The 144,179-nt window shown below is 33.3% G+C and overlaps 4 protein-coding genes, 1 long non-coding RNA gene, 2 other non-coding genes and 1 pseudogene across 7 annotated transcripts in view; 5 read left to right on the top strand and 3 right to left on the bottom strand.

Moving 5' to 3' along the window:
- Nucleotides 1-35,073: 35,073 nt before the first annotated feature.
- LOC145583533 (uncharacterized) lies at nt 35,074-36,473 on the bottom strand. The gene is made up of 3 exons (XR_014100178.1): nt 36,229-36,473; nt 35,831-36,109; nt 35,074-35,435 (listed from the first exon to the last, which is right to left on the bottom strand). It is a non-coding gene; the product is annotated as an uncharacterized LOC145583533 (long non-coding RNA).
- An 11,138-nt stretch (nt 36,474-47,611) lies between these two features.
- Nucleotides 47,612-47,682, top strand: TRNAG-GCC (transfer RNA glycine (anticodon GCC)). The gene has a single exon. It is a non-coding gene; the product is annotated as a tRNA-Gly (tRNA).
- Nucleotides 47,683-47,763: 81 nt separating this feature from the next.
- TRNAM-CAU (transfer RNA methionine (anticodon CAU)) lies at nt 47,764-47,849 on the top strand. The gene is given in 2 exon segments: nt 47,764-47,801; nt 47,814-47,849. It is a non-coding gene; the product is annotated as a tRNA-Met (tRNA).
- Nucleotides 47,850-48,226: 377 nt separating this feature from the next.
- Nucleotides 48,227-53,305, bottom strand: LOC145596766 (uncharacterized protein At5g01610-like). Its single transcript, XM_081652969.1, has 3 exons — nt 53,027-53,305; nt 49,475-49,529; nt 48,227-48,776 (listed from the first exon to the last, which is right to left on the bottom strand). The coding sequence occupies exons 1-3, from the start codon at nt 53,111-53,113 to the stop codon at nt 48,406-48,408; spliced, it is 513 nt and encodes a 170-aa protein (XP_081509095.1). The 5' UTR covers nt 53,114-53,305; the 3' UTR covers nt 48,227-48,405.
- A 7,688-nt stretch (nt 53,306-60,993) lies between these two features.
- On the bottom strand, nt 60,994-62,461 carry LOC145569147 (70 kDa peptidyl-prolyl isomerase-like). The gene is made up of 2 exons (XM_081628514.1): nt 62,033-62,461; nt 60,994-61,119 (listed from the first exon to the last, which is right to left on the bottom strand). The coding sequence occupies exons 1-2, from the start codon at nt 62,459-62,461 to the stop codon at nt 60,994-60,996; spliced, it is 555 nt and encodes a 184-aa protein (XP_081484640.1).
- Nucleotides 62,462-88,066: 25,605 nt separating this feature from the next.
- LOC145583545 (abscisic acid receptor PYL4 pseudogene) lies at nt 88,067-89,370 on the top strand (annotated as a pseudogene).
- A 43,822-nt stretch (nt 89,371-133,192) lies between these two features.
- LOC145583561 (protein trichome birefringence-like 34) lies at nt 133,193-137,352 on the top strand. Its single transcript, XM_081640717.1, has 5 exons — nt 133,193-133,745; nt 135,548-135,719; nt 135,925-136,121; nt 136,411-136,569; nt 136,658-137,352. Exons 1-5 carry the CDS (start codon nt 133,333-133,335, stop codon nt 137,007-137,009), a joined length of 1,293 nt encoding a protein of 430 aa, XP_081496843.1. The 5' UTR covers nt 133,193-133,332; the 3' UTR covers nt 137,010-137,352.
- Nucleotides 137,353-139,035: 1,683 nt separating this feature from the next.
- Nucleotides 139,036-144,179, top strand: part of LOC145583577 (protein trichome birefringence-like 34) — a 5,976-nt gene continuing 832 nt past the window's right edge. Inside the window, exons 1-3 of the mRNA XM_081640718.1 lie at nt 139,036-139,574; nt 141,445-141,616; nt 143,662-143,858. Coding sequence (XP_081496844.1) covers nt 139,093-139,574; nt 141,445-141,616; nt 143,662-143,858 — 851 coding nt within the window. The 5' untranslated portion in view covers nt 139,036-139,092. The remainder of the gene's footprint in view (nt 139,575-141,444; nt 141,617-143,661; nt 143,859-144,179) is intronic.

Below are 144,179 nucleotides of genomic sequence, written 5' to 3' on the forward strand. Positions count from 1 at the left end.
ATCCGTATAACGGGTAGGGTACCGGCGTGAGGTGCTTGGGCTTCAGCTTAATTTGGTTGTAGGCGTTTCGGAACAAAATGTTTGCTCCGTTGCCACCATCAACAAGAACCTTGCTGACGTCGTGGTTGGCCACCGTGGCGATGATCACCAATGGGTCCTCATGAGGGTACGTCACCCCCCGACAGTCAACGGATGTGAACGTCATGTTCGGCACCGGTGACTGGGGTGCCTGAATGTTTGCATTGTTCACCTGATGGGTCAGAGCCCTGAGGTGGCGCTTGTGCTCCCTCCGAGAACATATTCCTCCCGAGATAACATGAATTGGAGGGAATTTTCCTTCCGCATTTTTGCTGTTCTTTCGGGGGAAGTCAAGTTCTTGCCGAGAGTCCTTTTCGGACTTCTCAGCCTCTTTTTTCTCACGGTGATCCGCGATGTATTTTTTCAAGTATCCCTTCCGGACCATATCCTCGATTTGGTCCTTCAGCTGGATACACTCTTCAGTGTTGTGTCCCGGTGATTCATGGAACTCACACCACTGATTTTTATTTTTGCGCTGATACCACTCTGGGAGCGGTCTCGGCTTCCTGTAACTCTGGTCTTCCTTCGTCACACTGTAAATTTTAGCGCGCGGAAGGGCCAGCGGAGTATATGATTCATATCTGCCCGTGAAAGGAGCAGATTTTTCCTTCTTCGGCTCGTTGGCCGAAGATTGTTCCGAGGCTTTCGTCTTACCTTCGCCTTCTGGCCTTGGCCTTCAGACGATTGTTTTTGCTTCCCACCCCCAGATTGGGGTTGGGATTTTGTTTTGTTCCATTCTTCAGCTCAGATGAATTTATCCGAAGCGTTCAGAGCTTCCTCCAAGGTCTGCGGAGGATGCATGACCATGAAGTCTAGGAACTTTCCTGACTAAAGGCCGTTCTGCATTGCAAAGACAGCCAGCCCTTGGTCCAGCTGGGAAACGCTGGATGACTCATTGCTGAAACGAGTCATGTAGTCCCGGAGACTTTCGGTCTCCCCTTGCTGCAAGCCCATGAGCTCTGCAGTGGTTTTCTCTCGGAGGTTTGCCGTAGAGAATTTTCTCTTGAACTTGGTGGATAGGTCGTCCCACCCCTTTATAGAGCCTTCCTGCACCCCCTTGGAGATCCACGCTTGCGCGACCCCCTTGAGAGTAGTGGGAAAATATTTGCACCAGGTCACTTCGGACCTGGGGCAAAGGTGCATGTGCCCCTCGTAAGAGGCAATATGGTCCTTTGGATCCGAAGTTCCATCATATGTAATGTGCGACGGGATTTTAACCGTCGGCACATGTTCTTCCAGAATCCATTGTTCGAATGGAGAGCTGGTAGGAAGCATCACGACCTTGCCCTTGTTCCTTGCCGAAGGGACCACGCTCTGCCCTCTTAGAGAGGTAAGAATGGTTTTCGTCCCTGGATGGGAAGTTCGGGCCTCGGCTACAGGGAATGAGAGGCGGCTATGCACACTCCGCTCCCTGCCGCCGAGCCGGTCGAGGGCACTTCGGCGGACAGTCTCTGGCCGAGAGGCAGAGCTGCTGCTTTTGTGAGTCTCTGGCCGAGAGGTAGAGGATTCCTTGAAGAAGTGGGGGTTCTTCTTCCTTTCTTTCCCAGTCCTCCAAGTGTCCTCTTCCCACTCTGCCAGCTTCCTGAAGGAGGAAGGTTTCTCCCCCCTCCTGGCCGAGCTTCCTCCGCTGATGCTTGGTTTGCGGAGGAGTTCGGTCACGCGAAGGTGGCATATTTTGGGCCTTCACCGCTTCCATGAGCACCGCCAATTCCCTCGCTACCTCTTCCAAGCTAGGTCCCGTTAAAGGGGTCCTCGGTTGAGTATGAGAGTGAGAGTGGATGCTCAAAGGTCTGCTTCGAGGCACTGATTGAGTCCTGTGATCGGACTGGATTTTGTTGTGAGACCGAGGGGGACTCGGCCTATGATGAGATTGATGAATTACGGGAGAAAGGGAATCCTCCCGGTATGCTTCTCCCGAGCTGGCACCCTTAGAAGAGTTCCGCTCCGGAGAAGGTGATGGTGTAGGAGTAGGAGGGTCCGTGGGCCTTTCACCTACTCCCTAATTTACTCGCTTGTTCTTGCGATTCTTAGCCATTGATACTAAGATTTCGGTAGGATGATTTTGATTGGCTTAAAGATTTTTGAAAGTCTTCCCCACAGACGGCGCCAAATTGTTTCGGATGAAAACAATGGGACCTTGCCGAAAGTCCGAAGAAGTGGATGAAGACTTGCTCGGTCCAAATTGATGCTGGGCCGAGGGTTTCCTGCACAGCAAACACACGTAAACTGGCCTCGGGGGTGGTTCCGAGGAAGGCCCCTCCGATGCCGAAGTCAAATAGTGTTTAGAGAGAGAAAGCTATGCAAGAGAATTAATGCTCGAGGCTTGAATGTGAATGAATGATAAATGATGTAATTGAAGGCTTTTATACCTTAGCATGACAAGGAGAATGGACGGGCTGGACATCACATGGGCTGACCATGATGACTTGGGCCGCTGACTTTGCATTGACTTGGCAAAATGGAGGCTTGGGCCTTGACCTTGGCTTGGATTAAATCATTTTATGACTAGGCCCGATTGGGCATAATTGGACCCCAAACACTCCATATACTTTAATTTAGATGAGTTCAAAAGAATCTAGGTGAATGAAGAAATAATATCCTAATTGCTATGTTCTATTGTGTTAAGTATAACATGTATATTTATTTTCTTTATATCTATCTATTTTAGAAACCTTTTATTTGAACTTTGTACAATTTTTATTTATTTATTAAACTATATATATATATATATATATATATATATATATATATATATATATATATATATATATATATATATATATATATATATATATATATATATATATATATATATATATATATATATATAGTATATATTGTGTATAAAAGTATTTGAAACAAACTTATTTGGTGAAAAACATGTTAAAAATGACACGGGCTATATATTTGATAGACTATTAGGGCAAAACCTCTCCCAAATATACATGCGTTCGTTGGATTTTAGAAAGACAGGTAACCTTATTTCTTAATACATGTATTTAATAAATTCACAACACAACTTTGAATATTATTGCTATTAAAAAACCCTAGCAAATTTTCATTAACACTAATCTATGGGTCTGTTCACTTCAGTGTAATTTCAGTTCAATTCAGATCAGTTCAATTCAGCTCCAATTAGTTCAATTGCAGTTCAGTTCAGCTCCTAATTTTCTTCTCTTACATAATATTCATTTCAGCTCTATTATGTTCAGTTCAGCTCCAATCAGTTCAATTCAGTAAATGTGAACATGTCCTAAGTATCTAACAGCAGTTCCCTTTGTCAAAAAAAAAAAAAGTATCTAATAGCATTTATATAACAAAAGTTACAAAACCAATTACTAATACATGTACCAATTTAAAAACTTAGTCAATATTACTATATAGATAAGGTAAAATGGTAATGTATTGCATATATATACTAAGGAAAGTAAAATATTTGGTTAAGTTGGAAATTATTATAAGTACTTGATAATGATAACTTTTTTTGTTGGTAAAAGGGTACGTGGTAAATAAAATGAGAGTGGGGAAAAAACTGATATGGGCATGAAGACGAGTCTAATGGCAGAAGATGCTTTACCACTTTGCCACTTAGTGCCAATAACAGCCTGTAATGACATGGACTTGTCTTTTTTTCTTCATGTTTTTAGTCCTTTCAACCTATTTTATGATTTGAGAAAAATTAAATGAAAGAAGCATTATTTTTTGATTATTTTAATTTATGCTGATCTTGCTGAGCTTTAGGGGCATTATATAACAATTGAAAAAGTTTTCTATAATTATATTAATTTGAGAATGTATGTTAAAATTCATCATTAATCGGTGTAATTAATGTTTATTTCAATGTAATATATTTACTTTTAGTTATCTTATTCAACGGGCGTTCATTTGTTTTTGCATTTCTAAATTAATCATATGTGAGAATGCAATTGGAAACGATGTTATAATTCAATTAGTGTACTGCAAATTGAACATTTAAAAAAAAAATGAATTTTTTTATTAAGAAAAAGTAAAATATTTACTCCTAGTTCCTAAATGATGTTTATGTTTGTCATTTTGGACTTTCTCTTTATTATATTGGTTATTTGTAGTTTCAAGGCTTTCAACTCTTTTGGATTCCAATACAAATTTTTTCTTACAGATTTTTCCATACTTCCAAAGTAACTATTTCTATTTACCAAAATATCTACCTACTCCCAAAACAACTAATATAATTTATCAAAATATTTACCTATCATTAGTCTATTACCATTTTTTTTTTTTAACTATTTCCTTTTTTTAAAGAAATATATTACTGTATCATTTTCTATGTTGAATTAAATGACATATAATCGATTTTTATGAATTTCATAATGGAAGAATTTATTATTTTTAATAACAAAAATAAATTTCTTTTTTAAGAATAAGAATTATCAAAATGTTATTCATCATCAAATTTCTTGATTATTGTTCCAAAATGTGCTAACTCATTCGATAGATGACTCCATTTTTACAACACTCCTTTTCATCTTGAGCCCCATTACATATAATGTATGGTTCGTGCAGGCGGATGCACGATCCACATGGTGCATCTCTTCCAAAAAAAAGAGGAAAGAACATTGCATAGAAATATAAAGAACATTTAGTTTAAGTGAAAAGAACATATTATAGAATTGTAAAGAACATTGTATAGAAATGTAAAGAACATTCAGTTAAAGTGCAAAGAACATGTTAGAAAATTTTTAAAGAACATAACGTCTAGTTAAATAATGTTCTTTATCTTCATGTTCTTTGATTGTCAGAATAATGTACTTTTATTTGTGACATATGTTAATTGTTTATTTTGAATGTTATTTGAATTTTGTCTTTAGATTATGGTGATTGAATAAAAATAATGTTCATTACATTATATTATCATTAGAGGTGATAAAAAATTCGGGTCAGACTGAGCCTTAACATAATATCTCGTGTCCAAAAAACCCGAAAAATGTAGTGGGCTTTTCGGGTTTTTATCGGGCCGAAGTTGATCACCTCTAATTATCATGTTTTTAATTAATATTACGGATGTTCTTTAGATGTATATAAAGAACATGAAGTTGGATGTTTTTTTTTTTTTTACAAAATAGTCATATGTTCTTTATAAAACAACTATATGTTCATTACAATACATCTATATGTGATGTTCTTTATGAAATAGCTATATGTTCTTTACAAAACAAATGTATGTTCTTTACTGAACAACGGAATGTTCATTCCGCCTTTTTTAAGAGAAAACGGATGCACGGAGCATCGTGCATCCGCCTGCATAGAGAAAATTTCACATTACATATGCCATTGTGATTGTTCAAATCAAATTATAATTTCCATAAATTTTACTTATATTAATCTCACATCAATACATATATGAAATCGAACTATTTTATTATCGAACCCTTAAAAATAATAAAACTTTCATTACTACTTTTATTTGTCATGTGAGAATTCAATTATTTGCCTAACGTTTATCCATTTTGGTTTTTAATTGTATCAAATATTTGATTTAGGGTTTTAAAAACATACTTCTTGTAGATTAAATGATTAGTAATCTCTAAATCTTATAAGTTAAGTTTGATGGTTTATAAGCGCTTTTTTATTTTTATTTTTTTCCCTATTAACACCCCTGTCCCCTTGGCTATGCATTATACAAAATCAAATCTAGTAAGCCTAGAAAACTACATATCAAACTTTTGAATCTCGCAAGCTTTTCATGGGTTCTACTGCAAAAGACAACAAAACAAATAGAAAACAAAATACAAGAAAGCTTGGGAGCTAGAAGTACCATTCATAAGAATATTGGGCAATTTTGTCACCAGGCAAATCAAAACGAGCCATATGGCAACTATCAAATACCAAGTGTGCAATGTCATTGGACGAATCAAGACGTGACAAATGTCAACTATTAAGCATATAGAGAACTCGGGTTTCGTCATTGGGTGAATCAAAGATCACGAGTTCAAATCTTATCCACGAGAGCTGATACACATACAACCATTGCATACAACAATTGTATGTGTAGCCTTTACATCTTATCCACCCCAATTTTTAAGTGTAATATTTCGCGCAGGGTATGTGGAGGGTCAATGCTGCATCCACATTTCAAGTTCAAAGTGATCTCATGTGAGGGGCGTGATAGAGTATAAAACATATTGTCGGACTTCAATTATTAACTTAAACTTTTGGTTTAGTTGATCCTTTTAACATGTATGCATGTCAAATGACCCATGTCCTGCAATAAAAAGTTTCTAGACTTGTCTTTGACATTAAATATCAAATCTATGTTTACACATGAAAATTAATAATTCGATCATATATGATTAAAAGTCAAAAATTTTAAATTATAAATCAAAGTGAATTTAATAAGAGTATACTTTGTGGCATATGTACGAAAAACACACAAAATAATAAACAAATAATTCAATGTTACTGAAAATTTCAATTAAATAATAAAAAATAATAAAGAATGAAATTTGAGTAACCTAGTTGGTCAACTATTGTTATCATTTTATTTTATTTTTTTTATATTCTAAACACCGCCAACAAAAATATCACCACCGCTAACATTTGGTGTGAATGAACAATCATACCCTTGCTACTTCACCATCCCTTCATCCTTCCGGCAACCCACAACCCCTTCCAACCAGCGATCACAACCCCTTTTGACCGACGATCCACAACACCCCCCTCTATGACAACCCACCACCTTCCCTGGTCGGCGTGAAGGTGGTGCTTTTTTTTTTAGGCAATCGTGGTAACCGGAGCCCAAAGCCGGTTACCGTGCGTGGTAACCGGAACCCAAAATTGGTTACCGTGCGTGGTAACCGGAGCCCAAAACCGGTTACCATGCGTGGTAACCGGAGATGGTAACCGGTTTTGGGATCCGGTTACCACGCACGGTAACTGGTTTTGGGCTTCGGTTACCGTGCACCTTAATCGATTCTATGGTAACCGGAGCCCAAAACCGGTTACCATGTACGGTAACCACTTTTAGGCTCCGGTTACCATGCACGGTAACCGATTTTGGGCTCCGTTTACCATACACGGTAATTGATTTTGGGCTTTGGTTACCGCGATTGCCTGGAAATCTGAAATTTAAAAATAAAAAATAAAAAAAAAGGAGGGAAGGTGGTGGGTCGCTAGTGCGGTGGTGATCGTCGCCGGTCAGTGTGGTGGTGTTAGTCGTCAATTAGGGTGGTGGTGTCAAGGTGTTAGTGATTGATGGCAAGAGGGAAGATAGTAGTGAAGTACTAAGGACATGATTGTCCATTCACACTAAATGTTAGCGGTTTTGATAATTTTGAATGGCGGTATTTAACACTCACCTATTTTTTTTCGAGGGAATTTGTTATCATTTAATTTGAATACAGTATATTGCTGAAAATTTCAATTAAATAATTAATTTTGCTGTATGGAGTAGTTATCATGAAGTACATTTTCAAATGCAAGTTCTCGTCTATGGACAGTGTGAACGCGTTTCTACGTCCCAAGATTCCTGTGGCCATTTGTAATTTGTGATCAATGAATTCCGTGGTCTATTTCCATTTCTCTCTTTTTATTTGTTATAATGTCTTTTTTTTTTCATCATTTTTTTTTTCATTTTTTGTGGTTAATATCGTTGATACTATTAGGGCCTCTTCTGATTTCTGAACTGAACAGTTTATGAGATAAGGAAATTAGAAATTAAATTGAACTTAAATTAAGCTACAAACTCTTAGTCTATTACACTTTACTTCTACTTTTTTATTTCTTTTATTTTTTTTTACCAGAAGAAAAAGGATTTTATTAATAAATGTTAGCCAAACGACACTTACAAACAATGCCTATAAAATCTAAAATTCCAACACAACTACAAATCATCTTAGAATCATTACATTGTAGATTCAAATCAACAATCGCCTTAGAAAAAAACTTCATTCGAAGTCATACAATATGTGAGTTAGCAATAACTAAGCATGAAATCCAGTAATGAATAGTTGTTTCAGTGAAAAACTCATATGGTCTTCTAGATATTTACGGAGATTATGAAACTCTAGATCTTCAATCCTTGCCAGACAAACAAATAAAGATATTAAACATAACAAAATAACCATCGTCTTAAAGATGAGATCTATTTATTGAAAGTAATTAAAAAAAATTAGGGCTTACCACCGCTAAAAACACCAGTGGAAGCCCCTACAAAGATTCACAGTTGAGATTAGAAGAAAAGATATGAAAGAGAAGGAGAGAAAAGGGAGAAAAGTGAAGGAAAACCTTTAAAAAAAAAAAAAAAAAACTAGCATTGAAGGCTGCCTTCAATAAGTTATTGATTTTAACTAGTTATTGGCTCGGGCGATGCCCCGATAAATTGTAAATTTATAATTAAGTTTGATCAAGATTAATAAAAAGGATTATTGTTAAACAATACGGATTATTAATAAGTGAGTGAAATATATAAGAAGTAATAATCTATATGATCTTTCATTAATATATATTTAAAATAAGCATGTTAAATTTCACCAAATGCCCCTGAATAATTTTTTTATTCACCAAATACCCATCAAAACTTTCAATTTCACCAAATACCCATCAAAACTTTCAATTTCACCAAATACCCATCAGTTTCCGTACATTAGCATTAAATGCCCTTCTACCTAACTGACGTTAACTCCCCGTTAGTACTTTTTTGTATTTCACCATATAACCATAATCAAAGAATCTTTTTTCACCATTTAGCCCGAAAAATTTTCAGGAAAATTTTGAAAAAAAACTAGCCGTTGGCTTGTAAAACCAAAAAAACGACTAGTTCCTTTTGCTATATATTGAGTCCTCTCTTTTCCTTCTATTTCATATCCAATTCAAGCTATGATTTCACAAACTTCTTCTTCCTCTTTTGAATCTTCGTATATTAGAGTTCCTAACAAAACATGCTCATGTATGTGGAAATAAATATGCAATTCGAAGTTCGGAAACAACAAAAAAATCCCCAAAGGTTATACTACAAGTGCGATGCATGTGACAACTTCAAGTGGTGTAGAGGTGTTGTAGATCACAACCTTGCCTTTATTGAATTCCAAAGCAAAGAAGAAACAGCAGGGGAAAGTAAACTGAAGCACGAGATGAAGGTGCTCAAGAAAAGATGCAGCAGCAGCAAAGAGTAGTTAATGTAACAATCAAAATAGGGGTTGTAATGTTTGCAATCATAGCATTTGTAACATTTAAGTGACTTAATAAAATGTTTACAGCAATTTGCAAAATAAAAAGTGCTTTAATTACATATGATTATGTTTTTGTCCAAAAAAAACCACAACTACCACCTATTGACATCAAATATAGAAACTTGGTTGCAATTTCTTTACAAAAAATTATGGCAGTGGTGTAATCACAAAAAATTATGGCAGATGTGAACTAAGCATCTTGAGTGGTTCTTGTTTTCCTCTACTTTGACTGAGGTTGGTGAGAGGTGCTTCCACCATCAGTTTGTCCCTTCCTTTTTGTCCCCTTTCCTTTTCCTTGTCCAGCAGCACCACTTCCAGCTTTGCTCTTGTTCTTGCAGGTCAAAGAATTATGCCCCAACTCCTTGCAAATTCCACATTTGTTGTTGTGCCTTTTGCCTTTCCTTGCTTCATGTGGGGCTCTTCTTCTCTGTTTTGCTGGTCTGCCAGCACTTCTCTTCACTGTTGGGGGCAGGATTTCAGGAACATCAAAACTTGGCCAATAAGTGGGGTCAGCCATAGGGTGGATGTGTTGGGCATAAGTTTCTTTGTAAGCATCGATCCCCTTTGAAGTATGGTGAAATGAAATAGGTGGGTTCCAATCTCTGGTGGTATATCACCCTTAAGCCATGCTTACAGGGAATGCCAGAGCCTTGCCATTTGCCACACCCACAAGTCATTAAATCCAGATTGACAGGGAATTTAACATGCCTATCTCTGACCTCAAACTCTCTCCCCCCACAAGAAGTAACATGACAAAATCTAGAGTCATCACTTCTACTTTGGAGTATGTTTTATGCATGCTCTGTGAGTTGATCAGGTTCCATGTCTATAGCCTTGTCAAATCTTGCTCCCACTCTCTTCATCACCCAATTTCTTACAGCTGCATCATATAACAGATAATTAGGGTCATAAAACAACAACAATGCATAACAAATTCAAGGACATATTAGATGTACCTTCCAGTAATGTAAGCACAGGCATGTCTCTAAAAGCCTTTGTACATGAATTGAAAGACTCAACAAAGTTTGTTGTGTTGTGATCACAACATACTTTGGTGTCAAACATCTTCTTTGACCATTGCTCTGGGACATCCCTTAAGTACTTCTCAACTGCAATATCATGCTCCTTGATTTATGTCATTGCTTTCTCAAACACATACTCATTGTATGCATTTGCAGCTATCCAAAAAATCTTGTGAAATGTTGTACCACTCCACCCTGCTATTTTGCAATTGGAGTATAGATGTTGGCAGCAAATCCTCCTTGTGTCCTTTGGGTAGACATCATGTATTGCAGCATCAACTTCCTAATTGAGTAACACAAACAAAGATACACAAATTTAGGGTCTCACATCAAGTTTATGATGAAAATGAAAAGAAACAAATATTAGGTAAGCTTACCCTCATTCTGTCAGAAATAAAGGTCTAGTCATCCTTATGACAACCTTCAGTTGCAAACAAGCATCTTAGATTTATGAAGAAATATGTCCAGCTCTCAGTGCTTTCAGTGTCAACAATACCATAGGCTATGACAAATATTTCATTGTTTGCATCAATAATAACTGCAGTCAGCATAATGCCTTTGTAGTAACCACTCAAATGTGCTCCATCTATCCCAATTATGGGCCTACACCCACCAAGAAATCCTTTCACAGATGCAGCAAAAGAAAAAAAAGCAATCTTTGAATTGAGGTACTTGGTTGCCAGTGTTTGCTGTCCATGTTATGAGTGCATAAGACCCTGAGTTTGTGGCCTTAATAATCTCAGCATATATATCTAGGCAGTAAGGCATAGCTCTCAGCAAACCCACCATGAATTTGAACCCTAGAAACTGCCTTGACCTTTTAGAACAACCTTTTCTTCACATTCAACCTAAATCTTTCCATGTATAGCTTCTGTAGTGACTCTACTGGGATCTCAGGATTTGCCTCTAGATCTTGCACACAACCAGGCTGTTGAAACCATGGGATTTTCTTCCAATCTGCCACATGTACTATGCTCCCCAGTTAGAGTTTTAATGGCCCAACTAATATTGTTAGTCAACACAGTAGCATGTATCCTCCAGTTGCAAGTCTCAACCACACACCTTGCTGTGTATCTCCAGCTGTCAGCTCTGTCCACAGTCACTGCAAACCCTTCTTGAATGCAAAAATCTCTAAAAACTTCAAGAAATTTAGCCTTATTCTCAAAAATCAACCATGGCTCTAGAACTATAGAACTAAACTCTAATCCTGCCCAAATTTTCCCATTTTTAAACAACTTATCCAACTTATGACTCACATCTAAATAATCTTCAAACCTTTTCTCTCTCAACTCCAGCTCATCATCTAAAACATTGTCTTCATCTTCTTCAATAAAGTCTAGGTCACTCACATTCTCATCATCTTCATTAGCATCAGAAAATACATAGTCATCATCCTCACTATCATCACTCCCTGACTCACTCACCTGCACCTCTCTGTTTTCAATCATCCTTCTCACTCTCTCAACTCCCTTACCTCTCCCTGGTACAGAGGACTTGCTTTTTGGTACTCTCTAGTTGGAAGGCCTAACTCTTAGCTTTTTCTTTGGCTGAGAAGATGAGCTTGCATGTGTATTGGTTGGTGGAGGTGGAGGTGGTGGTGGTGGTGTTGGTTCCTGTGTCGGTGGAGATGGTGGTGTTTCCTTCCTTGGTGGAGATGGTGGTGTTGGTTGTCTTGGAGAGGGTGGTGGTGGCTGATGTTCTGTTCTTGGTTCAGCAACTGGTTAGATGTTTTGTGTTCTTCTTTGGTGTTGTTTTATTTTTCTTGGGTGTCATTTTCTTTCTCCTACCAGTTGTAGGTGATGCAGTGTGAGAGGGTGGTTGTTCATGTTCAGGTTGTGAGGGTTGAGATTGAGAGCTTTATGGGAAACACTCATCAGCTTTTGCAGTATTAAACACTTTCACATACTCCACCCCCAAGTCCTCTGCACTAACAACTGAGCACTCAAACATATCTTCATATAACCCCATTAGATGACACTTATCAGTATCTTCAACACACTAGTAGAATAAACGTAATGTCAAGCGGTTCAAAGCCCATAATGGCAAGCGGTTTTGAACCGCATGCGCTTAGGGGGCTTGCCATTAGACTTTTAAATGGCAAGCGGTTTTGAACCGCTTCCCATTTGTATAGAAAGGGAAGCGGTTTGGCGCCAAAACCGCTGCCCATTATGCTTCAAAAAATAAAAAATAAAAAAATTGGTTTTTTTTTCAGTCAAATTGATACACAATCAAAACATATGTACTATTATAATTAATTTCATTAATCAATCTTGTAATTTTACAATTTCAGATTTTCCAAAAAAAATAAAATAACAAAAATAATTGATAATGGATTTAATATAACAGCCACCAGAACCACCTTTACCCGTACCCAGCCAACCACCTTCACCCGTACGGCCGTACCCATCCAGCCATCAGAACCACCTTCACCCGTACCCAGCCGCCACCAGAACCACCTTCACCCACCCCACACCTTCACCCACCTAACCCTAATCCACCCAACTAAAACACAACTATAATTTAATCCGAACCCATCAACGAAACCCAGATCTATCACCTACACGGCTAAAACTGCCCAAACAAAACCCACAACCGCCCTTATCCCGTATCACCACCACCAGCCCCCTTATCCCGTATCACCACCACCACCACCAAGCACCTTAAAAAAAAGGGGGGAAATACCTTGAAATCCACCAAAACCCCAATTTTGCTAGAAATTATGGTTTTAAAGGTCAAAATCGACCATGAAAACTCTAGATCTAGAGTTTTCATGGTCGATTTTGACCTAAAAAACTTGAAACCCACACGCATGTTAGTATTCGCTCAAATTTTAGGATTTTTGGTTCGTTTTTTAGCTCGATTTTGCTAGTATCGCTTAGATGTTGCTCGGTGGTGCTTGGTTGTTGCTTGGTAGGTGGTCGGTGACAAGAGGATAGAGGAGTGAGAAGAATGAGGGTGAGAAAATGGAGGAAGAGAGAAGAGAGAATAATGGAGAAAGAGAGGAGATAGAAGGTGCCGTGAGAATTGAAATAAGGGTGAGAAAAATGGAGGAAGAGAAGGAGCCGTGAGAAATAAGGGAGGAGAGAGAAGGAGAAGAGGCGTGAGAAATAAGGAGGGAGCGCCATTTTAGGGTTTTTTTAGCAAATGGCAGCGGTTCAATGCTTAAACCGCTTGCTATTTACATTTTGGTAAGCGGTTCATCCAAAACCGCTTGCCATTGGCATTTTGACAAGTGGTTCATCCAAAATCGCTTGCCATTTAAATTTTGGCAAGCGGAATTCAATAACCGCTTGCCATTTGTGGCTGCCCATTAAGTTTATTCTACTAGTGACTAGAATATCAAAATCCTGAGACTTATCATCCTTCTTACCATGGACTAACAACCATACTCCACTCATCCTATATACAATATCATATTAAATCACCAATTAAAATCCACACAAATGAAAATGAATGAAACAAAACAACAACATAAAATCAATAAGTTTTGATCAAATACCCTAACCCTAGATCATCAAAATCACTTAAATCTACCAAAAACAATTACGATACTCCAACAACAATTAACAAAGTAATCATATCACTAAATGCAACAACATTTCAACATAAACAAAACTCATTCCCAAATCCATTCAAACCCTAGATTTCGTGCAAAATTCTAACAAAAAATCGCAACTTTATACTTCGAAATTCAAAATGAAAGAAATTACCTTACTTGCTGTTTCACAAGCCCACACCTTTGAATTTGTCAAGTTTGTTTTCACCAACCTAACGCGTTTATAAACCCCTCAAGAATCCACCTTTTTGCCCAATCAAAACATCATTTTTATCCTGTGCTCCCACTCTTCTCAAATCCAGACCATGCAACTCTTTCTATGAGAGAATTCAGTGCAGAATTTTAAGGGAGAACGTACGAAGAACAGGGTAGTGCTAGAGAGAGAGATGATGCGAAAGAGAAATTATGAAGACTTTTGGTCTTCATCAGTAAGTCAAGAAGAAAATGGCGCACACATTAATTAAGGGCATAATGGTAAAAACGCACTAATGGGGAGTTAACGTCAGTTAGGTAAAAGGGAATTTAATAATATTGTACAGTAACTGATGGGTATTTGGTGAATTTGAAAGTTTTGATGGGTATTTGGTGAAATTTCCGTTTTGAAGGTTATGCATATGAAGAGTTTTTGATGAAAATTAAACATTATTATAGAGAATTAAAGTTATAAAATTAAATTTGGAGGTTATACATATGAAGAGTTTTTTTTTTAAAAAAATTATTTTTATTTTTAATTAAAGTTATAGAGTTTTAATTAATGCCGATGGAATCAATTTATATTGGGGAAAGACGTGACACGTAGGATGCCACCTTACATGTTGTGGGAAGGGTGACACATGGCGTGATCATGTTGTTCCCTTGGGTTTTAATAATATTATAGATTACACTGTCATAACATATTTTCATATTTCAAAGTTTTTATTTAGTTATCAAATTATACCTGGTGATATGAATTGGTCATAACAATAATAATAATAATAATAATAATAATAATAATAATAAAGCAAGGGTTTTTTTTTTTTTTTTTTTTTTTTTTTTTTTTTTTTTTTAACACCACAAAATTGTCAGAAATTCAATTATATTGCCACAAAATTTAATGTAAAACTTTTATTATAACATCACACAAAAAACTAAAAATTGAATTTCATCACCACTTAAATGATTCTTGGACGAAACCCGTTAGTGGGCCCACCACGTACACGTAGTGTACACATGTCACTAATCTATTTTATAAAATAATTATAAAAAAAAAGAAAAATAAAAAAAAAACCTAAACCAAGCCATCACCAGCAACCGTAACCTCTATCCCCTGCAGGTCCCTCCTCATCCCACACCCCTACCGCCGACACCCCGGCCCTCCTCATCCCATCCCTTCCTATCATCGCGCACTAGTCCGATCTCCACCCCTAACCATGACCGGAGAGCACCCACACCCATTCCTACCCGTACACCCCATCCGGCGACCGCCCAATCCCCACCCTAACCTGTGACCCTACACCTTGTTGGCGACACGAACAACCCACCCCAACCCTCACATAGACCCAAAAACCCCTCTTGTCCTAAACTAAACCCAAACTCGCACCTAGAAACCGAAAGCCAAGCCAAATTAGGGTTGGGTGTTTAAGTGTTGCTTGTGGTCGACTGAACTAATTTCGATGGTCAAGGATGGAGTGAGGGTGCTAGCGGTAGGCAAGGGTGAGATGGTGCCAACGTTGCTGTGGGTGGTGGCTGGGTTAGGGCTTAGGTTTTCCTTTTTTATTATTATTATTTTTTAAATCCAATAGATTAGTGACATGTGTACGACGTGCATGTGGTGGGCCCTACTAACAAATTTCATCTATCCAAAGAATCCGTTAAGTGGTTGTCCGGTGAAATCCAATTTTTTAGATTTTTTTTTTTGTAGTGTTATAATAAAAGTTTTGGATTATTTTTTTAATAATCCAATTTTTGTAGTGTTATTTTTTAATAATAAAAGTTTTGGATTATTTTTTAATAATAAAAGTTTTGTAGTGTTATTTTTTTTTGTAGTGTTATAATAAAAGTTTTGGATTATTTTTAGGTTTTCCTTTTTTTTTTAATCCAATAGATTAGTGACATGTGTACGACGTGCATGTGGTGGGCCCTACTAACAAATTTCATCTATCCAAGAATCCGTTAAGTGGTTGCTCGGTGAAATCCAATTTTTAGATTTTTTTTTTTTGGCAGCGTTAAAATAAAAGTTTTGGATTTTACGATGTTATAATCAATTTTTTTGACAATTTTGTGGTGTTATAAGTCAACAAAATTCCAACACTATAGCCACACATGCCTGTAGATAATTATAAACATCAAACAAGGGGGTATATTGTTAATAAATTAAAAAGTAACTAGTGTATTGTCAAACTTATGATGATTTCAAATATATAGTTGAATTTATTTAAAGTTAAAACTTTGCAAGATTTCTTTTCTTTTTTTTTTCTCTTTTTTCTTTTTTTTTTTTGAAATTTTTTGCTCATTCAAGTAAAATAATTTATCCAATATCATATCATATCACTAATATAAAAAGCCTGTCTCGCTGCCAGGCCACGAGACATCAATAGTTGGCATTCCGGTTTTTTGCTAAGTATCGAGCCACGTAGGCGTTAAATAAGTATTGTTGTGGCACATCGGATGCTAACTAAGCGAATTTTTGATAGATTTTTGTAAGATGAAAATGTTGTATAGTGTTTTATTAATTAATTATTGATATATTTCTAATATTTCATATATACAAAATTAATTTTAACTTTTAATAAATATCTTATAACTCAGTACTATTTTCATCATAAAATTCGTTTTAAAAAGTTCTTTAAAATGAGATCAATTTATAATATATTTTAATAAAACATAGAAAATTAGTAAAAATGAGTTTTTATTGGATTTTTTTTTTAAATAGGTACACTATTATATAAATAAAATAAGCGATATGATATTTAATGTCTAAAAATTTTACATTATCAAATTGGGGTCATATGATCGAATTTAACCTTCAAAATAAAAGTTTAGGACAATTCGGGTATCGTCCGGGCACAAAACTAGTATAAATATAAAGGGGTGTTTTTTTCCGAGTTTTTAGAGCGCCGCAAAAGATTTTAATTTTTAAAATATTATTGGAGCCCCACTAACATTTTATAAATGCTAAAATAGGATGATGCCATGTAAGATTATTTTTTTAAACCGTTACGTAGGATTATTATAATAAAAAAAAACCATGTAGGATTAATATTTTTAAAACGCTAAAATAAGATTATGCCACGTAAGATTAGATCTTTTAAAGCGCTACATAGGAATATAATAATAAATAAAAATTTATTAAAACGTCACACATGAAAATGTTATATTTTTGCCAATAAAAAAAGAGTTGCAATTAAATCTAAAATTTTATATGTGTGGCCGACCATATCGTGTGGCCATCTGATACACACCAAAATACTGATCGAGTAGCCCCTGACTATCTGAGTAATCCTTGATTGCATTGATTAACTAACCCTTGACCAACCGAATAACCCTAGCTTGACCAATTAATTCCCGCCACACGGTGTTGACCAGTCACATACAAAATTTTGTGCAAAAAAATATTATATTTTTATATTAGGAATTTTCATCAAAATATAGAAAACAAAAATAATGATTCTTTTTATAATAAAAAATTTACGTAGTAAACAAGCGACTATCACAAAATTTTACACACACACACACACACACACATATATATATATTGTTTGAAGAATTACAAACAAACCGTGTATCGCACGGGTTTCATCTAGTTAAACATGTAAGTTAGTAAGTTACCTTATCTTTTCTTATATGAGTTCATGTGAGCTTTTTTTTTTTCCATCATTTGATTTGATTTTTTTTTAATCCAATCTTATTAATTGTTTAATTTGACTAAAATTTGATCTTTATATATACGCTAATATATAAGGAACTAATATATCAAATGAGGTCAATTAGATTTGTTTTAAATCTGAATTTCATCAATATGTAATTTTCATAATTATTTTTATTGCATAATTAAAGGTATTTATTAGCTATTAAAAATTGCACATTACTCAATAAAGTATGTTCATACTATTCTAATCTTATCTAAATAAGTAATGAGTCTTGATATAAGATGAACTATTGCCTAAACTCTGCATTATATATTATTAGGGCAATATAGTGAACACTTGAGCATTTGCTTTGTTCCATATATATAGTCCATTATTCTGCTTAAAGTTGTTTTATACACAAGTAACATGTTCTTGATGCATGGTAATGACTTTGTCCAAATAAAATAAAATAAAATAAGTGAACGATATAGTTTATTTTTATTTTTATTTTTATTTTTTTAAAAAAATATTTACCCTTCTTTATTACCCCATTATTTGAGTTCACTTTATCTTACACAAGCTAAGAGTGTACAATTTCTACGTACAATAACATATAAAGTGAAAGGCGGTTTTGGATGGTAAATTTTTCTTTCTCAAAATACCCTCTTATTTTTTATTTTCTTTATATATACAAGATGTGAGACACACACACATTGCGTGTGTGCATTATAAGAAATCTACATGACTCGATTCTCCCTTTTTTCATGAAATATTTTTGCTTTATTCTTTTATAATTTTTTTTAAAAAAAGTTCTAATTAGAAAAAAATATTAGTGAGTATAAAAAATTATGAAATCATGGAGACAATAGAATGATATGACTTCCCTAAAAAAATAGTACTATAGTTTTTTATTTTATTTTTATTTTTTAAAGGTAGCTTTTACTAATTTTTTTTTTAATAAAAGATGGTAGTTTTTTTAATTGATTGTAGGTTTTTTTTTTAAAAAAAAATTTAAAATTTTTTTATTTTTATTTTTTATGAAGGTATGTAGTTTCTTTTTTTAAAAAAAAAAGAAAATAAAAGATGAAAGGGTTATTTTGGAAAAGAAAAACTTATCACTCAAAACCTCTTTTCACTTTATATATTACTATAGATAATAAAACTACCTTCATTTAAAAAAAAAAAAAACCACCATAAAAAAAAAAAAAAAAAAAAAAAAAAAAAAAACTACCATCCTTTATCAATTTTTTTTTTTTTAAAAAAAAAACTATAGTACTATCCTTTTTTTTAGGGAAGTCATGTCCTTCTATTGTCTCCCTGATTTCATCAATTTTTAAACATAATAATATTTTTTTTTATTAGAATTTTTGTTTTAAAAGAATTTTTAATTAGAATAAGGTTGATAATATTTCATGGAAAAAGGAAAAATCGAGCCATATAAATTTCTTATATTGCACATGCATTGTGCGTGTGTCTCATAGCTTGTAAGAAATTAAAAGGAAAAACATTAAATTAATAGATATCCGCCATTAAACTAGAATCACCAAAAAAAAAAAAAAAAAAAAAAAAACCAACTATGTGTATTAAGAGTTGTTACACTGAGAATACAAATGAAATATTTACTAAAAGCATGAGAAAGAAAGAAGAACAAAAAAACCATAAATGAGCAAATTTAGGAGGAGTTTTTTCAAAAATAAAATAAAATAAAAGAGCAAATTCATTTTTTATGGGAGTGAGAACAATTTAAGATATAAATTTATGTGGAAGAAATGGACTAGTTATTATTGGGTAGTTATGAACTTATGATAGAATTATTTTTAAAAAATAATTCTTAATTTTTATTTGTTGTTAAGAGAATTAATTTTGCAAATTGAGAGGGGTAATTTGAGGATAGTGAAATTTATCACCCAAAATGCCCTTTCACTTTGTGGGTGTGTTTGGATTGAAGGAAATGGAGGGAAAGGAAGGGGAGGGAAATGGAGAGGTGGAATAATTTGTTGTTAAGAGAATTAATTTTGCAAATTGAGAGGGGTAATTTGAGGATAGTGAAATTTATCACCTTAATGCCCTTTCACTTTGTGGGTGTGTTTGGATTGAAGGAAATGGAGGGAAAGGAAGGGGAGGGAAATGGAGAGGTGGAATATCTTTCTTTTGGATAACAAATGAGGAAGGAAGGGAATTGAAGGGGAGAGAAATGAAGAGGGATGATGGACCACTACCCGGTATAGGCTACCCCGCCCAATACCAAGTGACGTCAGTTTTTTTTTTTTTTGGTATATTTTATTTAGGATAAATAACAGTACTTAATGACTTAATAACAGTATTTGATAAATTAATAACAATACCTTAATTTAAAAATAACAACTTTTCATAATACACTGATTTTTACTATAATTCGATCTGATAATTACTTTAAATGACTTTTAACGGTACTAGTTATCACAACTCTACTACTTATACATCAAAATAAATTATTTTAACAGTTTAAAAGCCACCATGCTTCGCAATAATAGTTATTTAACTAGAGAGTTTTGACCAATACCTGAACTTAGTCGACAATGGAACCTCCGATGTTATGAACTTCCGGCTTTATCAACGTAGCCAACCCCAACCCTGTCTTCCTTAGATCAGGCTCAGCACAGATCTAATTCGTTTCCTATCTTAGACCGTAATCTCTAATTAGACAATCCTTATTGTGTTTATGATGGAATTAAATAGAAAGATAACTCATTTGATATATAAGGTTCAAGGGGATAACGTTCCCTTATTGAACGAAACTTTTATTTAATTTGAAAAGATTACAACACTCATATATTACAACAAACACACAAACTGAAAGCTTAAACAGACATAAGCTGAACTAGAGTTTTCTCTACTTTAAGAGAGATGGAGAACCAATCTGTCTCTTAAGGTGAGTATTTTTCTCTAGAGGACTCTCTAATGCTTTCAGAGCAATTCTCTAGCTAAATCTTCCAACTCTGCCTTCACTTCTTGACCTAAGTCCCTTTATATAGGGAAGCAAACTTACATAGGATCCTTATCCTGACTCAGCAAGCAATTCTACACCATTGCTTTTTTACAAAGATACTTTAAGACAAAAACAATTAATAAAACGTGGCTACAGTAAAGATGCCTTGAATTATTGCTGGCGTGGGCTCAAGCATTCATAATTTCATCCATCATCATCTCTTGTAGGCCTCCCTCACTATCTTTACTGTCTTCGTACATAGGATTCTCTCTGCAAAGGTCTGCAACACATTTGGCTGCATACTCTTCATCCCAACTCATGAATGCTTCAAACAGATACTCATAGCCTTCAAATGACAGTAACTTTCCACTTTCGATATCTTCTACAGATTTGTAGATTGACTCGGTGTTGTTTATGCCATCTACTAAATATTCTTTCATCTCGTTAGGCGCCACAATTGTTGTGTTACCAACATGAAACATGACAAGAGGAATTTCTTTCCTTTTTATAAAATCGTTAAGATATTGTGAAATGTAGAAAAATCCCAATGCTCTTGCTTCAGTTGGATTTCTAACAGTCTTCTGACGAATTAGTATGGGATCTTTGCAATACCTCACTTCCCCAAATATTATTAAGTAATGCGGGTGTAGGGAATAAATTTCAAGCGTTAATCCCCTTAGCTTGAACCCCACTGTGATCATACACTAAAGTATGGTGGCGTCCAAAGGGAAAGAAGATAAAGCAAAAGAGTCGCCAACAAGTTTTAGGAACTTGTAAACGGTTCACAGGGTGAAGGTTACACCCCTTAACGATCCAAGAGATCGTCAACTCCATAAGGTCTAGAACCAAATAAGGGTTCGGGGATGAAGGTACAAATCCAACCTAAAAGAGATTGAACCTGCCCTAATAATAGGCCTCTACTTTATTCTGATCGTATTCATGTGCGCTTTCTGACTAACATGCAATCAATAGGATTAACCCAAAACCTGTTTATCTATGTTGGTTGAATTTAATGCACAAATAAAACTATTATTGGCGATCACTTGAATTATAATCAAATTAACCCTAACAAGATTATTAATTATCTTATTAAGCGTGATTACAAATACCAATTACCTTTAAACATGCATAAAAGGCGTGATCAAGCAATAACAATAAATATCAAGCGACATAATAATAATCATCATAAAAATAAATAATAATTATAATCATCATAACAATAATCAAAATAAAATAATCATCATATTAATAATAATTAAAATAATTATTATAAATAATCATCATCAAAATAATAATATTCATAATATTCATAATCATCATAAATTATAACAATTATAATCATAATCATGTTCATGTTAAAGCACAATAAAAAATAGCAAGATCCTAGGCATGATACTAACAAGATTAATAACAAACCCTAGCATGTCACTAAGCAATAAAAATCAAATCTTTAACCCTAACATGATACTAACAATCATAAATATTAGGAAGAACATATAGGAAGCATCGTAACAATCATATTTAATATTAAAATTACCCTAGACATGATACTAGGAATATCATAATAACAATTTAAACATGATTTCTACATCATAACATCAATAAATCAATTAAAGTACTTACTTTGATGCCTCGTACCTCTAATAACAAAATACACACGTTAGTAACTTCAAGGAAATAATAAACAAAACAATTAAATTAAATAATTGAAATAGAGATTTGGGACCAAACCCTCAGAAATTAAACCTTTCACGTCTAGGGCGAAGGCAACTTCGAATATGGCTAGGTGTATCTAGATCTTGTGAATGCGGAATTTTGTATGTGAAAAGCAAGTTTAGAAAAAGAGATGGAAAGATGGTGAATGATTATAGAGAATGAGAGAGAATTGAAAACTGGTTGTAGGTGAATATAATTGAAAACTGGTTGTTGATGAATGAAAACGGCGTTTTTAATACGTTATTTATAGAGAAATCCGCCAAAAAGATAAAATTACAAAACAGAGCATTTGGCGCACCTAAAACAGAGCTGGCGCCAACGCCAGCTTATTGGCGCCAGGCGCCAACATTAGCGCCAGGCGCCAATGCCAGCGTCAGGCGCCAATGTCTGGCGTTAGGCGCTAGTCCTGTTTTTGACGCGTTTTCTAAAATCAGATAAATTTTGCCGTACAAGAGGATAAAATCGTATCTTTTCCTCAAATGTTCTTTGATTTTAATTAAAACTCTGAAAAGTCAACAAAAGTCAATTTATCAATGCTAATTGAATTAGGAATGAAAAGAACCTTCTAGAAGAATCTAGAAGACTAAAACCATTCCTAATTGCATTAGGAATGATAAATCATATGAGGCCCTCCCCTAGATCATTGGGCCGTATATAAGGTTCAAACCGGGCCCAGTTCGGTATTTTGGCCATAACTTCCTCAATGTTCATCGGAATTGGGATTATAATATATCGTTGGAAAGCTCTTGTCAAGCCCCATCCAACTACACTACTATTGGACCCATATCATGGACCAACCAAACTGGATTGGCTGTTTTCTTAAAATAAGTTTTCAAAAACAGAGAGAAGAGAAAAGAAATTAAAATTACCCGCAACACTAGACTTTCCACACTTTCGCTTCATTTGATTATGATTCGACGTGAAAGGCACTCATCACCGGGTTTGGTTTTGGGGAGACACATTTAGGTGTCTACAGCGGGGGACTAACTTTTCCTTCTTTAACTTCGATATTAGCACATTGTACCTTTACTCTTAACTGAAATTCGTCTTTTTTGTCATCACAATATTTTCAAACTTTGTTGAATGCGTACTGCTGGAACTTTGTAAGTCTTGGAAAGAAAGAGTCATTAGGAGTAGGGAATTCATAGAAATCATGTACCATTCCATAATCTCAAGCCTTGTAATGTATACTAATGAATGGAGCATTCTTATCAAGAGGATATGGGTAGATTCGCAATGATGCAACTTTAGAGTTTTTGGGAAATTCTACTCTTTCTCCCCATAGATCTCGAAGATCAAAGAATTTACTGGACCTTGTAACAACCAACTCGTACCATGTCCTAAAATCATTATCTCTTATTTTGTTTAATATTGTATCTCGTACATCAGGAATGAGCTGAAATAACATAATTGTTATCTCGAACATCAATATCCTTTGGACTGCCCGATGGCAACCCTTAATTAAACCATCTCGTGAACGTTGTTTTGCTGATATGATCAAGCCTTGCATTAAGGCCCAACTGGAGGGTGAAACCCGCTCCATTGCCTTTTCGGTCTCATCAATGAGAGTTTTCCTCTCTACATCCATCTTTTGAAGTTGGTATGCAGGAGGTTTTTGTGTAGTCTTGAGCTTCTTGGACGACATTAGCTAATTCTCTGGTCAAGCTATCTGCCAAAGAATTCTTTGTTCCCTGTATATGTTCAACAGTAAAAGAGAATTGGTTAAGCCATAATTGCTAACGCAGGAGTCTCCCTTGCGCTTGCATATTAGACAAATTATTTTTTAACAAAATCGAGTATGTCTTTGCAATATGTTCTTATTAAGAACTATTTAGGGGCTAAGAAGATTAAAAACTTCTCGATCCCTCTAATAACTGCAAGGATTTCCTTTTTCATTGTAGGATAGTTTAACTCAGCTTTGTTAAAACTTCCACTGCTATATCTGCAAAGTCTTTCTCCTTCTTTTATTTTTAACACAGCACTCCAGTGCTCATTACTAGCATCTGTTTCAAGGACTAAATCATCTTCACTAGTAGGTAGTGTTAGTACAGGAAGATTTTTACCCATAGCTTTTAAATTTTGAACAATTTTGGAATCACTTTCCTTCCAGTTCCAAGTTATTTCTTTCTTGAGTTTTTTCTGTAATGGCTTCCTTAATAAAGAAAGATTTTCTATAAAATCATAAGCATAGGTTAAACATCCTAGAAATCTTTCTAGTTGCTTTCTATCTTCAATTTTATCAGGAAATTTTTCAATCTTTTCTAAAATATGTTTTTGCAAAATTATTTGTCCTGCTTTAATTTCTAATCCAAGAAACTCATTTTCTTGTTTAGCATAAACACATTTATCTTTTCCAAGGATTATACCATGCTCTGCACATTTTTGAGTTACTGCTTTAAGATCATTCTTATGTTGTTCTAAATCTTTTGAGAATATTAAAATATCATCTATATAGACCAAACAACAATGATTAAGTTCTATAAAAATATTATCCATTATTCTCTGAAATATTTGTGGAGCATTTTTTAATCCAAAAGGCATTACTAGCCATTCATAATGCCCTTGAGGGGCACTAAATGCAGTTAAAGGAATGCTTTCTTCTTCCATTTTAATTTGCCAGTAGCCACTTTTACAATCCATTTTAGAAAACCATGTGGCTCCTTGTATTCTATTAAATAACACAGTTTTATTAGGAATGTAATAGCCATCAAAAACAGTATTGTCATTTAGCTGTTTATAATTAATAACCATTCTAGCTTTACCTCTCTTTTCTTCTGCATGATTTCTTACCATGAATGCTGGACTATTATGAGGAATTTTTCTATTCCTTATTAGCTTTTTATTAAGCAACTCTTTTATTTGTTCATCAAATTCCGGAATATCTTGGTAGGTATAAACCATTTGTCTCACTCTAATAATCTTATTAGGATTTGTTAGAGTTATCTTAGCAAATGCTTTATCCTTTTCCCAATGTTCTAAAGGATTTGTTGAATATAGTTTTTCGCATAGTTTTTCTTGTTGCTTATTTATCTGATTTATTAATGATGAATCACACTCAGAAATTCTAAGTGCAACCTCTCGTTGTGTAGGAGTAACCCTATCACCACGCTGCCTGCGCGTAAATTCCATTGTCTGATTAGTATAAGCCTTTGTTATTTTCTGTATAGGAACAGAATGACCATTAATAGTAAAGATTATTTGATCAATAGTTTGAGTGCATGGAGAGTATAATATTTGAAAATTATTTCCTATCATCATATCATGACTAGGTTGATTAGTTGCCCATAAAATGGGAATAACACATTGAACTCCTCCAATTTCTATTTTTAAATCTTCCATTATCTTTGTATGCATCATGACACTATTATTAGAAATTCTAACTTGTATAGGATTTTTGGCCCTTTTCCACAAGAATTCTGGAAATAGTGATCTCTTTCCAAAACATGTAGAACAACCACTATCAATATATGCACATAATCTATATTTATTCTAATCGTCAATGCATATATCAATTGGAATATAAATGCTATTAGGATTAGTACTGGATATTTCATTACAAGCTTCCATTTGCATATTAACTTCATCCTCATATACTGGTTCACTCACAGTTTTAGTTTTATATCCAATTACCTTCCTTTTATCAATAGGATTATTTGGATCTTCATTTAACTCGAAATTAGAACATGATCCCATATCAATGCTATGCCTTGCCGGTTGTTTTAAGGCTTTTTTGCTTTCATATTTTTCATTTAGTTTCTTTAGTAGAACTAATATTTCTTCTTCATCCTCTTCTGGCTTTTCATCACCTTGTTTTTTCATTTTTATTATTGTTGAATTTTGTCTACTTAGACTTGGTGTTCTAAAACTCAGATTTCTTTGTAATTTAGGTTTTGTATTCATTCCAATATGAAGTAGTCCTGATTCATCAATTAACATCTTACTTGATCTATTACTAACTGCAGGGTTCATAAAGAATTCTTCCCAAGTTTTTTCAATTTCAATTTCATTAGGATTTACCTTTATAGGTGTAATTTTCTTCTTAGGACCTCCTCCTTGCTCATATTTCTGAGCATCGACTATTTGTTTCTTAAAAGATGAGTCTATAGAGTTTACCAACTTATAAACCACCTTCCATCTTAATTGTATGGGTCGTGTTCCTTTATGCATTTTCACTCCTTCTGTTAATAGCTTGATAGCTAAGAACTTTGACGCAAAGGAATCCTCTAAGCTCACATAATATCTAGGTTCACATATATAGCTTACCGTTCCTTGACTTAAGTTACATGTGATACCACTAATTATTTGATCATAAAATTCTTTATGTCTAATATCACAAATGAAACTCAAGCATTTAACATCCTTGCCAAAATCTTGCAAAGGGGTTATGTATACTTGTACTGCGCCAATACAAATATAGCTATAATTTCCTTTTTCTGTATGTTTTTTAATACTTTTCCATTTAATGATATTAATTTCGGCTGCCTTTTGTTCACAATCTTCGATTACTATACTTCCTTCCATTTCTTCAAATACATATTTAGTTCTAGTTTTAAAGAAAGAAGTTTTAAATATTTTATCTTTAGTAATTTGGGGAAAATTCCAGCTTTCTTTGTTTACTTGATCTAGGTCATTATCTTCAAATGAATACTCAACTCTTTTTAGTTGACCTATTTTCATTTTGCTTTTATCTTCCTCATTATCATCTGATTCTGAATTTTCTTATTCTTCTCCTTCCATCATGTTATTTATTTCTTCATAATTTTCATCTTTAAACTCATCATTAACTTCAGGTTCTTCATTATACTCATTTTCCTCTTCTTTGATCTCTACTATTCCTTTATTGTTATTTAAAGCCAATTCTAAAGCCTCATCTTCTGGTATTTCTCTGTAATCCCAACTTGCTAAGGCTTCCATTAGTTTATGATTAGCTTTCTTACATTCATTAGCATAATGTCCTAGGTCTCCACAAGACCAACACTTGCATGTTTTCTTTTTCTCAGGACAATATGTTGCCTTTCTGAAAAACCTACTTGGCTTTCTATATTTATGTTTATAATACTTCTTCTTATAGGTTTCTCCTCTTGATCGGTCAAATTTATTTTTCTTATAGCTCTTTCTTTTATTATAGTTTTTTCTTTCGCATCCATAGTTATTTGGGAAATCCCAACAAGTGAGAAATTGTCTCTTCATTTGTTGAGTTCCTGCAACCTCTCTACACTTCTTTTCAATCCACTTTCTAAGGAAAGCAATTCTATTACCTATGTCATCCCTAGCTAAAAATTTCTCTCTCCATTTCATTTTCACCAATTTTATAATAATATGTTTCAAATTCCATAATATAATCATCAACATATCTCATATTACAGATGGACAAGTTACTTAACTTTCTTTGATATTCCATTCGTTTCTCATTAGGATCGGCTCTAGGACCAATGAAATCTAACTCAATATATTGACATAACTACCTAAACATTCTAGTAGGTGATTCACTAGCTCTTAATGCAGTCTTTACTTCTTCATCTATTCCATCGTACCAATCTTCTACACAGTCGTAGAGACTATGTTCAATATAATTTAAGAAATTTTCTGAAGTCCATTCAGTATTTAAATTAAGTACACTACTCATACTCTTCTTCCATTGATCTAAAACATCTTGTCTATCTCTTACACCGTCTAATTTAAGTTTATAACCAGTTTGACTAATGGGTTCAAGAGTCACTTCTTCTTGTTTAGGTATATGAGTAGGCATAACCTTGACACTAAACCGGGTAGCCTTCCCTGGTATGTATCTTGGTCGTGTGCAACTTCCTTATCCTTGGTACCTAGGTCTTTGGATAACATTGTTTACATTAATAATTCTTCTCCAACATCATTATTATCCATTACTCTTTATCCTAGTTTGTTTTCGATCTTCTGTTGGACAACTTCTATGGGTAAAAAGTCAAGATCATTTGACTTCATTAATCCCATTTGTTGATATATATCTTCCTCTAAAGTAGCATAATTATTTTCCTCTATTTCATTATCAGAAGCAATCCCTTTTCAAGAAATTAAATTCATGATTTCGTTAAGCTTATTAGGGTCTTCTTCTTTGTAGAATAGGCCTTGTAATTCATTTAGTGTTTTCTCCTGAAGATGAGGGCTCATGTTTAGTTTCTTTATTCTTTTCTTGGTTACTAGTCGGTCTTTTAGGGAGTGTTACAGTAAACTTTTTATTTTTATCTAGGTTTTGAAAAGGATATTTATATTTATATGGGACGATTTTATCTTTATTAGGTGATACTTCTTTTCCAAGTTGATGCCTAACTTCGTTTGTTAAAGCAAGTTGAATCTGTTTAACCTGTTCGTTTAGATCGCTTACTTTTTTATTAATATCGGTTGTGGTTATTGATATCTTATTTTCGATATTAATACAACGAGCATGTATGTTATCAACTTCCGATCTTAATTCGCCAATTTGATCTACTATATAATTAAGGAGTGGGCCAAAATTATTAGTATTTACAGGAATATGATAATAATGCTTAAAATCAAGTTTCTTACACTCAGTAGAGGGCCTAGTATTCTCCAGTTTTACTTAATTATTTATAACTTAATTTAGCTTTTAATCGTTATGGCTCTGATACCAAATCACGAAGCTTAACAGTTTCTAATTTAGAATAACTGTATTGTCTTTCTTAATAACAGATTTCACTTATATAATAACTGTATTTAAATATAATACTTAATTTTTAACACAAATACTTATTCTTTTAATATATAAGTACTGCTGAAAAGATCAAAATAACACCTCGAAAACAATATTAAAGAAACATATAATAGTATTAAATTTTATTTTAACAGGCTAGAACATAAAATAACAGTATTAAAATAGGAAATAACTTTTTTCCAACACTTAGCGAAATTTTTTTTTTCAACGGTGGTATGGACTTTCCTAGTCCCTACCTGGTAGTGGGCAATACTTTCTGGAGAAATGAAGTGATTAAATTGTAAGAAATTGATCCCTCCAACAATTGAGAGATTTGGAAGGATAATTCAACATTTTTCCCTCCCCTCCCTTTCCCTCCCCTCCTCTTCTTTTCCTTCACCCTTCTTTTCCTTCCCCCTTCTTTATCCAAACACAGTGTATATATAGGATTTCACTTTATATATAGGATATGGTTGATGAAATGATGATAAATATGAAAATTTATCACCCAAATTTTCATATTATTAAGAAGAATATAACAATATCATATCTTAAACTACGTACATTTTGATGTACTAGTTGTTGGCCCGCGCGCTACGCGCGCGGTCCCCCAACGTGATTTTGTTTAGGTAATTAGTGTGTAATTAGTCGTAGTGTAAATATTAATGTAAGTTAATTTGCCTATTAATCAGTTTAGTTATAGTATATAAAGTGTAGGTATAGAAGTTAGAGTGGGGATTATTAGAAGGCTAACATAAGGCATATGCACATGTTAGTAAGTTCATGTGCATTGGTTAATCATGGAGCATTGAGTTGGCTCCAAAAGCAAACTAAAAGAATAGATATTCGACTCCCAACAATAGGAAAATTAAGTGCAGCACAATCTCTAGTACAACTTTGACTATTAGCTATTAATATATTTACAATGTTGTAATTGCTTTATAATTACTTAATTATTGATCTATGAGGATCAGATTACATAATTACTACTAAATACTATTTCCGGACTCTGGTTCCTCTTTAATTTGAGTCTAATCTATAGGGTGCAGCTATAACGACTCCTCATTGTTCATAGCTTATCTTCTTCCTATGCCCTACTCAGTAGTCAGTACTGCTTGTAAATTCTGCTCCTCATGATACTGCAACCACAAACAAATACAACACGATGAATTGGTTGTCAAAGATCAATTTTTAATAGCTCCAAACAATGACCCCTACCGAATTATTTGAACCAATATCAAACAATATCCAAAATTACATGGCTCGAACAAAAATTGACCTAACTTGAGCTAAAAATTAGTAAGTATATCATTGATAACCAATCATAATAATCTACTTATGAAAAACGAATATGACCTGGGCCAAAATTAAACAAGGTGAGTAAATCACCAAAATTTGCCCCAAAACACAGTGCCTACGCTAAATCGTCCCTTTTTTAGCATTCTAGTTCTAACAATCATAACTCATGACAATAATGAGGCCATCAAAAACTTTTCTTACAGGAAAGGCAAAGGGATTACCTGCTTTGCTTCCTTTGTTTCTCAATTTCATCCTGTTATAATAAGCAACAATTGCGAGACAAATTATAGGTGGGAACTTTGGTAGTAAAAATACGCGCTTGAAGAGAAAAAAACGTTGAATTCAACAGGATACACAAGTTATTAACAGGACCAATCATTCAGAACAAAACCACATTGTTTATAAATCGTGTCAATAGCAAGATTAAGCACTTGCTAAAGCTAGGATTTGAGAAAAAAAAAAAAGCATAACTGGTATTGCCAAAAAAATTAGAATGGACATTATTCACAAAACAATTTGACTACCATTATTTATTATTATTTTTTTATAGAGCACATATTCACAACCAGAAGTATCTAAACTAAAATTGGGTCGCACAAGGCATTATGTTTGATGACAAATTGATAATTCACTGCAACTGCTTACATAAACATTATGCTTAATGAGAGTTCTGCAGTCTGTATAGGGTTAGGCTCATCATTAGTGAACAACATAGCATCATAATCTTCCACTAAGATGAGAGCAAAGAATTAAATTGGGTAATTTGATGACCTTCATATATATTTGATGACGGGTAATTTTTAGACCTTTGCTACTTACTGTGTGAGTATGATTAGTGTCGAATCCATAAAATTGATTTGAGAAAGTTATATGTTACTACCACTTTCATCTAACATACAGAGAACACTTATACACTCCATATCACTTGCTCTCCCTACTAACTTTACTTCTCTTCCCCCCTACTCTTTCTATCACTCAAGTCTTTATGGTGTTGCAAATTTTAAATCTTTTAATACTTTTGTTTATTGCTTCCTGGTTATATAATTGACCTCCTGAAGAGCTCCTTATCTCTTTGTCTTCTTTCTCTCACATTGTCACTGTCACATATTGGGCCCTATCTCCCTCTACTCCTTTTGTTCCCTCATTATCAGCTCCTCCCTTACCTCCTCTTGCTTCCTATTCTTCTCTCTTCTATTGCGGTCTCGATAATTGAGTTCGTCCTAATTTCTCCCTCACCCTTTCTCACACCTTTTTTTCATCCCTCTTCTAATTTATCTTATATGTCGTGGTTATTAAGGTTTGTTCTAATTGCTCCCTTATCCTTCCTCATCGCTCCTCTTATTTATCTTATATTGTTATTAAGATATTCACTTTTATAATTTATATTTTTGTCATGTCATTAAAAAGATATTAAATTGTATAACAGTCTCCTAAAAAATCTGTAATTGTCATGACTTTTCTTTGCGACGACCTCGATCTTTCTTTAACATCTTAGCCATCACATAGTCACTTTTTTTTTTCTCTTTTCCTTATTCCTTTCTCATTCTCTCCCTTTCCTATTTCTCTTGATCCTTATTCTTCTCTCCCCCCCCCCCCTTCTCGCCCACTCTTTATCTCTGTCACACTCTTAAATGGTTTTAACATTTTTTTGTAATCATATTCCTACGCCCATATCACTTGATTTTGAGAAAGTTATATGTTACTACCACTTTCATCTAGAACACACAGAACACATATACACTCCATATCACTTGCTCTCCCTACCAGCTTTACTTCTCTTTCCCCGTACTCTTTCTATCACTCAAGTCTTTATGGTGTTGCAAATTTTAAGTCTTTTAATACTTTTGTTTATTGCTTCCTGGTTATATAATTGACCTCCTCAAGTGTTCCCTCATCATCAGCTACTCCCTTACCTCCTCTTGCTTCCTATTCTTCTCTCTTTTTTCACTCTTCTATTGTGGTCTTGATAATTCAGTTCATCCTAATTGCTCCCTCACCCTTTCTCGCACCTTTTTTTCATCCCTCATCTCATTTATCTTATATGTCATGGTTATTAAAGTTCATCTTAATCGCTCTCTAATCCTTCCTCATCGCTCCCCTTATTTATCTTATATGGTTATTAAGATATTCACTTTTATAATTTATATTTTTGTCATGTCATTAAAAAGATATTATGTTGTATAACAGTCTTCTAAAAAAGCTGTAATTGTCACGACTTTTCTCTCCCTAGTATCCTTGAGGACCTCGATCTTTCGTTAACATCTTAGCCATCACATAGTCACCTTTTTTTTTTCTCTCTTCCTTATTCCTCTCTCATTCTCTCCCTTTCCTGTTTCTCTTGATCCTTATTCTTCTCTCCTCCCCTCTCTCGCCCGCTCTCTATCTGTCACACTCTTAAATGGTTTTAACATTTTTTTGTAATCATAGTCCTACGCCCCTCCCCCCCCCCCCCCTCCCCAATGACTGAAATTGAGCTATATTCACATTAAATATTAAATGCACCGGTTCATGGAGAAAATTTCAGTCTAAGTGCATAAATAAACAATACTCGTACTATTTAATGGTTTTAACATTTTTAGTAGTCATAGTCCATCGTCCCTCGCCTCTCAATGAAATGGAAACCCCTTGAATGGAAATTGAGCTGAATTCACATTAAATATTAAATGCATCGGTTCAGGGAAAAAATTTCAGTCTAAGAGCATAAATTAACAATAACCAAATCCCAAAATTCAAAGTCACCAAAATAAATACCAAAAAAAAAACATTATTAATGGACTAAACATAAATAAACAAAGTAAGATACCTCTCAGAGTATTCAAGGATACCGAAAACTGAAGGCCTGAAGAACAAGAAACTCGCCTAATGCTGCTCTTTCTCTGGTTGTTAGCCTTTTCACTTCAGCTCTGAACCTTTTCACCTCGGTTTCCATTTACTTCCCATCTTCCCTGGTTATTCTTTTCACGAACAAAGCAAAAATCATCTGGAAAAAACAATCATAATTGGATTTTAACATGAAAATAAATCCCGCTCAAAATAAGTGACCTTTGTATAATCAAATACTCCCTCTGTCCCCAAATGATAGTCTCTTATGGGCAAAAATCATGGGAATTAAGAAACTTAAAGTAGTAAAATTACATTGAAAAGATAAATTTAGTATGTAAAATAGTAGAGAAAGTAATAAAAGTATATTGAAAAACAAAATTTATATGGGAAAGTTAAATTTGCACAAATATTGTTGTAATTGGAGGGAATTTTCATAAAAAATTGATATTAATGGTACTTGAAAAAAGCAAATGGGACTATCAATTTGGGACTAAAAATATGCCATAAGGGACTATATTTGGGGACGGAGGGAGTACAATATTATAATCAATATAATAAAAAAAATTGAACCGATTAACCCATCAATATTATATGTTGCGTGACCTTTGTTCATTTCAACCCTCTTTTCATCCCTCAAATATTATCAGCTGACATAACCCGATATGTACACTCTATAACACGTTTCTATTTTAAGTATAGTTTATCTTTCAAACCCATATTTTTATTGTTTCAAGAAACTCATAACACAATTATTTCAATATGAAGCTCTTAAAACCACAATAAATTCTTCTTGCTTAATAATAGTAACATAATAAGATCTTAACAAAAATCGTTCATTATAATTTTTCATAGCTTCAAGAATTAAAACCAACAATCTAAGCATAAGCAAAGAAAAATGTTGAGTTCATGGTAATTTGATCAAACCTGACCAATACATGAAGACAAATAGTGGATCTTCTCTTGGTCATATATTTTCAAAAGATCTTCCAGTTCCATATCAACAGTAATTTTAAGTTTTTCTTTTTCTTTATGACTGGCTTCTAGAACCGGTGAGGACTCAAGATAACTGCTCTTTTTAAATACGTCATTATTTCCTACAATGCCTAAATGTTGCTTGTACTTGGATGGATCTAAACCATTTCTTCCAACCATGACTCAAAAGCTAAGAACTTCCGCTTTGCTGCCAGGTTTCAGTATGGAAAAAATCCTATTAACGTCCATAGGATACCTGAAAGAGGAGCCAATACATGTAAAATAAAAATAAATATAGAAAACAAGGAAGAACGAATTTGTAAGCTTCAGTAAAATCCATACCACAAATCCTCTTGGACTGCAATTAATTAATTCCACATCCACTTTATCTCCAAGATTAAAGTGATGCTCCAATTGTGTCCAAGCAGTCTCTTCAGTTTCCTACGAGAGCATAGAGGATCAGATCTACCCCCATTAATAGTGGTTAAAACCAGTGGAACATAAGAAATCTAACTTCAGAGGTTGTGGCTGAGACAATTCTTCCTGGACACATTTACGATCGAACCTTTCAGGATAAGCATGAACCGTACTCTCTTGAATTGGGTAGGATGATGTTTCTTTTACAGATGGGTATAATCTATTATTTAAAACCCTATTAGCATACTAAACTTGCTAAGGCTAAAAAACACGTGGAAAGAAACCAAAATTTTATACCTTTTTGGTTTTCCCCGGAGAGCAGAATCTGTTACACCTGAGGAAATACACACCCCGTCTCCATTCTCTGAATTCCCACCATTAGTCTGCTCAAGGTTCTGAATTCCTTGAAAATAAATACTTACAAGCATTAATAGCTAGTCTTCTGCAAATACCTTCAGCCTAGAATAGAATGCAAAATCAAAGGAGCATTACGTACCTGTCGGGGAGATCTCTCCTGGTCCATCTTGCTTTGAAATCAATTTGCCTCCAAATTCTAGAAACGTTTCAGTATAATCCTCTAGCATATCATCCATTCCATTAGGCATAGAATTGCTTCCAATCCCTTCAGTACCCGGGCACCATGGCTTGGGGTTTCTCCAACAACATTTCTTCACCAAACCCAGTCAAGCTTTGACCTTCACGATTCATATTGGACTCAAATTTGTTTGTTGGTTTGTTCAGTAGTCCACCGTACACTGATCCATCTCTTGAACCATTTTCATTTATACCGCCGTCCTCATTCACTTCACTCATGTTAGGCATCTTTAACAATGTCATCCCACTTAAACTCTCCCTCACTGGTTCTGTCCTCATCGGCAATGTCAAATTCGGCTTGATCTTCAACCTCGATGAATTATACAACCCTAAATAAACTAAACTGACAATATAAATTGTTGGTCGAATCTCCAAAACCAACATAACTTAGTCTAATTCAATGTAATTCTTCCCCAAACTAACAAAAAATGTGGAAAATTTTCACATTGAGCTATAATCCAACAAAATCTAGATTCAATGGAGCTATAAACAATTCATATAAAGAGAGAATCAAGAATTTAGTTTCTATCTTCCCAAAAATTTAAGAAATCAATTACAATATAACAACAATAATCATGAAATCAAATTATACCATATTCCAATTAATTAAACTAAAATAAAACAAAACAATCTATTTAATTGTAAACAATATAGAAAATCTCACCCATAATAATAAGGTAAATTAAAGAGAAGGGTTTCAACGAAAACCCAAGCATCCTTGTAATCGCCGGAAACATTAGCGGACCTCGCGGATTCCAACTCATCTCCGGCGACAACTTCCGAATTTGACAAGTAACGGTCACTGGTTAATCAAAGCATCGGGTTGGAATGGTGTCCCAAATTCCGACGTCGTCTGTTTCAACGGAAAACCGACATCTTTCGCAGAATAGTTGGTCACATACAAATTTTGAGTTTCGAGCCTCGAAAGATCTGATTAACAAAGCTGCAACATGATTCAATTAATTTGATATTTTAGATTGATAATGGAAAAGAGATTCAGATGAACAAATGAAAATCCAACAATTCAATTAATTGGATATTTTAGATTGAGAAAAAACTTACAAAAGAATTGAAGCCATACGAATTGGTATTTCGAGGAGTAAATTAGTGGAAGGCATGATTGATTGATTGATTGCTTTGCTCTGATTCGATTGAAGAAGGTCTAGAGCGGTTGAAGAAGCACTCTTCAATTGAGGAGAGAAAAAGTGAATGAAGAGAGAGCAAACACATGGACACCATTACATGGACACAAGTATGATATTTTTTCCATTCAAACACGTCCCTATATATTTCTAACTGAAACCCGACCTTCGCCAGTCGATCTCCTTGATAAGAGAAATAAAAACAATCAAGATTTTGCGCCTGTATATATACTTGTAATGTCCAATTAATCTTTGATTGTTATTGTTAATTTGTTATAGTAAATTATTATACATAATTAACGAATTTCTCATTTTCTTCCTTTGAACGTGATCAAATTGCTAATGATCACTATATTTTATCATTAAAAATTTGCAAAAGAATGATTAAAACAAATACCTATTGGATCATTTTAACCAAATTTAATTTGCACTTAGAAAAAGATAAATAGAATAATTATAAATAAATAAATATGCATCTAAACTCGATTTCCTCTATATGTCTGATTAATCTTATGAAGCAAAGAATATATTCGAAAAATAACCCTAGAAATCAAAATTGTAGAACATAAACCAAATACAAAGAATTTCATGGATTTGATCACTCAATCATATACTAATTGATTAAATAAACCTAATATGGACGAAATGAAATCAAATTCAAGCCACATTTCATCAATTTAACAGATTGAAATCAAAGAAGTATTTCTATGTAATAAGTCTTTTATCCAATTTGAAGCAATTCACATATACTCCTTCAGACAAGCAGGGGTAAAGTCTAAACATTAAACAGACAGTGGGCAGGAAACTAAATAGAGCTAAAAGCTAACTACAAATATATTGAAAAGAGAAAACTTGGTTTACCTTGCTTAAAAATTGGTCAAAAAAATTCTTAAACTTGTTAAAGAAGGAGGCCAAGATGTCTTCTTTGCGTAGTTGGCAGGACATATAGGCTATTTGCTGCAACCTTGCATTCAAACAAGTCGTTGGCTGTTTTTATTTACATTTAATCCAATCCCTGAAAGAGGAAACAATGATCTTGAAGTAAGATATACAAGTAATACAACAGATCATTTGCATCAAACTACAACAGGATGGCAATAGGAAGTTATAATAACCATTGAAAGAGGGGAAAAAAAAAAGGTTTGCCGACATTTACCCACACTGATATTGAATTTCTTCGATTTATAAGTGGATGTGCAGAGTACCCCACCAACCTTTAAGCCATTTACGTAAAGGTCATTAGGCCACTTAATTTTAACACCCAACTGAGGCAGGCCATTGTTAAAACAATATATTGCACTAAAGGCACTATTTGTCCATCCTCCATCTGTAGTGTAAATGAAAACATAAGACAACCTGGTGGAGCTTCCCAAACATTTGCTGACCTTCCTGCACATTTAAGCAACAAGTATTATATCAGCAAGATTGACATTCCTTCGTGTGTTTAGATGAAACACTTTGATTTAATTAACATACTATATAATATCAATTTTACAGATTGAAATCGAAGAAGTAACACTGGAAATTCAATCACCCACATCACAAAAAGATTCAAACAAACCAAATTCAATAAATTCACAATCAAACTAATATGAAAAACAAAGATGAAAAGAGAAAACTCCAGAATTCGTCAACAGTAGAGAAAGTGTAAATGGGTCGAATAGAGCTACCCCCAAGCAACTTGTTTCGAGTTAGCAGTAAGATTATCGAACCAAAAAGTCCAAGCATTCTCAAGAGGATGAATTGTTGCGATTGATTTGCTGGGTTTTCCGGCATTTAAGTTGTCGTCGATAATCTCCAGAACGGGGTGTACTTGTATTGAGGAGTTGAAGGGGTGTATTCCGGTGAATTGCAGCGGTAGTAAGGGTGGTAACGGTGGTGCGAACAAGATGATGGAGGGTTTTGGGGATTCGACATTTTTGAATGCTTGATAATCAAACCCTAATTGCAGTATCAAAAGATAGAAACATACCTACAATAGAAAACGAAATCGAAAAGCCCTTATTCTTCAAAAATTATCCAAAAAGAAGATCAAAACCGAGATTTTTTTTGTTGAAATTGCACATAATCCAATAGGAGGGAGAAGGAAGACTCATATCTGGAAGCTTATTCAGCAATGGCAACTATAGATGAGGTAGGAAAGAGAAGAGGTCGAAAACAAATGTACACCAAGCAAAGAAGGAAGCAAATATGACAATTTTACCCCTGGAAAGTTAGTGCTTCAGCAAGAGAGGCAAAGGGCAGGGGCGTAATTTTCCTGTTCCTAAGGAACAGTAAATTTGGAACTCATTTTGTGCTACAGTAGGGTGCTTGGGGACTTTTATAAGAGTTAAAGAAATATATGTAATTGAGGGAGACAAATCGGGTGAGATTATAATATTATATATATATAAAAAAAAAAAAAGACCAACACATGCTAGACATTTAGGTAAGGAGCATGGCCTAAACATGCTTTATTTTGTATAAAATACACCCGTTCACATTTTTTTCCCTTTTTCTACCTCCTTGGTCAATATATCCTATTTACACTTTATGTATCTATATTCATTTTTCGATAATAAATGTTAAACTTCTATGTAAAGAATGACCCTCAATATCTCCTCTCTTACTACGAAAGACATTTTTCATTTTCTTTATCAATTAAAAAGGTAAACTTCATAACATAATAACCAGCGATGGCAATCAAGTCAATAGGATTGGGCCAATTTGTTTCGGGATCGACTAGCTCATGTTGATTTAGTTGTTAGGTCAGTTCATATCCAAATAGGTTAGTCTTGGTCATAGTGTCAATATGCCTATTTCGATGATATAGTCATTATAAGACACATTGATTATCGGATTGGGTTGGATTGCTTCATATCGGATCAATTTTAGGTCAAGTAATTATAGGTAGAAGTTGGTTTTGATTTCAGATTTTTTGAGCTGTGTAGGTTAATCAAATTGTGTTGGTTCAGGTTTCAGACAGAGTTTGGGATTTAACTTCATATTAAGTACTCCCTCTGTTTTTATTAAAATGTCCCAATTTGACTTTGACACGATTCACATGCACTTTTTTTTAAAAAAAAAATTTTAACCAATGTTTGTCCTTTATACCTTATGCCAGTATGTAATCAATGAGTACTTGTTAGAAACATTTCAAAGCATAGTTTTCAAGTATCAACTTTTTATAATTTATATTAATTGATAAGTAGTGTGCCGATCAAATCAAAGCACTTAAAAAAAGAAAAACAGGGTGAGTAAACGGGTATGAATCTATTTTCCTATATACGAAGTAGGGGTGTTCATAAACGGTCCGGATAGAAAAAATGGACCGGACCACCCCGGACCGAATTAATCAGTCCGGTCTTCGGGTCTTTAAATTCATTTTTCCGGTCTTCGGCCCGGTCCGGTCCAAAACCCTATAAAAACCGGTTTTGGACCGGACCAATTTTTTTTATTAAAAATATGTGTGAAACCTTAAATAATGGTTAAAATTATCCTTAATAAGCTTAGTAAACTTTAACTTTATAAGTTTTTTTGCACTAAACATACAAAAAAGACGTAAAAATGACGTTACAATATAATTTTTCCAATACTTTTTTTGTGTTTTCCTTAACTTTATTAAAAATTTAGTATTCTGTTTAAAAATATTTTTAAATCGGTCCAAAGCAGTCTGGTCCGGTTTTTGGACCGATTCTTTCGGTCCGGTCTTCGGTTCTTAAAATTCTAATTTTCCGGTCCGGTCCGGTCTTGGACCGATGAACAACCCTAATACGAAGTATATTCATCTTGTATATAGATTGAAGTTTTTTTTATTTGGCAAAAGCTAACGAAAGTCCCGAAGGCGCTGGTTAAGCTAGCTAATAGTAGAAGGATTAAATTAAAAATTAACATATAATTACACCGATCGACACGTAATTTTGTCATACTTTCCAAAATTATCCAACGTCCGGGGTGTTCGTTAGTAGGATGTTTTTTTTTTTTTTTGCATCCCTTGATTTAGTGTTGGGCTTTAAAGCTTAAATCTAAGTATCCAACAAACTAAAGCAGAAAATTTTGCATTCATTCAAAAACTCAGCCCAAATTCCAGAAATTTCCCCCAAAAGAAATTAGTACAAGAGTTGAGGAGTCGAGGAAAGAGAGAGAGAGAAAGATTCAGGAAGTATGAACATATTGTGGAAGAGCGAGTCATGGAGAAGAATCGTTGCAAAAACTCGGGATTCAAAGCCCTTCTTCTTCACTTTTGCTATGGTTTGCGGAGTTATACCTGGGTTTATCGGCTATGGTGTTATGCAAGTCACCAACTCCCGTAATGAAAAGCTTGAGTCCCATCTTCGCAACAACTCTCGCCCTGAAACCCGGGTTTGTTCTTCTTTTCAAATTTCTGATTAATTTGCTGAAATATACCCATTTTATTTGTGTAATTGATGATGGGTTTTGATGTGATGTTATCAGTTTTGATTGAATATGATGATATTTTGATGGGGTTTTTGTTATAGAAATTAGTTTGGGTTATTTTGTTGCATGATTGGTGGTCTTCAATTGTATAGTTTGTAATATAATTACGCAATATATGGGTTATTAACCCAGAAAAGGAAATTTATTTTTTTTAATTTTGAATTTTTTTATGCTGAGTATATTTGTTATATGAGTTTTGTTGATTGGTTTTGCAATTGGGTTTATATGATGGATGATTAGCCATTTTTTCAATTGTAATGTTAGTTGGTTGGTTTTTGTGAATTGGACTCTTAGCTAAACTTCAAATATGCAGTGAATATTTGCATTTACTTGTAATTATTTGCCTAGTTAGAGATTGCCTTGTCATGGCAAGGATTAATTGGCTATTAGTAAGACTGTCAAAGATAATGGCTATTAGGCTGACTGATGTATTGGAACTTGTACGTCCTAGAATGGGAGAAGTTGCTTACCTTGGCCTGCCCTAGGTAAGGGGAACCTCTCACGAGAAGTCGAAATTCTTAGGATGTGAACTGCCCTGAAATGTGCAGCTTCGTTGGAAGTATAACCACCTGTATGCAACCTAGCGACCACTTAGAACTATTGAGGGTAATTCTTTTTGGAGGGGACATTAACGAGTAGATATAGTATTGACTTTCCACTTGCATCCAGCTAGTGAACTGCAATATCAGAACAGTTTAGGGAATTTATATTCGTGTGTTTTTTATAGTCTGGCTTGTGAGTTGTGAGCTATGTTAACCAGACTCTTTGTTTCACCTTAAGTACCCTAGATGGATCCTCAATACCTGACGTGGATTTGGACACCTGATACTTCCTTTTAGATCTAAAACATGGCAATTTTTCACATAATAGCTGAGCATACCTATCTGAGGTGACTACTCGAGTCCAAGCTACATACCTTGTGAGGTGGAAACTGAGTATGTGAAGTAACGTTCAAGCTTGATTGAATTTGAAAGACAAATCATGAATGTCATGGAAATCATTGAGACCCTAAAAGGTCTTCAATTGTTGGGTACTAACTAGCTTCTCAGGTGCACTTATGTGCTTGCTTCGATTTGGTGATATCTGAAGATCCAGATAGAAGCATTCTCTGAAAAACCTCTACTTTATGTCCGCACTATCTATTGTCCTTATTTCCTGGCAGGTTGCTGCATTCTCTTGATTTTAGTCCTCTTGTACAGAGCTAGGTTTATAGATACCGGAGCTCTCTTCATTGCATAAACTAGTTTCAAAATCTATTAAGATGTATATTGTCCTGTTCAATTGACAAGTCCAATCTTGTGCTCTTAATTCACTTGCTTTTCTGTAAAATCCTTTAGTGTTTTTGGATTGAAAGAAATGGAGGGAAAGGAAGAGAAGGAAAATGAAGGGATACAAATGAGGAAGGAATGTTTGGAGGGGAGAGAAATGGAGAGATTAAATTCTTAGGAATTGACCTCTCTAACCATGGAGAGATTTGGAAGAAAAAGTCATTTGTCCCTCCTTTCCCTTTCCCTTCCCTCCTCTTTCCCTCCCTCCCCTTGTTTTCCGTTCCATTTCTTTTTCCAAACAAACTGTACAAGAGCTGTGACCTAGTACCTTTCTCAGTTCCCAATCTTCCCACCTATATATGCTAGGATACACCGATCAACTTAGCCACAGCTTTATTGTCAGATTAATGGACCTACACTTAGGGATTAATGGTCCTTATCATGAACTCTCTCTCTTTGTCTCTCTCTCTCTCTCTCTCTCTCTCTCTCTCTTTCTTTTCACACACACACACACACTCACACATTTACTCTCTTGCTTGATTCAAGGTCAAATGTTTGGTTTTAAGGTTATTATAAATTCTTTTATGATACTTGCTCTTCTTTTTCCGAAAGACTCTTCTAAGGCACTCAGACATGGGTATGGAATCTTTTAACACTTTATTTTGGGCCAAAATCATGAATTATTTCACTATGTACTCGAGTCGTACTCTTAGATGCATTCCCCTATCTGACATGAACTCTTGCAGTAACAATGACTTTTTTTTTTTTTTTGGGTTAAGATATGATAGCTTGTAGTAAGGAGCTCTGTTACTCAACTTAGTTACATGTGTCTAATACGGGGCGTCTAACTTGGCTATTTTGTGAAAGTTTTCATGTTTTTTTTGGTAAAAAATGGAGGATTGAAGTGTCTTAACCATGCCCTTCAGGATCCGACATGGATACTTAAGTTAAAATGAGTACGTAGGTAAATTATCTATTTGTAAATTTAAAATACTACTTTCACTATGAGTGAATTTGAGAGGTAGTTGGTTGAACATGTCCTAAAGAGTGAAGGCCGCAAGAAGTTTATAAGGATTTTTAACATGGGATTTAAATATAATTGCTTATAATTTAGAACTTTGGATACAATATTAGATGATAGATTGGCTTGAAGGGCTAGCAGATTACAAAGATTGTTGTTGTTGCTTAGTTAAATACTGAATGCTTTAAAATCTGTCGAAGCTCCTTTATTTGTTTATCACTATGGTTATTTTTATGTTATTTTGATAAAACATTACTCTATGGTTATTGTCAACGATATTATTACATTTTCTTTTTTTGAAATGTCCTGGTGTTGTAGAAATAGGAAAGTACTTTGGCTCTATCCAATGTTCAATTAAGTGTTACCCAATTCTTTAACACCAACGATTATACTAGGCAAATTGTTAATTTTTGGTTTAGTTTATTATATTATGTACCAAATTGTGAACCCATACCAAATCTGTTTTTAGCTAATATCAGGTAAAATGCAGTTTCAATTTTTTTGGCATATACTGTTGCATCTACTACTTTGTTGTGGATTTTCTTAGTTTTGTGTATTTAATTCTATAGGAGGGCAGTTGAACCATGTTTGGTGTATTTTTTTTTTTTTCCCATCATTCTCTGGTTTCATCTTATTTGGTTGGAGATTAAGGAGTATCTGAGATAGAAGATGGTCCATTATAGTGAACTTTGAATGTGCTGTCTGTTAATGATGCAGATGAGATTATAATCTGATGAATTGTTTTTTACCTATTCCTACCTGCTTATATTGCAGTCTGCAATCACATTATGCTAGAAATGAGTGCAAATAGGATAATGTTATAAATCAACAGTTCTCAGAGAAGTAATAGGATTGCAGAAGATTTAAGTGTTAAATGGAGGATATTCATGTAAAATCAGGACTTCTTTTAAGATATATGTCAAGCTGACTCTAAACCGCATGTCAGATAGGGGAATGCATCTAAGAGTACGACTCGAGTACATAGTGAAATAATTCCCAGGAAAGGTGTACTATGTTTGACTGAAGTTATTACCTTTCCTATCATAGGGGGAATGCATCTACAAAAGATCTTGATGAATACTCCCAGGAAAGGTGTACTATGTTTGACTGAAGTTAAAACCTTTTTTTATTTATTCCATTCTTATTATGATAATATTTGTATGAAGCAGAGAGGATGAGGACAAATAAAAATGTTGTTCAAATCGTAACATGATTTTTGAATTCAAAGTCCAAATGTTGACCCGCTCCATAATAGTGGAGAAATTTAGCGATTGCTTTTGGAGCTCTTTTGATTGTTGTTGAGGTGTGTAGAAGTCTTAATGTAGGGCACATCCGTGCAAATGAGCAATAACTAGGTTATATGATGATGAAAATTTGATTCATTTTGCTCTATATGATTCCATGAGTTTAGCTGAAGTATTTATTTCTTCTCCACGTAGTGTCATTGGAGGAGAACTTTTTTTTCCTGTGGAATAAATCAGTTTGTATAGGGGGTAGCATATGTTAAATCAGCTATGTTTCAAAAATAAAAAAATGTTAAAATCAGCTAAAGTATGTAATTGTCAGAGATGCAATGCTGTTAGAAGTTAGAACTTAGAAGACGGTGGATATGTTGTATGGGGAGGAGAAAGAAAACTTGTCTAGTTTATCTTTATACAATTAAAAAGTTAACTGTAGTAGTTCATAGGCTGTATAAGCTCCTACAATTTGACACTCTCTCCCTTCTCCTCCCTTTTTCACACATGATTCACTCGAATGAGTTCTAAAGTTCATCTCCCCTTCTATTTCTTTCCTTTTTTTTTTCCCTAAATTTTCTTTTATCATGTCTAATTTATTGTTTTTCTTTATTTTGGTTAAAATGGAGATTAATTATGAAGGTATGGCTTCTTGTTGTCATTCAGATGATGGGACAAGTAAATAAAGAGAGGCTGGGTGAATATTTAGCAGAACTACAGCGGAAGGAAGACACAAATGATCGATATGTAGCCGCTTTGAAAGGGGAAACTTTAACTAGAAAACCATACGTGAGGATCCAACCAATTCCTAAGCAAAATCCTACAGAAGTTGCTGAACCTACAAAGAAATAAAGAAGTAAATCAATCAGTTATCAGGTATCTTTTTTGCGATGATAGTAATCATAGTATATAGAACAATGCCCTGTTGGAACTAACGAGATCAAATCATTTTGATGTCAAAATTTGTGTATTAAATGAGGGCTCTTTACTGACATTTTTGTATGATTCTTTTATTCGACCTACGTTGCTAGTTGATATCTGTTGGAATAATATAACTTGAATCTTTGACGGTCAATCAGTGTGCTTGTGATTGATCGCTTGCTATCTTTTTTAAGTAATACTTCGTATAATGCAAGGGGTAATAAAAATCTTTTGGAGGTTGTGTTTGAAGGCATGAGTTTCTTGTACTAGCTGTGTTTCTAGATTATAACTTTATAACTTTCTCTTCTTCGAAAATAGGAAAAGGCTACACAAACAATGGTTGTATGTGCCACATACAACCATTGTTGGCAGCATTTTATTGGTTTGCATTTTGGGGCCCACCTTTTTCCCTCTATTTTCCCTTTTTATTTTTTTACTCCCTTTTGACGTGGCATACATACAATGGTATTGTATGTGGTAGCCTATATACAACCATTGTATGTATAGCATCACTCTCGAAAATAACAAACAAAGAGTGATATTATATGCAGTGATAAATCCTCTAATTGCAACCCTCATTAAGTTATGCAAAGACAAAGTTTGCCCTTATTAAATGCTACTGAACCAATTAGACTCCAAAGAGTTTGCTTTCTCTTCCTAAACTAAGCTTCAAAACAATCATTTGAAACCGCCTAATTTTTAGTTTTGAAAAGCTGGCGACGCTTGGCCAAAGCTTCTAAAATTAATCATTGATGTTGGTTTTTTTACACTCGGTATGACCTAAGCCTTGAGGAGCTTTGCACCAAGATCTGTTTCTGGGAGTCTGATTGGTTGAAGCAAAATGAGTGGGGTAGCGAGGTTTGAGTCTTGTGCACCCAGGTGTATATAAAAGGTGTTGCACCCAGAGTTTTATTACCATCGTAATGCACATTGGTTTTCCTTACCATACAAATTCATCACCAATCTCGCAATTTTAAACCGTTTACCAATCAGATTGTAGCCTTACTATCTTCTACAAAGAATAAGAAAAAGAGTGAGGTGTTACCATCTTCACAATGTTATACACTAGTTTGGCACATTCAATTTTTGTTAAAGCTCTTCTTATCAATTGAAACATTTCTCTTAAAATTTTAAATCTGTTAAAAAGTACTCTGTAGCGTTAGACATTAGTAGCAAGGTTTATTTTTGGTGTTTAGAGAGCCACAAGAACGGGGGTGAGAATTGATCCTGGGACCTCTTAGAATCGGGAGGGAAGCTTTAACCACTTGAGCTATCCCTCACTCTCTCACCTTAGTCGCAATGTGAACAACCGGTGTAATAGCATCTTCAACTATGCTTACCAAAACATTTCTCATGTCTCAACCTTTATTGTGTAATGCTAATCACTGCTTTTGCGTTATTCTCTTTTATCGGCCTTTCTATAGCCCTTTTTTTTAGATTACCCGAAACGAAAGTTACTTGATTATGTAATTTATTTTTCAATAATACTTCATCCATTTTATAACAACTAACACACTTGCTAATTCGATTGAATATATCATGCTACCTTTCAATATATATATATTTTTTTTGAAACCGCTACCTTTCAATAAAACTTTAGCGATCAATAACTTTTAATTCTTCATAAGTAAAAATTATAAAAGTTGTATATTACAATAGTACTTATTGAGACGAATTTAAAAAGATATCATATGAATATATTTTTCCTTACATATCATTCACAAAAGACGGTCAAACGATATATAAACGATATATATATATATATATGTATGTATGCATGCATGCATGCATGCATGTATGCATGTATGTATGTATGATCAAGTTAATAATTAAAAAAAATGACATTTTAAAAAATGACATTTTAATAATACCTACTTTACGTGATAATATTCGTTTTTGGAAAAAAAAAATAGGGTTTTTTCTAAGCTATACCCCTAAGGTATTTGAGTTTCTAAGGTGTACCCATGCTTTTTCAAGTTTCTAAGTTGTGCCCTTCAACTCCTTATCAATACCAAAATGTACCCTTATTAGTTGTTTAAAAGTTATTCGAGAGTGATTTCATGGCACCAGTTTTCATTATTAGGGTTGCGGTGGCTAAGATTTCTTTCTCCTACCATTTCCTTACATTTTTATCATCTTTCTATTAAATTTATTGTTAACTTTAGGTGACGTGGAAGTCCCAAGGAGGGTACAATTCAGTAATGGTAGTGAGTTGAGGGGCACAACTTAGAAACTTGAAAAAGCTTGAGTACACCTTAGAAACTCGAATACCTTAGGGGTATAGCTTAGAAAAACCCAAAAAAATATTAAGAAGCAAGAATCAAAATTAGAACTCGTATATCAAGTCAAGCTATTTCATTTACTATGAACAAAGACTCTTTCACATACAATTAATCAATAGCGAAACCAATAAACATTAAAGCACCAGTGGTCTAGTGGTAGAATAGTACCCTGCCACGGTACAGACCCGGGTTCGATTCCCGGCTGGTGCAGGTTTTATTTTTTTTTGTTTTTTAGGTAAATATATTATTCATTTATTCATGATTAATCTTAACGAGGACAGTATACAGTAAGGGGTGGTGGCGCAGTTGGCTAGCGCGTAGGTCTCATAGCTTGTTGAGTGATCCTGAGGTCGAGAGTTCGAGCCTCTCTCACCCCATCATTTTTTTTTATTTAATTTTTTTTTTTTGGGTGAAAGTTACAACTTACTATTACTACATAAGTTTTGTACCAAAAATTGATATTTATAAAACAATATAGAATTTCTAGCCCATTGACAAACTTAAGTAAAATGGTTAAGCTCATCCGAAAAGGAAAAAGTACCCAATGGACACATAAAAAAGGCAAATACGTAGTATAAGTTGAGGTAAATTATTTACTACTATATGTTTAAGCGGAGAATAACGAAATAGTAAGCCATTAAGATCTACATTCACTGAATTCATCATCGGGTCGAATTTCACCCTGTTTCTCCTGCAGTACACCTACATATCAACAATAGTTAGTCAAGCATCATGTGCCAAAAATTGGCCAAGATTATGGCAGAGAAAGAGCTCTTTTATCCATACATAACATTGGCACATGCGGAAGAGACATAAGCACATTTCAGTTACAAACATCAATCTAGAGGTGTAAATTACATTTAGATGTACTCGCAGTTACATTACATTGGATAAAGATTCCAAGCAACATATATCATGTGATTTGAGCTTAGGTCAGAATTTATCTACACCTACTCCATCCCGAAGAACCTGATAAGCCTCCCTACTGCGGGTTTTCTTCACCCCAGCCGTAAAATGGAGCTTTGAACCTTCAGAAGTAATGGCAGTCACCTTAACCCAGATCATTACTTTTGTCTTCAAACCCTCTATCTCAGCAAGCTTCCCCTTTTCAAGGTAGCCAGTTACGGTGGTAAAAAATCGCAAAACCGACGAGTCCTTGTAGCCCACTTCACAGACTTGAGGTACATATACTGTAAGTTTTCCTGTCCTCTCATCAAACTCATAGTGGGTGGCATCCTTTGGGAAGATTCCCATTGCCAAATCATATTCTTTCAGCAACTCTGGTAATGGCTTTTGCATCTTCCCTGCAAAATTAACTCGTTACTCTTTAAAATCAAATGGTGCCTTAAAGGTATTGGAGTCTTATAATCAACAAATAAGGGAATACAGAAGAATCAGCTCACTCAAAATTCACACAGAACTTCTAGGAAGAAACAGATAACCCTTGAGTGCTTCTAAGTAAATCGATTCTTACTCTAATAATTATAATTGAAAAAATGTGGAAATATAAACCTATATATAATAAAAAGAAAACATGAAAGCAATGACACATTTAAATTTTAGGCAAACAAAGGTTTGCTTTATTGGGGGGAGGGTGGCTAGGAAAGAAAAGCAAATTTGTAGCTTGCTAGGTGTTCAGCTGTCCATATTGCAGAACAAACTATAATCTAAACCCTGATGCTAGTGTCCTTCCTTCTAACCCCCGTCCCTTCCCCCAAATCGAGTCCCCATGACCATTAGACGGCAGTTCAGCAAATATGTTTTCACCTCAATAAGTAAGAAGCATGGTATAGTTCAAGCATGAGATAGACAATGTCAGAAGGCAGAAAGCAATGGAATATATCTGTAGCACATGAAGAAGCACGATATATTCATTTTAAAACAAGACATACAAAAGAAACAGGAACCAAAGTAAGGCCTCAAGCTGGAAAGCAAATTCGATAGCTTAGAGCAGAAGAAATAACAAAACCGTTGCATGTAAAGCAGTAAAGGCATTCCAAACCTTTGAGTTTGTTGACTATCCATTTGGTGCTATCCCCAATGCTGCTTCCCAGAGACTAATTACAGAAAACAAGCAAGCATTAGACCTTAAACATTCCAGTTTAAGTATATATTGCATACATAAAACACAAATCATGTATAAAAATCAATCACCACATCAAGATAAAAGACCTAGTTGACAACTTGACCTTAGATACATAGCTCGTAATAATATTACGGACTTGTGAAACCATCATGCAAAGAGATGAAAGAGGAGATAATGAGATATGAGCATAAGAGTAGTTTGAAGTCCGTTTTACTTTATTGAACTTCCAATAGCCCATACAAGTTACTGGCTCCTAGCTCTTTTCCAACAACATAAGTTCGAGAGAGAGAGAGAGATCTATGCTTCCCTTCCTCAGATTTTGCTGCTAAACTAGTTGAGACAGCTATTAACTGTTGTAATGAAGGTTTCGAAGTCTCTATGAATGATATTCTGCACTGCCATGACAAGGAGAAAGAAATCTCTCACTTTCAATGAACTCTACTTAAGAGAGAATTGTACTTATACCATAATACTAATGTTTGTAATATCTGTAGTGATTACTTAATAAATAGCCAAATCAAGTGAGACTGCATTACTGCAGCCATGCGAGATTTGAGTCAAAAGCGTCCATAAGATTCCATGATGCAATTTCTATGAGCACTGCCATTATAAACGATGGTAAAGGGATGAGAACATCTATGTAAGGAACTTACATTGGCATTAAACAAGCATCAAATAAGAAAATTTTTTATAAAATTTTAATGCAAAGTATTAATTGATGCCTGTCCTATTCGGTTATTACTACTAAGAACTCAGCATATGATTTACAAATTTCCAGTGACTTAATTTTATTACACTTAGGGTGTAAAGCCTTGAAAACTACCCGTAGAAAGACTTTCCTCTGTTTACATATTTTTGACATATTGCACATGGTTTTCATTCTTAAACTATCATCTGCTTGGTTTCTAATAGGCTGGAAAACCCTTCGCATAATGACGTTTCATTTATCTTTACGCTAAATATGGCTATTTGTACTACAAAATTACAAATCCCCTCCAACACCTTTTCACTTATCTAAAGAGCACTAGGAAGCTATCAGAACATTCATTGGAACTGTATATGGCATAATATATATTATTCCACCACTTCATCTTGGTAATACTTAGTAAATTGTTTTTGTATTTTGAACTTCTATATGGGATATGGCTTTTATTTAAATTTGTATGGTGTCCTCGTAGTATTGACCAGTGTCTAGTTGTCTACATGATAACCTTCAATAAACTTTTCCATAAATAGTTGTTCTGCTTAGTGAATTTCTAACCTCTTCCCCCTACACTCCATTACCCACTATGAAATTTATAGACCCTAGGAAGACTGATGATAACAAATTTGAGAAGATAATTTCCCCTCAAAGAAATATTATAAAGAAGCAGAGAAAGCGGAAAAATGGTACTTACGCTGATAAAAGAAGCAATGTTGTAATAAATGTTTGAGTATTGATTCAAAATAATCCTAACTAAGCTAAAAAAAATTGCATAAATCACTTTCCGTCGCAATGTTCTACACAAATTGAATCACACTCGTCATTAATTTGCTTGTACAAGAGGTTAACATGCAAAGTAGTTTTAAATGGAAAATTTTTGGAACTATTTTTCAATTTCTTATGTAAATCCCTAACAAAAGTACCTAAATCTATTAGATTCATTTATTTACAACTCAATTTCAGCACTCAAATGGCTTTGAATTTACTTTTTCAATGACTTCATGCAGATTTAACCTTTAATATAATATAGGAATTATAATTCACATACAAGAACACCACTAGAATTAATGATAACCCAATTAGCTCATATTCATTCCAAATACTATTATGATAGAACCAGATCTTTAGATCAATCTAGATTTGACCATTTTATATTCCATTTCTAGTAAACGTGATAGGTTCAATTTCAGTAACTTTGAGATCGTAATAAATTAAACCAAATGGATCAATACCGTGTTTCTTATTTATTGTGGAGTCGCAAATGATGAGTCCGTCAAATAATGGTCTAATGCAACCCATCTCACTGTTACTGCATAAGTGAGACTACGTACTATTGACTTCCCCTTACACCAATGTAATCCATCTAGAAGTATTGGTTAGTGCTGAAAAGCTAATGTAGTACATTTAAATAAGTTTAGTTATCCAAAACAATTCATCATGCCCTTCATTCTAAAAAGAGAAGACATTGGCAAGATAATTGTGCACCTCCAAATTTTTATAGGGTACTACGCTGGTTTGAAAACCTATAACAGCAGAACCTTGACTTGGTATTCATATTGTACAGATACTGTCATATGTTGCAATCATCACAATTTAGCCAATTATATATAATCGAAAGAATTTAAGCATATAAATCACTCAAATCATGAATCACCAATACAAACTAATAGATTCTTGATAGAGCTATTTCTTGCATTTAATTTATAGAGCTTAAGTGATCAATACAGTAACATAATGCACTATACAAACAACCTCCAATAGAGCATTGGTGGTGTATCTTAAACATCATTTAAAATAAATAAATTTAAAAAAAAAAAAACGTATGAAGTACTCCATATTACTTTATAAACTCCAACTTTTTGTTCTTTTGTGCAATAACAATGAATTAGATGAGCACACAATGAATTAGAAGTTGAATTCCTAAGGCAGCTTTGTAAGTATTACAATCAATTTTCTGAACTCTTCGAAATAGTAAGAAGAATTATAGAACTAGAGTAAGGGGATCATCGCTGCATTCTGAATATTACCCTAAACACAATGCTTATGCCATAGCACTTAGAAAAAATGTACATATACCTAAATAAATAAATTATCTAAAATTTCTCATAAATAAATTGAACTAAAATTCCATATAATTTCACATTACCATACATAAGTTCACATATCGTACAGCTTTTCAATGATTTTCGACAATCACGGAGATACGAGTTGTGGACTCTCAAGGCATCTACATTATGAGAATGTGTGAATAAGTTTTCTTCAAGACAAAAGATACAGAACTACAGAAAAGCTTCACATCTAGATATTCTATACTTGCCACTATATTGTTCGTATCAAAGACAGCCAACAACAGTAATTAAGATCAGTAATTCAACTAAACAAAAACATTAAATGCAAAAATAGATTAGGCGCTTTGCTCAACCAAAGCAATCAGCTACTCAACATCTAAAGATAATTGGCGTAAATCATAATCCAACCATTTATAAACCAAATCAAACAAATCAGCTCTTCAACATCTTAAAATTCAATTTACCCATTACTCCAAATTCACAAATTAATCAAATCATTCATAATTCAGAAACACAACAACCATAACCAAAGGAATCCAAATTAAAGCTTACTAATAACATCATCAACAAAATTAAGCAAAAGGGGTCCAAAATTAAGCATAAATTCAACGAGGGTATGAATCAAATCGTTAAATCAAAGAACCCAGAAATTGAATTCACCAAAAAAATGAAGAAGATTATAAAGGGGAAGCTTACATTAATGTCATCGCCGACGGAATTGAACTCTTTGTTGGCTTTTTGACCCAACCAGTAAGATCCAACCTTATTGAAAATTTGGTCCATTTTTAATAATAATAATAAATTCAACCCTCCAAATTCGACCAACAAAAAACCCTTTTTTCAATTTTCTAATTTCTGGAGCTCCAATTTAGGGCTCCTGCAAAATTTTGATTGTTGAGAGAGAAAGCAGAAAGGGTGGAGGAGAGAGAAAGAGAAAGGTGATTGCGTAACACGTTCATTAATAAATGAAAGTGTTAAAATCCAAAAAATGAAGAGAATTCTTCAAAATTCGTACACCAACTTGTACATGGTGCCACGTCATTATTTACATGTAATTACTTTAATGGGTCTTATTTTTGGTAGATAAGCTGATAAGCAGAAGTAGAAGGGATTCAAGCCCGTTCTTACTTCTTAGAGTTGTTCTGCTCTACTTTATTGTGCTAAAATCTACTTAACTTCAATCTGCTTTACTCTGCCCTGCTTAAAAATATTACTCCCTCCGTCCCCGATTGATAGTCACTTATGTCATTTTTGGGCACCCAAAACGTTAGTCACATTTGCTTTTTTCAAGTACCATTAATATTATTTTTTTACCAAAATTCTCTAACATTTGCAAAAATCTTTGTGCAAATTTAACTTTCCAATGTAAATTTTACTTTCCCGTGTACTTTAATTACTTTCTCTCTCTACTTTTTTGCATACCCAATGTAAATTTACTTTTTCAATGTACTTTCTTTAATTCTCCTTAATTCCCGTGATTTTTCTTCAAAAGTGATTATCAATCGGGGACGGAGGGGGCACTTAATATTGAATTATTATAATAATAATTAATATTCAATAATAATAATAAATAATTAAGATTAAATAATAATAATAATAATTAATATTAAATTATTATAATAATAATTAATATTTAATAATAATAGTAGTATAATAATAATAATAATAATAATAATAATAATAATAATAATAATAATAATAATAATAATAATAATAATAATTAATGAAATCTGCTCGGCTCGGCTCTGCTCTGCTCTGTTGTGCTTCAATATGATCTACTGTGCTCTGCTATGCTGAAATCTGTTCTACTCTACCCAAAAACTCTAAAGAAAAAGGCTTATACCCAATAGGTCATTACTATAAGCCTTATATGCACGCCATATGCGCATTTGTTTTTAAAAAAATGTTTATTTTAACTACTCCCTCCGTCTCATAATTTCCTATCTATATTCCCTTTTGGGTGTCCCAAAATGTTGCGTTTGTTCCTAAAAATAGCACATAATTATTACTTACTTTTTATCTTTCCCATCCAAAATACACATATATCCAAAAAATCATTACTTAGGGCTTGTTCACATTTACTGAGCTGAACTGAACTGAATAGAACTGATTGGAGCTGAACTGAAGTGAACTAAACTGATTGGAGCTGAAGTGAACTGAACTGAATAGAGCTGAAATGAACATTTTATGAGAGAAGGAAATAAGGAGTTGAAGTGAACTGATTGGACCTGAGCTGAAGTGAAATGATTGGAGCTAAACTGTACTAAACTGATTGGAGCTGATCTAAACTGAATTGAACTGAAATTAAGCTGAAGTGAACAGACCCTTACTTTTTATCAATTTCATACAATATTTTTCACTTTTTATTATTCCCATAAAATATTCTCTACATTTGATCTTTCCAATAGAATATTCCCCTACTTCCACCATTTTCCTTAATTACCGTATTTTTTAAGAAATAGGGACCAAATCATGGGACAGATGGAGTATTTATTATGATTTGGTGACACGTATATAATGGAAAAAAATGTTAAAGATAAATTTTAAATGAAAATAAATATATTAATTCGCGAATGCAAAAGGATGAAGGTAGACAATTGGACTGGTACCTGACTAACAATGTAGTTTGTATGGGTTTGATTGACAATATTTTGTTGTTGATATATTTATATGTCTATTTTATATAGTGATTTACCCTCATCCCTTGGTCATATTTAGGAGTACTTTTGCCTGTACGGAGCTATTTAAAAACTAATATGCGTTTTCTAGTGTTTTCGTAGTTTTGGTATTATTTGTAGGAAATTGCAGATTTGGAATATTTTACGGGATTATTTAAGCCGCTACGAGCATTGGATTAGGAGCATATTCTTATGACTATTTTCCGAAGCCCAGGATCGCGTTAGAGTGATCAAACCAGTGACTAAGGGCTCGACGAAAGGAGAAGAAATCGAGGCAATGAACCGAAGTTGTAATGATCCAAGGAGGAAAAGCTAGGATTGGGCCAAGAAAGAGCCCAACCGAGGAGTCCAAGTATGCCCTGTGGAAAGTGCCCCTCGCCCCGAGGCGCACCCAGTCGGACGAGGGAGATACAACAGATGGAGGTGCGCCCGGCCGGGCAGTCAGGTGTTTTCGACATTACTTAGGAGTTTTTTTTTTCTTTGTTTTAGGAGAGGATTGTCTTGTTTAGTATAAGAACGCTTTTGTTAAGTAAGATAATTACGCTTTTAATTAGCTAAATTTCATATTTTTAGAGTTTAAGTTTACTTAGCAATTTGTTCTCTCAACATTTTCTTGTTTTATGCAATTCATTATTTTCGTTGATTTTTGTAACGATTTTCTTCCCTTTTATTTCTAGTAATTTTATTGATTTGATTAATTATGTCATGTTCAATTACTTTGCTTAGTTTATATTTAATTATATCTGAGTAGTTTAATTCTAGGGTTCTGGGGGATCTGTAAATAATATGAAGGGGTTGTAATCCCCCGTATTTTTAAATATTTTAAAAATGAAATTTTATTTTATTTATAATATTTATTTGTATTTTCCGGAATTTATTCTACAAGTTTCAAATTATTTTGGGTTGACAAACGATTTTATTAAAAAGAAATTTTTATGAACCTTCCTTCTATAATTTATGCCCATACAAACAAAGCCTAGTTCATTTCAGTTATTTAATTGACCTATTATTTTAATGAGGCCCAATATTCCTACTTACCCTACAACTTTCTTTTCAATAAATACCCCATTAATCCCCCAAATTTTCCCCACACAAAAGGTTATTCTTACTTTCTTTTCTCTTTATTTTATTTTTATTTATTTTTCCTTCATTTTACTTTTTCTTTTCTTTTTCCTTTTTCTTTCTTTTTTTTTTCTTTTCTTTTTTTCCTTCTTTATGACTGTCACTTTGCTGCCACCATTTATGTTTGCCGAAAACCGACGTCGACGCCCTTGACCGCCGGTGATCAACCACCAGCCCGGCCTCCCACCGTGGCTGGTCTTCCTCTCCTTCTTTTCCCCTTATTTTTATTTCTATTTGCATAATTTTATAAGTATTGTTTTGGGTTTTTGATTTAATTGTTTGAAAATGATATAATTGGTATCAAATCTATATTTTGATGGTAAAAGGTTATAATTTCATATTATATACATGTTTTAATTTTTCAGATTTTATGAATTATTAACCTAGGGTTTTAATTTATTTAAATTAGGATTTTAGGGTTCTAATTATGATCAATAAATTTGGGGCTTTTGTTCCTATTGATTAATTGAGCATAAAAATATGTTTTTAAGGAAGTTTTAATGAGTTTTAAATCAAGTTATATTGTTGTAAATTTAATTGCTTGGGTATTGATTGAATTATTGTTGTTTGGTTTAGGAGAGGACCTCATAGAAGGTGTTTTTAGTTGAAAAAGAGGTTTTTAAATTTGTTTATTCAAGGTACGTACGAGTTACGAAACCTTGTCTTTAGATGCATGTTTAAGGATATATCGAGAGCCTAGTATCATGTATAGAGAAGACTGGGCTAAATTATTTGGTTATACATTGTGATTTTCTATATTGTGTATGAGACATGTTTGAGGTATAAGTATATGACTACGGTTGTGGGTGATTTTATTATCAATTGGATATGTTATGATTAATTAAAGGTTATGAATTCTTGGTTGTTTATAAGTGGAATTAATTTTGATAATGGTTCCACGAGGTTAATTTTTAATACTCTTTCATGAATTAATTATGATTTGAGTAGAGGGAGTTTATTAAAGTCTTATAAGACGAGGTCAAGGTTTTGGGGTGCTTTATGCACTCAAGGTGTTTATACACCGAGGTAGTTAAAGGAATCAATAATAAATATTGCTTGTCGCTAATAAATCTAGAATTGAATTGGACACTTTCTTTACTTGATTGAATTGATATTTGATTATTGTATTGTTTTGTATACAAGTCATCACCAAGTCTAAACTTGTAAATCACGTAAAGTGCAAGATGGATGAGCTATAAAACTCTAGATTTGTGCACATCTAGAGTAATGATAATCAGGGGTTAGGGTACACGGGGTATTAGTCGTGCACTTTTCTTGAGGTCGTCTGATCTACGAGTCTCTTATTTCAAATACTTTTCATAAACTAGGAGTTATATGAGATCTCATACTAGCTATGATCACAGAGTCGCGCCTGTGGTCGTTGGATGTTTTATTGATATTTTCGAAAGAAGGCATGGGGTCTTTCTTTTATTGATGTTCCAATGGAGCATGGGATGGACAACCTTGTCTATTGCTTAATCCAATGGATAAAATGAAATGATTTAACTACTGTTTACTAGTGAAGTCATAGAAAAACTAACAGTTGTGTCGCGTGTTGAATCTATAATTTAATTGTGCGCGATGATTGAATGTTAGTAGCATGCTAGAGATTTCTTATTATATTTTGTAGCCTGTATGTACGTACTCATCTTTGCTGATTACGTGCTGTTGTGTGTCTTTCTTTAGTCATGGCCTTTTCCTTTCAATGATCCTGTGACGATCCAATTTTTACACTTGTAATATTGGGGAGTAGATTGACCACGGGTTTTTTTACATGTTCTGAACTTGCATCAAGGTGGTGGGATTTTGAGTGGAGTGTTGATTACCATTCACAGTTTACTTTATATCTTACTTTTGAATTTATTTAGACTCGGTTTCATTTACCTATCACTTTTATTATTTTGGGTTTTGAATAAGGGCCTTAATGGTTCCAAGTCGTAAGACTTAATTTGGTTTTGTTTGTTGGTTTTGAAACTTACTTTAAAATGAGTTAGTTTTTCCGCTGCTAAATTCTGAGTTAGTCTTAACGTTTGAACACGTGGCGGTAGCACGTCAGTAATTCTCTTGGATTTTGTTCAGGGTATTTACAGGTTTAAAGAGAGAATTATTGGGGTGTTACAGGGGTGATTTATTATTGTTGATTACTGGTGTGTGAATTAATTTCCTATTGATTGATTTAATGTTATGCAATTAGATTAGGTTTGGTTTTGTTGTATGAGTTATGCAATATTGATTCAAGATTCGACAGATGAGAATTCATTTTTAGGCATAGTTTCAATAGGCATGTTAATTTATAAATGGTTAAGACAAGAGATATGCGATTTAATTTAATACCGCTAGATTAATTACGCGATTGTAATACTTAGTGAAAGCCCTTTAAAATTTGGTTAATTTACGCATTGATAATTGATTGTTGTCCTTCATCTCAGAATATTATTTATTGGTAAATCTATACCCTAGACTTTAATTTTTTGATATTCTTATTATCTTATTTGCTTTAGCTTAATTATTTCTTTGTATAATTCATATAAAAATCACAATTGGCTACTTCATAATTTAGATTATATTAATTAATTAGGAGTAAAATTACGCTGTTTTTTCTTATGGTTGGATTCGACCCAACTTCCCTATCTGCTTTAGTTGAAGGACTTAGGAATTTCTTTTGTTTAGGTGATACGCTTTAGCCTGTCAAATATGAACATCAATACTAATATCGAATTTCTTAATATTTAATCATAATTTAAGTTAATAATTTATAGAATATGGTTTTAATTTAATTGTATTAATTAACTGGTTTAGTTGAAAATTTAAATTATATATTAATTGGTTGATTGTATAAATATAAAATAAATGATGATGTTATTTATTTATTTATTTTTGGACTTAAATTCATGTAATTGATTTTTATTTTAGGTAATTCTTTACTGATTGATTAATATTTCCTTTTCTTTGATGATTAATTGATCTTTTTGCTAATTTATTGACTTTTTCAAAAAAAATAAAATATTTATTACAACTATGGTGGCTAACGCGCACAATGCATGCACCATATCTAGCAATGTTCGTGAAGATATTTTGGCTGGTACGTCACAACTTTAGTCATTAGTAGCATTATTTATGAGAGAAAATATGCAAAGAAATATTTTTTAGGGGTGTAAATGTCCGTACACTATTTTTCAATGTTTAAAAAGGAGTCAATTAACATTAATAGGGGCAATTAAGTAAATAAGTATTTTAAAGGATATAATTGTCCAAACACTATTCATAAGAGATATTTCATACTTTTTAAAAGGTAGGGAAAAAGGTATGAATGGGGACATAAAAGGAAGATGGTGTTGTAGTCTTTTTAGGTGGACACCACAACCTCCCCTACTCTTCACTTAAATAATAAAGATAAGACTTTAATATTTAGTTAAATTAGCCTTGACTTTCAAACTTAATTTTACAACAAACTGCACATGCATTATCAACCCTTAGTACACTTGCTTAGCCTTTAAACAATTTTTTTGAAATGAATATAGCGCTCCATAGTAACCATTCTCTCTATTTAATACTCTCTCTGTTTTCATATGATAGTCTCATTTGAAATCAATCACATATAATAAGAAGAGAAAAACATTTGGAATCTAACATTAAAGTACAAAAACAGTTCATAATTAGTTTTGCCTTATTTTTTATTTTTTTAATTTTTTTTTTTTTGGGAAGTATCAGCCATAATTGCATAATTCAAGAGAGGGATTTCCTTAATTAGAGTCATGTCATCAATCAACAATCAATTAATTTAACCAATCAGAATTTAATATGTATAAAATAGGAAATAAAAACCAAGTTAAAAATGAAATATATTCAATATGGGTAAATCTTTTTGAAACGCCCAAAATAGTATATGGGACAACAAATAGAAACGGTGTCAGTGTATTATAGACATTGTTAGTTGAAATGAACACTACAAGAGGGGGGTGAATTGTAGGTGAGTTCCTAGTGACTACTTTTGAAAAATATAAAACAGAATATAAAGGAACTTTGGAATGCACACAGTATTTTACGAGGAAACCTTCCAGGGCTCAACTGGAAGTAAAACCTCGACCCTTCTAAGGGATTTTCAAATCAAACCAATTCACTATAATAGGGCAACACCAAGTTACAAACCTATTATAAAACAGACCTTTACTCACAAGTTCCAGATTGAACTTGCTACACAGTAGGAACCTATCCTACCCAACCCAAGTTCCACACTTGGATTCACTCGTACTATCACAGTACTACCTTGCAGCTTTTCACTCAAATCTTACACACATGTATGCAATATAATTTTCACACACACACCCAATAACCCAACCAATACAGAATATAGACACCTAGAATATATTAGGCAAGCAATGCACGAAACCCGGAACTAATATGACAAGATTAAAAGCTTGGCAAACTTACACAAATTAAGCTCAGAGATTTCTTCACGCATAAACTCACAAAAACTTATGAAATGTGATCTCTACTATTTATACAAGATTAACTTGTATAGCAAGTAGGGTTTTTCAAAAGATAAATAAGTTAATTTTAACTAAATCACAAAACATAGTTTTATGTAATCATTTTAAAGAAAATCTTTTCGGAAAATAAGATAAAGAAAGTTATAGCAAAAAGAATAATATCTTTTTGTTAAACCGATAAAAACAATTATAAAATCGTTTCTTAAAATCTATCTTTTATCTTTTCCGTTTTCTAATTAAATTTGCCAAGCAACTTGTCACGCTTCTAATAAGTTTCGTGCATATCTACTTAACATATTTAACAATAAATCTAGAAGATAAAATCTTAATTAACTAAATAAATATTGATGTGCCGCGTTTCTGTAATTTTGGATTACTTAGGCTTCACGCAGACCAGGACCAAGTTCCTACTGTCACTTTTTCTCCAGTCTTCAACTAGAACTTCGCAGACTAAGTTCTTTCCAAAACTTACTGTCTTCAGCTTGCTTTCTCCAAGTTCCTGTTAGGGAACATTCCTGTTAAGGAACTTAGTTCTTGTTAGAGAACTCTTCTTCTATTTTGACTAACTTTTCTTCAAAGGCCTCTTCATGTCTTCTTAGCTTGGGTTACTCTTCTACCACCAAGGTCTACTTCACCTGTACTAATCAAACACTAATAAACCTTTATGAGTTGAGTTTGCTTTAGTTTAAGTTCATCATCATCAAAACCTTTAAGCTTTAACAGACATATTAGGGAAATTAAGGTTTTTTATGTAAATAATTATATAAAAAATGTTAATAAAAGTTGGTATACGAGAAAGAATTTCATGAGTGAAAAAGAGATATTCCATCCCTCCGTTTTATAATGTTAGTCCCCTTTACAATTGTTTACTATTAAAAATGAGAGGACATAAATCTTCTTAATTTCTCTATGTATATACAAACAAAGATAGTCATATGAGGCTTGGAAAACACATTATATACACGTATATAACTTTTATACAGTGAGATTAAAGAGATAACATATACTACCTCCGTTTCTTTTTAGTTGACACGTATTCCTTTTTAGGAAGTTTTTTTTAGTTGACACGTTTCCTTTTAGGGTAACTTTTTTACCTTGTGTAGGCGTCGTTTGAAGTGCGCCTACGTTAAAGCATGTGTGAATATGCTTGACACTCATAGGAAGTGGGAATTGACATAATAAGATTAGGGACAAGAAAAGTAGGGAGCCGCCAACAAGTTTTTAAGGAACTTGTAAACCGTTCACGGATCATAAAAGGCAACCACGATAAAGGGACAATGAAGGCAACAACGATTGACATGTGAAGGTTACACCCCATTCATAATCCATGAGATTACTAACTCCATATGGTTCGGAACCACGAAAGGAGGATCAGGGATGATGGTACGAAGGTCCTCATATGCTTCTTCAACCTGGAAGAGCTTAGCCTCTGCTAAGGCCCTTCTGTAGAAAGCTTTTGCATTACAACCATTATACTTAATGACTAAGGAGCAAAGTTCCTTAGTTTGTTCATGATCATGCACCTTAAGAGCATCATGCACCTTAAGAGCACAAGCTGCAAGGTTTAATTCCAAAGTAATTGCAAGATTCCAAAATAAACTATTGTCCTCTCCATTTCTAGGAGAAACAAAGCAAAGGAATTTTAGACCTCTGTCATACCTTGCTTCTGCATCAATAACCTTACCCTTTTCGAAGTAGGCATTACCTTTCTCTTTCAGGAACTTGACATGGTGAAGGATATTACAGGAACAATTATTAGAAGCAAATTCAACAATACTATCATAATAGTCATCATTTAGGTGAATGACCATGAGATCATTTATTAAGGATTGACACTCCATTGACAAACTAAAGAAAACAAGAAAAAAAAACAACTAAGACAAAGCAACGGGAGCCTTACATAGACTACCGAGACAAGGTATAGAAGTGGCTAGGAACAGTGGTGGTGAAATGTCACGAGACCCGATTGACTCAGCCACAACAAAGGAGAGGACACTGCCATGACAGCGGGGAACACCGTCAAAAGAACGGCGACCAGGTTTTTGTTGGAGAAACACCGTCCAAGCGAACCCACTTCGACCTCAAAAGCGGGACCTCGCTGAGACCCATATACAAATAGCTCTTCGCTGACGATCGGAGAACGACGCTAGAGTGGAGCTAGAGAGGGGGCGGTACACCGACGATCAAGGAGAAGTGCCACCCACTCCAATTGCCGGCGTACCGATGAATTAAATAGAGAATCTAACTAAGTTTTGGTAAGACTACTAATGCATATATATTTTAGTGTTTGAGTTCAAACCTTGTGATAAGTATTTTTGATTAATTTCATTAGAATATGCTCTTACAGTTGATTATGTGACAAGTTTAATATAAGAAGTTGTCATATGTAGCACATAAATGTTTTAGAAATGCCTTATAATAAATAATAAAGTTTTGAATGCAAGTAGAGGTCAAATCTAACCTTCAAAACTTCAAATATAATAAGAATAGTTGAAAAAATAGAGAAGAAATAGATAAAGGGTGGCGCTGAGATGGCAAGGTAGGGTCACAAATGGAGGCAGAGAAAGGGTGGTGGCAACAATAGCTTGTTAGAAGAGAGGGGTGGGCCAAGGGCGGTGATGCAATGGTAAGGAAGGATGGTGGTGGTATTGAAGCCTTGAGATTGAGTGTGAATGCAATGTAGCATGGCGAGATAAGGAATTGAAGATGGGTTGATTTCAAACTACCTCTATATTTATCATTATCTATACTTAGTATTTAAAAACATAAACCTCATTTTTCACATGTCCTCCTTTCTTTCAACATTTCGTTATAATATTTTGCCACGTGTCATTTTCTTTTACAATTTCTTATAATTTTTTTATTGGCCTTATATGTCATTATATAACTTTTATATCTTCTCTCATTTATTTATCAACGTCTCTAAAAATTTGTAACATCCTATTAATTCAACATATTGAATTTCTTAATCTTTCCTCTTCACCTTCAATTTAATAATCTAACCTTTAGTGGATCTTCCATAAACAATATAATCCCACCTTTTGAAATTTCATAAGCAATCCCACCTTTGACGACAGAGATCTTCCATTAACAATTCCTGACCGGTTGGATTGTTTTGGTAATTGGTTTTCTTAAGTTAAAAGACACATGTCGGATTTTGATAGATTTATTCTATTTTTTAATAATTAAAAAAAAAACCCAGCCCCATCACCGTATCCCCTCCCCATCTCCATCCTTTCTTTCCTCAAAAACACAACCTACCCCTCTATGGCGCCGGAACTCAACCCTTTAAACCCGAATAGTAGCTTCCAGAACCACTGCTGTAATACCTCGTATTTTTATACGTATTTAATTGAAATAAGTATTTTAAGAAGTATTTAATTAAATTGAATTGTTTTATTTAAAGTATTTTAATTATTCATTTTAATGAATTTGGAAATATTTTTATAAAAAGGAAAGATTATTTAATTAGTTATTTTATTTAAGTTGGGGTTTAATTTAAGAAAGTTTTATTATAGTAAAGTTTTATTATAGTAAAGTTTTATTAGGGAAGGGATTAGGAAAATTAAAAGAGGAAAGTTTAGGGAGAAGGGTTTCTAGAGAAGGGGTATAAATATTCAATACTTGAGGCAAATCAAACTTTACCCTGAGCGGAGAAAACCTAAGGTAAACTTTTCTCCCTTTTCTCTTTATTTTTCTTTTCTTTTTCTTTCTCTTTTTCCCCCTTCCCCTTTTCGGCTCCCCCTCACTGCCGACCACCACCAGCAGCGGTGGCCGCCGGCCGCCAACAGGCAGCCACCGGCGCTGGCAGCCGTCGTGGTGGCTGTCGGCTGCCGCATCTTTTCGAACAAAAAAAAAATAAAACTTTGTTTTAAAAATTTGTTTAATCCTAGATCTAATTATTAATTATGAGTTTTATAATTTGATTTTTGATGTTTGATTATGAGTATTATGTTAATTAATTTTCAGATTTTATTTTAAATTGAAAATCCCCAATTTTTGAAACCTAAGTTCTTGAATTATGAATTATTGAAGGATTATGATGTATAATGGTCTAAAACCTTTGATTAAAGTGTTTTAAGGTTTAATTACAGCAAGTTTTCATTAAAATATAATGCTGGAATTTTTGGTAGTGCATTAAAAATCAAGTTTCTTTAAGGAATTTCAATTACCCATTAATTGGGATTAAAGTACGATGTTAAATATAATTTCAGCTTATTTTAATTTAATTATGAGGGGTTTTATAATAGTATATATTGCTGGAAATCTGTGTAGAGAGGATTTTAATACACTTCTATGATTTTAAATTGTAGGAGACTTCGAAGTGAGTGATTTCTATTAGTCGTGAGATCGTATACAAGGTATGTTCACATACTTAGCATAATTTTATTGATGTAGTAGCATACTAAATGTGTTTAATTGATTACAAGTAATATCATGCTAGATTTGGAATGGAAATTATGATTTGGATGATATTGGTGATTGAATTATAAAGCATGCTTTGTTTGTGATAGAGTATTGGATGGAAAATTATAGTTTAAAATATTATTTATGAACCACTCTTTTATTTATGGCATGATAGAGAGCATGTTTAATTAAACTAAATGTTTAATTTGGTTTGGAATATTAAAAGGGAATTTTATTATGGTTCATATAATTTTTCTTGATGCTTTAAGCATGAGAAAGGAGCTATGTAAGTGTCTATGTACTCGAGGAATAAAGTATAAGTTGGTGCCTTAGTGCACTTAAGGTGTTTTTTAACACCGAGGGATAGAATTTGTGGCGCTTAATGCATTTAAGGTGTCATTGACACCGAGGTAGATTAAAAAGGGTTCAACATTAAATATTATGTGGTCACTAATTATTCAAGAATTAAATTGGTATATTTGATTGTTTGAATAATTATTGTTGATTGAATAATTATGGTTTGAGAGTCATCACCAAGTTTAATAATCTGTAAATAACGTAAAGTGAAAGAGATTACGCACCAAAACTCTTGGAATGTATATACCTTTGAGTATGAACATATGTGGGGAGTTATGGGGTTTTATATTTAACCATAACTTCTACTGGAGTACAGGACGCTGTACATTCCTTTTATTATTATTATGCGTAGGAATTCCGCCACTTACGAGTGGTTATTGATGCTGGTACGATTATCTCCCGTGTCAGTAACCTCAATTTATTAGGGGAAGTTAGTGGGGAAAACCGTTCGATGCATAGTCAACATTAAATAAATTATGTAGTGTCTAGTGAGAAGTTTTATTGAATGTTGTATGCTTGAAAAACATGTGAAACAAGGTAAGTGGTGTGTTGATAGGGAATTGTATGCTAGTGTGTTAATTACGCTTATATACTCAGATTTGCTGATTGTGTGTTTTGTGCGTTTGTTAGCCTTGTCTTTATCTTGGCCCTATGATAACCCATTTTTAATGGAGAGTAGTGGAAACAAGTACAGAGAAGTTTTTCAGGTGATGAAGGATATTCATGAATGGGCATGAGTGAAGAGTGAATCATGCCAGTTTCTATAAGTATATGATGTGTTTATTGCTTTAATTATTTATGATATATTATTATTATGCATGACTAACGCAAAAGTTTTGAATTTGGTTTGGTTTTTAATAAGGGCCTATAATGGTTTCAAGTTGTAAGTTGATTTTATTTTACTTTGTTTTACTATGGTTTGACTTTACTTTCATTGATTGACTTTTCAAGTTGACTTGTTTTGAAATTAGTCTTCCGTTATGTATCTTTGATAGTTGACTTAGCCGTTTTATTGGTGGCGGTAATGTCTTGGATATTCCTATTTAAAGTTTTAAACAGGGCAAAACATGTATTTTAAAAGGAAGGAATTTCTAGGGTTAAAACTGCCTCAATCGCCTTGCTTCCCCAAAAACCCAACCCAAACCTACAGCTCAACTTTAACCTTATTCTTCGCATGAGAAATGAGAAGCCCATATCGCGCTCTTGTTCTTCGCATGCTAGCACTAGATACCCCCCTCTCTCTCTCTATAAAGTTGCATGCCCTAACTTAGCTTACTTCTCTCTCTTCGATAAGTTTCTCTCTCCTTTAAACTCATCAATTTTCCTTTCAATCTGAATTTTAAGATGATTGAAATCATAAGTTGCATTTAATTTTAAGCTAAAAATCAAATTGAGAGGCAATTGGGGCTGTATGAGTTGAGTAATTAGGCTGAGGGTTGAGTTTTTATGGCTGGGTGGGGTTTTTTTAGGATGTGGGTAGAGTTTTTGGGGCGGGGGTTGAGTTTGGGGGTGGTTATAGGGTTGTCCGGCGTGGTTGGAGAGTTTTGTGGTGGCCTGGTGAGTGGAGGTGGTGGTAAGGGGTGAGAATTAGGGAGGCCATGGTGGTGAACTGGTGGCTTGAGAAGAGATTTAGTTTTACAAATAAAACCCTAGTCTGTTTAACAAGTTGTAGGTCAACGGGAACGTTAGTGTAAGATCCCTATCAAAGGTGGGATTGTTAATTTCAAAAGGTGGGATTGTTTATGGTAGACCCACTAAAGGTGGGATTATTAGTTTCCATTTTTATTCTACAAGAAAAACTATTCACACATTAAGCATTTTAATTTAAACAACTATCTATTATATGTAAACAACTTGGTCATTTTTATAACATTTTTTATTCAATTGAAATTTCATTACAAGTTACATAATATCACTCAAGATGTTGTAGTATTAAAAAATTTAAGTCTTTTCTTAAAAAAAACATGTGCATTTAATGATAAAATTGTAGTTATAGAGTACAAGATATAATATTAGTAGTATGGATATCAAAATAGCAAAGATGTGATTCATTCTATAGATGCAAAATTAAGAAAAAAAATGTTATTTTTTCTTTTTATCACTTATTAATATTGTTAAAAATCAACCCCTTTAAATTTAAGTTTGATCAAACTCACATGATCATAAATTTATAATAATTTGAGGCATCGCCCGAACCAATAACTAGTTTTCACTCCTAATATAAATTTCTAATTAAGCAGTTTTGGTATCATCTAAATTCCTTTAAATAAAATTGACAAAAAATATCTCTAAAAAAGTTGTGCAAAATCCGTGCTACAATGAAGATAGGGATTGAAAGGAGATAAATTAAAGCTCAAAGAAGGGAAAATTGAATGCCAAAAAAAGAAAAGGGTGTAAGAATATTCTGAAAACCTATATAATGTATGGCATTTCTTGCTAGGGCTATTCATTGGTCCAAGACCGGACCAGACTAACCCGGACCAAAGACCGAAATATGAATTTCAAGAACTAAAGACTGAACCGGTTAAACCGAGACCGAACCCGAATCGGATAGAAAAAATTGGTCCAACACCCAGACCGGATCGGTTTGGACCGATTTTAGAATTTTAAATAGTTTATGGAAAACTAAAAAAAAAAAGGAAAAATAATTATTTAACGTTTGTTTTGTGTGTTTAGTAAAACAATAGCTCATACAACTGAAATTTTCCTAACTTGTTAAGGATAATCTTAATCATTAGTAAAGGTTTTATGTATAGTTTTAAGCAAAAAAAAACCGATTCTATTTATATAGGGTTGTAACACCCCCAAATCTCCCTCTATGGAAATACTTGTATAATACGTATAATTATACCGTAGAGACAGACTTGGGCGTATTACCGCCGCGTGATTAAGCAAGGCTACTCAAAATACTTAACTCGACAACAAAACTTGTAGCTGAAACTCAACTTTCTTTTATTAATACTTATAAAAATAGTAACATTGTTATGAGTACCCAAAATAAAGACCAGACCAACATTTCTAAACTAGGTGAAGCAAATCCCGGGACTCCCATATGCTCATTCATGACTCCACCTGAAAATAGTCAGCACTGCTTACCATTACGGTAAACAGGGCGAACCAAAACAAATAAGAAATACGGATTAGCAAATTATGCTAAGTATGATAAGTGCAAGATAGTGTAAACTCAATTTATTTACAAACATGCTTTTAAAACCAATTCCAATAATAAATCCAATAAATTCAAAACTCATTATTCCAAAAACCGATTCCAATGATTCAATATTCAAAATAATAGTTAATAAAACCAATTCCTTTATTAAGAACCAATTCCTTTTAATCCAATTCCTCACCCAAGTGTGCACACCCCCCAAGTTAGTCTCATTATATTACAAGGCTATTCTTGAGGAAATACCCGGTCATACAAAGTCCAAGGCCTTATTAATAAACCAAATCCGCATAGTGGGATTACCAACATGCTTATAAAGCATTAATAATAATAATTTAATGCTTCAATTAATCCTTTTAATATCCAATAGTTCCAATATAATTTAAAATCCTTTTATAATAATTCCAAATGCTTTCAAAATCAAACTTTGTAAATAAATACTTGAGAATAAAATCTCATATTAATAACTTTTCAAAATAAACAAATCTTCCTTGAAAAACCTTTATTTAATTCAACAAACCATTTAAAATCCATTCCTTTATTTAAACACGATAAGTAATCCAAACCATTCAAAACATGATTTAAAAATCAATCATTCAAAATACTTTTATTAAAAGCAATACCTTCAAACATAATTTATTTCAAAATCATAATTCAAATCAATTTAAGTCAATCACCAATCATGTAAAACATGTTATTCAAGCCACCTAAACGTACCTTGATTCTTACTAGAAAAACCACACAAAAAGAACCTCAAGAACCTTGATTCCGAATATCAATCAACACTTCGCACTTTCAAAGTTCAATCACGAATACACCTTGCAAATAAATATAACCTTAATCAATATAAGGTTAACAAATAATTAAAAACCCCCAACTATATGTACATGAACCTTTTAAATTAATTTCTCATAAACATCATTAAAAAAAATATGATTTTATATAATTAAAACTACTCATAATAATTATTTATAAATCCCCCATAATAATAATAATTGAATAAGAGAAGAGAAGAGAATAAGAAAATATAAGAAACCAAGGAAAAGAGAAGAATTGGATTTGCATTGGAAAGAATAGGCAGAACTTGCAGAGGCCATATCTCCTTCAATATAACTCCGAATTGGGTGATTCTTGAGCCTAACCTCAAGTATTTTTTGAGAGGAATAATATTCTGTGAAACGTCAATACCCAAAAAATTATGGCAAGAGAATGTGAAACGTCAATACCCCAAAAATTGGCTTTAAAGATAAACGGGATGATTTGTGTAAAATTGAGGAGAAGAAAAGAAGAGAATTGGTATGAATAATGTGAGAGGTATGAAGGGGTATTTATAGGCTAGCTCATGCAAGAATTATGGAAAGAGAATGTGGGAAGAATTATGGCAAGTAGGGTTTATGGGATTACTTGGAGAAGTGAGTAAAAGAATTAAGAAAAGTTTGGATATTAAGGTGATTGTGTATACTTGAATATGGAAGGTATGTATGTCATGAAAAATAATAAGGAAATTAGAATTACTTGGGGAATAATTAAGAAGAATGAATGGAAAGAAAATATGATGATTGGATATTAAAAAGATGGAGAATTAGAATTAAGGAAAATAAAAGATTTTGGGAGATAATTAAAAATATAGTTTTACCAAATAAATTCCCCCAAAATAATTCACGAAGGCAGAAAATATTGAGCTTACCATAGCTCAAATTTTTGGATTCCTCTAAATATATTTAGGAAGATTTTGCTCGGTTTTTAAGGAATAAAATAATTGTATAAAAATATAGAATAAATAAATAAATAAATAATTAAATACTAATTATTTACCAATAAATAACCAAGAAAAATCAGATTTTACATACATGGAAAATCCGAAAATCCTAGCTAATTGTTTGGAAAATTTCGGCCATAATAAAATAATTAATAAAATATTATTTTTGCTTTAATTAAAATATCCGAAATATATAAATAATCCGGTTTTTAAAATAGGATAAATGGATAATAAATCTTATCCAAAATAATGATTAGTTTTTAAAATACTTTTGGCGCCAAAATTTCAAATATTATTTTGGCTCCGAATAATAAATTTACTAAAATACCCTTTTTATAAATTAATTCTTAATTAATTAATTAGAAAATACGTATGAAAATACGGGGTATTACAAGGGTTTTGAATCTGACTAGACCGAAGACCAGAAAAATAAATTTCTCGACCCAGAGACCAAACTGATTAATTTGGTCTAGTCCGATCTAGGGTCGGTCCGTTCCATTTTTTCGGTTCGGACCAAATTTTGAACACCCTTATTGCTATAAGACCATGCATACTTTCAAGATACTAAATGCCCTTTGAGAAATAGATTTTTATTTAATATTTAATGTAAAGTATAAATTTAATTTTATATAACTAGCTACCATGCATACGTAATGTTACAGGATCGTAAAGTTATTTTCGTAAATATTTTTTTAGCATAAATAATAACTTATACACAGCCCATGCGTAGAACGGGCCCAAAAGGTAGTCTATACTATATGAAAGGCGATGTGCCACATAGGTCCTTTCTAATTACGCCACATCAGCTTCTCAATCGCATGACACTACGTCACTTTTAACAAACTTAACTATTACGCCACATCACCGAAAAAACCAACATCACGTACTCCCTATAAAAATATAAAAGTTAAGGAGATTCGAACACCCAACATCTGCATCATATAACAATGATGACTATTTAACCGTGTAAGCCAATCACCTACCACGTTATCAATATGTAAAAAAAAAAAAAAAGTATATAAGTGAAAAGCACAAGGTTCAACTTTTGTAATAAAATTAAGATACTCAAAGAATAAACTCAATAAGTATTCAATGTAAATATTACCTCATACCTCCCAGGAACAAAAGGTTTGTCAAATTCATCTATGTAAATATAACACAGGAAAAATATAATACAATAATATATAATGTATGACACGGGGCATAGTCCGGGCTAAACACTATTTATTTATTTATTTATTTATTTATTTATATTAAAGGCGTTTCAAATCAAGTCCACATGCCACGTGGCACTCTCCAAAGCGTTTCAAACCAAGTCTACATGTCACGTGACACTCTCCCAACTTTCTTTATTGCCTATCCATGTTATTACACATTAATTAAAATTTTTGGAAGCATGATTTGTATAAGATTTGAACTCTTGATCTCAAGGTTAAATTAATTAGTAGGAAGTTAGTCATTGAACTATTTCTTAATATGTATCTTTAATAGCAAAAAAAAAAAAAAAATAATAATAACATTGTAATGCTTGTCTTAATATGTATCTTTAATACCACTAAAACTATTGTAATACATAGGGACATCGCCTAGATCCAAAAACTAGTTTTATATTATAAAGAGTTATTTTCCATTCTCCTCTTTTCCCATTCTTAAACTCTCTCCCTTTCCTTGATGAACAAATGCTCCCCTAACTATACTTTATCTCTACTATTGCAATTAAGATGGGAGAAAGTATGAACTTGTTCTCTTCAACTCAGCTGATACTTATTCTTGTCAAAATTAGATCAAATTAGACCCAAATTATTGAGATTAGGCTAGATTAGAATTTTTAATAATTATTCTTGTTTACTTATTGTTGAATATGTTAAATTGTACTCCGTATATAAACAAAGGTTTATGGAAATTACATATTACACAATGACATGAATCTAACATGATACAATATGATAATGAGATCAGTGTAAAAACATGCAGTGATAAAAACATAATCAAATTAAAAACATTAGATCAAAGATCATACAAAAAAATCAGATCAAATTAGACCAAACCTATCTAAATCAGACCAAATAACTTATAAATTAATCAAATAAACCAACTTTAGATCATAAACTCAGGTTAAGAAAACAAGTTCTGGACTCATATAAACGAGGTAATTAAGCCATCTGATGCTCACTAAAAGACATAAATTGTGGTACTAACAATATACATAATAAAAATCCTTTATTGATTGGGGTAGTTTATTTTACTTTATCTGAATTTATATTATAGGGTTTTTCTACATAGTGCGGCCTTATGTAATTAGACAATAAAATAAGTTCATGTAAAATATAGACCATTTCCATTTTTTGTCAATTTTGAGCTCAATTTGGTGCCTTGGGAACTAAATCGACCCCTAAAACCTTAAAAGAAACCTTTTCGGCAGGCAAAATGAGATTAGCAAACCACTAACAGAATTACTTAACGTCAAGTTAGCAACAAAGGCATGGTGTATTATAAAAATTGTAACTGGCGGATACCATGTGTAATATGGAAAAACAGTGAGCACAATAACTTAAAAAAGCCAGTTACACAGGGCATTATGTAGAAAAACCCTATATTTTACATGAACTTTTTTTTTTTTTTTTTGAAAAGATATCTTTACTTATTTTACTTTATCTATATTAATTAGAACTAATCTTAACTTTTTATTTAGTTTAAACTTATTACATTCCTTTGATTTTTTTATAATTATTAGTTTGTCCAACCTTATTGTATCTGATATTGTTTTGTTTGAAATAAGATTTTCTTTTAAAAAAATTAAAATTAATATGAAACACACAAACCCTAAAATGACATATTGTTCACATCCACACTTCAAAGTGTAGAGGATCCGATGGATATTTGATGCAAAATGATCAAATTAATTAATCAAAATCATGTGAGGCGTTTGAATATTTTTCACAAATTAGCTAATTCAAATACTTAGGTGCTTGTAGCCTTGTACATATCTACTCATGCTTGTGTTAAACATGAGTCCTACCCTCGTTTCATAATAAGCACGACCAATTGGCCAAATTTGAAAAAAAAAGACCCTTCACGGCAATTTGGTAAAAAAAAAAAATCACTCCTATGACAATTAGGTAAAAAAGTACGTTAACATCATGCGACAATTTGGTATTTATAAAAAATAAATAATTGTCGACATTTAGACCAAAAAAACTATTTTTTCGGTAAACTCTTCAAAAGTCCTAATTAAATTGTTTTTGTGTTTTTTTTGAATTTAAATTATTATACAATCTTTCTTTTATTCTGCTAAATTTTGTATTACATCATTTGAATTACAACCCCTTTTTTTTAAAAAAAAAATGGTTAATAATGGGTAGAAAAATTAAGTGAAAATTAGTATTTAAACCCTTTTTTCTTCAAAATTTTATTTCTTATAAAGGGTAAGAAATTAAGGAAGAAAAAAATATTTAAAAAAAAAAAAAAACGAAAGTGATAGCAGTAATCGCAAGTAATTTGTTGGAAAATTTGTATTTTTAGGCTTAATTGTCGTTTGAGATTTTTTTTTACCAAATATTCGCTTGAGGTTAGGTTTTATTTATCAATTTTGCGTTTGAGAAATTCTTTTTTTAACAATTTGTCGCTAAGGGTCCTTTTTTTTTTTTTTACCAATCTGGTCAATTGGCTTAATAATCACAAGCAAAGTTTTAGAAAAATTATGGGTGAGGGCCAAAAGGAGAATTTTATAATATAGCTATATTTAATTTTTAGTAGGAGTTTAGTGTGAAGGGGCACTAAATATAAAAAATAAAAAAATGCTTGTATGAAAACTTGTTTTTTTAAAAAATAATAAATAAAAAATAAACCTTGAACCAAAGACTTTTAGCACAAACTCAATACATTACCACTATGACAAAGCTGAAAGGAATGGTGTCCTTCGAAGTTCGAACAAGTGTATTATTCTGATGAAGCGTTCATAATTATTGAGGTCAAGTGATCGGAATGCCTAGTTAGAGGCCGCTTCCGATTAGTAATATTAATGCATAATTAATACTCCCTCCAATTTTTTAAATGCATCACTTTGATTTCTACACTATTCACATACCATGGTTGACTTAATTTTTCACCTCTATAAAATACATAAATGTTATTATATAATATATCATTAGATTCCTCATAATGTTTAGTTTCATAATATAATTTGTTATAATTTTTAATGTTTAACAGTTAAAGATACTAATTGTCAAAGTTGCATCTCGAGAAATATACACACCAAATTGATGCAAATAATAATTAAAAATAGAGGGAGTATCACTACTAGAAAACAGGCCATTTCTGACGGAATGATTCCGACGGACACTAAAATCCCTCGGAAAGTACGAAAATTCCGGCGGATTTTATTTTCGTCGAAAATTCGACAGATATTTCCGACGAAATTGTAATCTGTCGGAAAATTCTTAACTTCCGACGGAAAATCCGTCGGAAGTGTTATATTTTCCGACGGATATAATTTCCGTCGGAAATTACCGACAGAATTTTAATTTAAAAAAACCCCCTAAAACCCTAATATTTCGCCCCCCCCCCCAATTATTTCCCACTTCTCTCTCTCTCCTCTCACCCCGCCTCTGTGCCGCTTCTCTCTCCTCTCCTCTCTTCCTCACGTCTCTTTCTTCTCCTCTTCTTTCCTCACTTCTTTTCTTTCCTCACTTCTCCTCTTCTCTAATCTTCTCAATTTTCTGAAAATTTGCTCATCACTTCTCTATTTTCCTCACGAATTTCCTCTTCTCTCTAATCTTCTCTATTTCATTCATATTAATGGTTTATACGGTCAAATTCGACCATGAAATCTCTAGATCTAGAGGTTTCATGGTTGAATTTAGTCGTATTAAACCAAATTCGAGGAGAAATTAACATCCTACTTCGTGTTAAGGTATGTATTGTTTTTTTTTTTTTGGTTTATTTTTTTTGGTTGTATTGGTGGTTTTCGGCTGTTGTGGTTGTGGTTGTGATTTTTTTTTTTTTTTTAACTTTTGGGTTAATTTTTGGGTGGTTGCTGCAAATCTGGGTTGGTTAGGGTTGAGTGGCACTACTACAAAAATTGGCAAAGAGTCCTGTTGTAATATGCCTGAAAGATCGCCTTAGAACGGGTCTCTATCTCAGGGGTCTCTTTGATAAAGAGACCCGTCCATTAAAGGGGGTCTGTTTATGAGGACAAAAAGACCCGTTGTTAGTGATACCAGATCTTTCATATATGTTTTGAGATTGATAGTTTTGAAGGGAAAGAGACCCGTTATTTGAGAGATAGGGTATGTTTAGTGGGTATCAAACAGATCTATCATACACTTAATTGGTCTGTTTGCTCTCAATATTTTTTAAAAAAAAATAAATTGGTTTTGGTTTAAATTGTTTGCATTTTAATTTTGAAATTTTCGTATTCTATGCTTTATACGAATTGCATTTGGCTCAAATTTCATACTACTGGAAGTATAGTAAGTTACACTTGAAGAACAATAGAATAATAATGGGCTAAACTAAAGTTGATTTGATACAATTAAACCAACATACAATCCTACTCGTAGCAAATAAACAAAAAAAAATAATAATAAATTTAAGTTACTAAAATTCACAATTGTAATTACATTAAGGCTTGAGTAGTTGAGTACTCCAAATGACCACATTCTCTCTCTTCGTTTGTTAATTTTGTGAGATGAAATCAATATCTGACAAAACAAAAACAAAACAAAAAAAAGAACAATTATAATTAAGAAATATACCATAAAAGTTATGCAAAACATTCGATAAATAAAAAACAAGGAAAATAGGAGATGCACCAAAATTATTGAAAAAAATCACAACTTTAATAGCAACTAGAGGCCACAATAAAACCAATTTATAAAAGCATAAAATTATTGCAACCATGAAATCAGTACTCTGCATGTATGTTCTTCTCAATTAACATCCAATCAATCAAAGAAACTTGCAACAAAATATCGACAATAACAATGGTGACTAATTGTATAAGTAATTACTCGATCGGCACTATGACAAAAACCATGGATACAATTTATCTAGAGATAAAGTAGGATGAAATTTTTGTCAAAACCTTGAAGATCTAATTTCCATAAGAAATAATACCTTCCCAATTATATATATATATAAAAAAAAAAAAAAAAAAAAAAGCAAAACGAAATCCAAATAAATTACCAGAAAAAAATGAAGATATTTTTGCAGTTGAAAACGATGAGTGCCGGTAGTATTGATATTGCTTCTTATGGCTTTTTTTTACCATATCTTGGTATTATCTTTCTAAAATGTGAGAAAAATGAGAGGATAAAGAAATAGAGTGTTTTAAATTAATGGAGGAAGGCAGGAAGCAAAGGAAGAGGAGTGACGGCGTATCGGATTCAAAGAGAAGATGAGGGTTTTAATTTAGAGTTAGGGTTTGAAGAGGGAGAATGATTAAATAAATTGCAATGGAATGAGTTTCAAGTACGAAATAAAAGGGGCATTTTTTTTGCATAAGAGACCCGTTAAATTTGACAACGGGTCTCTTATCTCTTTGTATTTTTCCTCCCACATATAAGAGACCCGTTATAATTGATATTGGATCTCTTATATCAAATAAACCCGTTAGTCAAATAACGGGTCTGTAATTGGGGGTCACTTTTTCAAGTTTTGTAGTAGTGTGGGGTGGGTTCGGGTGGTGGGTGGTGGGTTCGAGTGGTGGGTGGTGGTTTGGTTAAGTGGGGTGGGTCTAGTGGTGGGTGGTGGGTTTGGTTACGTGGGGTGGGTTCGGTGGTGGGTTAAGTCGTGGCAGATTTTTTTTTTCTTTTATTTCTAGGTTCGGGTGGTGGGTAGTGGCGGGTTAAGTCGTGGTAAGGGTAATGGGTTGTGGTGGTTTGAGGCGGTGATACGTCGTGCCGGTGGTGGCGCGACGTTTTTTTAATTTCGCTAAAGAATTTTCCGACGGAAATTCCGTCGTAACTTTCCAACGGAAGTGAATCCGTCGGAATTTGCGACGGATTTTTCTGGCACCTGAAAACCCCTTTTCGAGGGAAAAATCCGTCAAAAAAGTGTTTCCGATGGAAATAGTGATTTTTCCTACAACCCCGTTTCCGACAACCATTTCCGACGGAATTCCGTTGGAAACGCTATTTCCGACGAATTTCAGGGTGTTTCCGACGGAAAAGTTCCGTTGGAAATGGTCTGTTTTCTAGTAGTGCATTACAACTTAATCTTGACTGAACCTTTCGGGTCACATCCAATCGAGTAACTTAACCGAAACGACGGATTAATTTTAAAGGATTAAATGAGTCTAAGAGTGTTACGAACAAAGACGTCGAATTCCGAACTTTAAGCATCAAAGCCAAGTGTCGTAAGTCGATTCGAATTTAGGAATCAACGAGACGAAAAATCAAGCAAACAACAAGTCACAAATATAACCCTAGCCTCGGAGTGCCCGAGCCATTCAAGGACTAGGGCAATATTGCTAGCATAGGCTGCTAGCGTATAAGGCATGGCTGCAAGTACATACATGCTAGCTGGGCAGCAGCACCATGCTCAGCTATGCTAGCAGTGTGCGCATGCTAGCAACCGGCACATCATGGCTAGTACCGCTGGCACGCGCTATGCGTGCTAGCAACGCTAGCAAAGCTCGTAGGGCCTCGCTAGCTGCTGCTAGCAGCACACGCCCAGCAACTCGCAAGCGTGCTGGGCCGTGTGTGCTGGCGTGACGAGCTGGCAGGATCAGCTGAGGGGCCAGGCCACCTGTAACGTAACCCAAGGCTAGCCACGCCAGCTGGCGCGTGGTGAGAGGCCGAGAGATGGGAACCCGGTTTACTTGGGGAGCAAGGGGAGGGTGGTTCCCCCCTTGTGGTCTTCACCTAACCCCTTGCTCTTCACTTGTCACTTGTTGTTTGTTGATCCACTTGGCTTTATTTTAATTTGATTTTGAATTAAATTAAATTGTATTTTGCCTTTTTACCAACTTTCCAACATTGATGGGAGATTAGAAGTCAAGGGCTCATTTCCGTATAATACCACTCATTTGGCATTAGGAAAGAGCACTTGAGTTGTGAACTTGAAGGCATCTCCAAATGCGAGAATACCTTCGTTTTAATACTCTAAGTACTTTCTTGGTCTAGCCCTGACTAAGCATCAGGGTAAGGGCCGGCTCGGTTCGGGTCCGCGCATTTATGGGACTCTACGCGTTCATGTCCAAGCTCTTGGTTAGAGCGAAGCACGCTACAAGGATAATAATTCTTTCTCTCTCTTCTTGTTAATCATGTGATTATGTTTACTTTAATTTGTGTGCGGAGTTTGGGCGGGTTTCCTTCTGCTTGATGTTGGACATCACGAAACCCAACAAATGCTAATTTAATGTTATTTATTGCATTAAAGTACAGTTGTACTTAACTTATAAATTTACACCTTTATCTAAATGTTTTAAAAAAAAAAACACAGACACACACACAATTTTTGGTGGAGCCAGTGCCACCCAGACCCCTTAATAGGTCCATCCCTAAATAGGAGAGAAAAAATAATAATTAAAATAAAAAAGTATAAGTGGATTTGGTAGGAGAAAGAAATAATAAAGTAATAGTGAATACTTACCAAATAAGAAAGTGTTGTAATTATTATGAAACAGACATGAAAAAAAAAAGTGTTGCAATTATAATGAAACGAAGGGAGATATATGAGTTCTAGCAAACATCGCTTTGGAGATGAGACTAAAGTGGCCTGAAACACTGTTGGCATTATTGCACTAAGCCAAAAAATGACATAAAATGTTGGTATTCAAATACAAAGATTATTGAAGATGGAGTCGACATGCGCTGCTAAACAACACGTAGAGTGAGGATTACTATTACACAATTGCGGTATCCTCATGGCCTTAGGCTAACAGACGAAACCAAGAGATGTCGGCGAATTTGGCATACAAAACTGATAAATAGCTTCCACTTTTGGTTCTATTACTCTTTAGGTTTTTTCTTACTTGAAAATATCTCAATCACAAAACAAAAGAATTTTGTATTTATCACTTTTATTTGTTATTACTTGCAATGTATGAATATTTTATACGAAGTATAAGAAATACAATAGAAATGGAGGTAGTATTATCATAAAATCAGAGTAGTTTACTTCAGTATAATGTTGAATTTTATTCACCTGATTATTATTTATTTGAACTTATCTGATATTATTATTTATTTTAATTATTTATTAATCTTAAATAATCCCTATTAATCTTTATCAAAACTTTTTAAACTTATATTTTTCTAAACTGAACTTATTGTTCTAAACATAACCTAACTGATCGAATTTTTAAAAACAAAGGCAGTGCATGCAAGGATTATTACAATTGTCTTGGAAACAATGCCAAGAGCATCATCTTTTTCAACAATATATTTAGGCCAATTAGCCAACAAGAGCGCCAAGTATATTTTGGCCAAGTTATGTCAACAAATTTGTCTCAAAGAAAAAAGTTATGTCACCAAATTTGGGGGCTCCTACAAATTTACCCCTATAGAACATAATGCATAACAAAAACTTTTCGTCAGACTTTGTTCACTCACTCATACAGTATTGTATATAGTAGTTAGGTCTTGTGTAATTCAAACCTAAGATCCCTCATATTTTCAATCCTATCCATATCCTAATCACGCACTACTACGGCACTAGAGCACAACTCACTTTAATGTTGTATTTTACCTTCAAAACAAATTTAGTCAATTAATTGTTCAAACCAATTTACTATGTCATGTTTTTTGTATGTTCTTAGAATATACAAATGTTAATTTATAATTTATGCTTACTTGTTTACAAGTGTTAAACTGATTAGATACAACCTAAGTCAAAATTATTTTGGTATAGAATTCAATATGTATGGACACAAAGATTTAACATGACTCAAATTCTAACTAAATCCAACTTATTTTGAAACTGATTTAATCTAGAATTCGACCTGTGTAGACACAAAGATTTGGCATGACTCAAACTCTAACTACATCCAACTTAATTTGAAATTGATTCGACCTATGTGGACACAAAGATTTAGCGTGATTCAAAAGCCTTATCTGGACCGATTAACTCAACGCGGTTTTTGAATTGATACCTCTAATTTTTACTATAATAATGATTAGCAGATTATAAGTCATTGCAACTCATGAATCCTTTCGAACTTATACTCGATCACTAGTCAAATTTAGCCAACAATCATATGAGAAGTAAAATTTGCTTAATCGCCTATTGTATCTCCAATTAATGTTATTGTGTGCCTTATAGGATGCAAATAACAAACAAGAAAGTAATCGAATACAATCTTATCGTTATGTAATTAATATATTGGGTTTAGATATAGTGAAAACTGAAAAGCATACTATAGGATGGCCAAGTCCCATGCACCCTTAAGTGTTGATTGCAAGGGGTACATTTTGGACATGTGGTATATCGTATATGATATGTCAATTTGTGTATGCTAAGGCCAAATGCAACTAGGCATATCTAATTTTTGTAGTGTCATTTCATTAACAGTTTAATTAACACTTAAATCAGACTTTATCGGCTCAAATTTCATATTAAAAATCATCGATTAATCAATTAAATACTACTAAAAGCAAATCTAACGAGACACTTGGTATTAGACTAATAAAACATTTCCCTCCAAAATTATTTTCTATGAAAAAGAGATATTATATTAATTAAAATAAGACTGCATTTAGATTATGACTTTTATTTTATAAAATCTTAAGTAAACTTTCTAAAATATCAAAGTATACATTATAACTATTACATATTAAATGTTATTTCACATGTTTTTACAGTTTTAATTTATTTCATGTGTTTTATTACATAATCAATCGATTCTATATTTATATATATAATTATTATATTTTTATTATAATTATCAACATCTATATCCGATTGCACGCAGTTTAACCTAGTGTTTTATATAGGTTGATCGAGTTGTTGACATGCTTTGGGCAAATTGTAGGAGGATTTTGAGCTACACTTGTTTTAGTAATGCAAATAGTTGCTATAAAAGATGTGATTAGTTAATTAGCCTAAACTTTGTATGTCTAGCTATGTAAGCTATCTCTATGACTTTGTCTATAATTGACCAATTTATTTATCATTAGTAAGTGCTGAGGAAAAAAATATAAACCTCATCCGTTTCATAATATAGTTCTTATTTGTGTTTTTTTCACGAGATTTAGGAAATACGAGGAAAAAGCGGACGGAGTACATTAAAAAAAGTGAAAAGTATAATTATAGACAAAAGTTAGAGAGAAAAAGTGGGAAAAAAGTACAAGGCATGTGCAAAATTCAAGGGTAATTTAGGTAGTACAATTAACTAAGTTAAAAAAGTGAGGGTATAATGGTATTTACATACCATCTAAAAATAGAAATAAGAATAATATTTTAGATCTCCAAAATAGGAAAATAGAAATAATACTAGGTTAGAACCCGTGCGATGCACGATTTATATAAAACCTATTTTTAATTGTCATTTTAGTAATAAATCGCTATTATACATGAATATAAATAAGAATTACGTACATTTTGTAATTTAAAATATTTTATTTTCATCAAAACTATGATATAGTATCTGTTCGACGCCGTCTAATTCATAGTTCAATATAGGAGATCGTTTATTAGTGTGTTATTAAAAATTGTTTCAATTTCCTTTAATAAATTGATAGGTTTTAGTTGTGAGATAGAAGCTTTTAATATTTAAATTTCAAAAATGTTAAATAGGATAACTCTAAAAAGAAAAAAAATGACATCATCATTGCATTTAGGCGGAAATTTTTTTATTAAGATAATGACACGTGGGCAGTAATGATGTCATCATCTTCTGTTTTAGTAGTAGTTAATAGATAGATTATGGGATGGAGGGAGTGCATATTAACCAAGAGGATAACAAGTAAGAAAATATTCAAATAATAATAGACTTAACAAATTAATAAATGAATTGGGTTCAAAACTTTCAAATAATAATAGACTTAACAAATTATACTGGTTTCAAACTATTTTTATTTTTGTTTTTTTTTTTTTTTTTTGAAGGAAAATTGGGTTCAATTTTAGTACACTATAAATTTAGTTTTAGGGGGGAAATAATGAAAATGGTCCGAATGTCCGATCAAGGAAGCTAATAGACATTAAGGAGGACAAATTACAAAATAAACTAATAAATTGGAAGTTGATAGACAAGTAGTAATTTAGAATTAAAGGATTAAATTAAAAATTAAAGCATTCCAACCTATAATTTTTGTTGACTATCCATTTTGTGACATACTCAATGCCGTTTCTTAATAATTAATTAATTACAGAAAGATTGCAAGTAGCATTAGATTAACACTATATATGGTTGCCTAATTGCAAATAAAATATAGCATACCAATTTCTTGATAAGAAGTACCTATAAGATATAAATTAAGTCTTGTTATTATTATATAATTTCAGTACAGTGCATGTTCGGGGTCTTCGTCGATCAATGATTACAATTAATCTATAATATACTCGTAAGAAGTATTATAAACTTTAGTAGGATATATATTAATGTTAATTATATAGGGTTCCAAGAATAAATTTTAATAATATTCCGTATTACGCCAACATTATGAATCGATTTTTTTAGTGTAAGACTGTTTACTCTTTAACCCTACTATGGTATTATTCGCATCTAATATTAATACACATAAGAATGTTTACAACTAACCTATTATGAAACGCCCAATTGTATTATTTCTCTTTAAATTTTAGATAGTCCATAAAATCTAACCTCATTTTCTTTTTAACCCATTCTTAAAATATCACCCCATTTTCTAATTAATTCATATAATCTATAACTAATACTAAAGTAGCAACCACTTACATCATCCTTTCCTAAAACTAGACACGTGTCAGATCGTCATTAAAAATTTTCCCTCCAAAACTATAAATGATGTCATCGTTATTTTTTATTTAATTTAATTAAAATTCTGATAAGCTATTTTATTATTAGTATCAATTTTCGAAAATAGTCTATCCATCTAATAATAATAATTTAATTTTTCTTCCTCACGTAGCCCTTTTATTATTCAATTTTTATGTGAACTCTAAATTTTATTTTTAATATTTGGTACATTATTTATTTTGGGATTTTTTTTTTTGTTTTTAATTTTGGTATGAAAATATAAACAAATTTTTTAAAAATTTACTTGTTCTAATCGTGCATCACACGAAACTAATCTAGTGGTCATATTATTTCTCTCTCCACTTCTCGTTTACCTCATACAGAGTACATACATTACAAAGCACATTCTTCAAATAATAAGTCATCTAAATAACTTTTATATTAAGGATCTGTTTATTTACTGAACTGAATTGAACTGAATAGAGATGAAATGAATTTTATGAGAGAATGAAATGAAATGAACTAAACTGAACTGAATTGAGCTGAATTGAACTGAACTGAAATTAAGCTAAAGTGAATAGACCCTAAATGATACGGAAATAAATAATTGTTACTCGTAACAATTATAGAGTATAATATAGCGATTCCAACACAATACAAAACAAAACAAATATTTATATTATCTTCAAAAATGAATTTAATGAAACAACACTTTAGTGTAAATCCTAAGATGAAATAAAATTATGGGTCCTATTGGAGTAAAAAGTTCCAATTGAAGTATAAAATAAGAATCACATCGATGAAGATAGTAGCAAGACTTTAGTTGACATTGGCTGCTAAACGCGTGAAGATTAGACTAGAATTCTTTATCATATGCGGCACCCTCATCTCATGCAATGAAATTATAGAGGAAATGTCAGCTTAAATTAAGTTATCAGAAGTCAGAACCTTCAACTTGGGTTTTATTCTACTGAATATTCAATTTCCTAATTCTACATTTTTTATTAAATGTCCACTTGTTTTTTAATTACGCATAATAATAATTTTATATTTAAGGGTTCTTTAGTGCTTTTATATTGGAGATTAGAGTCTCTAAACAGGAAGTGTGAAATGACCGCTAAGAAATTATTACTTTAGGATTAGGGGTGTAAATGAACCAAGCCGATCAATAAAATGCTCGGGTGCGAGTTTGGTTGAAGCTCTTTTATATTTGTTTATTTGATAAATGAGTTGAGCTTGAACAATCTTAAAGTTCGTTTAATAATTGAGATTGAACACGAACATAAATATGCTCGTTCAAATAATTTCATGAACAACTCATCGTTTATTTATTTATTTATGTTTGCGAAATACTCGTTTATTTATATTTATGAATTATTGATTTATTCACAATTGTTAATATAATTCTTAGGTTTATAGTTAGGATTTACTTATTACGCTAATTTTGAGATTTTTAAACGTCAAAAGTACAAAACTCATTTATTAGAGAAGCTCCTTTATTACTAAGTTCGTTAATGAAATGCTTTTTTAATTATCAACACGTTTAATAAATGAGCCGTTCGCGAACATATAGTGTACTAAATGAGTCGAGCTTGAACAGATTTTTGAGCTCGCTTGAAAGCTTGGCATCGTGCTCGAACTTGCCTAACTTAAATGAACTTGAACATGAACAAGATAATACTCAGCTCAGCTCAGCTCATTTACACCCTTATTTAGGATATGTGAAAAGAGATTTTAGTGCATTCTTTTTACCTTAAGAAATACGAAGTTATGAGTTTAGATAAAATTAGATAACTTTCAAGAATGAGTTACAAATGGATTTAATAAGTTTTACTTAAGAGCTTATTTGATTCTATATAAGGGTTTGTCCTCTTCAGCTTAATTTCAGTTCAGTTCCTAATTTCCTTATCTCATAAACAATTCATTTCACCTCCATTCAGTTCAGTTTAGTTCAGCTAAGCTCCAATCAATTCACTTTAGTTCAATTCAGCTCAGCTCAGTTCAATTCAAAACATGCCTTAAGTTAGAATTTTAAATAACATTTTGACTTTTTACACTATTTACAGATTAGGGATGACTTAAATTATCCATATGTAATAATAACGAACCTAATGTACTTGTTGTATAATATATTGTTGGGTTAGTCTTAATGCATATAGTTTATGAATTTTATGAATTTTAAACTAATACACAATTAATAAACTTTATTGAACGAATGAGATTATTTTGTGTCAAACGTATGTATTAACATGCCTGGTATTGTGTCACTTAAAAAAACAAAGAGAGTAAAATAAAACTTTATTTAATTAACGAATGAGATTATTTTCTTAGTTCGTTTGATACTCCTTTCATCCAGGGGCAGAGCCAGGGGGGCTGGATGGAGGCCCGGCCCCTCGTGGCCCAACAGATGATTTGTATATTTTGTGGTTTGGCCCCTATAAGAAACTAATAAATAGTAAATATTTAGCTAATAGACACTACTAGAAAACAGTCAAATAACGACGGAAAATTTCCGTCGGAAACACGCTGTTTTTATTCTGAAAACACGTTTTCGACGGAAATTCCGTCGGAACTAGTTGTCGGAATATCATTTGTAGGAAAATGGGCCTTTTCCAACGGAATTTCCGTCGAAAACACTGTTCCGACGGAATTCAGTCCGCCGGAAAATATTTTCAGGCCCGAGAAAGTCCATCGCAAGTGTCCGACGGACTGTATTCTTTCGGTATGTTGCGACGGAAAGTCCGTCGGAAAATTATTTTAAAAAAACAAAAAAAAAGCCTCCCCACCCCACCACCAACCCACATCAACATCAACCACCCCGCACCACTACACACCGACACCAACTACAACCACACACTAGCCCCTATCCCACATTCAAACACCACCAACGACACCCACACCAGCCCCTATCCCACCTTCAAACACCACCACCGACACCCACACCAGCCCCTATCCCATCTTCAAACACCACCACCGACACCCACACCAGCCCCTATCCCATCTTCAAACACCTCCACCGACACCCACACCAACCCCTATTCCACCTTCGAACACCGCCACCGACACCCATGCCAACCCCTATTCCACCTTCGAACACCGCCATCGACACCCACACGGCCACACCAGCCCCTTCCCACCTTCAAACACCACCACCGACACCACCACAATAAAAATAAACCCCAAAAACACAAAACTTAGAAAAAAAAACCGAAAATAACCCAAATAATCGAAAATCAACCCAAAAATGCGAAAATTGAGACAATAAAATCGAAAAACGCCACACAAATAAATCAAAACCAATAGATCTACATATTTAACAAGAATTTCATAAAGAAAATTCACAAAAACAATAATTAAACAACAAAAATTAAAGGAAATATATAATTATACAATTATTTAATTAAATTTATAAATTAACATTACAATTACATAGAAAATTAACTAGATCTATGCGCATGTGGTAGTCCTTCTTTTGGTCGCCGTTGTTGTTGTGGTCGGCTTGTCGCCGGTGTTGTTGTAGTCGTCGTTGTATGTTGCGACGGTGGTTATGGTGTTGTTGTTATTGATGGTGACATGGGGTGAAAGAGGAGTTGCGACGGTGATTATGGTGTTGTTGTTGTTGATGGTGGTAGGGGGTGAAAGAGGAGTTGTGACGGTGATTATGGTGTTGTTGTTGTTGATGGTGGTAGGGGGTGAAAGAGGAGTTGCGACGGTGATTATGGTGTTGTTGTTGTTGATGGTGGTAGGGGGTGAAAGAGGAAAGGAGGGATGAGGAGAGAGAAAGAGAGGAAAGAGAAGACGAGTGAAGGGCTGAAGGACGAAGGGGATGAGGAGAGAGAAAGAGAAGAAAGGAAAGGAGGAAGGTTGAGGAGAGAGAAAGAAGAGGAAACAAAAGTAAGGGGGAAAAAAAAGCGGCGGAAATATAATGAGGTGTTTAGGGTTAGAATTAAATATATATTTTGCTTTTCCTTTTTTTTTTTAAATTACATGTTCCGACGGATTTATCCATCGGAAATTTCCGACGGAATATTTTTCCGTCGGAACTGACCTTCTCCGACGGAATATTCCGTCGGAATGTCCACTTTTTTCGACGGATTTATTTTCCGTCGGAAAATTCCGACGGATTTCCGACGGATTTATTTTCCGTCGGAAAATTCCGACGGACTTTTTTAATTCGTCGGAATTATCCGTCGGAAATATCGATTTTTTCGACGGAATTTCGGGTCCGTCAGAACTAGTCCATCGTTATTTGACCTGATTCTTGTAGTGAGAATAAGTTGTCAATGGTAGCTTAGTTGGTAGTTTGAGTTTTGCATGGTGAGAGAGGTTTCAAGATCAACTCCCCACTTAAACGCCCTTGCTTTCATCGCTTAAAGATTGTCTCATATTAATTTTTTGGGTCAAAATTTATAAACTTTGACCATGAATTCTCATAGATCTACAAATGAACAAACAAATAGGGATGAATAAAGTAATATACGGTAATACTTTGTATTTCCTAAATCTAATAACAAAAAAACAACCACTAAATATAGGTAATACAAGAGTTAACTTCGACTCCTCATCCCACCATACGATCCCATTCCCAAAACTCTCATCACCACAAAATACCATCCATCCCATAAAACAAGTTTGATTTTGTCCAATCACCCTATTTTAAAACCCCCCTATATTACATCTAACCATAATTATATTGTTATAAAACAAAATATAGCAATTTACCCATAACAAAAGGAAAAATCTAACCAACAACAACACACAACTCGTTTTCCCGTTACCATACCATCCAATTATATTTTCTTTTTTAAAAAATCAAAAGCTAGAAGAAAGTGACCATCCTCTCTCATATATATACCCCCAACCCCCCCAAAAAAAAGTCCATTCCTTATTTCCTTCCCACCCCAAATTCTCCAAATTCTCTCTCTTCCTCAAATCCAAAAGTAGTAATCTCATTTTCACCACCACTTTCCATAAACAAACATTTAAATTTAATTTCAATCAAAAGTAAAATTACAAAAATGCCCAAATCATCCGTACTACTCCACCGTATCACCACCAACACCCACCCCACCACCACCTCACCATTCTCCCACCTCCACCCAAAACCCCTCTCTATTCCGCCGTTATCTCCCCCGGGTTTCGAAGTCCCCGACGACGTCGTTCGCTACCACGCTCAATCCGTCAACTCTCACCAGTGCTCCTCCGCCGTCGTCCAAGAGATCTCCGCCCCTGTCTCCACCGTCTGGTCCGTCGTCCGCCGCTTCGACGCTCCTCAACTCTACAAACACTTCGTTCGGAGCTGTGACGTCATCTCCGGTAACGGTGACGTCGGCACTCTCCGCCGTGTTCGCGTCGTCTCCGGTCTTCCCGCCGCTACCTCCGATGAACGGCTCGAGATCCTCGACGACCACCGCCACGTCATCTCCTTCTCCGTCGTTGGTGGGGACCACCGCCTCTCTAACTACCAGTCGGTCACGTCGTTGCACCCGGCGGTCGGCGATACCGGCGAAGAATCTACCCTTGTCGTCGAATCATACGTGGTGGATACGCCGGCGGGGAACACGAAAGAGGAGACATGCGTGTTTGTTGATACAATTGTTCGGTGCAATCTTCAATCGTTGGCTCAGATCGCCGAAGGAAGAGGGAGAGATGACAAGAAGAATTCCTCCGGATCTTAAAATTTTAATTAGGTTTTTTTTTTTTTCTTTTAATTTTTCTCTCACAACTTTTGATATGATATGGTACCACCATCAAATGCGATCTCGAGGAATTGAAGCTCCGTCTTGATGAGAGACTTTGGTGTATTATAATCTCGAGGAATTGAAATGAAAAACAAATGACAATCGATCGACAGCGTTTTCGACAACCAAATGGGGTGATGAACTGATGATGATATATAATTTTTTTTTTTGTGTTGTTGATCGGAGTACAAATTTAAGCTCTTATAATTTACCCCTTTTATTCCCAATTTTTGAATTTGTCAAAAAACAAAGATTGATGATACATAGAACATAGCTCTAGTTTTTGTTGTACTTAATTTCTTTCTTCCTTTTTTCTTTAATGTATTTCTTTGATGCATGCCTTTTGATTTTGGGGTTCATGCTTTCGTCAATTTTCGATTACTCGTATTATGTTTACCTTTTAGTTAGGGTAAGCTCAAATTTGTACATACTCTCTTCTATTCTCATGCTTACAATTCTAGAATGAATAAATTAGATTTTAATTCATTTAGGGAAAATTTTACATTATGTTACGAATTTAGACAAAAAATGTAGGTTACTACAAATTTCGATTTCGAGTTTAATTATACATGTGTATATTGAAATTCAATTCAATTCAACACAAATGTACATTCTGATGCTAGGTTGTGGAATTGAATTGAATCAAATGAATGAATGAAAGAGATTCAAAGTGGGGACTATTGTTTATTGATTTCTTGGTTGGAAATTGAAGTTGTGGAGTTAGCATTATTATTTTTATTATTATGAATATCTTAAAATGGATAAATATATATATATTAAAAATTTTATGGGCAATTTGGATTTTTTGGTCATTGCACCACCAACAGCTTCTCAATAATCCGGGTGTGGATAGAGATCCAAATTATTACAAGTATGGGCGGGGTTACGGCATGAGGATCACAGCTTAATTTGGTTGCATATGTCAGAAAATACATGATTTTTATGAACAAATAACTGTTATAATTTTTTTGTAAAATGATTTTAATCTCTTGGATTCTTGAGGAGGTATATAATGTTAATCACAATACATAGTTCAATTCATAGTTTGTTGTAGTCGTATTTCAAAAATACTTCGTACTTCGTATGTATCATGTTTAATTTGTGATATTATGAAGTACTTGTATTATTTTATGTTTGATTTCGTAGTGTATTGATGTGTGATTATATGGTCGTAAGTTGGTATGTACATTTTCGATTTTATCTAGTGTAGTTTGGTTTTTAACCTATTTAGGGAGGTTGGAAGGTTTGTAAGGTTGCTCCTGTAAATAGTAAAGTTGGTAGCTTATGAAATGCAATTTATTACTTATTTCATAGGTACATTGTACACTTTTTAGTGGAAATAATTAATAAAACAAAAAGGATGCTTAGCTTACTTCACCATTATGTATTTAACTCTAGTTGCTTCTCAACTAATAATAGCAATAACAAAATAAAATTAGTGGAAATACCCAATTGCTTAAAGAATTTGATAGATCATGTTAAAAGAGATCGTATATGCTTTGAGTGCATGTGATGCAAATAGCAACAATGCTTAATATCACTACTAACTCCCACTAGTATTATAATTATCATTTTATCTAATTATAATTTCCAGCTCATTTAATTTGTCTCTTCACAACATCTACTACTTCCCTCCACATGTGCATAATTAAACTTTTATATCTAATAATAATAATAAGAATAATACCTTGGTACTTCATATGTATATATATATGCTCCGTCTGAAATTAATTGTCACATATGTTATAGAGACGGGATATGGAATAAAAGATAGCGAACGCCGCATGCATGGAAAGGTAGAAAATAAATAAAAAAGATAAGTATAGAAGAGGTTGTTTTAGTTAGAGAATATGCGTCAAAAAGATCGAAAGGGCGTGATAGATAATATTATCTAGAAGTAAACCAATTGCAATAAAGAAATAAGGAAAGAAAACAATAACGTGAAAGGTGGGAATGGGGTATTGAAGAAGAATCAGAAGGGTCATCTTCTTTCGTTCTTTGTTGCAACTTGCACTAATTTTTTTTTTTTTTTTTTTTTTTTTTTTTTTTTTTTTGAAAAATATAATAATGCAAAGAAAAAAAAGAAAACTGATAATCTAAAGATCAACTGGGTTGTTGGTGATGTAATAGTTTGTTGGTATTTTAAATGAGAAATATAATGAATAAAGAAATGATAGAAGAGCAAGTTGCATGGTAGAAAAGTTTGTTTGTTTCTAAAAATTTTCTCTCTCCTAATTTCTTAAGATTGTACTACTGGTTAAGGAAAATGTTTAAAAAACAAAAAAAAGAAAAAAGAAAAAGAAGTGCAAGTTGCAGGAGTAGAGAATATAGTAATGGCAAGTGGGAGAGGAGAGAGAAAATGGAAAAATATGCAAGTTGGGAAGGAAGAAGGAAAGAAATTAAAAGAGGTGGGCTTTTAATGAATCTCGTGTGGGTATTGAGTTGTCTACTTGCCTTCATCACGCTACTTCCCACACGCCCCTCTTTCCTTCTCTTTCTCTCTCCGACTCGACTCGATCGGATACGTACATACATACATTGTTGACCTTGTTGTATCGGGTACGTGTTTAAGTATTTGACTCGAGTATTTGGGTTTGATTTTATTATGGGATTAGTAAGTATGTGCAGAAATTTGAGTGCAACGACTAGTTAGGAATTAAGATCGGTTGTTGCACTGTCAATTAGTGTCACCTCTTTTCCAGGTCGGTGGATTTTTTTTTCTTTGGGTTCGCTCTAAGACTGCCGTGGCATTAGGAATTTTTTAATTGATGCAATATTCTCTTTAGATTTGCTGCTTCAGTCCTTAATTAGTACTCGTACCGTTATTGGTACTACAAAATTAATAATAAATTCTGTCTTTGATAATAATACCAGAGCCCATCATAATTAACCCTACCCTAATACTAGAATTTGTTAAATACACGTGTACATCCGGGTAATTTGCTTATTATTTTTTTGCTCATTTAATAAATAGCTTTAATATAGAGCCTTCATAAACGAACTATATCGAGTTTCAATGAGTAATTAAGAAACATCCTATTATTAAACAGAGGTTCTTCAGTGCGGCAAGCCATATGGTGCGGCACGGTTACTTGTATTTTAGGGTTACTTGTATTCTGGGGTTACTTGTATGGTGTTACTTGTATTACGAGGTTACTTGTATTGGATACTTGTATCGTGGGGTTACTTGTATGTGTTACTTGTATTCTAAGTAACTCCAGACCAAAATCTCATACCAAACCAGTAACACCCTACAAGTAACCCCTGATTAAAACCAATAACAGCCATACAAGTAACCCTATAATACAAGTAACACCTGACAAAACCAGTAACACCCATACAAGTAACCCCAGAATACAAGTAACACCTACAAGTAACCCCTGACAAAACCAGTAACACCCTATAAGTAACCCCGACCAACACCAGTAACACCCATACAAGTAACCCCAGAATACAAGTAATACTTACAAGTAACCCCTGACAAAACCAGTAACACCCTACAAGTAACCCTTGCCGCACCATGTGGGCAGCCACATATAAAAATTTGTAATTATTAAAAATAACCAATTCCAATAATATAAATTTGATTTGGGGTAATGTTCTTTTTTTCGATAACTTTCTTAAAGATACAATTCATAGCCTAAAACAAAATAATTGCCAATTTTTTAAATTTTATTTTAAAAAAAAAAGATTAGCTTGACTTAGTTTTCAACGAGCTTATAAGCAAACAAGAACAAGCATATACATGAACTTGAACGAATTGCTCACAACTTCACAAGCATATAAACGAATCGAGTACTAAGACCCTGTTCTCATCTGTTTATTTTCAGTTCGATTCAATTCAGTTCAGCTTTAATAAGTTCATTTCAGTTCAGTTCAGGTTGGCTTTAATAAGTTTAATTCAGGTCAGCTCTAATAAGTTCAATTCAGTTTAAGTCAATTTTTAATTTCCTTCTCTTATAAAATATTCAGTTCAGTTCAGCTCTAATAAGTTCAATTCAGTTCAGTTTAGCTAAGTTTAAGCAATGAGAACAATAGTTGTTTGAGCTAGACTTGTTACTAGTTAACTAAATGACCAAGTTTATTCATGAGTTGTTCATGAATGAGGACCTGTTCTCATTGACTGAAATGAGCTGAACTAAACTTAACTGAACTGAACTTATTAGAGTTGAACATAATTGAACTGAACTTAATTGAACTGAACTGAATATTTGATAAGAGAAAAAAATTAGGAGCTGAACAACTGATCTGAACTGAACTTATAATTAGAGCTAAACTCAATTAAACTCAACTAAATTGAATTGAAAATAATCGTATGAGAACAGGCCTTGCATCGCCTCATAGTTGACATCCCTATAGATATTATAATGATATTATTTACTAACTTTTTTTTTTTGAATAATATTATATATTTACTAACTCAATCCTAATATCAATATGAAAAATATATACTTTCCTAATATGTAATAATTTTATACTACGTATTATACTAGTTTTGTGCTCGCGCGATCGTTCATTAAATTTTAAGAAAATTTTTTATTCTATGTGTCGAACTTTAAAATATGTAATTGATACAAAATTAGTTAGGAATTTATGTATTTTTGTGACGATTTGCAATCTAGTAGGTATATAATGACTAATAATAAAGTTGGTAATCATGTTCGATTAAATACATAAAACAATCTAAAAATTTAGCAAAATAAATAAGCCCGTTGGGTTGACCTAAACAAAACTTTGGGCAAGTGTTGAACATTACTTGGCCTGTAACCTGAAGTAATTCGATCCAAAATGACCCATGACCCAACCCTAATTGACATGCCTAAATAGTAATAAAATTATACTTGTATTAGATTGTGATGTATATTATTTTAATCGATTGGAATATATTATAAATGGATTTTTCACATTTTGAACTACTCCCTTTGCAGCCGAAAATATTATGATATAAAAAATAAATTTTGTATGATAATGGTTGAGGATTATAATTGAATAAACTTATAATTCAATTTGTACATATGAATATTGGAATTTTATCGAAAATAAAAATTTAAACTAATAATTTTATCCTAATATTCTATTCAAATTTAATTGAAAATAAAATTTAAAATTAAACTTAAATTTTTATCCTATGTAGTTTATCTAAATCTATCCAACGTGGCGCGACACTTGGCGAAAAATTGAAATGCCAATTGTCGCTGTCTCGGGGTCTGACTAAAAGTTTAGCTTTATTATACTAGTTTTGTGCCCCGTGCGATGCTCGGGTAGTTTATTGAATTTTAACATAAACTTTTTATCTGTAGGTCAAATTTTAAAATAAATCATTGATGCAAAATTAGTTAGTAATTAATGTGCTGTTGTGACGATTAGCTATCTAGTAGGTATGTAATGACAAATAATAATAATATTGGTAAAAATATTCGATTAAATAAATTTAAAAAATTAGCAAAAAATAAATTAAATTAAAAAAATGTTCGATGCCCGTTGAGTTGACCTGAACCTAAACTTTAGGCAAGGGTTGAACATTTCTTGATCCGTAACCTGAAGTGACCCGATCCGAGATAACTCATGAATTGACTCTGACTGACAGGTTTACATAGTAATAAAATTATAATTATATTAGATTGTGAAGTTATTTTGACTGATTAGCATATACAGAGTATTATAAATGGGTTTTTTTACGCCTTTATTTACTTCCTCTACTCCAAAAAAATTATTTCCTCCATTCTAGTAATATTGCAACAATTAGACTTTTGCACTATTCATCATGCTTGTTTGACCACAAATTATGATTTATACGTAAAGTAAATTATAGTCATGTGCGGTCTTGTTAGATTCGTCTCGTAAAATACTTTCATAATAGCAATTTTTTAGAATTTTTACTCTCATATAATTATAATTATTTAACATATAAAATGTGCCTTGGAATAAAGAAATTTCATTTTTATTGCAATATTTGTGTATCAGAGGAAATATGATATAAAAAATAAATTTATATGATAATTTTGAGAATTATAATCTAAATTTTTTTCGAAATAAAATTATAATTCAATTTGTACCTCTGAATATTAGTACTTTATCAATAATAAAACTCTAAACTAACAATTTTATCCTAAAATTCTATCCATATTTGATTAAAAATAGAATTCTAAACTATTTTTTTATCCTATAGTCTATCTAAATCTATTGAACGCGACACGACACTTGGCGAAAAGTTAGAACCCCAAGTGTTGCTATCTTGTAGCCTGGCAAAAAGTTTAGATTTGTGCCCAGTGCGATGATCAGGTTGTTTATTGAATTTTAAGATAAATTTTTAATCTTTATATCAAATTTTAAAATATATCATTGATACAAAATTCATTAGGAATTGATGAGATTTTGAGACGATTTTCTATCTAGTAGACATGTAATGACTAATAGTAATGTTGATGGAAATGTTCGTTTTAATAAATTAAAAAAATTAAAAATTAGCAAAAAAATAAATGAAATAAAATAAATGTTCAAAGCCTGTTGGATTGACTCGGACCCAAAACTTTGGGCAAGGGTTGAACATTTTTATACTCATAGCCTGAAGTGACCTGATATGAAATGACTCATGACCTTACTCTAATTGACAGGTCTACATAGTAATAAAATTATATTAGATTGTGAAGTATGTTATTTTAACCAATTAGTATATATTATAAACGTATGTTTTACGCTTTGAATTACTTCCTTCGCTCTTAAAAATATTATGATATTGTAGACACCCATTTGTGTCTCCCCAAAACCAAACCCAGTGATGAGTCCTTTCACGTCGAATCATAATCGAATGAAGCGAAAGTGTGGAAAGTTTAGTGTTGCGGATAGTTTTAATTTTTTTTTTCTCTCTGTTTTTGAAAACTTTTTTTAAGAAAACAGCCAATCCAGTTTGGTTGGTCCATGATATGGGTCCAATAGTAGTGTAGTTGGATGGGGCTTGACAAGAGCTTTCCAAAGATATATTATAAGCCCAATTCCGATGAATATTGAGGAAGTTATGCCCAAAATACCAAACTGGACCTGGTTTGAACCTTATATACGACCCAATGATCTAGGGGAGGGCCTAATATGATTTATCATTCCTAATGCAATTAGGAATGGTTTTAGTCTTCTAGAGTCTTCTAGAAGGTTCTTTTCATTCCTAATTCAATTAGCATTGATAAATTGACTTTCGTTGACTTTTCAGAGTTTTAATTAAAATCAAAGAACATTTTTGAGGAAAAGATACGATTTTATCCTCCTGTACGGCAAAATTTATCTGATTTTAGAAAACGCGTCAAAAACAGGATTAGCGCCTAACACCAGGCATTGGCGCCTGGCGCTAAGCCTGGCGCCTGGCGCTAGTGTTGGCGCCTGGCACCAGCTCTGTTTTAGGTGCGCCTGATGCTCTGTTTTGATATTTTATCTTTTTGGCTGATTTCTCTATAAATAACGTATTAAAAACTCCGTCTTCATGGACCTACAACCAGTTTTCAATTCTCTTTCATTCTCTTTAAACATTCGCTAATTCTCATCAAGATTTCCTTAATCATTCACCATCTCTCTTTCTCTCTCTTTTTTCTAAACTTGCTTTTCAAATACAAAATTTCGCATTCACAAGATCTAGAAACACTTAGCCATATTCGAAGTTGCCTTCGCCCTAGACGTGAAAGGTTTAATTTCTGAGGGTTTGGTCCCTAATCTCTCTTTCTATTATTTAATTTAATTGTTTGTTTTATATTCTCCTTGAAGTTACTAACGTGTGTATTTTGTTATTAGAAAGAGTTACGAGGCATCAAAGTAAGTACTTTAATGGTTTTTATTGATGTTATGATGTAGAAATCATGTTTTAAATTGTTATTATGATATTCCTAGTATCATGCCTAGGGTAACTTTAAAATCAAGTATGATTAAAAGTATGATGCCTTTTATGTTCTTCCTAATATTTATTCATGTTAGTATCATGTTAGAGTTAAAGATTTGGTTTTTAATGCTTAGTGACATGCTAGGGTTTGTTATTAATCTTGTTAGTATCATGCCTAGGATCTTGCTATTTTTATTATGCTTTAACATGATTTATGATTATTTTTATAATTGTTTTGATTATGATTATAATTTTATTATTGCTATAATAATTATTATTATGATTATACTTTATGATTTTATGATTATAATTGTTATAATGATGATTATTTTTAATATGATTGTTATTATGATGATTATTGTTATGATTATGATTATAATTATTATTTTGATTATTATGATGATTATTGTTATTATCATGATATTTATGATTATTGTGTTGCTTGATATTATTTATTGTTATTGCTTGATCACACCCTTTTTGCATGTTTAAAGGGAATTGGTACTTGTAATCACGCTTAATAAGATAATTAATAATCTTGTTAGGGTTAATATGATTATAATTCAAGTGATCGCCAATAATAGATTTATTTGTGCATTATATTCAACCAACATAGATAAACAGGTTTAGGGTTAATCCTATTGATTGCATGTTAGTCAAAAAGCGCACATGAATACGATCAGAATAAAGTAGAGGCCTATTATTAGGGCAGGTTCAATCTCTTTTAGGTTGGATTTGTACCTTCATCCCCGAACCCTTATTTGGTTCAAGACCTTATGGAGTTGACGATCTCTTGGATCGTTAAGGGGTGTAACCTTCACCCTGTGAACGGTTTACAAGTTCCTAAAACTTGTTGGCGACTCTTTTGCTCTATCTTCTTCCCTTTTTGACGCCACCGTACTTAAGTGTATGATCTCATTGGGGTTCAAGCTAGGGGATTAACGCTTGAAATTTATTCCCTACAGATATAAAAATAAATTTATATGATAATTTTTTAGTATTATAATCTAATAATTTTTTTGAACAAAATTATAATTCAATTTGTATATCTGAAATATTGATATTTTATCGAAAAATAAAACTCTATATTAACAATTTTATCCTAAAATTCTATCCATATAGAATTCTATACTAACTTTTTTATTTTATGAAGTCAATTTAAATCTATCCAATGTGGCGCGACACTTCGTGAAAAGTTGAAATGTCAAGTGTCGATAGCTCGTGACCTGGGTTAAAGTTTACCTTTATATATTAGTTATATGACTAGTTTTATGCCAAGGCGATGTCCGGATTGTCCTAAAATTTTTAGCTTGAATGTTAAATACAATCTTATAACTCATTTTGATAATGTAAAATATTTAGACATTGATATCATATTGTTTATTTATATAATAGTGTAATTTTTGTAGTTCGTTCTATTTGTATATAAATATAAATATATATATATATATATATATATATATATATATATATATATATATATATATATATATATATATATATATATATATATATATATATATATATATATATATATATATATGTTAATATAAACTTGATATTTTTTTATTGCACTTAAATATTTTCTATAGAACCAATAAAAGTATTATTACCAAAATAAAATTAATTTTTTTATTTGAACATATTTTTACAGATTTTCTATTTTTTTTTATTAAAAATATATTATAAATGGATCTTATTTTAAAGAACTTTTTAACGAATCTGATCATGGAAATAGAATTGAGTAGCAGGATAATTGTTAAAAGTTATGATTAAATTTTGTGTATATGAAATATTAGAATTCTATCGATAATAAAACTCTTGTAGACACCCAAATGTGTCTCCCTAAAACCAAACCCAGTGATGAATACCTTTCATGTCATTTGATTATCGAACGAAGTAAAAGTGTGAAAAGTCTAGTGATGTGGATGTTTTTATTAAAATATCTCTCTTTCTGTTTTCAAAAATGTTTCTTCTTCCACTCTATTTATGAAAATGTCCAATCCAGTTTGTTTTGGTCCTTGATAAGGGTACAATAATGGTGTATTTGGATCGGGCTCGAAAAGAACTTTTCAACGATTTATTATAAGCTCAATTTCGATGAATAATGAGGAAGTTATGACCAAAATACTAAACTAGGCCCAAACCAAATTTTACCTACGACCTAATGATCATGTAGAGGGTCCAAAGGTTTAATCCTGTTCCTAAATTAATTAGGATTTATTAGAAGCTTTTATGAGTTTCTAAAAGATCTTAATTATCATTTTTGAAAAGATAGAATCAAAGAATTCGAAATTGAATAAAACTTTCATTTTTTGAGAGTCCTTTTTTTGACAGTCAGATATTATTTTTGAGCCTCATAATATTTATCCAAATCTTATATGGTTGGATAGATCTTGAAATTATCTTTCTAATGCTATATTATAATATTAATTTCGAGCTATAACGAAAAAGATATGAAAGGAATACGAAACTCTATCCAAAACTGACACCCTTCCACTATTTCGGCCATATCTTTTATCTACAAAATATTTTAATATGATTCTAATTGGGTTGGGAAGTAGACTTCAAGAGCTTTCCAACGACATATTATATGACTTATTTGGACTTTTGGATCAAAAGATATGATAAAAACAAAATCCGCAAAAAAGCTATCCCAGCGCCAAACGACAGGTCTGTTCCCTGGCGTTAATACATGTCGCCTGGCGCTGCTCCTGCCATATGGCGCTGATTCTTGTCGTTGATGACAGGAGGTCTTTTATTCCGAATAGGACTCGAACTCTTTTATATCGTTTCCGAGCTATTTTTTTATATAAATAGGGGTCGTATCTCCCCGTTTTTAATCATTCACAACAATCATCTCTCTCTATTCTCTCTCTAAAAGCTAGAAGCTTTCTCTCTCTCTCTAAAAGCTAGAAGATTTCTCTCTCTCTCTATTATTTTTCTAAACCTTCCCTTTTACAAAATTCCACATTCATTAGCTTTAGACACACCTAGTCAAGTTCGAGGTTGCCTTCGCCCTAGACGTGAAAGGTTGATAATTTCTGAGGGTTTGGTCCCAAACCTTATTACAATTCTTTGATTAGATTTACTATTTTAATATTTTTCCTTGAAGTTACTAACGTGTGTATTTTGTTATTAGAAAGAGGTACAAGGCATTGAAGTAGGGGTGTTCATAAATCGGTCCGGACCGAAAAAATGGACCGGACCACCCCGGGCCGAACCCGGACCGGACCAAACCGAATTAATCGGTCCGGTCTTCGGGTCTTGAAATTCATTTTTCCGGTCTTCGGTCCGGTCCGGTCCAAAACCCTATAAAAACCGGTTTTGGACCGGACCAAATTTTTTATAAAAAATATGCGTGAAACCTTAAATAACGTTTAAAATTATCCTTAATAAGCTTAGAATACTTTAATTTTATAAGTTTTTTTGCACTAAACATAAAAAAAAAAGACGCAAAAATGACGTTACAATATCGTTTTTCCAATATTTTTTTTGTGTTTTCCTTGACTTTATTAAAAATTAATATTCTTTTTAAAAAAATTCTTAAATCGGTCCAAAATGGTCCGGTTCGGGTTTTGGACCGATTCTTTCGGTCCGGTCCGGGTTCGGTCCTAACTTAATCGGTCCGGTCTTCGGTTCTTAAAATTCTAATTTTCGGTCTTCGGTCTTATCCGGGTTGGTCCGGTCCGGTCCGGTCTTGGACCGATGAACAGCCCTACATTGAAGTAAGTACTTTAATTGCTTTATTATTATTTTGATATAGAAATCATGCTTAAATATTTTGTTGATTCCTAGTATAATGTTAGGATGTTATATTGCTTTCTAGTATCATGTTTAGGGTAATAACTAAAATTTCTAATATCATGTATATTATTATGATGCTTCCCATTTCTTTTCTAAAATCATGTTAGTATCATGTTAGGGCTAATTGATCTTTATTGTTAAGTGACATGCTAGGGTTGTTATTAATCTTGTTAGTATCATGCCTAGGATCTTGCTAACAATATTACTATGCTTTAATATGATTATTATAATGATGATTATTATGTTCCTTGATATATTATTTTTATTGTTATTTCTTGGTCACGCCTTTTATGCATGTTTTAAAGGGAATGTGTACTTGTAATCACGCTTAATAAGACAATTAATAATCTTGTTTAGGCTAATATGATTATAATTCAAGTGATCGCCAATAATAGTTTTGTTTGTGCATTAATATTCAACAAACATAGATTAAACAGGTTTAGGGTTAACCTATTAATTGCATGTTAGTCAGAAAGCGCACATGAATACGAGAAGAATAAAGTAGAGGTCTATTTTTTAGGGCAAGTTCAATCTCTTTTAGGTTGGATTTGCACCTTCATCCCCGAACTTCCAGTCATGGTTCCAGACCTATTGGAGTTAACGATGTCCTGGATCTTTAAGAAATGTAACTGAAGGAGTTCTTTCTTTGATAAGTGCAATTACTAGATATATCAAGGATCACTATTATGGAGATAATAAGTTCGTTCTTTGGGTCGTCATTATCTGTTGCTAGACTATGATCAATGATATTTGGGCTAGTTAAATAGTCCAAATCCCACTAGAATGGATCCTATGAGGTCACACACAAAGGTATTGGGTTAAGCAAGTTAGAAGCCCATTTATAGGCCTCATGAGTAAGTAACTAATCATGAATTGGATTGGGCTAGCATAGTTAGATTAGAGTTAGGTTTTGGGATTTTTCATGGACTCTTATTTAGAGATGAGATCTATAAATAAGATCCATGCCTAGGGTTGTATGACACAACACAATTAACAGTTGATTGTGAATCAAGCAACCAGAAATCCCAAAAACCCTCACACACTCTCTCTAACCTACGGCTCTCTCTCTTCCCCCCTTGGACTCACGGCCGACCACCCCTAGTGGCGGGTGTGGTGGTTCGTGATTGGTTCATTGCTCGTTCTTCTCCATAGAAGGTCAATTGAAGGGCTCAATTGCAACTAACTAGCATTAGTGAAGGTCTAAATCCGTGCCTGTGGACCAAGTAGAGGAATCACGTTTGAGGTTCTTTATCTCCCTTGTTCTTGTTCGATCACACGTGGAATCACGCTACAAAGGTATTAATTCTAATTCTTTATGTTTTATGCATGATCTTGGGATTATGTGCTATATGAATATGATTCATTTTTTCCGCATTCGTACCTATAAACTCCTACAGTAACCTTCACCATGTGAACGGTTAAAAAGTTCCTAAAACTTGTTGGATACTCTTTTACTCTAGTTTCCTTCCCTTTGGATGCCACCATGCTTAAGTGTATGATCACAGTGGGGCTCAAGTATGGGATGCTTGAAATATTCCCTACAACTCTACACAACAATTTTATCTTAAAAAAATCTATCCAAAAGACGCTTACTTAGCATTATATATGTTACAATAATACCTGTTTATCTCCTCCTACGTGGCGCGACACTTGCCGAAAAACAAGAATGCCAATTGTCGTTGTCTTGTAGCCAGGCTGCAAGACCGGTTATATATATATAAATATATAACCAAGGCTAAAATAAGAACCAGGAACTAATCTAGGCCCTTAGATCATGTTAATCGGATGACTCACATGCTTCCCGTGTCATTAATGACATTTTTGTAATATTTTAACTTTATAAAGTAGTTTCTAGTCTTATTTCTCAAAAGTAAATGAAAATTTAGTAAACGTAAATGAAATCAGTTTTAAAGTAAATGAAATTGCCTTAAAAGTTAAAAAGAAAAACTAGAAAAAGTTTGAAAACGGCGAAATTACGAGAATGCCATTAATGAGAGCTGTAGAGACCTAAAAATGTCTCCCCGAAACCAAACCCGATGATGAACAATCTTTCACCGTCATTATTGGTCGGGTTGAGTATTTAACCTTTGGAGTGCTTAAATCCATATTCTTTCCCAATACAGTTCATAAACCAACTCAATTCCTAGCTCATTTCCCTAAACCATAACTTACTTTCCACTTTTTGGGTGCACATCACTAAACCAAGAGAAACTGATTTTGTAGCCCTATAATTTTGATCCAATTATTATTATTTTGGATAGGCATTTCAATAAGCTTTCCAACAATTTATGATAAGTCGAATTCCGATTTTAAACGAAGAAGATATGAGCAAAATGCTAAACTCGGCCCAAAACCGACACCCTTTCACTAAAACAGCCATATCGTAAAATATACAAATGATTTTGACCTGATTTGGAAATTAGACTTGATAAGGTTTACAATGATATATTATATGCTATATTCCGAGTTACGGATCAAAAGTTATCGTAGTTTTAAAAACGCATAAAAAACTGGAATTACCGCGCAGCAACTAAAATGCCAAGACGCGGCAAAAGATGACGTGGCACGGTGCGCATTTCCGTGACACAGTGTTCTACACCATGTCACGGTGCTTTTTTTTTTTGTGTATTTTCCGCGTTCCCTCACGCGTTTATGAATCTGGACACATTCGAAAAGCAGTACACCGTGACACGGCGCCATGTGCCGCGCGACAGTGAACTTTACCGCGTCACGAATTTTTTTTCCGTGTCATGGTACATGTGCCGTTTCACGGGATTTTCCCGTGTTTTTTCTACGTAAATCCTGCACACGTATTGTCATTTTAGGGCAGCTATTGCACCGCGGCGCGGTATTATGTGTCGTCCCAAAACTAGGGTTTTATCTTTTTAGGGTTCCGTGTGTTCCCTCTACTCAATTTCTCTATAAATACCCCCTCCTTTCTACAGTTCGGGACACCAAAATTATTCTCTCTCCCTCTACACCGACAATCATTCTCTTCTCTCTTTATCTCTTGCTTTAGCCTAAACCCTAGCCACTTTATTCTTCCATAATACTTCCCCTAAGCACTCTAAAGAGTCCATACAGCACTCGAGGTTTTGTCCTTAAATCAAGGCGTGAAAGCAATTTAAAGGAGCACGCGAAATGTGAGTAATTAATTAATTTAATTACTTATTTTATTTTAATATTGCTAGTATCATGATGATTATTATTATTATTATTATTATTATTATTATTATTATTATTATTATTATTATTATTATTATTATTATTATTATTACTATTATTATTATTATTATTATTATTATTATTATTATTATTATGATTATTATTATTATTATTATTATTATTATTATTATTATTATTATTATTTGATTTGACTAACAATTTATTGTTGAATTGCTTCCAATATTAATGTTTATCATGTTAAAGGGAATATGTAACATAAAATCACGACTATTAAGATAATTTGGACGACCGGTTTAGATTCCTTTTTAATTTTGTTGTTTAATCAAGTGATCACAATATTATAGAGTTATATGTGTGCATTAATATTCAACCAATTTAGCCTAGTAATAGTTTGGAGCGAATTTAATATTTTGTTTGTATGCCTTTGAGATTGCAGGTTTCACTTTTCACTATAAGAATCGAGTAGAGGCCAATACGGGCGAATGTGACTCCATGACTCATTTCGTACCATCCTCCCCGATCCTCCTTTCGTGGTTCCGAACCATATGGAGTTAGTAATCTCATGGATTATGAATGGGGTGTAACCTTCACGGGTTAATCGTTGTTGCCTATCGTTGTCCCTTTATTCGTGGTTGCCTTTTATGATCCGTGAACGGTTTACAAGTTCCTTAAAAACTTGTTGGTGGCTCCCTACTTTCCTTGTCCCTAAACGTATTATGTCAATTCCCACTTCCTATTAGTGCCAAACATATTCACAACATGCTAAGGTAATCGCACTTCAAACGACGTCTACAATTAGGCGACTCCACTGGGGAGGATTCTTGATTATTTATCGATTTGAGTGATCGGTATTTAATTAAGATGAGTGGATGAGACTTAAAAGATTCTTGAAAAGTATTCTTGTGATTAATTTGACATTTTCTCATAGTATAGATGTTTTTAATGTTGTATTGAAGTCTGTCCCGTAGGAAAAATTGGATAACATGGCCGTGAACAAAGAAAACAGAGGCACTAGTCAGATTTCCTGACTGCCGCGCCACGACAGAGCATGCCGTGTCACGATGCAGGGCACCAGCTCGCGGTGTTCTGCAGCGTGACACGATATATTTTTCCGTGTCGCGGTAGTCCTGAAATCTTTCCAGTAGCTTTATTTATCTTCTCACAGTCAGTTTCATTCTATTTTTCTGAAAAAAAAATGTGTGTATTCTACATACGTCTTAGCCCCGGGGGATTTCAAATCTATCAACCTAAAAACGCTCATGGTAATAAGGGTTCATCTGAGTTATTAAATCCACCCAAACCATGGATTCGAGTTCGATTTCATGATCAACTCGCGAAGCCGCCCATTGGTATACACCCTCAAGGGAGGCTGCCTTACCAACGCGTCCAAACTCTTAACCATAGTACCCTTTGACACCAAATAAACTTGACCATAGTGGAACATAGAACTTGACCTTAGGTTGCGAACTCTTCTTTGCATAATTGTGCCTACGTGCCCTATATGTGATCATTTTGATCTTAACCTTAACGAGTTTTCTTTGTTTATGGTGGTTTATTTTATGACTTACTAATGCCAATGAACCGTACTCACTTAGTAATTAGCGCAAACACTAAAATAAAATAAAACTGAAAAAAAAAACACAAAAACGCCTGGAACTGATCACCGCGCCACGAAAAAATGTCGCGTCACGGCAATAAGTGTCGCGTCACGGTAATCAGTGTCGTGTCACGGCAGGTTGTACCGCGACACGGTACAGTTCGTCGTGGCACGGTGCCCAGGGAATAAGTCCAGTCAGCTTTTTTTAGTCTTCCGTGCTAATTTGGTCCTCGCATTAGTCATTTTGGTTACTGTTCACATGTCTAGCCATTCGATCATACTACGAGTCTTATAACATTACTTAATCACTCACGAGTCAAATATAGTCCACACAATTTATTTATTTTCCGACTCGAGTCGTGCACCAGGTCGTTTATGATCATATACTAGGTTTATGCACCCCTTTTTTTCGTCATAATAAAAAAACGAGTGAAGTTTTTTCTCATATGTTTTCAAATGTCCATTTTTTCCCCTTCCTTTCCTATCTTGAGCAATGAGTCAAACAATTAATCGAATTGTTTTTTTTTTCAGTACTTGGTCCAGGGGTAGATTAATACGGTTCCAGTCATCATCGCAACAATCTCTTAGATCTAAGAAGCGCTCATCTTAATTCAAACCGTTTTAAGTTTGTTCCAATGGCCACTAAGGAAGATCAGATATTGAGAACATCAGCAAATCCATCGAGGCACTGTCTGCCATGATGAAAACTCTTACCATTTGGGTCACTACCATGGAACAAAACAAGGTTCCTGTTTCTACCCTTGACAAATTGAAGGAACAGATGAGTAAGATTTCACTTATGTGGAACAACCTCCCACTCCTTTGGATGTGAAATACAAGCTCCTTGAAAAGTTCTCCACTACTGATATTCCAAAGTTCAAGCCTACTAACAATCCAATATTCCATTTGAAGGCGTTCTCTGCAACCATGGTTCTTAAGGGATTGGACGTAACACTTTTCCCTACCATGTTGCCTCTCTCCTTAGAGCATGCTTGCCAACAATGGTTTTATTCCCTAGATGCCAAGCGTACTGCGACTTGGCAAGATGTTGCCAACATTTTCATGAATCGTTACAAGTGTAACATTCAAACCAAAACTTCTGAACGTGAACTCTCCATTCTCAAATAGAAAGAGAATGAAGGCTTCACCGCTTATCTGAACAGGTGGAGGGAAACGACTTCACTCTTGGTAGATCCTCCCAAACAAAGAGAGGTGGTTTTCCTGTTCATCCAAAATCTGACTCACTAGTATAGAGAACATCTCAAATATCTTCCACTAAATACTTTCGAAGCTGTATACGGCATCGACATCAATGTCGAGGATGAGTTAATAAAGACTGCTAGTAGTAACAATAATAACACTAGGAAAAACTAGAAGAACGACCTTCCTTCTTCTTTGTCTTCTAAGCACGAAAATACTACCAACAATATAAGCCAAGTTGATCTTAATGAAGTGTTAGCTCTTGATGCTCCATTGCCCTAGAAAAGGAGAACTTACACTCCTTTAGGAATGACTTATGATGCGGATTTTGATCGCCTCTACGGCCAAGGCTTAATCGCACTTATTGGGCCATTTCCAGAGCCAAAACCTGAAGAAAGGAGCGCCAAATGGAATCCCAATGCCCATTGCAAGTACCATCAAGGAAGGGGTCACTCTATCGAACAATGTTGGAATTTGCAGGACGTCATTCAAGACTTAGTACATGCCAACAAACTTCCCGTCCCTCCAGGTGGTAAGAAGTCATAAGAAGTAATGAATAAAAGGTGTACGGCGAGCCCTTCGCGCGAGATTTCATGATTTCTTCTTTTTATTAGTTTCCCTTTCCCCAATTCAAGTCTATCATAGATTTCCCTTTCTACAATTTATAATTTTGTTAGCTTATTCACCATTTTCATCAATAAATTGAGTATTCTTTACATCTCGATCATTTTCACAAAAAAAAAAAAAAATCAATTACCGAACTAAACACAAGGTACACCAATGACGACTTGAGGCACCTTTGCAACCCTTTCATTCCCTATTAACCATTCAGTCACATATCCATTTCTTCGTCATCCACTTTGAGCCTCGTATAATGATTGACCTTATTTATTCAACCCACATTCACTTAACCCTGAGATGGGAAGGTGTGCAATTTGTGTGACAGTTAGGAAGCAAGTTCAAATAATAATAATAAAAAAACGAATAAGTAAATAAAAAAGCGATGTCTAAAGGCAAGTGTTCCAATGTCTTCGATATGAACATGTCTCAAATTACGTCTCTCATCGAGTGCTTGGTAATGTGCTTGAGAAACATGAATGCTAAGTGAGTGAGGACCACATGATCCGAGATTGTCTACATTTATACAAAAGAATGAAAAAAAAAGAAAAGAAATTCAAATAAAAAATAATAAACTTGCAAAGTCCAAATTTTCAAATACACAATTGCATATCTTGGGGGCTTCGCTCGGATCTTGAGCCTTTATTTTACCCCTTTCTTCCTTAAACTTTCAGCTTAACCACATTACAACCCTTGAAAGACCTCTTTGAGGTGTACATACGCTTGTGCAAAGTTTGGTTAGAGCCACATTTGACATGATTCCTAACGGATACGTACGCAACCTCACATTGAGGTGCGGCCACATTCATATGCACTATCGAGTAGAAGAATATCCAATGCTTATCCTTATAAACCTATCCATCAACAGCTAGACTTGGGGGATTGAAACCACATCATTTAGCCTACCTAGCCTAAAGGGTCACCATTTTGACTCTTCTCACATCTCTTTCCATCACCATAACCTTTGCAGCCTCACCTTAGTATCACTTTCACACACTTCTTTCACACATACATAGCCATATCATCGATCTTTACCTTAGGAACCCTTTATCATGAAATCTTGTTTCCCTACCATGCATGTTTCATCATCTTTCAAGACAACATTCATTAGAGGAAACATTATATACTTGCTTAGCTTCCTGACCTGAGCAATATTCATTATTTCACGCATCACATAATGTGTTGAGCAACATTTATATATCAATGATTTGTAATCATACAAAGCATATCGTGCTTAGATCCTTGACTAAGCCACGTTCATTACGCAATAATCACTTCATCTATATACGTGCTTAGCTTCACTAGTAGAATAAACGTAATGGCAAGCGGTTCAAACCCCGTAATGGCAAGCAGTTTTGAACCGCATGGGCTTAGGGGGCTTGCCATTAGCCATTTAAATGGCAAGCGGTTCAAAACCGCTTGCCATTACTAGAGAAAGGGCAGCGGTTTTGGCGCCAAACCGCTGCCCATTATGGGTATACAAAATAAATTTTTTTAAAGGTTTTTTTTCACATAAGTTGATACACAAACCAAACATATGTAAAAACATTAATATTTTTATTAATTATTTGTTGTAATATTAAATTTACATAAAAAAAATTAATACAAATAATAAAATCAACTCTATAAAAAAATAATAAAAAATACTTAAAAAAAAAAACCTCATACCACCAGCCACGACCACCAACACCACCGGCCACCATAACCCACCATGACCCCCACTAATACCAGCACCACCACCCACCACGATCCCCACTAACACTAGAACCCTTAACCCTGACCCACCCGTACCCAGCCACCACCCCACACCTACACCCTCCTTAACCCACAACCCACCTAAACAAAACCCACATCTCCACCCAAACCGTAACCCACCGACCACCCCACACCTCCACCCTCCGTAACCCGCAACCCACCCAAAAAAACCCACATCTCCACCCAGCTCGTAACCCACCCACCACCCCACACCTCCACCCTCCGTAGCTCGCAATCCACCCAAGCAAAACACCAATTTTGACTTGAAAATTTGGTTTTAAAGGTCAAATTCGACCATGAAATGAAAACTCTAGATCTAGAGTTTTCATGGTCGAACTTGACCTAAAAAGCTTGAAAACCCACACGGTTTGCACGAATTTGCTCAAAGTTTGCTCGAAATTTTATTCCAAAGTTGCTCAGAATTTTAGTCGAAATTATACGATTTTTGGTCGAATTTGTTCGAAATTTATGCGGGTTTTGGTCGAGGAGAGTGAAATGAAGGGAGTGAGAAATGGAGATTGAGAGAGGAGAGTGAAATGAAGGGAGTGAGAAATGGAGGGAGGAGTGAGAACGAAAGAGGTTGAGAGAGGAGAGTGAAAACTAAGAAAGAGAGGAAGAGAAGAGGAGAGAGACGGGTGGAGTGATGAGAGTGGAGAAAAGGGGCGTGAGATTGGTTTATAAAATGGGTAGGGATTTTTTTTTAAAAAAAAGGCAAGTGGTTCATGGTACGAATCGCTTGCCATTTGGGGCTTTTGCAAGTGGTTCAGCCTAAACCGCTTGCCATTTACAATTATGTAAGCGGTTCAGCCCAAACCGCTTGCCATTTATAATTTTGGAAGCGGAATTGCATAACCGCTTGCCATTTGGGGCTTCCCATTAACTCTTTTCTACTAGTGCTTCCATACCTAAGTGACATTCAAGATCATTTCTTTACACCATATATCATGCTTAGCTCCATGACCTAAGTTCATTCATCTATCGTGTCACATGATGTAATTGTCCTTAGCCTCCCGGCCTAAGAACATGCATCATGCATACATTATTTTCAAGACGAGCAATTTAATCCAAACAATTTATTTCGCCTTGCTTAACGAGGAAGTTCAAAACTTCTTCTCTTTTTCATCTTTTTCTTGTGAGGAAGTTCAAAAACTTTTTCAAAAATTTTTCAACATCGAGGGAAAGTCAAAAACAAAACTTTTTTCACATCTTTCTTTTTCGGGAGAAAGTCAGTATCCTCCACTTGACAAAAATGATGGAAATTTTTTGCTTTTGTATCTTCATTTGCTTATGTCTGCATACACACTCAAATCATACACACACACACACATACACACACACACACACACACACACACACAAGTCTTACACATGTCATGTCATGTCATGTCAAGTCAAGTTTGGTAAAGTCAGTTAATCAAGTCAATCGTAGTCTATACATGTCCTTTGGCAAATTTTATTTTGCAGGTCTCACCTACAACCCACGATCGGGGATAAGCGAACCACCTACAACCCACGTTCAGGGACAAGCGAACCATTTGCAGCCTACGTTCGGGGACAAGCAAACCATTTATAGCCCATGTTCGGGGACAAGCAAACCATCTACATCCCACGTTCGGGTACAAACGAACCATTTACAGCCCACGTTCGGGAACAAGCAAACCATCTACATCCCACGTTCGGGGATAAGCAAACCATCTACAGCTCAAGTTTGCGGATAAGCAAACCACATATAGCCCACGTTCGGGGACAATCGAACCATCATCATTTTAGTGATCATCTCCCAAGTGAAGACGATTCACGGCGCAATGTTCTCGATACACAAAGACTTACAATCTCATTATCAAAAAAGTTTTTCCTCAAGCATAGAATATTTTCGGTCATTGCTACCTCTCAAGGTGAAGAAGTCAGCGATTATATCATCTGTCGACTTTCCTCAAGCATGAAAAGTATCTCAAAAAACTGAAGGAATTATGTCTTTGATAAGTGCAATTACTAGATACATATATCAAGGATCACTATTATGGAGATAATAAGTTCGTTCTTTTGGGTCGTCATTGTTTGGTGCTAGATATGACAAATGATCTTTGAGCTAGTTAAATAGTCCAAAGTCCAATAGAATGTATCCTATAAGGTCACACAACAAGGGTATTGGGTTAAACAAGTAAGAGGCCCATTAATGGACCTCATGAGATTATGACATACCACATGGAGTGTTGGGCTAGTGTAGTTTGATTAGGCTTAGGAGTTTGGGCTTGACATGGGATCTTATTTGAGATATGATCTATAAATAAGATTTATGCCTAGGGTTGACACGAGACACAATTAACAGTCAGTAAATTGTGAAACAAGGCAACTAGTATTCCAAACCCTAATCTATCTTTCTCCTCACATACACAACTCTCTCTCCTCCCCTTCATGTCCGTATGGCCGGCCACCTTGGTGGTGCGTGTGGTGCTTGTTCGTGGTGGTTTGTGATTAGTTCGTATCTCTCTTCTCCGTTGAAGGTGGATTGAAGCGTTAAATCATGACTAACTAGCATTAGTGGATGTTTAACTTGTGCCCGTGGACCAAGTAGAGGAATCACACTTGGGGTTCTTTATCTCCCACTGTTCTTGCTTGATCGCACGTGGAATCACACTTTAAAAGTATTAATTCTAATTCTTTATGTGTTATGCATGATCTCGGGATTAGGTGCTATATGAATATGATTAATGTTTTCCGCAATTCGTACCTATAACCTTCTACACAAACATCATCCGGTGGATTTCTTCAAGCATAGAAAACTACCAAACTCGTTTTCCACCGATATACTGGTGTCAGATACGCATTTTATCCCTTTACTCTTTTATATGTAGAACTAACAATTTTCTGCAGGTATCGGAGTATAAAGAGTGATTTAGGATCGCAAAACATCTTAAATAATTATGTCCCTGTCGACTACTTTGACTATCGTTTTCGAAACTGACGTTACTACAAACACATTCAAAGTGGGGGCTTCTGTAGACACCTAAAAATGTCTCCCCGAAACCAAACCCGATGATGAACAAATTTTAACCGACATTATTGGTCGGGTTGAGCATTTAACCTTTGGAGTGCTTTAAATCCATTTTATTTCCCAATACATTTCATAAACCAACTTAATTCCTAGCTCATTTCCCTAAACTGTAACTTTTCACTTTTCGTGTCCACATCACTAAATCGAGAGAAATTGATTTTGTGGCCCTATAATTTTGATCCAATTATTATTTGTTTGGATAGGAATTTCAATAAGCTCTCCAACAAAATATCTTAAGCCCAATTCCGATTTAAAACGAAGAAGATATGAGCAAAATACTAAACTCGGCTCAAAACCGACACCCTTTCACTAAAACGGCCATATCATAAAATCTAAAAATGGTTTTTACCTAATTCTAATTGAATTAGAAATTAGACTTGATAAGCTATATTCTGAGTTACAGATTAAAAGTTATCGTAGTTTTAAAAACGTGTAAAAAACTAGAATTACCGCGCAACAACTAAAATGTCGCGACGCGGCAAGATGTGGCACGGTGCATATTGCAGTGACATGGTGTTCTACACAGTGTCAAGGTTCTTTTTTTCCGTGTATTTTCCGCGTTCCCTTACACGTTTATGAATCTGGATGCATTTCGGAAAAAACGGCGCCATGTGCCGCGCCACGGTGGACTTTGCCGCATCACGACATTTTCTGCCATAAACGAATAATTCATATCATAAAGAACAATTAATTAATTACAAAAATAATTCGGAAAACCGTTTATTTTTATCGCCAGATAAAAAATCTAATTTTAAAAAGAATTATAGATATGATGTTTTATCATATGATTTTTTTTTTATTTTTTTTTATTATGTAGATAAGAATGATTAATATATATATATATATATATATATATATATATAGTTATGGAATACCATTCTAGGGAAATAAAAACCAAGAATTTTCTTATACTTCTAATTACAACAAAACTAAAGACAAATTTATTGACATGGCGTGGAGTGGAATATCCCGATCACTAATTATTATTTTTTTTATGAAGAAAAAATATTTTGGATATAGAAAAAACTATAGATAGAAAATATTTGGATTTGAAAATTCTCATTTTTGTCTTAGAACAAAAGTTGACGTTGACCCGTGTTTTCTCCGCGTAAACCCTGCACGCGTTTTATCATTTTAGGGAAGCTATTGCACCGCGACGCGGTATTATGTACCGTGTCACGGCATGTTTTGCCGTGTCGCGGCAACCTCTACAGTGTCACGGCTTCCCAAAACTAGGGTTTTATATTTTTTAGGGTTCCGTGTGTTTCCTTTACTCATTTTCTCTATAAATACCCCCATCCTTTCTACGGTTCGGGACACCAAAAATCATTCTCTCTCCCTCTACAGCGACAATCATTCTCTTCTCTCTTTCTCTCTTGCTTTAACCTTAGCCACTTTATTCTTCCATAATACTTCCCCTTAGCACTCTAAGGAGTCCATACAAAACTCGAAGTTTCGTCCTTAAATCAAGGCGTGAAAGCAATTTAAAAGAGCGCCCGAAATGTGACTAATTAATTAATTTAATTACTTTTTTTATTTTAATATTGCTAGTATCATGATTAGGTTTATTATTATTATTATTATTATTATTATTATTATTATTATTATTATTATTATTATTATTATTATTATTTGATTTGACTAACAATTTATTGTTGAATTGCTTCTAATATTAATGTTTATCATGTTAAAGGGAATATGTAATATAAAATCACGACTAATAAGATAATTTGGACGACCGGTTTAGGTTCCTTTTTAATTTTGTTCTTTAATCAAGTGATCACGATATTATAGAGTTATATGTGTGCATTAATATTCAACCAATTTAGCCTAGTAATAGTTCGGAGCGAATTTAATATTTTGTTTGTATGCCTTTGAGATTGCAGGTTTCACTTTTCACTATAAGAATCGAGTAGAGGCCAATACGGGCGAATGTGACTCCATGACTCACTTCGTACCATCATCTCCAATCCTCCTTTTGTGGTTTCGAACCATATGGAGTTAGTAATCTCATGGATTATGAATGGGGTGTAACCTTCACGGGTTCATCGTTGTTGCCTATCGTTGTCCCTTTATTCGTGGTTGCCTTTTATGATCCGTGAACGGTTTAAAAGTTCCTTAAAAACTTGTTGGTGGCTCCCTACTTTCCTTGTCCCTAATCGTATTATGTCAATTCCCACTTATTATGAGTGTCAAACATATTCATAACATGCTAACGTAGGTGCAATTCAAACGACGCCTACAAGAGCGGGTGTAATGTGAGCCATTCGATGGAGTGCGATCAATGGCTGAGATTAGTTCCTAGTTGCTATTATTCACTTTAGTTCTCACATGATCTCAATTATATATATATACTAGGTTAGGTCCCGTGCAATGCGCGATACCTTTCAATAACTATTCTTTAATTAATATTATATATATATTTAATTATAAAAAATTAATTTTCTTTTTGAAAATTAATTTGGCTAAGTTATTAATTTGTAAAATAAATTTATTAATTATGAAAGTCTATATTAGCAAAATAGATATATTCTTAAAATGCGTATGTATGCTTCACCAAAAAATTTATATCGTTTTCATCTTATTAACCAAATGAGAGTCTTAACAATATGTATTTAACCCGTAAATAGATTTTTTTTTTTTTTGCACACTATTATTCATTTTCTCTTATGTATGTTGCTTTTTTTTTTCTCAATAATCAAATCACTTAAAATATTTTTTCATATATTTCTTGGCAAGCTTTTCATACATGATTAAATACAAAAAATCCTTATTTTATTAATAATGGTAAAGCCGTAAAGTAGTAGTAATTCTACACATGTCATAGATTATGTTAAGAAGTTTATGGTATCAATATATTTGGAAGGCTACATTAGATCTTTTCCAACCCCTTTTTTTAAAGGGAAAACTTTTGTTATGTATAAGATTTATTTCCTATACAGATATTTTTTTTCTAAAAAAAAAAGAAGAGAGACACACCACGTGTCATTGCTGGCGTGTCTTTTAGTAGCATATAGTTATTGATGATATGCACATTTTTTTTGTATTGAATGAGAACGATGAAAAGGATTTTATATGCACTTTTTTTGTATTGAATGTGCATGTTTTTTTTAATGAAATGTGCAAAATAAAAATCTAATTCAAACTCATGTGCTTTTTCTTTCTCCAACGCTCACCTCCTCAAGCTCCTTCATTCTCCTCCGCATCTGCATCTCCCAATCAAACACTTTGTCATCATCACCACCATTACCACCTTCTCTTCCACCTTTTCCATTCACTTTATTGCAAAAATATTAACAGTACGTTTTTTATTTCCTCGAGAAGCTTACCATCCCAACAAATGAAACTCACCCTCTTTCAATACACACAAAATTAGGAGATTTTCTAACATGTATTCATGAGCTCAAAATAACTTAGAGTACAAAATTAATTATTAACATTTTTTTATATAGATTTTACTATTAAAATTATTAAAACAAGTAAAATGAGAATATTTTTGTATTTAGCTTTTAGTAATGAGGAAATTTCTAAATTTTCATTTAGAAGTACCATTATCAAATTTGCACATTATTCTTTTTTTTTTTTTTTTTTTTTTTAACTATAGCTTAACAATAATAACATGTGCCCGCCTATGGACACACATTAGACTTAGACAAAACAAAAACTAAGTATTTCAATAACTTGTACTCAATATAACTTAAAGAGAGTGAGGGATATATATCTCAAGTGGTTAGAGCTTCCCTCCCTATACCATGCGATCTTGGGATCAATTTTCAGTTTCTCACTCATTCCTTTGTGGCTCTCTAAATACCAAAAAGACATGTAAATTTTTTTATTTAATTAATTTATTTTCATTACATGCTTTAAGAAGATAATTTTTTTATTTTATTAATTTTTTTTTCATTACATGTCTATCTATTTACTACTCCATCCATTTTTAAATACTTGCTCCATTTCTCTTGGACACGCATGTCGATGCTAATATTTGATCACTAATATCTTTAATTATCAATAAGTATAAATTCTAACAATTGAAAATTAATAATATATTCACTGAGATGATTCCAACGAGTACCCACACTACAACAAAATAAAGCAAATGTAACAGTGTAAAACCATTGCCTAATATAAAAAAAGTGTTGCCTTGTAGCTAAGTGTAGATACCCATTTGTGTCTCCCCAAAACCAAACCCGGTGATGAGTACCTTTCACGTCGAATCATAATCGAATGAAGTGAAAGTGTGGAAAGTCTAGTGTTGCGGATAGTTTTATTTTCTTTTCTCTTCTCTCTGTTTTTGAAAACTTATTTTAAGAAAACAGCCAATCCAATTTGGTTGGTCCATGATATGGGTCCAATAGTAGTGTAGTTGGATGGGGCTTGATAAGACCTTTCCAATGATATATTATAAGCCCAATTCCGATGAATATTGAGGAAGTTATGGCCAATTTACTAAACTGGGCCCGGTTTGAGCTTTATGTGCGGCCCAATGATCTAGGGGAGGGCCTAATATGATTTATCATTCCTAATGCAATTAGGAATGGTTTTAGTCTTCTAGATTCTTCTAGAAGGTTCTTTTCATTCCTAATTCAATTAGCATTGATAAATTGACTTTTGTTGACTTTTCAGAGTTTTAATCAAAATCAAATAGCATTTTCGAGGAAATTATATTATTTTATCCTCCGGTACGGTAAACTTATCGGATTTTCGAAAACGCGTTGGAATCAGGCTTGGCGCCTAACCCTAGGCCTTGGCGCCTGGAACCAGGCCTGGCGCCTGGCGCTAGTGCTGGTGCCTGGCGCCAGCTAGCCAGGGTTGGCGCCAGCTCTATTTCCTAAGCGTCAGACTCTGTTTTGTTAAATTATCTTTTTTGGCTGATTTTCTCTATAAATATCGTATTAAAAACTCTGTTTTCATTCACCAATTCTCTTCATTCGCAAGCTTTCATCAACAATCATTAATTCTTTAGCATTCTTTAATTCATTCATCTCCTAAAAACATTCAATTCTTTCTTACCTTGTTTTCATACAAAATTCCGCATTCACAAGATCAAGAAACACCTAGCCATATTCGAAGTTGCCTTCGCCCTAGACGTGAAAGGTTTTAATTCTTGAGGGTTTGGTCCCAAATCTCTATTCCAATTATTTAATTTAATTGTTTGTTTATTATTTTCCTTGAAGTTACTAACGTGTGTATTTTTTTATTAGAAAGAGATATGAGGCATCAAAGTAAGTGTTTTAATGGTTTTAATTGATGTTATGATGTAGAAATCATGTTTATATTGTTATTATGATATTCCTAGTATCATGTCTAGGGTAATTTTAATATTAAATATGATTGTTACGATGCTTTTTATTCTCTTCCTAATATTCATTCATGTTAGTATCATGTTAGGGTTAAAGATTTGATTTTTATTGCTTAGTGACATGCTAGGGTTTGTTATTAATCTTGTTAGTATCATGCCTAGGATCTTGCTATTATTATGCTTTAACATGAATATTATTATAATTATGATTATTATAATTATTATTAATTATGATTGTTATGATTATGATTTTATGATTATAATATTTATTATAATTGTTATTGTGATGATCATTATTATTATTGATATTATGATTATTGTGATTGTTTTAATTATAATTTATTTTTATGATTATAATTTTATAATGATTATTATTATTATTATTATTATTATTATTATTATTATTATTATTATTATTATTATTATTATTATTATTATTATGTTGCTTGATTATTTATTTTTATTGCTTGATCACGCCTTTATGCATGTTTAAAGGGAATTGGTACTTGTAATCACGCTTAATAAGATAATTAATAATCTTGTTAGGGTTAATTTGATTATAATTCAAGTGATCGCCAATAATAGTTTATGTGTGCATTATATTCAACCAACATAGATAAACAGGTTTAGGGTTAATCCTATTGATTGCATGTTAATTAAAAAGTGCACATGAATACGATCAGAATAAAGTAGAGGTCTATTATTAGGGCAGGTTCAATCTCTTTTAGGTTGGATTTGTACCTTCATCCCCGAACCCTTATTTGGTTCTAGACCTTATGGAGTTGACGATCTCTTGGATCGTTAAGGGGTGTAACCTTCACCTCGTGAACGGTTTACAAGTTCCTTAAAAACTTGTTGGCGACTCTTTTGCTCTCCCTTCTTCCCTTTTGGACGCCACCGTACTTTAGTGTATGATCACAGTGGGGTTCAAGCTAGTGGGATTTTAAAGGCTTGAAATTATTCCCTACACTAAGGCAACACATATAAGGCGTAATATATGCCCCCGTTGTCTATTCATAAGGCAACACATTTTTATTCAAAGGCAATAATTTTGAAAACCAAGGAAAAATGATACATAAGGCAACACTTTTACAAAGACAACAAATGAAAAATGTTGTCATCTAAGGAGATAATTTAAAAATGTTTCTAAATATTACCACTCCCAAGCATTTAGTAGAGCTCAAACTTGTGACCTCAAAGTCATAAAGTGAGTTCTCCACCAATTCCACCAAACTTGCTTTTATATATATATATACTTGCTAGAATTTAGGATTAACTAGGTTTAAAACTAAAAATACGAAACTTGACTTTGACATCAATATTATTCTATACTCCTTACTACTTTTGAATCTTTTCAATATACAACAATATTAGATTTTGATAGCTAATTATATGCATTTTTTTAGCTTCCACCCTAAACATTTAAGCTCAATAAATATAAAACATTAAATAAAATTTGTCTAACCATCATTTTAGTAAATTTTACATAACATCATAGTAATTATTATGTTGCAACATTAAATAATAAACATTTTAAAAAAAGGACTATGTACATGTTTTTTTATTATTTATATACCAAATTTTTATTTTTATTTTTTAGAAAAAAAAAAAAAAAAAAAAAAAAAAAAAACAAGCCAAGTTATTTTAAAATGATATAATAACAAAATATATAAAAAAAATATGAAAAAATTACTTATCACCACCGTGCAACGCGCGGGTACTATACTAGTTACAGTAACAGTCCATCCATTTTCCTTTGTCCTTGTATTTTACAATGATAATTTTCAAAAAGTCATTTCTATTATAGGAATCTTTCTGCTAATATTACCCGGTATATTTTGTAGACAAAATAGCCTTATTATATTTTCAATTTAAATTAATTTTTAAAATTCTAATTATTAATGCATCAACTGCACACTTATTTAAACTAGAGTGTACCCGTGCAAAATGCACGGGATATATAAGAAAAAATATTTTTAAAATACGAAAAGTTGATTTTGATGTTGTAACTTCGACTTGAGCTGCAATGGTCGATTTTGGACTGGTCGGCTCTGTTGAACCCTGCTTGGCTCTACTCTACTGAGTATTAATAATCTGGTGACGCTTGTTTTGCCCTGCCGACATTGCTATGCTGAAATATGATATTCTCTGCTTTGCTTAGAAGCTTCAAAACAGGGTCTTACTTTTTTTATGTCGGTGGCCACGCAATGTAGCCAGCTATTATGGGGTTTACTTTGTCAAAATTATAGAGGTTACCCGTTCAGTGTTATAGGGGTTACTCAATTAGTGTCATATGGGTTAGTGTCTTGCTCTAGGAGTTACATACTTTGTTCTGTTGCAAGTAGTTATTCGGCGAGGCCAGTTGCACAAAAACGTGTTGTACTCTTTTTTTTTTTTTTTTTTTGATGATTAGAGAAGTGAAAATTGTTTGGAGGTTAGTCCCTAAAAAAGGCATATAGTTGAAGGCTGGGGGATTTTGAGTGCTATAATGAATTGTTGATAAAGAAATTGTATACTCGTGCTAACGCACGGAATATATGTATGTCGTATGTATATGTAAAAGGAATTATGTGGAAGTTATAATGTTATTTTAAAAAAAAAAAAGAGAGAGAGAAGTGGAAGTGATCAGTGATATGGTTAAAGTAGTGGGAGTTAGAGAGGAGGTTATAAAAATAAATAAATAAATAAATAAAAATTAGAATGCATAGAATTGCTCCATTCAAGAATAGTGTTAAGGCGAGAAGTTGTAAAAACGACTCTTAAATTATATATTAGATTTTCTACTTTCACAAAGTGTGTTAAACACAAAATTATTTAAGTTTGTCACTATCCCAAAGTGTATCAATCGTACAGTTATTTATGTTCGTTGGATTCCTAATAGGAAAAAACAAAAGAAAATGGAAAAGGTACGTATGATATTTAAAAAAAAAAATACAAGTATATTTCAAAATAATTATTTCAATGAAATCACAAGTCACAAATGCATTCATGCCTTGTCAAATTGACAAGTAATTTATGATTGTTTAAAATGAACATTTTGTCAACTGTATAGCGACGGGGTATTGGGGATTGGAGTAACATTACTTTTGTTGACAAATATGCAATTAGGCACCATGGCAAAAGGATAAAATAGATTTTTGTATTCTCTTTTTATTGTAACGTTTTGACTTTTACAATTGTTAATATATTATTTGTTTAGACAAAATTGTCAATATATTATTTCAATTTATATGTTAGGATATATTTATGTTAAGTTGGATATATTTTGTGAATATATTTGTATATATCTTGTTAGGAGTTTTTTGGTAAGTTAGGTTAATGTTGTAAGCCTATATATTCGTGTTTAATGGTAAAGGCTTATTAAGCCGTTTTCTCCTAATTTGTTTATTAAAGTTTAACATGGTATCAGAGCCCTCTAAATTAGAGATTTTTTTTCCGTTCCTTTTCCAAACACAAAACCTAGCTTTGTTCTTCTTTTCCAAATTGTTTCCGTGTGTTCCTGGTTTGTGCTTCCGCTTTGTGTGCTCTTTGTTGCTCTTTTTGAGTTGTGATGCCTGGTGGTGAAGATGTTCCGCCTCCTAAGGGTCCTCGATACGAACCATTTTCAGCCTACTATCTCCATCCGAGTGAAGGTACAGGGGCTGTGATAAGCCCTATTATGTTGAAAGGAGACAACTATGAGGAGTGGTCTCGTTCTTTACGCAATAACCTCCGTGCGAAGAACAAACTCGGTTTTATTGGTGGTACTATTACGGTGCTGGATGCTAAGTCTCCTGATTTTGATCAATGGGGCATTGTTAATTCAATGCTTGTTGCTTGGATTGTTAATACATTGGATGTTTCTGTGCGATCAACTGTTCGATTTCCAGACCATGTCAAGTCTTTGTGGGATGATCTACGTGATAGATATTCCCTTGGCAATGGCCCTCGTATTCTAGAGTTAAAGGCTCAAATTGTAGATTGCAAGCAACGTGGTAGGCCGGTGGCGGTGTATTTTGGTGAGTTACGAAAATTACAAGATGAATTGGCTAGTTATGTCAAAATTCCCAAGTGTACGTGTACAGCTGCTCCTGAATATGCTAAAATTGTTGAGAGTGAATTACTCCATCAATTTTGTATTGGTTTGGAGCCAAAGAAATTTGGCAGTGTGGTGTCTACTCTCCTCATGATGGACCCTATTCCTTCTCTCAATGTGGCGTATGCAAAGGTTGTGTTGGATGAACGCAAGCAAATCGTCTCGAATGCTCATGATAATCGTCCAGATGGTGTTGTTGGGTTTGTTGCGTCAGGTACGGCTCAAGGTCGGACTACTTGGTCGAGTAGTGGTGAATCTTGTGTATGTGATCATTGTGGAAAAAAGGGTCATGTGAAGGAGAAGTGTTTCGATCTACATGGCTGGCCCGAATCTTTTAATTCTGGTGGGCGTGGTGGTCAGCGTGGTGGTCGTGGGTCAAGTAGAGGTGGTCGTGGTGGTCGTGCGCAAGGTTCTAGTGGTCGTGGGTTTGCTGGCAGTATGAGTAGTAGCTCAAAGCAAAATAATGGTGATGATATAAATGATGCTGACCGTACAAGTGCTCCAACTTTGAGTAATGAACAGTGGGCTCAATTTATGAGTGCTATTAAGGGTGCTAAAACCCCACCTTCAACTGACAATAATTCTCACGGTATGTATAATTCAAATGAGTGGATAATTGATACCGGAGCATCAAATCACATGTCGGGTGACTTAAATTTGTTTTATAATTTTGCTTGATATTTTATCTCCCGTTGGTTTGCCTAATGGGAAAAGTACTACGGCCACTAAAGAAGGGAAAATAAAATTGAGTGATGGTTTAATATTAGACGATGTTTTATTTGTTCCCGAATTAAATTGTAATTTATTGTCAGTGTCTCAATTATTAGAAAAGCAAAAATATATTGTTCTTTTCACTAACAAGCTATGTACTATTCAGGACCGCACTTTGGAGAACCTGATTGGAGCGGGGGTGCAGTATAATGGGGTCTATCTCTTCCGGCTGGTCCGTGCTCGTAGTTTTCAAGTCAATTCTATGGTGGTTCTAGATGCAAGTATGTTATGGCATAGGCGTTTAGGTCATCCTTCGATGAAAGTAGTTTCTTCTTTACTTGGAGTAGCTAGTAATAGTATGAATAAAAAGTGTGGTGTGTTTGATTGTCATATTTGTTTTATGGGTAAACAACCCCGAAACTCTTTTCCTTAGAGTATTAATAAAGCATCTGGTTTGTTTGATTTGATACATTGTGATATTTGGGGTCCAAATAGAGTATCGTCTAGTTGTAATGCTAGATATTTTCTTACTATTGTGGATGATTATTCTCGTGCAACATGGGTATATTTGATGATTGGGAAACATGAAGTGGGAAATTTGGTTCGTAATTTTTATTCTTTGATTAAAACTCAATTTAATAAAAAGATTAAAATTTTGAGAAGTGATAATGGGCAAGAGTTCTTGAGTTTAAGGTCCTTTTTCGATAAAAAAGGAATATTGCATCAAACATCGTGTGTTGATACCGCACAACAAAATGGTCGTGTAGAGAGAAAACATAAGCACATCTTAAATGTTTCCCGGGCTTTACGTTTTCAAGCTAAATTACCTGAGTATTTTTGGGGGGAATGTGTTTTAGCTGCGGTTCATCTTATCAATTTGACTCCGACTCCTATTTTACAAGGAAAATCCCCTCATGAATGCTTGTTTGGTAAACCTCCTTCTTATGATGAAGTGCGTGTATTTGGTTGTTTGAGTTATGTTGTGAATAATTCGCGTGCTAAGGATAAATTTGACTCAAAGTCTCGACGGTGTATTTTTGTTGGTTATCCATATGGGAAAAAAGGATGGAGGTTTTATGATTTAGAGACTAATGAGTTTTTAATAAGCCGAGATGTGCAATTTGTTGAAGATACTTTTCCTTTTATTGATATTTTTGATGAGTCGGAGAAAGTACAATGGGAAAATTATTTTAATCAAGTTAGATTATGGGATGATGAAGACTTTGATAATGATTTGCATGTGCCTACACCTGTTCGTGAGATTGTTAGTGCTTCTGATGTGGCCTCTTTGCAAGATATGCATGCTACTGTGGAGGTTAATAATTTGCATGGTAATAGTGATTCTTTGCATGGTGATGTTAACAATTTGCATGTGCCTGATAATGATTCAATTGGTGATGGTGTTGCTACTGCCTCTCTTGAGTTAAGGGGGAGTACGAGTTCTCATAGTGACGTGGCAAGGGGTAATACTCCTAGTAATGTTGAGGTTTTAGGTCGTGGTCATCGTACAAAAATCCCATCCTCGAAGCTCCGTGGTTATGTGACTAATACGGTTGTTCGACAGGCTATAGACCCCACTCCATCAACAACTACTGCTCCCGTCTCTCAATCACGTTCTTCAGGTAAACAATTTGATATAGCTTGTTATGTTGATTATAACAATTTTTCTATGAGACACAAGTGTTTTTTGACATCAGTTACAAAGGGTAAAGAGCCTTCTTCATTTAGGGAGGCTGTGAAACATGAAGGGTGGCGTAAGGCGATGAAAGAAGAAATTGATGCTCTCGAACGAAATGGCACATGGACATTGGAGGACTTACCTCCAGGTAAGAAGGCTATTGGTAGTGGTTGGGTGCATAAAATTAAATATACATCTACAGGTGAAGTAGAGCGACTTAAAGGTCGTCTTGTTGTGTATGGCAATCGACAGGTTGCAGGTGTTGATTATAATGAGACTTTTTCCCCTGTGGCAAAAATGGGGACTGTTAGACTTTTTCTTTCTGTTGCTGCTTCTTTAAATTGGGAGTTGCATCAAATGGATGTTCATAATGCCTTTCTTCATGGTGATTTGGAGGAGGAGGTGTATATGCAGTTACCTCCAGGTTATAACTGTCCTACTCCAGGGAAGGTTTGTAGGTTGCGTAAGTCTCTATATGGTCTGAAACAGGCTCCTCGACAGTGGTTTTCTAAATTGTCTAATGCCTTGAAATCGTATGGTTTCAAGCAATCGTATGCAGATTATTCATTATTCAGTTATATTCAGGGATCAGTCTCTCTGCATGTACTTGTCTATGTTGATGATCTTATTATTGCTGGTTCTTCTCATGATGCGATTATTCGTTTTAAATCGTATTTGAGTACATGTTTTCATATGAAAGATCTTGGTGTGTTGAAGTATTTTTTGGGCATTGAAGTTGCTCGTGGTCCAGAAGGTATATTTTTATCTCAGCGTAAATATGCTTTAGATGTATTATCTGAGGCAGGTATGTTAGGTTGTAAGCCTATTGATACACCTATGGAGCAGAACCATCGTCTGGCATATGCCGAGGGGGAGCCATTCTCTCAACCGGATCAGTATCGTCGCTTAGTTGGGAGACTTGTTTATTTATCCGTCACTCGTCCAGAGTTGAGTTATTCTGTTCATACTCTTGCACAGTTTCTGAGTAACCCGCAGGTGCAACATTGGGATGCAGCTATCAGGGTACTACGCTACATCAAAGGTAGTCCTGGTCAAGGTATTTTGCTACGTCCTATGAAGGATTTGTGTTTGACGGCTTTTTGTGATAGTGACTGGGCGGCGTGTCCGCTCACTCGTCGGTCTTTGTCTGGGTATATGGTGTTTCTTGGTCGTTCCCCTGTTTCATGGAAGACTAAGAAACAACCAACAGTATCTCGTTCTTCTGCAGAAGCTGAGTATCGTGCTATGGCGGTTACAACTTGTGAGTTGAAATGGTTGAAATCCTTGTTATTCTCTCTTGGTATTTTGCATCCCAAGCCTATGAAATTGTATTGTGATAGTCAATCTGCTCTTCATATTGCTAAAAATCCTGTTTTCCATGATCGTACTAAGCATATAGAGGCAGATTGTCACTTTGTTCATGATGAGTTGGTGTCCGGTAACCTTTCCACTTCTTATGTTCCTACAGGTCATCAGTTGGCAGATATTTTGACAAAGGCTCTTGGGAAGCGTCAGTTTGGTTTTTTGCTTAACAAGTTGGGCATTCGTGACTTACATGCTCCAACTTGAGGGGGAGTGTTAGGATATATTTATGTTAAGTTGGATATATTTTGTGAATATATTTGTATATATCTTGTTAGGAGTTTTTTGGTAAGTTAGGTTAATGTTGTAAGCCTATATATTCGTGTTTAATGGTAAAGGCTCATTAAGCCGTTTTCTCCTAATTTGTTTATTAAAGTTTAACATTATATAAAAACGTATATACGAGTATCAATTGAGATAAATCTAAAACTATCTCAAATGATCACTATATTTTGATCAATCTGTAAATCAACTAATGTGATCAAATGAAAGAATGCAAATAGTGCAAATTCCCAAATTGTAATTATATATGTAGGAAAAGATAAAGGGAAAAGTACATAAATAATTGTGTTAAAAAAAAAAAACTAATTGTTTATATCATTTTATCTATTAATCATGTATTCAACATAATTGTGCTATGAGTAGAAAACTTAGGTTGATAGAGAAGAGTTGAAGATGGGGGATTGGGGAGTTTGCCGCTTTTATACTAGGCTGAGGTTTGAACCAATTACAGCCTTACAGGCATAACCAAGACTCCAATAATCAATTTCTTCAGTCGTATTGACTGGGTGTATTGTTTGAAAGGTTTCATAAATCATAACCAAGACTCCAAGAGTGTATTAGACTTTATGTTTGTTTGTTTGGTAACAAAAAGCTGTCTACCACTGCTATTTAAATTTGGTTACTCTTCCATCATCATATTGTGTAGGCTTGTAGCTAGCAAAGTCTCTTTGTTTAAGTACAACGACTCATTTGCGTTTTTAAAGGTTATTGCTTTTTTGACTTTTATTTCAAGTAAGACAATCGCCATAATAAGGGGCAGGTTGGGTGTAATCCTCCACACTCATATCCGCCTAAAAATTTTATACCTATGGATGGTACAATACCTACCTCGATACCGCCCCATCGGATACAAAGTTAATATCCATCCCCACCCTACCACCTATTTAGATATCTATACTCACCTCAAACCCGCCCTAAACCCGCTACCATTATGTCATATTATATGACAATAAATTTGACGAATTATCATTATTATCATTTCTAACAGCAAGCCTTTTTTTTCATCCACTTGGCGGAATTCATATGATGTTAATGTCATTAATTTAATATTCTATTTTGTTATATTATTATATTATCTAAGATAGATTCTAAGCTCTTCCAAATTTGTTTCAACCTTAACAAAAAATTAGTATAAGACGGATATGAGGTGGGTGATGGGGTGGGGCAGAATTAGGGGGAGTTTACCTTAAAATCCATACTCGTCCCACTACCCATGGCTAGTACACTTTTTCATATCCATCCTCGCTCCATCTCTCGCCAAACCTCCCTCCCACCCCTAACCTACCCCCACCCCCACCTCATAGGTTGATAAATATAGTGTATTTGTAATTTTTGAAGAAGAACCTCATCTCAATAAACATCATAAAGCTTGTCGATTCCAAATATTGCTTTTTCATCATGAATTCTCATTGCCACCTGTAGGGAATTTTTCTAATTCAACTTTAAGCCCTACCGTGATCATGTTTTTAAGCTTGGAGGCGTCCAAATGAAAAGATGCTAGAGATAAAAAAAAAGCCACCAACAAGTTTTAGAAACTTGTAAACTGTTCACGAGTGCGAAAATTACACCTCATTCACGATCACGGAGATTGCTAACTCCATAGTGTTCCGGAACCATGACTGGATGGTACGAATCCAACCTAAAATAGATTGAACCCGCCCTAAATCGACCTCTACTTAATTCATATGATATTCATGTGCGCTTTTTAATCAACATATATACATCAAATTATTCCTAACTTATTTAATCTATATTGGTTGATTATTCATGCACAATCAAATTTGTTATTGATGATCGATTAATTAAAATCACATTAGCATTAATCAAATTATTAATTATCATATTAAGCGTGATTTCAAGTACAAATTCCCTTTAAACTTGCAAGAAATGGAGTGATCAAGCAATAACAATAAATCATGAATAATCAAGCAATGTGGAATTGACACAACCATTATCATCATAATAAATATCAATAGTAAGATCCTAGGCGTGATACTAAACAAATTATTAATAACAAATCCTAGCATGTCACTAATAATCAAGATCAAAGCTTTATCCTAAACGTGATTTTATCAATCAAAATCAACATTCTAAACATGATACTAGAAATCATAAAGACATCCTAACATGACAATAGGAATCATAAAGACATCTTAACATGATACTAGGAATTAAAATAATATTCTAAACATGATTTCTAATCCAAATCAAAGAATAAAGATAGTAGATTTACTTACTTTGATCCGTTGACTTTCTTGCTATTAAAACAATAAACATATTAGTAAGTTCAAGAAAGATTAAATCAATAAAGTTAATAATTTAAATCAAATATTAATTAAAATATAGATTTGGGACAAACCCTCAAAACTATTAACCTTTCACGTCAAGGTCAAAGGCAACGTTTAGGAGGGCAAGGAGTATTCAAATCTCGTGAATGAGGTATATATGGTGACTAATTGGGGAGAGTATCAAGGATGTGTTTAGTCTAGGCTAAGAAGAGAGAGAGAGAGAGAGAGAGAGAGAGAGAGAGGATATTGATGATGATTGTTAGTTATTGAAAACAAGGTGAAACAACCTCTATTATTTATAGGGAAAAAAGAGAGTCGAAGGATAAAAAAAGAGTGAGAATTCAAATCGGACTAAGACAGGTCCTGCGACGCGACAGGTTCATCGCGGTGCGATATGTACGTCTATCGCGGCGCGATGGTTTTGGAAAAATAAGAATGCGTACAGAGTTTGATTCTCAATCGAATTGGGTTAATCAAATATTCGTTTGTATTCTATTTTGACCGAATTTAGGATCATAAAAAAAGAGATGTTTTATTCAATATAAATTCTTTGATTTCCTAAAAAAAAAATCTTTGATCTTTATCTTTTAAGAATGAAAAGGATAAATTATAACGTTATAGAGATTCTAAAAGCTCATAATAATCCTAATGGATTTAGGATTAAAACAACCTTATAGAGGATTCTAGAAGCTTGTAATAAATCATAATTGGTTTAGGAATTAGACTAATGTATTTGGACCATTCACGTGATCATTGAGCCATAGGTAAGACTTGGTTCGGGTTCGATTTAGTATTTTGGTCATAACTTCTTTGTTATATATAAAATTTGGGCATATAATGTATCGTTGGAAAACTCTTTTCAAGCCCCATCCAACTAAACAACGATTGGACCAGAATCATGGACCGAAATAATCTAGTTTGGACATTTTTATGAATTGGACACGAAATGAATGATTTTGGGTTTAAAGGCATGAAATAAATGACTTTGGATCAAAACTTTTAAGTGAGGTTAGAAATACGTTCAATGCTTAAGGGAATTTCGCGAGACTCTTCAACTCTTCACTGAACTCGATAATTAAAGACGTGAAAGATACTCATCACTGAGTTTGATTTTTGGGGAGACACAATCAGATGTCTACACCACCTTTATATTGGTCATTGGAATTAATAAAGAAAAATATGTGCTTAGAAAAATGAATTCATGGCACTACTAAGCTATGAACTGTACAATGAACTTCCTAAAATTAAATCTTAATTTTATTAATTACCATTACCGTCAACCACCAATGAAATAACATAATTATGGACTAGCCGATTCTAAGTTTCTAACAGAATGTCTAAGAATTAACTTTGAAAGGAACGCATATGTTATTCATCTAGATTGAATGTGGCAGCAACAAAATAAACAAATTAAATCAAAACTCTCAGATTCAAAGGAAGAGACTTTAATGTTGCTCTTAGTCCTCTTAGGCTGTTAGTCTATTACCATTATACAACCAAGTTTGAGGAGATCATGAATTTTGACATGAGTGCCATGTTAGATTAGATTAAACAAAGTATAGTGGTCCACTGTTCATGTATAGTGAGCCTGGGCCTGACTCACCCACGGTTTGGGCTGTTGTTTCACTTCTCAACTGGCCCCTTTTCGACGAAAGCCCAAACCTCAATTAAAAAAAAGGTTTGTTGTACGGTAACTTTCTTGAATTTACTTTTCTATGTTGTGCCCTTCAATATGCAAAATGAGATATTTACGTTTTTTTTTATTTGCCAAATTTGAGCTCAATTTGGATCCTTAAAGGGCCAATATAGGTCCTATTTGGCAAAACTAGCGGTAGTGGATAGTATTTAGATGTCGAGTAGGGGGTATCTGTTAGAGTAGCGAGTAGCTGTCAATTAGTAGTGGGTAGAGGTTAGCTGTCAATGAAGCGGTTAATAGTACGACTATTTGATAAAACTAGCGGTTGAAATGTTAAAATACAGCAAAAATACATGCATAATATTCATAAAGTAAACAAAATTTGTCAAAAGCTACCCGGCCCACTACCTTTCAAACGCTGATATTACTGACGTTTGACAAAAACTACCTAAACGCTACCTCCACCGCTAACCGCTACATGAATTGCTACCCTATCAAATACACTTATATTTTCCTACTAATGTTTAGACTTAGTCCAAACGCTAACCGCTACCTAAAACGCTATCGCCAAACAACGTTGTAGCTTCCAAAACCTTAAACATAACATTTTTCAACACATAAATCGATAAGAGTGGGCCTCACTAATGGAATTTGTAACGGCGGTATAATGGCAAGATTACTACTTATTTATACTTGGTAAATGTACTTGCGAGTTACAGTGTGAAAAGTGTTGTATCAAAGGGCACAACGTAGAAAAGTGAATTTAAAAAATTTATTGTATAGAAAAATCTAAAAAATAGTTTAAGAATTTATGGGATGTAGAATAGAGATGGATCAACCAACAACCAAATTAAGGCAAATCAATCAAAGCACAATTTGGATTGAAATGAACATTAGTACGTACGGATTAGTACATTCTAACTAATACCACTAGGGCTATAGGTATAGTTCGTTATACGTATCTTTGAATTAGCTAGTTTTTTCCTTTTCTTTTATTTTAGTAGATATTAATATGGATCACAATAAATATGATGTAGAAGTGGTTTGATCTCCTGAATATCACCCTTTAAAGTCTTAAACCTTTAAACCTAGGGGCGGGGCACGAATTTCTTAAGTTAGGGGGGCCGATGGTTGGATCAATATATAAATATATGGCTTATTTTTATAACCATTTTTTTTTTCTAAATTGCATTATTATGATTTTTCATATTTAAAAAAATTTCAATAATAGATTACATGTTAAAATTATTAGCAATCTATTTTCCTTTGCATAAAACTGGTGCAAATCCACTTGTTGACTATCAATCATTCACTTTAAAAGTTTCTTATTTCATGATCATATCATCAAAAAAAAAAAAAAATAATAAATAAATAAAAAAAGTGGTAATCCATAGACAAATTATTACTGAGCAATTATACAAAAGTAAAAAAAAAATAAATTGAATTTTATAAAATAAAAGCGATAATAAACTAATAATTACCCGATTTCATACAAGTAGAAGATGAAGAATTGAAAAGATAAATCACATAAGTAAAGAATTTGGGGAAAAAAAAAGAGGAAATAATAAAATGCAAGATCCAATATCCTTGGATTTATGAAGAAGTTTATGGAGTATAAAATTAGGGAGTTAGGGAGTCACCTTTGGGTAAAATTATAATGTTCTCCACAAAGCAATAAGTACATTAAGTAGTAGTGGCGTATCCAGGATTTCCGAGCAGTGGGTTCGAAATAAAAAAGAAAAAGAAATGACAATATATTAATTAAAGATTCAATACATAAGAGCATTGTTCGAGTTTTCATACTTTAAAAAAAAAGGAATAAAAAGACAGCACCAAAACAACCATTAAACTGCACACTAACATAGTATGATATTCTACATAAATATTTTATTTAACACCTTTTTAATTCTTTTATCTCAAGGGTTGGAGAGGGTTCGAACCCCAGACTTCCTTGTAAGGAAATATAAGGACCAAACCAAAAAACACCATTGGGCTGCACGCTTACACGATGCTATATATATGATGTGAAATTATTATATTTAACCCATTTTTAATTTATTATATTATTTTTTTTAAAAAAAAAAACTTTAAAATTTTTTTCAAAAATTCAATGGGTTCTATGAACCCACTTGAACCCAACCTGTATCCGCCACTGCTAAGTAGGATCAATCCTTAAACCCATTCACCGGTAAGCCACTAGAATTTCAGCAACATTTATATGAATCATTAGTATATATACTAAAAAAAAAACTACAGGCTGCTAGGGGCCAAGTAATAAAAGTATGGGCAGCGGGTTTGAGTTGCAGGGACCAAGCTTTTGCCAAACCCTCCTTAGCTCGATCCGCCCCTGCTTTAACCAATTAAATTTATTGATGATTCACTTTTTTTTTTTAAAAAAAAATATTCCTCAAGGCATAAGACAAAAAAGATAAGAACTAATTTCCTATTATATTTTTTTTGCAAGAATTTCCTATTATATTATTACTTTTGTTTCATATTATTTGTAACTCATATGTTTGCACGGTCTCTTAGACAAAATTTGTTTATGTGTATTAAATGGAGAGAGGAAAATAAAGGTGCATGTGATGATGAGATAAATAGAGAGGGATGACAACTTAAAAAGGAAAGAAAACATTTGTTGTACATAATATGTAACAATTGTTTTTAGTAAATGTTGCATAGAATATAATGAAATAAAAGTAGTACGAAAGAAAGAAATATTAGGTCTTAAAGATATAATTCATCTATTTCTTTCTTAGCTGACACAATTGTTTAGATAATAGACAAGTTTATCAATGCATGCTTTCAAACCAAAATATCCTCAATTACCCGTACTCAGGCCGGGGTACATAATTGAAGAACTCGAAACCCTTTTTATGGTGCTTTATTCAATTTTGATAATCATAATTAAGTAGAAGAAAAGGAAGGGAGAGTTCATCAAAGTTTGATCATATGCATGTGTAAGAATGACTACATTAAAGTGTATCTTGGTACACAATTATAAGCTACGGATACAATGCAAGTTGGAGATTTCTTTCTTCCAAAAATTGCCAACCGATCCTTCACCTAATAAAGTATTTGAATTTGAGGGTCACACCTATAAATAAAGTTTGACTTACCGAATTTGAAAACAACTCCAAACTAACCTTCTCATCGTTGTACCACTAATAAACTAGTTGTACAAGAGATGCTTGAAAAGCAATGCTACTATTTTAGGATAACAATTGATATTAAATTTTAAGCATTAGTTATGAAACCAACTTTTATTTAATCTATTGAACGACAAGAAGGGCCCACTACACCCTAAAAGATTAAGGGTTTGTGACCAATTAACAATCACTAATGATAAAACTAGTGAAAAACTAGTGATAATTGTCAATTGCACATAGGGTTTTGATGTTGATTATCTATCTTTTTTTATCTAATTATTTGAAAGAAAATCTACTTATTCAAAATTACATTCATGAAAATGTACTATTTTAATTATATTTACAAACTCCTTATTTTTTCTCTATTATTACAAGCCTTTAAGTATTGTATATATATCGATATAACTTACGGTTATCTTATGTACCACCAATTAATATATATATATATATATGATATTGAACTTATTTAACCTAAATTCAAGATAAATTAGAAGCTCCTTGTCACTCTTTAAGGAATATATTGGTGATAATTCCATAAAGAATAAAAATATCTCATGAAAAAAAGGGAGCAAGTTCCTAGCTGTTACAATCAATAAGGTGCTACATACTTCAAGTTAACTTAACATTGATCTATTATATTTTTTTGTATATAAAAACTTAAAAAAGTGTTCCTAATCCATTCAACAAAACTAACCCTTAAAATATAAAATCATCTTTTTCACCTACAAATAAACATTTCTAAAGCATAAGAGTTGTGAATTGAAATAAAACACCCTAGACAAAATTAACATACAACATCATTACATTATAACAAGTTATTATTACTTACATATACAATAATATGGCTAAGTCACCCCAAATAATCCACAATAATATTACAAGCAATACTACAATTTGGTCTTCAACATGGGGAATTAGAAGCAGCTTTCAAGTTCTTACGGTGATCCTCTTTTCTCTAGTCATATGTGTCCTATACTTCTCCCAAGGCCATGGCTCGGGTTCATCGATGTCGCCTTCATCATCGCCATCGTTGGAGATCCATAGTGTTGTTAGGGATAGTATGGAGGAAATACAAATGATGCCAAGGTGTGATTATTTTTCGGGTAAATGGGTGTATGATAATGAAACATATCCTTTATATAAGGAAAAAGAGTGTAGTTTTATGTCTGATCAATTGGCTTGTGAGAAGTTTGGACGTAAAGATTTGCGTTATCAATATTGGAGATGGCAACCTTACCATTGTGACCTTCCAAGGTATTCTCTTTTTTTTTTTTTTTTTTTTTTTTTTAAATGATGTATGTTCATCATCTTTCTATAGATTTCTAAATTAATAAACTAAATAAAAAATAATTATTATACTTCAAATCTTCAATTCAGTTGGGTCATGAAAGTATTGTGATTTTTTTTTTTTTTTTTGGGGGGGAGGGGGGGGGGTCCGCTTTTAATTCCATTGAATAACAAGATATATTAGTCTCTCGATCTTTGCTTTTAATTTTATTTTACGAGTTGATGTACTGATATATATTCATTATAAATACTACGTATTAAATATTAGCAAGTGTAAATATATTACGGAGTAATATTCTAAATGACAATTATGGAGTTGACTAGTTGGGTATGTCAATGATTAAATAATCAACATTAAGGATGAGAAAAGTAATTTAGTTTAAAACACAGGAGTAAATTTTAGAGGTAACATTAGTGTTGCTGAATGTTAGTTAAATATGTCGAAATATTCATGAAATTTTGCTCATTTGAAGGGAGTAGTTTATTAGAGCATTGAGAGCCAGAAATATGTGTAATATTGAATTTACATACAAGTGTTACACATATATACTCCTAAGCTACCTTATAAATGATCTTTAGTTCTTAAAAAAAAAAACGATCTTTAATTGTAAAATACTTTTAAATTAGGAGTTAGTCGCAATAAAACACGCACTAACGCAGATATGACATAACAGCCAACGATTATACATGAATGACTTTACTCAATCTTCACTTGGAATCAACAAATTTACCAACTTTTATTAAAAAAAAAAAAAAAAAAAAAAAAAAAAAAAAAAAAAAAAAACTACTCCTTATTTTTAATCAATTACTGGTTTTGGATGGAAATGAATATTTACAATTAAAAATCCATTATCCAACTCCAACAATTCTTTTATCTAGCTTGCATTTGATATTTAGATGTATGCACTAAAAAACCAATCCATACTAACGAGGTCCTTCCCTAATGACAAAATCTATGGGCTTGTATACGATAGTGGATAGGTAATAGGTTTAAGATCCGATCCTCTCCCCTATTTGTGATTTGTAATGCCCTTTTGGCTCATTTTGACCTAGAAGTAACTACTAACTAATATACCAATCCATTATAAAAGGATTTTTTTTACTTTTACCACAAAAAAAATCACGAAATTGTTTTTTACTATCAAAAAATTTAGAAGTTTTATTTTACCACCGAAAATTTTTTTAAAAATTGTTTTTTTATCACCTACCATCAAGAAAATCGTTAAATTTAACGGTTAAAAAATTTTCTTCGATTTTCGTGCGCAAAACATGTTGATCATAGGTTTAGGGGGGCATTTAGGTCCAATGGGTCCAATTTGAAGTCAGAATTGACAAAAAATGATCGAAAATGCCTTTTTTTGCGTGTTATACAAAAATCGAGGTATTTTTAAACACACAAAAGGAAGCATTTCCGATCATGTGTTTGGCACGGATCAAATTGGACACAAAAGGGCCATAAGGTCCCCCCAAAACCCCTAAAGATGATGTGTTTGGCACGGAAATCGAAAATTTTTAAATATTCCGTTAGGTTTTTGACAACAGGTGGTAAAAAACAAAATTTAATTTTTTTTTGTGGTAAAATAAAATTTTTAAAATTTTTGGTAGTAAAAACAATTTTGTGATTTTTTTGTTGATAAAAGTCAAAAAATCCTAATTTAATTATGTGTTTTTGGAGATTTATAAGATTTGTTGAGCACAAATTGCTGTTGAAAAAGCTGGTATTTTAAGCTATTTTTGTGGGATTTTCCTTGTTTTTATGTTAAAAAAAGGTTCAATGCCACAGCATTGTTGGAGAAGCTAAGGAACAAAAGACTTGTGTACGTGGGAGATTCCTTGAATAGAGGGCAATGGATCTCTATGATTTGTTTGGTGGATTCCTCAATTCCTTCTTCCCTCAAATCCATGCAAACCAATGGCTCCTTATCAATCTTCAAAGCAATTGTAAGTTCTTAAGGTGTCCATGATGAATTTTTGTTTATTTTTTTACTATCTGAGCAATTTTAGCTCATTTCAAATAAGACAAAAGACACAAAGTATCACATTTATACCTAATTGTTGTATGTATTTGGGTGTATATTAGAGGTTGTATTGAAATAATGAAGGAATTGATAAACTAATGAAAAATAAATTGATGTGGACAATGCAGGAATACAATGCGACAATAGAGTTCTATTGGGCTCCGATGTTGATCGAGTCGAATTCGGATGATCCAGTGAAACACCGGGTGCCCGAGAGAATAGTGAGAACCCAAGCAATTGAGAAGCATGCTAGACATTGGACCAACGCTGACTTTCTTGTTTTTGACTCTTATTTGTGGTGGAAAAGGCCCTTCATGAAAGTATTGTAAGTATTTTTAATACTTATTTAGTTTTTTTTGACAAAATACTTAGTTCTTCACTTTATAATAATGTTTGCAATATTTTGTTTGAATTTGAATTATACTTGTATACATAGAGAAACTATATATTATACTGAATATAAATATTGTGTTACGTACTCCATACATAAGTTTAAGAGTTTTTGATAGTTTATTCAATTCTTACAAACATAATGTTTATTTTTGTGTTACTCCATCATGTTAACATTTTTTTTTTTCTATTTATGACTATGTTATGTTTGTGAAATTGTTTAGGTGGGGAAGTTTTGAAAGTTCAGATGGAATATATAAGGAGGTAGAAATGCTAAAGGGTTATGAAATGGCTCTTAGGACTTGGTCAGATTGGTTGGAAATCCATGTTAACCATTCCAAAACTCAGATTTTTTGGATGAGCATGTCTCCCACCCATGAAAGGTACATTTGGTCAATTACTCAATCGCGTTACATAAATGTTTATGCAACTTATGGGTCATATAAAATGGATATTTGCTTATATATGCAGGAGTGAAGATTGGGGTGGAGTAAGCGGGTTAAATTGTTACAATGAAACTCAATCAATAAAGAAGAAAGGTTATTGGGGAAGTGGATCAGACCTGAATATGATGAGACTAGTAGAAGCAGAAATTGAGAATTTGAACGAAAAGGGGTTAAACATCCAAATACTCAACATAACTCAACTCTCGGAGTATAGGAAAGAGGGTCACCCATCAATTCATAGAAAGCAATGGGAGCCTCTAACAGACGAACAATTATCAAACCCTAGTGGATATGCTGATTGTATACATTGGTGTCTTCCGGGTGTACCAGACACTTGGAATGAAATCCTCTACACTTACATTAATAGTTCCTTATAACACGTGGTATAAATTTTTTCTTTGTGTTTGAAGGGCTATAGTCATAGTATAGTTTGCTTGCATAGAATGATTTAAAATTAATTACCTTTGTGATGTTGTGGATTTTGCAATGGCCAAAGGCCTAAGCATAGTAAGCACTAAGCAATGCATTAATGTTGTGGATTTTGCAACGGCCAAAGGGCCTAAACAATGCAAAAGCAGTGTATAAGATTTTGCAATGGCCAAAGGGCCTAGACATGCAAAAACCTTGTATAAGATTATAAGGAAAACAAATTGTTAAGTTCTTTGATGGAGAGATTGTTTCTACTTTTCTTTTGAACATACCTCTTTAAATATGTGATAGTTCTTCCATTTTGTATCAATAGCAATGCATTTCTTTTCAATCTGTTTCGTATTAATTGTGAGATTTTCTTATTTAATTAATAAGTATTATTCACTTTTATTCTACAATACTGTTATTTTTCTCTCTCACTAACCTCACTTGTAGAATTATTTTATTATTTTTTTTCCTACTAACTATCAAATATTTCCTCACTAATTAATCAAACTCATTTAGTTTAAGAATAGATCATGCATTAAAAAAAAAAAAAATCAAAAACTAATGGCTTGTTTGGCATCGTTTTTTGTTTCCAGTTTCTTGTTTTTTTTTAAACTAAAAACCAAAAACAAGAAACAAGAAAAAGGTGTTTCCACTTTTCTGTTGTCAGTTTTCAAAATTATCATTATTTTAATAAGTTTGAATAATTTTTGACTCATTATGTGACTTATATTATATGGTTTTAAAAAACAAAAAACCAAAAAACAGAAAACCACAGTGATGTCAAACGAACCCTTAGGTATTCATTGATTGAAGACCCTACCCAATTTTTTTTTTTTTTTAATTAGCAAAAATCAATTATTTGCTACAATATAACTATTGATGCATTTATGGAGGTGAGCAAGTAATAAGTAAAATGAATCAAGGAAAAAGGTGAAACAACGTTGTTACTTTGTTAGGACTTCATGGACTGATACGTTTTGGCACCAATTCATCTTCCGTGACCTTGCTTTTGGAGCTTGGATTATAGCCGAAGTTAGATATTTTCACTGAGCTTACTCTCTCTATTCCAAGGTGTATATGGTCCTACATTTCTTACATCTTTTGGATGTTCCTCATAAATGAATTTTTTGTGGCGTTATTCATTTCGTTTTTTTAAGTGTTATACTTTTTATTTATATAATCATTTTTTATATGTACGAAATACTCTATTTGTTCTAAAATAATTGACATGATGAATTTTTATCTATAAAGTGTGAAATATCATTTTGAGCTTCTTTTAGTTACATCATATTATTGACAATTTTTTTTGGACATATTGTTGACATTTTTTTCATTTGTACTCGATATCAATAGCTCATCAACGTTATTGCCTCATAAGGACTCAACTCCATTGACCAATAGATTTTTCCCATCTTTATCAGGGGTTTTCCCAATATGAATATTATTTTTATTTTTATTTTTTCTTAAATTTTTTCTTTAGTCATATGGATCGTCCCAATTTAATGTCATGCTGTTAGCTAAATTTGGCATAAACGTACTCAAGATTTTTGTTCAACTATATATAGTAAATCTTTTAATCTTGAATTATTATTCTTATATTAATTAGTTATATGTAGATCTCTAGATGAGTGAAAAATAATGAAACCAACAAGAATATCAGATCATTGTTTACATCTAACACTATTCTCCATTTTATAACCTCGTGCATTACACAAATTAACACCCATTATTATATTAAGGGGTATCATGGTGATGATTCAAACAAAGAATCGAAGTATCTACAATAAAATTATATCCAGGATTATTATGCTGTTGTTTTCAATAAGGTCAAAGTTGCTACCTAAGCTTACTCCAACCTTGGCACATGTATTTTCACATTAAATAAATATTCCAATAATTCATTCATTTTTCATACAACAAAACTAACCAACTCCATTGAAAATATAAACCATCTCCTACACCAAAAACCCAACCATTTCAAACTCATTAGATCACAATAATTATAAAGTTCATTAACCAAACCCACAAAATTCTTAAACAAAAATGGCTAATAATAAGCCTAATACACAACCTCAAATAAACCACAATTATACTAACATTAATAAAAACACTATGTCATCATTATCTTCTTCATCATGGGGTATTAGAACTAGCTTTCAACTTTTAACACCACTTATCCTTCTTGTTCTTGTTATCTCTATCTTCTACTTCACCCAAGACGACGGATCGAGTCTCAAACTCGATCCGTTATCTCCATTGTCATCGCCATCATTGTCGCCGCCTTTGGTAAACGACAATGAGGTTGTTATTAGGGATGGCAATGATACAAAGGAAGAAGTAAAAATGTTGCAAAAAAAGTGTGATTATTTTACGGGAAAATGGGTGTTTGATAATAAAACATACCCTTTATATGATGGAAAAGGGTGTGAATTTTTATCAGATCTTATGGGTTGTGAGTTTTTTGGACGTCAAGATTTGAGTTATCAATATTGGAGATGGCAACCTCACCATTGTGACCTTCCAAGGTGTGTTCTTTTTCTCTCTCTTCTTTTTTTAAATTTTTTTAAAGGTTTTATTTTCTTACAAAAATTTGTGAAAATGATGATATAATCTTTTTTGTTGTTAGAAGATACCAACAAGGTTACTACCTAGGAATTTTCACGTATAAGTACAAAATTTTAATTTTGCATCATATATCTCTTTTTTTTTTTTTTTTAATGATTTTTTGATTTTTGAAAAAAAAAAAAAAAAAAAAAAAAAAAAAAAAAAAAAAAACTCTTTTTTTTAATGATTAAAATTTATCATTATTTTCATTTATGCCCTTTCAAATATATTGCCTCCAACCTCTGTTTAATTCTTGTTTTAAGGACTAATTTTTATATATAAGTAAATTTAATTAAATAAAGTTGATAGAGTCGGAGATACAAAATTAATTTAAATTCAATTGGTTGCTTAAATTGAAAAATCCCTTGTAATATTTATATTATAACTCAAGGTAATAAATTAAACAAAAGAACAAAAATAGTTCAGTATGTAACTAGTTTGGCCTAACAAATTAGCTTGAGTTCACTTGAAATACAATGTTTCTATTGCATATATATAGGTTGAAAATTCAAATAAAACTAACTTGCCAATGGAATAAATTGATTAGAATAGTATAACTAGAGAAGATGATGTGACAATTATTCAAAAGTAGGGGATAAAATAGCTAGCAATTAGAGTTGTTCTCGAAATGAATTAGGTGACAAATGAGTGAGTGAAAAAGTGTGATTAATTATATGTATAAGAGGATAGAGAAATAAAGAAGTTTGCCAATATTAAAATAAACTAAAAATGAGTCGAATATTCTAAAAGATTCAATGAGTTGAACTTTTGGAAATGGTGGAAGTATAAACATTTTTACTTTACAAACACTTCTTACTTTTTAAAGAGTTACTCGTATTAGTTATTGCATTGATACTAAAAAATATGCTAAAACTAGAAAAACTAAACTAGTTGATATATAATTTAGAAATGAAGAATAATTATGTTTTCTCATGATGTAATACTTTCTCCATTACTTTTCAATTTTTATGCTTTGACCATTTCTCTCTCTTGCAAAAAGATTTTAAAGGTAAAGATTAAAAAGCGAAGAAGAAAACCAAAGAATAAGTCATTAAAAATTGTCGTTAAAAAAAGTCATTAAATTATGTAGTATGGAATAATTGATCCCATCTATCCGGAAAAAAAAAAATTATTATGTCCAACTATAAATGCGGATTAACCGCTGCTAATTATTGACTTTGGATCAACAAATTTACACCAACTATTGTACTAAGACAGAATTAGAACCAATAACAATTAAGAAATCAAAATGTCAAACCTAATCTTGTTGACGTTTTGTTTTGAGCGTACGTACATTTCTAAATACTCAATATATATTAACACTAAAAGTACAATTTTAATAACTAATTCTGACACTACTATATGGCCATATGGGAGTAACGATTTAAGCAGTAACAAGTTAGCTAGACTCATTAATAAAAATAAAGACTAATTAGGGCTTGTTCTCATTGACTGAATTCAGTTGAACTGAACTGAGCTGAACTGAACTGAACTGAATATTTTATAAGAGAAGGAAATTAGGAGCTGAATTGAACTGAGCTGAACTGAACTGAACTGAGCTGAGCTGAGCTGAGCTGAGTTGAAATGAACTGAAAATAAACGTATAAGAACAGACCCTTAGACTAGTTATCAGCCCGAGTAATACTTTATGTTATTGTGTTGTAGTAAGTTTGTACAAGTAGTTTATTCCTCTATCTTCTAATACGTGTTTTTGAGCATTAATCTATGTTAAAGGTAGTATGTATTTTAAGGTATTTGTGGGATTTATTTCCTTTGTGATGTTAAAAAAAGGTTCAATGCCACAGCATTGCTAGGGAAGCTAAGGAACAAGAGACTTATGTATGTTGGAGATTCTTTGAATAGAAATCAATGGGTCTCTATGATGTGTTTGGTGGATTCCTCAATTCCTTCTTCCTTCAAATCCATGCAAACCAATGGCTCCTTATTCACCTTCAAAGCCTTTGTAAGCATTTGCTTTTTCTTCGTTGATCCATGATTTTAGTATGATTATATATATATATATATATATATATATATATATATATATATATATATATATATATATATATATATATATATATATATATATATATATATATATATATATATTTACTTGTTAAATGACAAATTTGACAAATTAATCAAGTCTTTACGTCCAAAAACTTTATAAATTAAAGTTTTTGACAAATATAAGATTATAGGAGCATCTAGATGAGCAACATCCATATAATCATTAACACAAAGTCTTATATGTGGCTAGACACATGGTGTGACCACTTCACATAATCACATATAAGGCAATTAATTAAGTAATAGGGGGTTACAGTGACGAGCAAATGAGATAACCCTAACGTATGTAAGTTACTTAAATGAGAAAAAATGGTTACTTTCTTAAAACAGTGGAATTATTCTTTCATTTTTTAAACAAAAGAATAAGGGTTACTCGAATGAACAAATGAAATACTTATTTCTAAATTACTTGATTTCACTCGTATAATGAATTTGGGTTATTATTATGGAATGGGAAAATACAAGTTAATCTGCCAGATAACCGAATTTTTGTTAATTTGATGACATTTTTGTAAATATATTGAAAAAGCAGGGTCATTTATTCAGTACTTTTGGTGAGCTGTCCAATTACTGTTTGGTGAAGAAATTACACACGTACCCCTCAACTAGTATGTGAAAAGACGCATATACCCCTCCATTGATACTTGAAAAGACAATTATACCCCTAGATAAACAATATGGGGAATTGTCTGGTATCCCTTGGAATGGAATACAAGGGGTTACTCTTATAAAAAAATTAGATTACTCATACATATAAATAAAGATTACCCTTATAAATCAATGTGACCACATCGTGTGGCTAGCCACATACAAGAGTTACCCAATGACGAATTACTCCGTATTAGATTACACGTATGAGAGTATGAGAATGGTATAAGAGCATGATTAGCATTGTACTTTGTAATTCAAATTTATGTCGTTTCATTAGATCTAATATATTATTTTAAATTTTATCTTCTTTGATTTCATACAAATTATTAGTCTACATGTTCAATTTCTTAAAATAATCTACATCATCATCATTATCATCAGTGTTACTACTACAAGGGTTCCAGAAGAAAACATAAAATAAGTATGAGTGTATGACATTAATAAAATAAAATAAAATAGAAACATTTAGCATATAGCAACAGAGAGCAGGAAAGATAGAGATAAAAGCGGCTAAGTACCCGGTGCATTTATGATTGTTGTTTTAGATCTACATATATATTGAAACTTGAATCTTTCCTTCTTAATTATTGATCATGGAGATAACATATCATCATATAATGCATATCTAAGATCTCTTAAGCTTAATTCAAGGGTACGGCGTCTCATTTTTTTTTTTTTTTTTTTTTTTGAAAATAGGGTACGGCGTCTCATTATTTATTCAAGACTTGGTAATTTAATCAACTTAAGTACTTTCTAATCTCTTTTAGGATTTAAATTCTGCTTTAGTTATATATTCTCAGTGAGGGGCTAGGTAGATTGCTATTGTAGATTATTAGTTGTATGTTTTCCAACAACTTTTGTGTACAGCTAGCTGGTTACACCGTGTGGCCACCTGACATACATTAAATATCTCTAATCGACCGAGTAACCACTAACCGATTAGTACTCATAAACGAGTGAGTAACCCTCAGCCTATCAAGTAACCCCTAACCGAGTGAATAACCCAACACTAACAAATTAACCCCTATAATGATTGGTCACACGATATGACCAGTCACATATAAAAGTTTGTGAATTTTTATTAAGCTATACGATCTTATATGGTTAAAACATGAGTATATTGGAAAACAATAGAAGAATATTACTCTGTAAATAATTTGAGCGGCAGTGAATTGAAAATGTATTGCCGTTGTATTTTTATACTCTCTACTATTTTTTTTTTTTATAATATTATTCCTATTATTTGTGATTTTAATATGGGTTATGGGTTGAATTTTTAACTTGAAGGAGTACAATGCGACAATAGAGTTCTATTGGGCCCCATTGTTGGTGGAGTCCAATGCAGATGACCCATTTAAACATCGAGTTGGGGATAGAATAGCCAGAACTCAAGCCATTGAAATGCATGCCAAACATTGGACTCACGCTGACTTCCTCATCTTTGACTCTTATTTGTGGTGGAGAGTTCCTTTCATGAAAATCTTGTAAGTTACTAACTCCGCAATGTACTCATGCTAAAACACGGGATTAATTCCATGTGACATAAACAAACTTAGACAACATATTTGGAATAACTTCTATTACCTTCGTTAAATGTTATGTGTAATTTTGGAATGTTTTACATCTCACAAATAATACTCTAAAGTTGCATGTAACATTTAATGAAGGTAGTATTTATTTTATGGGTTTATCATTTGGTATCACTGTACTACTGTTTTTTCATATGGTACACAAATTTTTTCTTTCTTCTACATAGTACCACCAAAAATTAGTGTTAATCAATACAATAATAGTCTGTTAATTGT

This window comes from Chenopodium album, chromosome 2 (assembly GCF_948465745.1).
Source record: "Chenopodium album chromosome 2, dcCheAlbu1.1, whole genome shotgun sequence".
Classification (NCBI taxonomy): domain Eukaryota; kingdom Viridiplantae; phylum Streptophyta; class Magnoliopsida; order Caryophyllales; family Amaranthaceae; genus Chenopodium; species Chenopodium album.

Bases quoted from the DNA above. Each gene is read 5' to 3' on its own strand.
- LOC145596766 (XM_081652969.1), bottom strand. From the start codon at position 53,113: ATGGACCAAATTTTCAATAAGGTTGGATCTTACTGGTTGGGTCAAAAA. The intron at 49,530-53,026 runs GTAAGCTTCCCC...TTCTGTAATTAG, and splicing joins CCGTCGGCGATGACATTAAT to TCTCTGGGAAGCAGCATTGG. The intron at 48,777-49,474 runs GTTTGGAATGCC...TTAATTTTGCAG, and splicing joins GATAGTCAACAAACTCAAAG to GGAAGATGCAAAAGCCATTA.
- LOC145569147 (XM_081628514.1), bottom strand. From the start codon at position 62,461: ATGGAGTGTCAATCCTTAATAAATGATCTCATGGTCATTCACCTAAAT. The intron at 61,120-62,032 runs GTTGAAGAAGCA...GTTCCCTAACAG, and splicing joins CAGAGGCTAAGCTCTTCCAG to GAACTTGGAGAAAGCAAGCT.
- LOC145583561 (XM_081640717.1), top strand. From the start codon at position 133,333: ATGGCTAAGTCACCCCAAATAATCCACAATAATATTACAAGCAATACT. The intron at 133,746-135,547 runs GTATTCTCTTTT...TGTTAAAAAAAG, and splicing joins TACCATTGTGACCTTCCAAG to GTTCAATGCCACAGCATTGT. The intron at 136,122-136,410 runs GTAAGTATTTTT...GAAATTGTTTAG, and splicing joins AGGCCCTTCATGAAAGTATT to GTGGGGAAGTTTTGAAAGTT.